Source organism: Carassius gibelio, chromosome B9 (assembly GCF_023724105.1).
Source record: "Carassius gibelio isolate Cgi1373 ecotype wild population from Czech Republic chromosome B9, carGib1.2-hapl.c, whole genome shotgun sequence".
NCBI lineage: Eukaryota > Metazoa > Chordata > Actinopteri > Cypriniformes > Cyprinidae > Carassius > Carassius gibelio.
Genome location: NC_068404.1, coordinates 23,218,069 through 23,341,383, shown reverse-complemented (window position 1 = coordinate 23,341,383; position 123,315 = coordinate 23,218,069). Strand labels below are relative to the sequence as shown.

Below are 123,315 nucleotides of genomic sequence, written 5' to 3'. Positions count from 1 at the left end.
ACTCATGTTGTGAATCAGTTTTATTCCTTTTGGTGTGATTTAAAGCTCATTGTCAACTGCACGCTTGTCATTTTTAGGATCAATGTGGTAGCCATCTGTCAATCAGCTGTCAAAACAGAAACGTCTCATATTTTCCTTGGCATCTTTCGTTCGAATTTTGGCACAATATTGTAACATTTATCAGTTCCCAAAATCATCTCAGTTCATCTCTGTCAGAGAAAAAAAAGAAGGAAAAAAATATAATCAAGCATGCGTGGCACCTTCGCCAGGCTGCTAGCTGTTGCTGGCCTACTTCCTAAAAATAGCATCTAATACCAAGGCAGATTCGAAGACTTTTACTGTACTGCTCTCTCTCTTTCTTTTTCTCTTTCTCTCTCACCCTTTCTGGCACCCCCCACCCAACTCAACCTCCACTTTCTCTCTTTTGTCTCCTTTTCCGTCTGATATCTCTCTTTCCTCACACCCTCCTTTATTAGTGGACACATCGAAAGTGTTGTTTAGCTATTTATATCAACTGTGATATGTAATTCTGTAGAGTATTCACATATGTATTATTGCGTAAATTGAAATGTGTTTCTCATGGCATGCATGCACATTTATTTAATAATAAAATGTGACAAATGCAGTTTAAAACACATTTCAAGGAATTCACTCTATCATAGCACGTTGTTTACAGTTTGGCGCACATACTGTATGCTGCTTTCACACAAATAATTAAACCTTTCACTTACAGCATTATGTGCTCATTAATGCTTATTAAATCTCTCTTTCTCTCACACCGCAGGACTGAAGAAATTAATATGGAAGTAGTGTTACAGAAATGTCATACACTTAACAGAAGGTAAAACGCTCCTTCTTCCTTTAGTGTGTGCCTCAGACAGCACATCCATTTTTTTTAATAGTCATAGTTAACAGTATAATTCCTCATGAACACTACATAACCATGAACCATGAAAAAGAGAAAAAAAATCCACCAAGCAGTGAATCAGAGTGAGAGAATTGCAACAAAAGAATATGTCTAAGTCCAGCACTGTGAATAATGCAAATCAGTATTTGTTATTTTTCTCTTTAATTTGATTTTCACTTGCATTGTTTTTGTGGGATTGTAGTTCTTTCCTTCATTGAAGCCATTAAGAACACAGTCTTTTTAACACATTTTTGAAAGTTTTTTAGATATGTTTTTGATTCAAATAAAAGTTTGTAATGTTGTGAATCCTCATGTAGGTAATAATTGCTTTGGTTCATGACTTATAACTATTTAATAAAGACTTTTTTTTTTATCACCGTGGGAGAAATACTTCTGGAACCAAGGCCACTGAGTTTATTTTTTATCATTCTGCTCGGAAACAGTGTTGTGCTTATAAGGCACCAAGCTGTTGCAACAACCACTTAAGAAAGAACTAATCAAACTGTCATTGATTTTTCTATGAAGCACTTATTAGAACTAGGTTTGAATCATCTTAACCTAAATTGGCTGATTTCAAAATAGCCCACTCTTACTATTTCTGCCATCGTTATATGCCAAAAATAAGAGTATGCTATTCTGAGTCATATTTACTTCCTGTCCGGGTCCTGGTTAAAAACATTTTCAAGAGATGTGAGTCATTCCAAAGGACTCTATGGTGACAAAAATGTACTCGATATCTTGATATTTCACCTTTGATTATCAGCATGAATTTTGAATTGATACTTTGATGTTTTTGGACATAATAAGCGTCAGTTGCTGCATATAAAAGAAATTACCGACCTTGTGTTTTGAGGACAGAAGAACTGCATGTCATGTCAGCTGCCCACATACAACCAGATACGAAATACTCACAATTCTCAAATTGTTTGTCAGCCAGCTCGCTCCCTCGGTTTATCTAAAGCACACGCTTTTTTTACATGAAGAAGGAGAATCTTTGTCATAGTCTTTTGGCCATGGGTGTCTTATGCAGCCTAATCCAGCGGCAGTGTTTGTGTGTGTGTGTGTGTGTGTGTGTGTGTGAGGAGAGGATTAGAGCCAGCTGAATCACTGTGTGTGGGAGTGTAAATATCCTGAAAGAGGAGTGAGTAGTGGCTGCATACAGGACCACAGCCCCTCCCAGCATCTCCCTTTTCACTCCTCTTCCTGCTGCAGACCCCCAAAACATGTCTGAGAGCACATCTCTCAATGAATCTCCGCATCTGACGCTGAGGAGCAGTAAGAGAGATGTGCTGAGGGGAGAGGTTTGTTTTGGTTGAGTCACTGTAACAATGAAAGTCTCTCAGTCACAAACCCCTTAGAAGGGTTTAGTTCCCGGCGGATATTCACTACTCGAGGACCACACTCAAGGAAAGCACAAACATCTGTGCATGCTCAAAAGTAAGAATGACTGTATTGATAATGCTTAAACATTCCGCTTTGGGTTTGTTCTCATCCCCCACCCTAAGTGTTAAAAAGCAAGCAATTAATCTAGCATAAACTTTCAAGATCATTTTAGCCTTAGGTGTTTTACCCCAAACTTTTATTACAGTTTTACAGTTTGAAAATCTCCTTATGACTAATAGAATGTGCTGCGGCGTCGTTGTAATATTAGCATACTGAACTGTGATTGATGATTTTGATTTGCATATCGATTTAATCGATCTTCCCTTCCTGCATGGAGAAACCCTCTATTTTGACAATATTTTACAACCAAATATTCTTGGGAACTGCTTTTACTGATTTAGTCCGATTGATTTAAAAAATGTTTAAAAATAATACAGATCAGACTCAAAAGAATGATTCGTTCATGAATCAGACATCGCTGCCAAATTAGACCGCATTGATTTAACCTCAATGACTGTGTTTACATTTGCTCTGATTATGATAAATATACCCTGATGTGTCACACAAATGCCTTTTCTATTTTTGGGTTAAAGGTCATACCCTCTTAAGCTAAGTATGCAAACATAGATCAGAATGTGAAAATCTGTATTGTTAGAATGCATTTGTATTGTAAATATGCATGGTTTTGTCATATCTATCTATCTATCTATCTATCTATCTATCTATCTATCTATCTATCTATGTATCTATTAAATACTCTCTCTCTCTCTCTCTCTCTCTCTCTCTCTCTCTCTCTCTCTCTATATATATATATATATATATATATATATATATAGCCTATAGTTATAAATAAAATAGCATATATAGATATTTATATTAAATAAAAACTTTGTGACATCGAACCTAAACTTGCTACTTCAACACTATTGTGCTTCTTTGTGGTATTTCCTTCGGGAAATGCAAATACTTTTTTTTCTTCTTCTTTTGTATTCTCTTTAATTACAAACTGAAGATCCAGAATTGCTGAAACTTTCACTAGCTAATTAACTCATCTCCAGAAAGTGCATTTTTAAAAGTAAAAAAGTAAATTATGTTGTTTATGAGATTGCCTGCAGATCTTGTTATTGGCCATCAGCGCAGAACTCTATAAATGGAACAGGTAGAACGAAAAAGATGTGAAAAAGAGCCCACTGGAATGCACAAGGACTCAGTATGTGACAGGCTGTAGGCAGCAGGTGAATTTGCTCTGGAGGAGGAGGGGGCAAGAATAGCACCGGTGTGGGCGTACAGGCGGCCACCGAACCGTTATGCTGTATGCTGGCGTATTTTCAGTAAGGTCAACAAACATGATAAATGTCCGCGTGTGTGTGCGTATACACACACACACACACACACACACACACACATATATGAGGCGGTGCATGCGGCTGATATGAGGTTTGGTATTCCATGCAGCAGCCTCCCACGCGCCGCTATCGCCCACGCCAGGATCTGCGTCACGCAGGCGCGTGGGAGTGAGAGAGCAATGTAGCAAGCGCGGAATATCCCAATTCTGGCAGTAGGGGAGAGAGCGGAAACCAACTAGTTTGAGAGTCCCTCCGTTATTCAAACTACAGAGTGCGTGAGAGTTAATTCAATAACAGAGAGCCGAAGGACGCGTCGCTTACCCGCCGAACGCGCGGCACCTCATTGGACAGTGAAGCGTCGCGTAACTCTACGGAGCGTCATATTTCAGAACTTTAATAATCATTCAACCACACGCCACTTTTGGAAGAGTTTTGTTGGAAAAAGACAACGAAAGAAAACCAAAAGGTATGTTTATTTCCCAATACTTTAGCTCAGTCTTGCTTGCAAATGCAGTTGAGCGCTGAATTATTGTTTTGTGTGCAACTTTCCTGCGTGTTATTGTGATCCATGTGCGCGCCGTGCAGACCGGACAGCTCTCGGTACCGTGTGTGAACGCGCCCCCGTGGGCGTCTGGTCGTCGGCAGCTGTGTGTGTACAGCATCCTTAGCGTTTCTTCACTTCCAGTCAGAGTATTCCCAATGCTTTCCACTGTGCAATGGTTTTTGTATGTGTGGATTTCATACGCTGATATTTTTTCCCAAGGAATTTCAAGAGCTAGCTAAAGGATATTATATGAAATGTTATTTTAAATGTTCAGTAATCTATATTAATAGCTACTGATTTGTTTACATGTAGATAATAAAAGTATTGCATGATGATAATAATGATAAAAATGTATCTAGTTGCATGCAGATATTACAGGGTTAACAATCCAGAAGCTACATTTTTTAGACTATTGTATTATTTGTATACAGTATTGTACAACTAATATAGCATTCCCAGTGAAGAAACAAAATTTGTTGTGATTGTTGTACCAACTGGTTTGGTAAAAAAAAAAAAAAGGTCTAAAGATGATCTGCCATTTATTTGTTCAAATTTGATGAACGGTGTAAGAAAAGTACAATTTCCATGAAATTTTGGTGGCCAAACAATGTGGCTGACCATGGCAAAGCAAAAATTAAGGCGAAAACCTTTACTTTTTTTTTTCTGGAAAATTAATTTTACTTTTAAGAGTATTTTGCAAATAGCACATATCAAATATCACCTCTTTTTGCTGAATTTTTAGTCAAATACAGCATTTTATGTGTAATATTAAAATAACCAATGCATAATGTACAGCCTGAGATAGACAAATAGCGTAACTTATTTCAACCCTAAAGACTTGATTTATTTTAGATGATTTAAAACCATATTATTCATAGTTATAAACAATGATATCATATTCATATTGCATGAATAGAAGATGGCTCCAGACTGTTTACTTTATTTCTACAGCCGAATTGAACAATTTACTTCTAGCAGTCCTGCCATAGTCTGCAATGACAGAATAATAACAATATGATAAGTGTCTATAATAGAAACTACCCTTGATGCTTGGCTCCTAATGCTAATGTAATGCTGTTCTGCCACAGATGGTTTATTATTGTTCCCATAAACATTAGTAATAGTTAGTGATGCCTCATATTTGGTTTATCATTTGAATAATAAATTGGAATGAGGTAATGGGAATTTTTGTTTTGAAATGTTTCTTGTGTCCTGTGAATTTATGACTCATTGTTTACCACTTCATTGTACACACTGGGCCCCCAATACACTGACTCGGATGTTACTAATATTAAATGCAAAGTGGTGAACTTTTAGCATGCTATTCTCCTTCTCTACTTTCCTCACCAATATTTCCCCCTTTTATTTTCGAAAGACCCTATGACGAATCGTACAGTATTTGGGTTAAAGGCACTGCCACTTGAAATTAATGTGTTTGCACCCATCTTTTGAAGTGCTTTGAGAAAGATTATCAAAGTTGAACTTGAGTTGATGGTCCTCATAAAGAAGCAGTTGAAAGGTGATGTTGAAGACGTTTATATATATATGATAGTGGCAAGTTATTTTACATCTTCTAGTATTTGTAATTATTAACATACCGATTCTTGTTAAAAGAATAGGCTAGTTGACTCAAAAATGGAAATGTTCATCCTCATTTCATTCGATTTTCTTGGAAAAGTGTAAAGGGTATGAGAACATTGCTGCTGTTTTCTTTAAAGTGAAAGTGAATGGTGACCAGAGGCTGACCAATATACTACTCCGAATCATCTGAACTCAAAAAATAGCAGAACTGACCATAATTCAAGTTGACAGACATTTCTCACCATTCACTTTCAATGTGCGGACAAAAGCAGCATGGACATTCTTCTAAACATCTCTTTTGGTGTTCCACAGTAGATAGTAGATTTTTTATTTGTATAAACTATTACTTTAAGAGATACCCCACTTCTTATGTACACACAAACAATTGCTTTTCTTGTGTAGTCATCCACTTAAGAAGTGAATCGATTGTGTTCCTCTTATAGTGTCTGATGTTCCTTTCATAAAAACAGCCCTTGTAGCTTTTATATGGAGAGCAGCTGTTCCACAAACATTTAGTCTGATGCAGAGGACTGATAGGTTTCCTATCAAGAGAAGTTCCTTAAACGATAGATTCATCACATTCACACTATTTAGTACAGGTCTCGATGAGAATCCATAATTCATTTAGATTGATAAGAGGCCGCGGTTGGGCAACACGAGTACGTGCTGTGAGTGCTTTCAGCTTGTTGCGTGAAGCCCTGGCCTTAGATCTCCAGCATTAGGAAGCCAATATGCTGCGGGGAGAGAAAGCTTTGGATAAATAGCTGCCTGAGTGCCATCCATGCTGATACTAAATTGGTTTCAACAAGGCACCCTTCACTTGGGTCTAGGCCTCAGTCATCCATCAGAGTGGTGGATCACTCTGCTGTGCAGTGGGGTGTCCTCATTAGACTCCATACACTCACTCATCAGTACTCACTATCAGCCTCGCTGTGTTACTGTTCTTACTCACCTCTAGCACACTAAAAGTCATGATGATTTGGCAGCATCTGTCATCTTTTACTGCCACTGAAAGAACAATAATTGAGGTCTGGTTTTCAAATTGGCATTGTTCTTCATTTTTAAAAGTGGCTATTTTATTTTTAATTATTTAAAATTATTATATATATTTTTAACTTTAGATTTTTAAATTGTTTATTTATTTAATCCTAAAGTATGTGCGTGTAGTATAGAAATGCCATTAAATAATTTCCTTTTTTGCTGTTATAGGTTTGTTGTTGTAGTGTCTCGGAAAGCAGTTTCTGTCTTTATACTTCATTGCAGGCAGAGAAAAGTGCATATGCAGATGTGTGTGTCTGTGCCAGTTGGTTTGGAAATTTAGGGTAGAAGGAAAATATTTTATAGGCATATTCATTTCTAAAAAAAACATGCAGTTGGTATATTTTAATGTAAAATGCTGTTTTCTGATGACGTTGAAACAATATCAGTTTCTTGACATATCTGTAGGGGTCAGAATACTCTCAGAAAGAATATGTTCCCAAAATATGATTCACAAATGAGTAACCTAATTCTTATTCACAAAATATGATTCACCACTTTAAAAATTAAAAGGCTTGTTTGGAGATCTTCAGACAGCCATGCTGTAGGAAACCTCTGGAGAACCTCTAGGCATCATTTTGAACGTGACTCAATTATCATTTTGTGTACTCAATGAAGTTCAATATATCATTTAAGTGTCTCTCAATGCCTTTCCCCTGTGATGGGGGAAGAAACCGTTGACCGTCTTTGAAGTTGTTGTAGGAACTTAATAGATAATTTTGTACGTTTTCAGGTTCCTTGAGGTTCTCCACATCGTTCTGCCACTGATCTGATGAAACTTTAATTTCTGCCATGATCTCTTCATTTGTACTGTGACAAATGAATAGACAAATTCACAAACTATGACAAATCCGTGATCTAATTGACATTCACATAATATCATTCAAATATGCAAAACATCATTCAGTACACAATTGCGCTTTGAATGACTGAATGATTATTCATGTGCATTGTCTATGCATCTGTAAATCATCACTATAAATATGCGCCGATCCAAAAATGAGTGGCGATTTGCAACTGCAGATTCAAAATATAAACATTTCCCCACCAAATATTTCAGATATATCATTTCTAAAACACATCTAAAATAAGCAAATGAGCTTAGTTACCACATTGGTATGCATTACAGTATCCGACAAAGTTTGCATACGTGAACATTTGTTGTGCATTCATAATCCCTGTATCCTTCTAAGGAAGAAGTGGGTGAATTAAAGAAAAATGCAGAGCGCTATCTTCTTAGCATGCACACCTACCGTCCCACTCCCACACTGCTTCATTACCCCACCTCCCTCCCCTGCAGCCAATCTCGCTTTTATCTGTGCTGCTGTGGATCCAGATCCTGACAGTGGCAGCTGTAGAAGCCAGATCCCAGTAGAAACAAATGAGGCCTGTGCTGAGAGAGTCCACCTACGCGTGTTGCAGAGGTGGAGTGTGGTATGTGACTCTCCCAGCAGCTCAGGAGCCTGACAGGCGCTCTCTTATAGTCGCCACTGTTGGATCCAGCCACACATTTCTTTTTCTCCCCCTGCTGTGGCAACCAGTGTCCTCTCCTTCAAGCACTTTTGCTTTGTTTCCTGTAATTGCTGCTTACTTTGTTCCTTCCTTTGTTCAGGTATGGCAGCGACTTTACCCAGAACCCTTGGGGAGTTGCAGCTCTACCGCATCCTTCAGAGGGCCAACCTGCTGTGCTACTACGATGCCTTCATCCAGCAGGGCGGCGATGACGTTCAGCAGCTCTGCGAGGCCGGCGAGGATGAGTTTCTAGAGATCATGGCTCTCGTAGGCATGGCCAGCAAACCGCTGCACGTCAGACGCCTACAGAAAGCTCTGCGCGATTGGGTCACAAACCCTGCCCTGTTCAATCAGCCCCTCACGTCCCTTCCCGTCTGCAGCATTCCCGTCTACAAGCTGCCCGAAGGGTCGCCCACATTGTTGCCTGGGAATGGCGCCCGAGGAGACACCCAAGTCAAAGTGCCCAAGTGTTTGGCAGCTGCTTGCGTGGATCCCGGAAAAGTGGAATCAGGCAACGGGAACTCTTCTGCCACAGTTTCGCCCCTTCAGAGTGGCAGCGAGCCACGTTTTTGGACTGGGCACGGCACAGAGAGCGAGCACAGCCTGTCCCCGGCAGAACTGGGCTCTCCGTCTTCCCCTCGGGACGGCCTGGAGGCACTAGATGCGGCTGCTGTTCAGTCTGTGGCAGAGTGCGTAGAAAGAATCGCTCAGACTTTGCCCAAGAGTGACCCCGGAGAGGTTAAAGAACAGTTGAAGGGAAATAAGAAGCTTGCCAAGATGATCAGCCACATCTTTGACATGAGCGATGAGGATCCGCACAGGGAAGAGGAAATCCGCAAGTATAGTGCCATATATGGGAGATTCGACTCGAAAAGGAAGGATGGAAAGCATCTGACTCTGCACGAGGTGCGTTTTATGGAGCTTTTGCATCTTTGGGTGCTTTTGGGGTTTAAATGTATCATGCACTTCCAAGTGTGCCCTGTTGAAAAAATAAGCAAATGCTGGTTAGGTATGTTTTGAAGCATGGCAGCTGGCTTAAGCTGGTCCTTAGTTGGTCATTATCTAGTTTAAGCTGGTCCTGAGCTGGTTGTAAGCTGGTTATGAGCTGGTCCTGCGCTGGAGCTAGTTGCTTAGGACCAGCACATGACCAGCTCAAACCAGCTGCCATGCTTCAAAACATACCTAACCATCATATGCTGATTTTTTTTCAACAGGGTAGCTGTACTTCCAGTAAGAAATGATTCAAAAAGTGCTTCATCAGTTAATTGGCTGCACCAGAAATATAATGCAGGGGTGTTGCTTGCTTGTGGGACTGGTTTAATTCTTTGCACGTGACAATATGTATTATTTATTATCAAAGTAATAATACAAATCCCCTTTGTTTTTACATAGCTGACGGTGAATGAGGCTGCAGCACAGCTATGTATGAAGGAGGTGGCATTGCTGACTCGCAGGGATGAGCTTTTCGGACTGGCCCGTCAGGTCTCCCGAGAGGTCACCTACAAATACACCTACAGAACCAGCAAGTAAGAACTTTGAGGTCATTTCCCAAACATGAAACACCATGGTCGACTATTTTTGGACTTTGGTTAAAACTGAAACATGCTATTTTTCAGTTTTAAAATAATTTCTCATATCCTAGTTGATTATGCACAGAAAAGTTTCCCTAAAAAGTGTTAACACTGTGTCTTTGTAACATTGTAGAAACATTGCACTGTTTGAGTAGTTCGGGTAACCAGCAGCATGAATTTTGGGCAGGATGGTCGGTTTGTCAGACCATTTCCACAGATGCAGGCCTTAAATATGAGAGCCAGTATCTGTGTTTAAAGCATTTTACCATTGTTTAAATCATAAAATTCCCCACCTAAATAAGTGAATAATTTTCTAATAAACACAAAATATCCTGCAGATTCCACCTTGTTAGTATAAAGAATGCACATTGTAGAGGAGTTGTTTGTTTTAATGGATTTAAATTCTCTGCATGCATCACTTTTTTACACCCCATAACTGACTAGAGTAATCATTCATGATGTTTAGCCTTTAAGCCAAGAAAGAGATAGCTCATGCTAATGCATTGTGAGCAGCTCAGGATCTGCTCTCTGGTAGTCTGCTTAGAGCCGAGCCGAGATATCAAAGTCAGCTTTGTGCGGGGCGTGTGTGTTAAGGTGTGAAGTGCTGCACTGAGGTCTACAGAGAGATGAGAAAACTCCCACTCCTATGCATCTAAAGGCACACAGGCCTTGTCAGAGACTCAAAACCTGCCATCCAAAGAGACCGTGCAGGTGTTTCCTGGATTGCCAGGCTTGCGTGTCAGTGGATGGAAAATTCCTTTTGGCGTTACATAATTGTAGCCACTCATTCAGAACTTGAAAGATTGCATCACAGTCGTGGACTAGGTATTGCGAAAGTTATCTAGGCCAAGTTTTCTTACAATGCTTCTTACGTCATATAATGAAATTTACCAAGGGCACTCCTAAATGAGGTTGCAGGTGAAAAGCTAGTATTACTAAAGCATACATTAGCATTTTAAGGCCAGGGTTTTCAAGCAGGGGTCTATGATATATTTGAAGGGGTGCCATGTAGGAGATAATAAGCATAATTAATAATGGGGGTGGGGTTTGAAAATCCTTGTTTTAAGTTTTTTTTTATTTTAAATTAAAAATAAAAATATCAGCACTTTGGTTAAAGTAATTGTAATAACATGTCCACAATGGTAGATTATGGCAGAAAAAAACTAAATCTAATTGCTTACCCTTACATATTCAAAAGTTTGGTGTCATAAGTAAGTTTTTTTTAAGTCTCTTATGTTCACCAAGACTGAATTTATTTGGATCAAAAATATAGCAATCACTATCAGTGTGAAATATTATTTCAATTTAAAATAACAGTTTTCTATTTTAATGCATTTTAAAATGTCATTTGTTTCTGTGATATCAAAGCTGAATTTCCTGCAGCCATTATTCCAGTCTTAGTGATTCTTCAGAAATCATTTTAATATGCTGATTTGTTTCTCTTAATATAATAAATGTGGAAAACAGCTGTGCTGCCTAATATTTTGGTGAAAAACCAAGATCATTTTTTTTTCAGGATTCTTAGATTAATGGAAAGTTCAAAAGAACAGCATTTATTTGCAATAGAACACTTTAACATTATAAATGTTAAAAAGTTTTGTATATTTAAAGCATCCTTACTGGAAAATTATTATTTTCTTAAAAATACATATATATATTTACTGACCCCCAAACCTTTAAATGCTTGATGAATTAATAAAAAAATGTGTTCTGATACACACACACACACACACACACATATACACACATATATGGTCAGGTCATTTTTTTATTTTTTTTATAATGTAGAATTGCTAGTGGTTTTACCCAGCTTTTTCAGTGCTGAACATTAATTTTCTTTACTGCAGATCTCGATGCGGTGACAGAGATGAGCCATCGCCCAAGAGAATTAAAACTGAGGTGAGTAAAATTACTTTGTGATTTCTCCAATCCGAACTCCAAATAATCTGTCTGTAGCTTGTTATTAATGTGCGCTACGGCTCTAACACCGATATGTGAGGAAACTGTTGTAGGAGGCAGGATTGACACTGGGTGGGTCCATTGGCTTTTTGTTTGCATAGCTGCCTGTCAGCATACTGAGCTGTGTGGGAGGGCTTTGCAGGATCATGCGGGGTAGCTCCACCAGGATTGCATGTCATGGTGTAGGGGAAAAGTCAAAGTTCAGCCTGGAGAAGTTACAAAGGACCAATGTTCGCAAGCCCACTCCCTCGATCACACCTTAAATCCATATTTAGCTGGCCCACGGTCATTATTTTTCCATAACCTACATATCCGTGATCAGCCTGCCCTGTACTGCACACATAGTGATCTTATTGATGTGGCTTGCTGAAGAGGCCTTTGTGCTCTATGGCAGCTGTCCATACATGGCTCTCTAGTGACACATTTGATCATTGTCCAGTCGTTAGATCTACTGGAAACTTCTAACATCCCACATCAATGCTTCTGGGCTGGGCTGGTGTCTGAAGAAGAGCAGGTGTTTGCCCGCTTAACCTCTGCACTAGTTTCACTCTGCGTATGGGCACAAAACATGTGACCACTTCGGAAAATCTGTGGTTTCTACCCACTCTACATCTAAGGAGAAATGAGACCTTTATCATTAACAGACAGCAGCAAATTACCAAGTGCCTTCCTTTCCCCCTAATTTGCATTGTTACTCACTTAATAATCATATTTTACCTCACTTTTACGTCATGTTCCCACACTAGTCATGTGAATAAACACCAGCACCAGAGAAGCTACTTTAAAACTGTAGCTTGTACACCACCATTCATAAGTTTGGGGTCAGTAAGATGTTTTTTTTTTATGTTTTTGAAAGTCTTTTCAAACTAGGTTTGTGGAAACTGATACATTTTATCCAGATTATTTGATGCATTGAAAAAAAAAAGAAAAAAAAAAAAAAAAACTGACCACAAAGGTAGAGTAGTTACTCTAGTCAATGCGTCATTGACTAGAGTAACTACTGGATGACTAGTAACTGGATGACTAGTGGATCAAGCTAATAAAAAGTATGGTTTTTGTAATCAAAGCCAAAATGATCTAACACAAAATAAATTAAGATCTCAGTTTGGGTTATAGAATTAAACACATTAAAAACTTAAATATGTTAGTTACTCTAAATACAACAAAGGAAATATAGAAAACAAATTTATTTGTAGTTAAAATAATTAATGAAAGGCTATATTAAAGAAAATACTGTGCTATGAAAAAATTTATTAAGAATGCTGCACATAAGTGGTAGCCATATTTAGTGTATGACACGAGCACTGAACTTAGCAGAAATCATGTTGAGAATGCATTATAAGCATATTTATCAACACAGTCTTTTGCAATAGACATTTCATGTGAAGCAACATACAATAATGGAATGAATTGCTCACCATTTGTTTGAAAAAAGACATCTGCAAATTCAACAAGCAGTGACAGGCATCCAAACAGCACTCTCTATTCAGCAAATCCAGATAATTTAAGCAGGTTCTTGCTACAATTATTATTATTATTATTTTCATATAAATTAATTCTGTTTGGGTATAAATGTGATGCCTCATGTCATGCTGATTAAAGATGTCATAATTCTAAATGGCACAACCATTTTATAATTTATGAAACAAATTATTGGAATTTAGTGAGGTAGAAATCACTTTATTTTCTTTATAGAGCCACAGATTAGTCACACATCCATGACACCCACAAACATAACTGAACAAACTGATTCACGGAACGGGATCTGAATTTCCTGCAATGTTTAAGAAAGTGTACCAACATACCTTTTTTTTCATGCTACTTGAATTGGTGAATCATTTTTTTTATTAAAACAAATTCCAAACTGATTCACTCATTCTTGCTTTCCTGCTAAATTTAAAAGAGAGGGAATATTTTGTCACATTGTTTTAGCAATTTACCAATTGGTCAAGCTACCTCACCGCTAAATAACTTGATTGTGCACAAAGCAAGCTGAACTTTTTTCTGTACTATTGAAAATTCTAGTCAAGGTAGTGTCTTGCTGCTTGATGCTTATTGCATTGTTTTTGCATTTCTGATGCAGTTAACTTGCACCCAACTCACTCTAGAATGGATTTTCCACGTTTAACCATTTCAAAGCGTGTGACAGTTAATAGCATGTGTGTCTCAACTGCAGAAAAGAAAAGCATAAACTTCCCCTCCCCCTCTCGCTGTCCCTGTCTGGCCTCGACTCTGCCCACATTACACTCCCATCCACACCAGTGAGAATAAGCCGCCCGCCCACATGCACCCAGACAAGGTCCAAATGAGATCAGTTTCGCGCCCACCCGTATTCTTGAGGTAGAAGTGACATCATTACGTGGGTGCACTCGGAATCACCCACGCCCATGCATTTGCGCAGATACCACAAAGTGAAAAGGGGCCGAGTCTGAAGACACATGCGTATACATGCAGCCGTACGCACGCACCTTTGTCTGTTCGCTCTAGAAGACCATAGCAAGAAAGAGAAAAGCCATAACTCACAGGAGTGGCTCGATGATATTATTGTTACTGCGTGAGTGTTGGCAAATTTGCGTCAGAGCTGTTATTAGCAGTTACTTCTCTGCCTCAAACACCCAACTAGTAATGAAAAGAATGGAATGTCTGTGGTAGTTTACACCCATGGCAACCCATGTAAACATTTGAAGTTTTCAAGCTCATCCTTCCTGTAGTAATTAATACGTAGCGGTACGGCAGACAAAATGTTCTGTTTGTTCATCCGCCCATCAGGTTGAAACTCATCCTGAGGGGTTTCTTAAGTGGTGTGACATTTTATTAAGTATCTGACCTTTTCGCTCCAGAGGAATGAAGCTTTAGTTAGTGAAAAATCAGTGGCTTCGCTCTGTGAAGTGGTTGAGATGAACAACTTGTCCTGGAATTGTTCAGGACTTTTTCAAATGTCACACTAACCCCAAGGACCTCCAGTAAAAAGCTGATTCATATTGCTATCTCTTCGTCTTTGACCCACAATAACAATATCGTGCACATTCATTATCGTGATACATCACATTACCGAATATCGGCACTTGTCTAATCGTCACTTCCTGGTAAACTGGCATTATAAATCACTAAGAAAAGTAGAAGAAGCCACTGAATATAATAATTTTCATATGTAATATATTACTTGCATCTCAGAGCGAGCAGACATAACTAAATAAATTGCATTCGGAAGTGGATGCCTGCTGTTAGAATGCAGTCGTGTAACATTTCTGGGATGCAGTTTTACAGAAATATTTTGATGACAGACTTTGCTCGGGAATTTCAAAATGACCATATAACATTTCAGATGCTGTGGAACAATATCGGTTCGCTGGTTAATCATGTTTTGCCGTCCCATAGTGCAAAATCATATTATTTTTTAATGCGCTTGGAAGAATTTACTCGGCAAAAGCGTTATCCATCTTCCATTATTCGCATCAACCCTTTTTCGCACAATAAAAAAACCACCTCAAGCGAGCATAAAAACTTTTTTGCAAATTAAGTGATTTTTATTCAAAATTTGGGGTTTTCTGATGCGATACTTCAAAAAACAGGGTAATGGAAACATATCTATAATTTGTGTACTTACTAGAGGTATATTGTCATATATCCTCTTGTGATGTGATGTGTTATCTTTTGGTATTAATTTGCAACAAAAAAAAGGCCTGCACACTATAAAGCTGCATTAAGTGTGAAAAAAACCCCCACAGCTTTAATAGAGGAACTGCAAATATTTCTGTCACAACATGATCACCTTCAAGGCCTGAGACTTGTATTTGACCTTCACAGTGTGTTTTATTTTTATTTTTTATTTTTTTGTGCAAATTGTGGCTTGTTTGGATAATTGTGGCTTAGTGTTTGTGGAGTTTTTGGCGATTGCTTCATTTTTGTGGTGTTAAAATACTCGCTTGCCCGCTTAACTTGGATGAAACTATGAGTAAGTGGGTTAATTCTTCAAAAAAGTCCGCAATAAGATTATCCTGTTTATTTGAGCAGAATTAGGTAACATTCAATAGCATAAATTGGGGCAGGACTGTCTGTCTGTCCTGCTGAAATAAGGCGCGGATCGAGGGAAACCGGTTTTAAAATCATTATTTTTGCAGAAATGGCAAAATTCATTTTGAAATTGACTGCTTCTGGAAGGGAATATCAATCGAATGTGTATTGATCTGCAGGAGGGCTGTTTTGACCTCCAGGAGGCGCTGCAGGCTATTCACATGCGCCAGGAGACCCTTAAGGAGCAGCTAGCCCACGCCAGATCTAAGGGAGAGGAGACGGTTGGGCGGAACATCCAGGTGACTGACTGCATTATGACAGTGTGTTTATTTGTGTGTGGGAGAGGAATGCTCTCAGGCGCCTCGCTGACTCCATCTTCATGTCTGTCTATCACCACACGTCTCGCTCTGCTATCCTATCATGCAGGTTTTTGGGTCAGTAGCTGCAAGAGCTTCACCTGTCCTCCTGACCATGACCTACTTTTGGTCGACTGGTCTAATATATAAACAATTAATGGTTGGATATTTGTGAAAGAGATGAACTGATCAAACTGACTTTTATCAGCTTTTATATATCAGCTGATTGTTGTTGTACTAAGACAAAGTTTATACTTGTCTCCATTATGTCTCAACCTCTAAGCATTTAAAACATATTCTGGGCTGTCATTTCTCTTTTCAGTAGATGGAATGACAGAATGCATTGTCTCAGAAACATCAGTTAATTATGCTGCTTTTGTGTTGTGAAGTGGAAACGTGTCATTTTGTAACTGTGAATAGCATCTTCCTGTGTTAAAAAAAGCCTCTTTTTAGGTAGGATGCCGTTGCACATGTAGGAGGGGTGCTATTGGAATCAATCAGGCTCCACACATATTGTGTTTTTAATAATAATCAGATAAATGTACTGAGAAAACATGAATATAAACATAACTAATTATTTATAGTAATTGTAAACGCCGTTTCATATTCAAATGGGATTGAGGAGCCTTCAAATGAGCAGATATTTGGAACTGTAGGAGTTTGTTTATGGTTAGTTTTGTTTTGTATCACTACACTTGCGGTATGTTATGAATGATGAATATTGGAAATCATTTCTGTCACGCTGTACGTATGATGCTACACACATCCGCCTGTCTGACTCCCTGCTGTCTGTGCATATTACAGGTTCAGCTGGAGCGTCTGTTGGCCAAACAGATGGAGATACTGCATGACGCCGCGGCGCAGGATAGACTGCAGGCTCTAGAGTGGAGGGTTCCACCAGGGCCCTACAAACACAGCACAGGCAGGCAGAACAGCAACGGGATCTCTGCTGACAAAAACACTGACCAGCAGGGTAAGTTTGTGCATTATAAAATTTGAGATGATGGGTTATTTGTCATGTTGTGGATGCTTTTATCCAAAGCAACAAGCTGTGTAGCAATTGCATTAATTTTTTTTTTAATCTTGTCTACGAAATCAGGTTTTTTTTAACCACCTAAGGTCAAACTAGGGAGTTCACAAATATAAAAAAAAAACCATAAAAATATTTTTGGGGCTGTCAGAGTTAATGTGTGGACTTAAGATCGATGTAATATGTTTGACCTTTTTTTTTTTTTACTTTGCCAAATGACAATACAACCATTTAATTTTCTTTTACTAGAGTTTAATAGTAAGGGAAAAAAACATGCATATATTTTAGTGCTGTCAATAAATCGCATCCAAAATAAAAGTATTTGTTTATATAATGTATATGTGTACTGTATACAAATATACAGTATTTTGAAAATATTTACATATATTAATATATTCCTATATTTTATATGTAAATATATTTTACAAATTTCATAAATATATACATGCATGTGTTTGTATTTATATATGCATAATAAATATACAGTATTCACACTTATATTATGTAAACAAAACTTTTATTTTGGTTGCGATTAGTGGCGATTAATCATTCAACAGCACTAATATATTTATAAAGAATAAAAAAGTGTTCATCTCAGATTTCAGTTTAATATATAGTAATATTATCAAACAATATATATATATATATATATATATATAAACATTACATTTATGTTTACATTTATATGTATAAATATATATATATATATATATATATATATATATATATATATATATATATATATATATATTTATAATATGTAATAATAATAGTAATATTAGCAACTAGTTTTCATGATTATAATATAAAGTGAATTATTTAATTTGGGAAACATTTACATTTACATTTCAATATCATGAAAATATTTTTATATTAATATAATATAAAATTTTATAGTTAAATAGTTTTGGAAGTCCTTTACATCAAAACTTTTGAAAATCCTAAAGCAAGAGCAGTTGAGAAGCACACTGCATTATGTAGAAGTTAATAAATTCATTTTCACGATCCCAGACCAGAACAAAACAACTAGTATTATTATTACTGTCAGAAAAGCAGACAAACTGTCTTTTACTCTTGAGTGACCCTCCAGATTATTTTTGAACACATTAGACAGTACCGAAAACCGGTGAAGCGTTTCGGTTGTTGTTTCTCAGATAATTCAGTAGCTTGCATCACCTGTTCCAGACTCTCTTTTTTCTCGCTTCTTGTTGGCACTCTCATTTCTGGGGCTCATCTGGCAGCTGCAGGCGGAGGCGGGGTGGTGGGTGTCAGAGAGGGGAGGGGGACGTCGGGTAGAAATATGAACACAGCTTTGCGTTCTGCTACTAATCTTGTGCATCCTTTACATGGGATTTTACATTGCAAAGTAGTGACTGACCAAGAAGGGGTTTTTTGTACTGATATATTGGCCACCTAGCTCTTTAGGTATAATATAATTTGATAAGATGAAATAAAACATAATTTAAAGAAGATTTTATGCATATATAAGTGCAAGGTATTCTATATTGTAATTTTTGGTATACTACACGTCACATATTTCCTTCTTTTATGCACCAGCCATTGAGATGAATGGGGATGCTAACAGATAGCTTTCTTTGACTATTAGAGCTCCTTGGAAATAATTAGACTTAATTTCTCATCTGCTGTAATGTGAAATGCTTGTTCATTATTTATGATAATTATTTGTGGTTGTTTCACACTGCGCTGAACACAACAGTGCTCTCTCCCTCCTCAGCTCTGAGAGTAACTCCTTCATGAACTCTCGGAGTACACGATCCCTGTCAGCTTCCTAATATCCCATGTGTTATATCCCCAGAACCCCAGAGTGGGCATATGGGATCTGCAGAGAGAGAAAGACAGTGAGAATTAGATGAGATCTAAATATGTCCTTCTTTAACCTTGACTGGCCCTCTGCAGGTTGGGCTCTAATGAAATGAATGAGTGCTGTTAGGGGGGCAAGTAATAGCATTTCAGTTCCATTCTAGAATTTGATTTGAGTGTAAATATGCACACATAGATTTTTAAAATGCTTTTAAAAGAAGTCTCATTTACACAGTTTAAAAATTCTATTTTATTTGAATATGATTCTTAGAAATCATTCTAATATGCTGATTTATTATCAATGTTGTGCTAGCTCAATATTTTTGTGGAAACCATGATACTTCTTTTTTTAGGATTCAATAATGAATATAAAGTTTGAAAGAATAGCATTTATTTGAAATCGTTTTGATTAATCCTTAAATGTAAATAAATGTACTTTTTATCCTGGAAATTATCATAATAAATAAATGCATGTGTATAAGGAATTATAATTTGAATGCAACAAAGTGGAATTAATTGTTGAAATTTAACTTAGTTTAATTTTATCTAAGATTAGATAGATAGATAGATAGATAGATAGATAGATAGATAGATAGATAGATAGATAGATAGATAGATAGATAGATAGATAGATAGACAGACAGATAGATGGATAGATAGATAATTTTGAATGATGGATGGATACAAAAATACAACAAATAAACTTGAAATTAAACTATATAAATTAAATAATAAAAAAATCTGATACAATAAGTTTATTTAACATATATGAAATACTAGAGAAATTTAATAATTTGAAATAAAAATAAAACACTACATAGTACTGTAAGAAATACATATAAATAGATTTTTATTACAAATGTTGGATGAAAGACAGGGTGGCAGGACACAGTTTCCCAGAATTTATTACCTGTATCGATTTTCTTTCATTTGTAGCTTAGCGGATTCCTCATCCTGTCATTCCAATGCAACTTCCCGTGGGACTCGACCAATTCGGATTCGCTCTGAATTCCAACCTTGAGGTCCAGTGGTCGTTAGCTTCTGTGGTTTAAAATGAGGTATTGTGAGGAGTGGGTGGCAGAGACGTGTCCCCTCAGCTGCTGCTGGTAATTAAAGGGCATTATGTTAAGTTAAAAATGACAGACATTAGTCATGATGCTGCACTGATGCTGTCAATAGACACAAATGAGATCAGCCAGCCAGGGACAGAGGAGGTTAATGTTCTGTGTGAAGGTGTATGCCGCATTCACTGTCCTCAGGCTATTACGGCATGTGCGTTGGCTGGCTGTAGTCAAAGAAAAAGGTGCATTTGTTTCAAATGAAGCTCAGTTGCATGTGCAAGTGAGAGTATTGTGCCGAGTGTTTCTGGTAGGCGGAATGCTTGTCTCATAGCATTAGCTTGGACTCTGTAATGGACATAATGATGCAGCCTTGTGTTTTGTTAAATGCCGATCATGAATACAGTTGCGAGGTGAAAAGAGAACATGAGTTAAATCGAAGGCTTTGTTTTGTTTCGTCTCTACAGGAGAGAGGCCACTGAATCTGAGGGTGACCAGCCAGAGGACGAGCGTATCAGATGGAGACACGCCTCTCGGAAAGCAGCTGGCCAATGAGTTGAAGAGACATCATCACGCTAATGCAGAGAACAAGACATCAGCAGCCACAGGTGTGTGTCGAAAGGGATATGAATATGTGTCATACAAAGACTAAACCTACTGAGCTGCCTACATAGGCAACATTTAAGGCATCATAAGCACCATAAGGCTAATACACCTATGAAAGCCAGCATCATATGTGTCCTTGAGAAAGGAAGCATCCTATAATGCATTGCAATGAGCTTAATAAAGAGCTAAAATGCTCATGGAGTAATTGAGAGTTCACATACACAGTTTTATTTTTTTTTACGTTATTATTTTTCGCTTTAAACATTTTAATTGCAAAAAGAAAAAAGTGAAAAAATGGCTGTAATAATGATGAGTACATTATATTATTATAAAATACATTATAATTTTTTTTTATAATAATAATAATAATAAAATAACATTCCTTAAATTTTAGAAGCACGTGGAGATATGACAAAAATTATAATTATCAATTATTATTATTATTATTAATGTATTATTTTATTTTTTATAAATTGTCAGTTTTTTCCATTTTAGAAACTTATGGGGACATGGCAAAATGACAACGCCTGATCATTAAATTCATAAAGTAATGAAATTATTTAATTTCACCATATGTTCTATCTTCACTTAATTGTGAAATGCTAACTATCATGATTTGATCTTTAACACTGTGAGGTATTTTTAACCATTATATTTACACATTAAGGAATGGTCCATTTAATGTGTAATTGCCAACTTAACATTTTCATTTATGCATTTAGCAGATGCTTTTATCCAAAGCAACTTGCAAATGAGGAACCTTGCAAGCAATTTATCATACATTACATAAAGGGTATCCGTATAGTCTCTTAATCTTTTTTCGTTTTCTCTTTTCCAGAAAACGGAGCAGATGCATCTTCACATGCCCTCAACCTCTCTGAGAAGAAGACCATTAAATCCGAGCCGGAAGATTCCAGATAGCAGCCGTGAATGCTTTCGTTTCAAACCTACAACAATACACGTCGTCTGTCAGTGAATACTAAACAAGCACAACTACAGTAGAGCCTTAACAACCAATGTTGCCTCAAAATAGAGTTTATTTTAGTTTCTCGCCGTTTTTGTTTTTGCCAAAGCACCTAGAGCCCTTATTTCCATTCTCCTGAGTAGATTCACACTGATTGTGCTGTCACTGACTGTACTCGTTTAATTCTCTCTAGCTCTCATCACTTGTTTTTATGCTCTCCTATCGCTGTGGACCACAAAGTCCGCTATTTGTACATACATAGAAAATGTCTGTTTGAAAACGGTTCAATGTTATTTAAATACAGTATGTGTTGTATGTATATATGAATGCATGTAAAATATCACTGAAATGGAGGGATGCAGTGTTTTTAAAGTTGTTAGTAAGCAGCTGTTTTTAAGTGAGCCTCCTGGATTGGGTTTCTCTTTAAAGACCCCATGCAATCACTTTCATTTCCTTTATCGACTATTTCCATTTTTTTAAAGAGCCAGTAGGCTTTATTTACACCATAAACAGTGATTTGCTACTTGCTATTGCTATTAGATAGCTGGTGGTATTGTTAGCAAAAACAATATTATCATTGTAGAGAACATTTAATTCAACAAAAATATTTGGGCTGCACAATGTATCAACATATTATTGATATTGCGACAAGGCTAAATGCATCAGCAAAAGCGAAGCTTGGCACAGTTCATTTGCTCAAGTACTTGTAAATTTAGGCAAAAATGAAGAAATTAAGACGGAAATATTAGTATTGTAATCCTACAGTATTTTAAGGTATTTTTTTATTAAATATTCTCTATTTTGTAGTACATTAGTATTTTATTATTTCTTATTTTAAGTATAGTTCTATTAAATGAGACAAAAACAGTGGGTTCATTTTCAACAGAAAAACTAAATATCGCAAATGTCTGTTTTTTCCCCAATATCATGCAGCTGCAATCAATATTTTTTTTTATTGTTTATCCCACAAGAGAATGTTTAATTTTATTTTTTTAATCCGTGAAAGTGAATTTTGTCACTAGCACACTAGCATATAGATGACACATAGGGACTAAAAACTCTAATTTTGATCTCATGGGGTCTTTAAGGAAGTCATTTGTCAGAATTTCTGATAGCAATGCTAACGGATCTGAATATAAAAGTCTACTATGGTGCTATGGCTGAATTTATTTGCGTAACAGAGGAAAACTGCGGCACACGTTGCTATTTAAACACTGAAATCTCGGAGCCAGATGTTTGGCCTCCTTGTCATCTTGAACGAATAGTAATGCCTGATTTATTACGATACTAAGCACAATTAATATATTTAATCGTACTCTATACATACCGACAAAATGCTAATATAGACAAGCATGTCTCCCCTCCCGACCAATAGTCATGTAAATAGTTTAAAGACATTCGCAACTGACTGGACTTGAAAACAGGGCGTCATTACTGCACCATTCCAGTCTTTATCATAATCACGTAACGTATTTGTATTTCTGAATATTTAGTCGTAGAGCAATACCGGGTAGCTGTTGTCACTTAACTCAGTGAACGTGTCTAGGTGTCCCAGCCCAGAGGACTTTCACTGTACAGTATTTCTACTCTGTTTCGTAGTGTAGACATAGTCTTAGATTCAGCTAACAACGTGCAAATGTATGTGAAACTGATATGCACTAGTGTTTGATTCTCAAATTTGCATCCTACTGCTCAACCTTTCTGTGTTTCTCAATGGTGATACATGTTTTTGTAGGACTTGTACCAGTGAAATCATCGAGTCACACTCTCTATGTAGTTTTAGAGTATCATGTGAGGTGAAGTAGGCACAAGATAATCAGGTTTTACACAGTTACATGTCTGTAATGTACCGGTCAAGCTGTTTTATAATCTGTATTTGTGTCAAAGACAAATACCTCTCTATATCGGTACGAAGAGACCGATTTTTAACGTCCTGATCATACACTTCAGTATTTCGAGGGAATATGTGGAAAATATTGTGTGCTTTTATTTTTTAGGATTATTTTCAGAGATCTCAAGTATGCAAAATCTTAATTTAAGTGCCATTTTAAACATATTTTTGAGAGCGTGCGATAAGTTGGTAGGTTATGAGATGTCCCGTGTGATATAGACGAGCGTTATGTGAATATTTATCTGCATTTTCAACTTTTTGCCTTAGTTTGAAACATTCCATGTTGCGATTCTCCACTGGTGGTAATTTATTTTGGATGTTCATTTTAGTTGGAATGGGAAATGAGATTTGGGAAGTTGTATGAACATCTGAGACTTAAAGCCTTGGCAATATCAAGCTCACTAAGAGCACTGGAACAAAATTGACTTTAGAAAAAAAAAAAGGAAAAAACTGATTGGACCTTACTGATTACATCATTACCAATGACCTATATAGCAAGACATATCTAGACGCCTACCTTTGTTCCTTGCTTGTTACTGTCTTTAACCACTCACAGAAATTATCAGTCTTTCTCTAATCTTTGTACCTGCTTTGTATAATAGACTTATGCATCTTGGACTGTGGGATGAAACTGTGTTGTCAGTAGAACTTGTTCTCATCACTTTTGAGTAGAGAGTACATTAGGATATGCATACGGTAGTCCTGCACATATTGTTTTGTAAACACTAATATATTTAATTTGTTATAGAGCACATGAACATTAAACTCTATTTTTTTGACATCTGATTGTGAAGTCCTTTTCATTTCTGATGCTTTGTTTTAGGGCAAAAAGTTTATACTGGACATCAAGTGGTTTTAACATATAAACACTGAAATTTCAGAGGCACTTTTGACCTCCTTGTCATCTTAAAGAATAAATAGTGTCTGATTTTTTCCGATAATTAATATATTACATCATACTCATACAAACAAAATGCTAATATACAAGCATGTCTCCCCTTCTGACCAATAGTCATTTAAATAGTTCAGAAACATTTGCATATGACCGAACTTTAAAACAGGTTTTGATTAGGCTACTGCACTATTTCAGTCTTTATCATAATCACGTAATTTCTAACACATAAAATATGTTATATGTTTAACATATAAAAGTAGACATGAAATATCCTTAAAATAAGAGGTTTTTACTGAATTTCCTTAAAACTACAAGGCTAGAGCATAACAGGGCTGTGGCAGGAAACTTCAACGCCCACAATGCACTGCCCTCTATCACACTATATGTGAGCGGGAAATACAAAAAAGCGGAAGTATCATTTGTAGTTTGGCAAAAGCCCTGGCGGTTAAAAACGTAAAACGCCTCATCCGGCGGAGTTTTGCTGAAGGGGAAATTTCTTTGCAAGTTAAACGGAAAATAATAGGCCTACACATTGTTTACTTTATTACGTTACTGACGTTGTAACAATATGAAGTTGAAAATGAGTAAATTTTCATAGTTTAATTAATATTAAGATTATTATTAAGAATTATGAATTTCAGTCGATTATAAATGTATTTAAATTAAGTTTTAATCCATTTACTGTCTTTTGAATTAGTTTGTTTTATTAATATTTCCTGTAACCCGTGACTCACTGAACAGATGTCAGATGTTCTTCTTTTTTTCATGATTATTTAAACGTAAATTACCATAGCTAGAAAACCTCAGTTTCAGTCTGATTCAGTAAATCTCCGACTACAGCTGTAATGGTCTGCATAATTATATATAGAGACAAATTCCTGGCCATTATGATTATCTATGCCTATTAAAATAATAATAATAATAATACATAAATAATATATATATATAGCCTATTAAAAATGAAATGGAATGGAGGCAGCCTATTGGGATTATGTAATGATTAAAAAAACCATCTTATATTCTATTTTCTTTTACACTTTCATCCCAACTTCTTGGATGCTTTTGAAAAGTCCTTAATCAATTCACACAAGTGTTATTATTCAGCTTATAATAGTTTTAGTATTACTATGTAGAAATTTTTTAGTTTAAGTTTTAGTATTTTTTATATTTGCTTTTTTCTGTCGTTAGTAAACACAAATTACTAGTGTAATTTTGGATGGCGAATAGAGGAAGTTAAACGTATTTTGTTATGAGTTGTGGTGATGTTTCTTATCTTCTTTCAAGTAACGTTAGGCCTATCTTGCCTTGCGTATAGACAGATGACACTGAGGGCAGCGTGTGGGCCGATGTGTTTTCACCTCTATTCATTTGCATCTACATCATATTAACACATTTTGAAACTGCAGAATGACTCACAAACACTCACTTTTGTGCTTCCACCCTTTGTTGTGCGTACGCAATGTCTGTGTGCGTGTATAAACCGTACAAACCATAAGCCAGTGCTGCTGATAAGCGCCCCACTGCCGCCCACAGACAGCCCGGAATCAAGCCTCTCCGCGCGGATGTCACAGACCGGTCACGGCGACTTGCCTGATCAATCGTCATTCGGGTCATTGTGGTTTTATTTCGAACAATTCAGGGGGAAAAAAATAAACATTTTGCCTTCATCTATAAAACTTATTAAAAAGTCCTGTAATGCCTGCAACATAATGAAACTGCAAACAGTTTGTCTACACTGCGTCCCCTACAGAGATAAATATGGAGACTGAAATTATTAGAATTTTGATTAATTATCCAAAAGTTTCAAAGTAAACAGACGAATTGTTTTCTTGCATGGAGTCCAAGGAGAAAATCACCTTATAGTGCCCCCTAGTGAACTAAGAAATAAAGTGCTCATTGAGAAAAAGCTTCATTTGTAAAGGATTTGGACTTCATTTATCTGGACTTTAAAATTCAATAAAATGCAATAAAATATATTTTTTGAAACCATTTTTTGTTTTCAGGATTCTCTGATCTGATCACTGTAATTTTTTTTTTAATCAATTTAATGCATTTTACTGAATAAAAGCGTTAAGTTTTATTAACCCCCCAAAATGTTTCTTGAGCAGCATATAAGCATATCTGAATTTTTTCTGAAAGATCGTGTGACACTAATGATGCTAAAAATTCAGCTTTGCATCACAGGAATAAATTACATTTTTAAAATATATTCAGTTTTCGAACTATTTACAAGTACTGCATTTCATTTCTTTTTTCTTTTTTTTTTTTTTTTTTTTGTATGTGGACTTTATTAGTTTTATTTACTTTTATTATGTTTGGTTAATTCCGGGCTTAATCTGCGTACAGTTCACAACACTTCTCCACAAGATGGAAGCAACACACTATACATGTGTCTTCAAGCATTTTGTTTTAAAGCCAGATGTGAAATTGTGTAATTATCTATCTGTGACAGTAGGGGGCGAGAAAGGCTACATTTCTTTCTGGTTCAGGCCTCTTTTTTTCATGTTTAGAAGTTACTAGAATGAGAAGGCCTCAATGACTCATATAAATTTTTTTTTTCTCAAGGGCAATGGCATGTGGTCTAAAAATAATTCCCATACAGAAAATAAAACTATTCTGAACAAAATGTCTTTTTTTTTTTGGATAGTCAAAATAAAAAAATTGTGCAGAATTGTATGCCAGGACTGTTGTAAAGCAAAAAAGTGACGTCCACTTTTTCAGTGGCCATGGATCAAGAAGTAGCTTTCCCATTCTCAAGAAAAAACAAAAACAAATCTGTAATGAAGTTTTCTTAACCATGAGCCAAACCCAACTAACTCTGAGATGTTTGAGGCTGACTCTATATCGTCATTTGTAATGTTTCATGGAAGTAGATGCAGTCATTTTGCAGTGCTTCATGACAGTGTTACTTCTAAAGGCCTACTGTTGCACTATTGTGGCGCGAAAGAATACGATCTCAGACCAAAAGAGTAAACTATTTTCATCTCTAGTGACTCCTTCCTAATGTTCACCATCATAAAGTTTGCTTAACATGTAATGACATCATTGCATCACTAAGCGCCATGTATTTTTAATTGAATTGCTCTTGGTATTTTGTCTTTTTTCCAAAAGGACAGTATTGCATCAATGACTCTTAAGTTTCTCATAAATTTTGCCATTGAGGTCACAAAAATAATGAAAGGTATATGAGATTAAGAATAAGGAGCATAAATGACTTAAATGGCTTAGATTACTATTTACATTTATAAATGTCATGCAATTAATTAAAACATCATGTTAAAGTATAAGGTTGCAATGTCAGTTAACTTAAGTTAAACTATATTAAAACTTAAATTAAAATAGAAATATTTACCATACAGATACAAATAAAAATATAAAATACAAAAATAAATGCTAATTCAGAATATTAATAAATACTATCATCTACAATGGAGTGTTAAACAAGTTAGAAGTTATTTTAGTAGTAATATAGTATAATACAGCGTTAGTATATAAAAATAAAGTTAAATGCACGAATACTTACATGACAACAATAAACATTCACATCCCTATACTAATAAACGATATACAAAATCAGAAGAAAAAAAAAAAACATGCAAAAGTGAGTCATTGCAGGATGTGATGCATGGCAATTAAAAATGAAATATGTTTTATTGAGCCAATGATGCGAGAGAATACGCGCATATATTAGCACGTCGTCCAATAGCTCGTCAGGTGGGCGTGTCCGAGCGCTTTTGCTTGGTGTTCTTCACTGAAAATCTACACTATCAGTGTGTTTGTGTTCTAGAACTACAAGTGGTCTTCTAGCATTATTTAAAAAGATAAAGACGTTAATCTGAATTAGCGCGACAGGATTGAGATGTTACAGTTTAGGGCTTCACTTGTGCTGAAGGAGTTGTTTCAAACCAGCCCAAAGCGTTTGTTTTCTGACATTATAGGGCACAAGAAGACTTTCCCAAAAGCGTACATCTACAGCGCTGCTTATCCGGCTGGTAGAATATCTAAATTAAAGTCTGGCTGCAATGGAAGACCTTTCTTTCTGCCTTTAGCTGGGAGAAGATTCCTATGTACAAAGACCGAAGGATCAATTGACTCTACGGAACCGGTGAAGAAAGATGAGTCCGTCCAAGAAGCGACGGCAGACAGGTACGAAATTTTGTCATTTGGTCATGACGCATGAAATATTCAATGCTATTGGTCAGTGGTTTATAGCATTTGTTTAGCACACGCGCCAGAATATCCTTGAAAGACAGACAACGTGGCGTTGTGTGTACACTTTTACAGCAAGTGGGTGGGGAACGTGTACTAGTAGTATACTTCATGTTAGAATAAAATGTTATCAGTTTGATTGGTGTAGGTCAAGTATACAGTGTTTATTTCTGGTAAGTTAATGGTCACACCCCATTACTGTAAAGTAGGGCATCGTCTAGATGTGACATTGTGTCTTTAGAGAGATGACTGAATAGGTCTCCTTCGCTTCCATGCATGCACTGACTCGCATTTTCCGTTCACTTAAATGTCCTCTTTTCTAGGGCGTGACTCCTGTTCTGATATCAAAAACCAACTATACATCACGAACCAATAGTAATCGAGTGTTGGCTGTTAGGGAGTATTTCATTGGTTGAGTTTACTGAAGGGATACGCCCCCTTCACGAGTTTCGAACGACTGAATCAGTCGTCTCTTTTTGAATAAAATTAAAGAACTAAGCATATCGTTCGTGAGTGAAAGTAATCGAACGAAGCATCTCGGTTCTGAATTTCGTCAACCAACTGAATGATTTGGAGCATTTAATATTGCAAAGAAAATTAATAAATCGGAACAGTTAATTCATGATCCATATTAGAGAACTAAAAAAAACAACAACTTTTAAATCTGTGATAACAGAGAAGCTCACACCACAGAAATAATATACAAAAACTCTTTCAGAATGTTATTTTCCAGCTAAGGAAACTTAAAAAAAAAATTCTTAGGGTTGGAGATTGACACTAATTTCAAAAATCAATTTTATTCTGATTCGCATAGCTCTTATTCGATTGTAGCTTTATATTCATTTGGATACATCTAAACATACCTTCATTAATGTTTCCTTAATAGTTCATTAATGTTTATTTAATGCTAGTAAAGAGGAAAAGATGATGGCTCATTTATTCATGCATGCTCTTGAAATGAGACAGCTACAGCAACCTTCCACCACATTAAAGGGATACTCCACGCTAAAATGAAAAATCTGTCATTAATCACTTACCCCTGTGTCGTTCCAAACCCGTTAAAGCTTTGTTCATCTTCAGAACACAATTTAAGATATTTTGTATGAAAACCTGTAGACTGTCCCATAGACTGCCAAATAAATTACAGTATCAAGGTCCAGAAAAGGTATGAAAAGTAATCGTCAGAATACTCCATCTGCCATCAGACGTGCAATTGGGTTATATGAAGTGACAGAACACTTTTTGTAAGTGAAGAAAACTAAAATAATGACTTTATTCAATAATTCCTTTGTCAACGGTCTCCTCTGTGTCACTCCATATCACCGTGCTGTGTTTCTGTGTGTATTTAGCTTTGATTTGAAATAAGACCGCACATCCTTGTGGCTCAGCTGCCAAGTAAATACATTTATTGATAAAATTGTCAATTTAAAAGCTCAAATTTCTTTAAATGCAAGAAGGCACATTGCATATTGTTTATTGCATCCGAGGCGTGCTACAAATAATGTTTAGTCAAGATTTTTTTAGGCATAAACAGAAAGCATTAAAGACTAAAAATGGAATTTAAGAATATTGGTTCATCAAAATGAAGATTAAAAATGTTTAATCAATATTATCAACCCGGCCCTAGTTAGTGTGAATGGGACTTTAGTTTCCAGAATATGGGTGTAACAATTATGAATGTGTTCAGTACATTATTGAATGTCTTAACTTATGTAGGCTACTCCTGTTTTTATACAGTAGCTTGGTAAAAGTCATACTGAGGTGAGGTTTTAATGATTGTAATTAGTTTTTTCTGGAATCTTAGTAGTTATGTAGATTACAAGAAACATATTAATTAATGCATAATAAGACTTGTGTTTTGAGTCACTGAGATGAATCAAAATGAAACAACTATTATTGCTTACTTTATGGAGGTTGGAGATGGGAATGGCGGCAGCGGTGGCTCTTATCAGCTGCTAGATTATGACACTCCGGCTGTGGAATGTCAATAATGCACTTCCGCAAACAGACAGAGAGCACATGGGGAGATCATTAAAACTGTTTTCTGCACAACAGTTTTCTACATATGTATAGATCTATATATGAAAGTTTCAAAAAATCCTCCCTTGCTGTATAATCAATCCTTTCCTCACGCTCTTCTGTTTGCTCACGGCTCACACGGTGTGCGTGACTCATCGCTCGTCTGTCCATATGGATTATTCATAAGATGACGCAGAAGGCCCGTGCTGTCCCTGCAGAGAGACTTTAATCGAGAGCTTGATCATCTTCTCATGAATGCCACACTGTCTCAAGATGGGCAACACAATACCATTTTCCAGAAAGAATGTCAAATTAAAAGTCATTTTCTGCTAGATTTGTGAGAATCTCTGCCCTCCTCCTTATAGACTGATTTTTACTTTCTGTTAATGAAACGCTGGGCATTTGTTCATCTGGCATAAATAAAACGATGACGCATAATCCTGTTAAGTAACATGTTGCACTCCTCCAGCAGATTACTCTATTAAAAGTGCTGTAAGGTCGTAATGGAGTGAGGTTTTTGAATGGCTGATAATGATATCAAGAGAGAAGAATGATCATTTGAGAATGTAATCATGATATGATACCTCCATATTATCATCATGGCCTTGCTGTGATTATTCTTCTCATTAAATGGCTTCATACATGCAGTGAGAAGCTGCGATCTGACACGTCGTCCAGTTTGAAGCAATAAATTCTGGATTCTTATGGAAATGAGATATTGCCTCTTGTGTTGTCATGGTGATATTCTGCTCCAAGGTGAGGAGAGGTGAATGATGAGCTGCTGATGTTCTGGGTGAATGCGAGGACACGGGCTGCTGAATTGTTCGTGAAGCCGATCACAGACACCAGACACACAAGCTTCACACCAGTGCTGTTTCCTTGACAACTAGACTAACAGGTTATCATGAAGGTGTGAGAGCGAGGTTTGTTGAGGATTTGCTCTGATATAGTTTCTATTTAATGACTAGAACTGATTTAAAATGATCAAAAGAGGACGTTACTTTCATTTGTAAACTATTTTGTTTGATCGGATTATGCAGAAATAGGCTATGCATTACCGAATGCTGCATGTGCTATTAGAAATTATTTTCTTCATACTGCACATCACTGTTTTCAGCAAGGCCGTTCTGAAGGTCATTCACATTTCTCTTATTGATCGGTGGGATGTCTGTTCATCTCTTGGGGATCCCAGAAGGCTTTTCTGCGCTCCGTCTCTAATGGATTGGCTCTTGTGGAGTGATCTATTTAGTAGAGCACTCTGTCATTATTTTTCAGCATGTAGCTGTTTTTTTTTTTTTTTTATCCCACTCAATTATGTTCCATCTTGATTGTTGTTGTGGCTGTATTACTAGTGAGCATGAATGCTACAGACTCTGAGAAGCATTCAATGAGTCCTCTAACTATTACAACATGTTACCATTGCAAGCTTTAGAACAGCCCTGTTTCAAAATCTAAAAATCTAGCTCCAAAAATGTAAAAATGGACCATATGCACAGATGATCTTTATGATGCATTTAGAAAATAGAAAGGGTGAGTGAAAAATATTTTTCTAATAATTTTTTTTTTTTACTATTTTTCTTTTTAGAATATTATGCCATTGTCTTAGTAACAAGCTGACAGCAAAATCTGTAGTAAAGTCTTGTAGCTGCTTGCTGCTTGTTGCTGCAAGAGACATTAAGGCAGCTCACTAGGTTTCAGATCACAACCGTTAATCATCAGTAATCAGTTATTTTTAATGACAATGTAACACATGTGCAATTGTTAAACTGCAGTCTCCATGTGTAACATGATGCATGACTCTTTCAGAATGACACAGGCCAACTATCTCCAGGAGGCTGAAATAACTGAAATGTTTTCAGTGAAAATATCAAGCATTGAGGGGTTGTATCTGTTGACTCTGTGGCCTAAAACAAAACAATGAATGATTGCTGTGCCAAAGCATACAGTATGTCATGTGTACCAGAAGTATATCATCTGTGCTCTTGATCACTGAAGTACACATTTATCAGGCATTTAACTGTCTAACTGTTACTTTACTGGTGGAATTATGATCATTTGTTGTTTGTTGATTCACTGCTGACAACTTACCTCCTGTCATATGAGTTAAATGGGTGCACTCAGACTTTCTCTGACAGTTCAGCTAATTGTGTCCAAGGTGACGGAGTGTAAAAAATGGACTGATTGTCTGGCATGTCAGTAGAAACTAATCCCTCAATCTCAAAAGTCAGTAAACAAATTGCTGGGAATTTCTTGCCAAAAGTGAACAAACATAAAGAATTGAAACCTGCAATTAAAGCTATTATGTGACAGGTTGATCCTGTCAGCCTTTGCTGTCAGGCAGGCAGGTGCAGTAAAGTTATGTGACACCAGAAACCTGCAGAGACTGTTCTCCTGAGAGCACGTGGTACAGAGGTGCATGCCTTCTAACCCCTAGGGCCCCATAGAGGTGTAACAGAAGTTTCCAGTCTTTCTAGAGCTTCACGTTGCATTTGGCACAGGACTGTAACATTGCATTTTTTTTTTATGATAAAGGAAGGACATTTCTATTGAACAAAGAATAATAAAAAATGAAATATGGTTTTCAAGAAATATTAAGTATGCGATACATACTGTTTTCAGCATTGATAATAATCTGAATTCTGAAGAACATGGTTTTCTGAAGAATATTACTGCATATATTACTATTACTTGCACACAAATTTTAATGCAATAATTAAAAAATAAATGCGCTCCACTATTATCTGTTTATATTAATTAACAATGATATTAAACTATTATTAAAACATTTAAATTCATGAAAAATGGCACTTTTGAGTGATGGACTGTTCAATTAGAAATTTGAACTGATTCGCTTAAGCTTCAGTTTAAATTGATTTACAGAACTGAATCAGACCTATTAACAAACTTTCATCCGTGCTACTGAGATGCTTTTAAACATTTCTGTTTTAAATATATTTCTGGCTTTTTATATTTCTGGAACTAGTTAAGTAAAAAAAAGAAAATTAGAAAATTGTCCGATTTATTGTCGAATGTCCGAATAAAATACTCTTTATAAAATTCACAATGTTGCATTTTATATTTCTACCAAAATCATTGTGAATATATAGTGAATAATGTAATAATTGCAAATATTTAGTTATGTAAATGTTTAGTAAACGAATCTCAGTGCTAAATTCTCACCTCACCTACAGAGTGTGTCTCTGTATCCAGAATGCATATTTCCACTTGGCACATGGTTTAGAGCAGCATACCGCTGTGTCAGCAGCAGAAAATGTAGATTACAGTCTGTCCTATCCAGATCCCCCACCAAGAACAAACTCTTGACCAAAAGACTACACTGGCCGTTATTTTCACTTTTCACTGAGAGCTGTCAGCTGAAGATAATTTAGACAACAGCTTATGTTTCTGCATCTTTTGAAAGTGAGTTTTTTAAACCAAGTTTTTGTATCACGGTGTTTTGTAACAAAGTATGTCCTAGTAACCAGCTCAGTATAGTTCAGCCCAAAATGAAAACCTTCATTATGTCTCACTGTCAGAGATTATGATGAACTCAATGCAAGACCTTCTGCTTCAGAATCTTTGAATTGAGGGTCAAAAGGGAACTTGTAGTTGGTAAAGTATCTATCTTTCTTGAGCGAGTTCATGAACAGGAAGAGCAGAGGACATATATAGCATCAAGTGTCCATTAATTCCACTGGGAGGTTTGACAAACTTACCCTGAGGGTCATCGTCTCATCTATGATCAATAAACAACTGTTAAGTTTGCACAATGTGCGGTATACAGAATCGACTGCCATGTGACCTGACCAGTGGTGAAATAACAAAACAGTTAGTTAGCCAGTGAATATATATATTTTCAGTTTCACATGCCTCATCTATGGAGATACTTCCTCTCCTGTGTGTCTCAAATGAGCCAAAGACGTGGTCAGTTATAGTGTCCAATGCACTCCTCATTATTCCTAGTAAATGATGGACTTTATGCCTGGAACGGCTGTTGTGTGAGCATGTATCTGGTAGACTTTGGTGGTACGGATGCAAGTTTTGGCTGATTCCTTTAACCCATAATTGACCATTTATTAACTGGTAACAAACTTTAAATCAGACAACGTACTCAACAGTTGTGATATAGGCTAAAGATGTAGAATTGTCAACAGAGGCAACTTAATGCGTTATATGATCACACTTCACTTGAAATGTGAATGAAATATAAAGTGTTTAGTCTTTGTTTGCAACAATCTGCGTCAGACTATGCCATCTTCTTGGATAAAATGGTTCCAGATGGTGGATTTTTGTTGTTGTCCATTTCATATTTTCTGATCTTCCTATTCTGATCTTTATATTTTCGGAATAATATGATAGAATTTAGATTAATTGTATATTTTTTGTACTTAAACACATCAATTTAACAGACAGTTGTTTGTAGTTAAAAAAAAAAAATTATAATAATTGTGCTGCCATAAAATAATCCCACAATCCCTGCTGTCAGGTCACAGTGTCTGCACAGCCTGTGGTTTTTGGTTAGGTGTTGGGCCCTGTCTTCTGTGAGCCGTCAGTGGTGTGTGAATAGGCATGCAATGTTTGTTTTATTAAGTCTGCAGGAGGGCGATGAGGCTCTCTGAGAGTCCCATGATCACACACACACTGCAGAGATGAAGAAACAAGTGATGAAAGAAGAAGAGATTGGACCAGAGTCAGACAGATGCACTGTTTTAAACACCAAAGACCTTTGCTGCTAAATAAATCCCATAGGTCCAGCACCGATGATTCATCCATTTCTCTTTTCAGGGAGCTTTGGCTTTCATTAGACAGAACTAGAGACATGTTTCTGCTGCAAGCTGATACTGCAATTCTGATGAGCACACAGTTGATTTTCTGTCAAGTAACGCAGGTTGTTGACTATTTACTTTAAGTGACCTCACTTCAAATGAAATGAAATGTATTTTTGTTCAGCCCTGTGTCTGTGTAGTAAAGATGCTGAATCAGTTGAATTGTAAAAACAGATAGTTTGTGTTTTTGCATAATGACTTGCTGAGCTGTCTGTGGGCTACATTGTCAGATCTTTCTGTTTGTGAATTTTTTTAAGTAATTTTAATGCATTTAGTGTTCTCTTATGGGTATATTATGGATGCATTTTGTGGCAAAATATCAATCAGAGCGGATCATAGTGTCAGCTCATCTGTCATTTTGTAGGCTCAGGCAGTAAACATTAAAATACTTTACAAACTGAAAGCAAATATTTTTGGCATCATGGGACTAGTATGATAGTCTGATAGTGTGATATTATATTAACAAGGTTATATCAGATATTTTTTTGTTTTGATGTATCAATCACGTAGAGCAGGTTAACCCTGTATTCTGAAAAGAAAGACTGAAAAATATAATATGTAGTCATTACTATCAGTAAAGTGCTGTCAGTGTAACCGGTAGTTCAACTTAAAGAAAATTGTCCCAACAAAGACGGATGATTAACTAATTAAACAGATTTTACTGAATAATTCCTAATAAGTTGTTTAATCTATCAGTATTTTTTTCTTTATTCATTCTTTTTCTGACTGAGGGACGAGTTAAAATGAAAATCCTTTCTTTTTTTCTGTTTTGATGTAGCAGCTTAAGCAACAGTACATTATTTCAAAACAGATGTAGTTACATTCGTCTCTGCCATTAATTTAATTTAATTTTTTGAAATAATACAAAATATTTAATAATATTTATAACAATAATCATTTTCACAATTCGGGGGAGGTCCGGTATATATTTAATCAAACTCCATACCAAATAATTTCAAGTGTTTGTTCTTGGTCTATGATGGAGACTGTGGGAAATGGACCGCTGGTTTCCGATGTGGAAAATATATTTCAGAGAGATTAAAATAACATTAACATTTTCCATCCACAAGGGAAGGGTCTTTTGTTTTATACTTCCACAAAGCCTGGCCGTAATGGCCTCCCAAAAACAACACTGTGTCCAACATTTGGTGTCCTCGTTCTCATTATGTGCTTTCTGTTTTGGTGTAATAAAAAATCTGAAGGCACTTCCTCCCAAACTCCCACCATATGTGAGAGTTACAACATTTCCACTGGAATTTACTTACATCAATCCACTTCTCATTCGATATAAAAAAAAAATCGTATTTTTCCCATTTCTTCATTTATGAAATGAAATGAATATTTAATGCATTATGTATCATGAAAGAATCTTGATTTATGTGTGATCAGTTTTTAAGTTTGTCATAATTGATTTGACTGATCTGTTTATTGTGTGTTTCTCATTGATTCTGCATGTTTTTCTCTCCCTCATTGCTCTGTCTGCTGTTTGTTTGTAAGTATGATTTGAATAGTCACTTCCAGTCTTTCACCTCTATCAATCCTTTCCGAACAATTTCCCTCTCTATGTTTCATATTCCTCACAAATTATCCCAAACAATCAAAATCATCTTTTTGTGCAATTCCCATGACACCCTTAGATGTGTATTTAAATAATTTTAAAGAACATTCAAATGAAACATAATCAAATGATCTCTAGGAAAATGAACAGAGCAAGTATAAGTCAAGTTTGGTAAAGGACAGCTGTGGTTCATTAAATGTTGGTGGTGTGTGATGTGGTGGGAAGGTGGGGCTGTTGGTGCTCTGTGAGAGGATGTTTTTTTGGCAGGCCGCTGGGAACTACAGTCCTGGCCAGACTGTGAAGTGGCTCAGTGCCACAGGAGCTTATGTAGAGCTCCATTAGACTCAAAGCCCTCTAAATGTGATAATGCAATAGCTATGTTCGGTCGGCTCTTAATAGAACTTGGCAAGAGTGAATCTACACTTGTGTATTGTGCAACTGCTAATGCGTGTTTTCATCACAGAAGACCTATAACATGATGTCAGCGTAGTTAGATATTTTAATAAATGACCATTTATTGACCAACAATAAATGACCATTTTATTTTTTCGCAGTGTAACAATTTAAAACCCAAATATATATTTAGCTATTACATATTGGTAATGATTGTTGAAATCATTTTACTTTTATAGTCTTTCTTTACCAAAGTGTAACTAATGCCTACTATTATTATTATTATTATTATTATTATTAATAATAATAATAATAATAATAATAATAATAATAATAATTATTATTATTATTATTATTATTATAAATAATAATTAATATTTTATTTATTTTTAATTATTTAATAATTTAATAATTATTGATTAGTTTATTATTATTTTTGAATTGTTAATACATTCCTTTCATTACAAATTATTCCTATAGTTAAAGATAGGCTTATTTTTATCAATGCTATAATTCAATGATCATTCAAATTGTTTAATAAAACATATAAATATATAAATGTATTTATATGATCTAAATAAAAATGTTATGTAATAATTAAAATATACGAGTTATATAAATGGCATTCATCAAGCCCAATGTCCTGTCCCAAATTTCTGTAAAAAGCAAACAAAAACAGAAAATGTCAGCTCAAGAATTAAGTAATTTCATGGGCTCTTTAACTTTTCACTGACTCACTCTTTTTCTGTTAATCGTTGTTGCATGGTTATATTTTTTAACATTAACCCCAACTAATTAAATTCCTTTAATGGTTTCTTAGTATATTTGGACACATGACATTAAATACACTCCAGGCTGATCTAATATGACTTGTCTTGTGGCTGTAGATTGTGGTATATTTGATCATGGTAGAAGTCATAGATTAAGGTCAGATCACTCAATGCACTTTTCTCTCTTATTCCAGGAGAAGGAAGGCTGGCATCATGCCCAGCTTGGAAGACCTGCTGTTTTACAGTATTGCTGAAGGCCAGGAGAGGATCCCAGCTCACAAATTCATTACCGTGAGTGACAGCACACCCCTTACACACATTTGTATTTGAAGGACGGATATTATTGGCTGTACCTTGTTTTGTGTTCATAGGTCATTGTTCTTTGCAATAGTATGACCAAAGGGTCAGTGCATATAATTACTGTTGTGTTGTTGCACCACTAAACGGGGCACAGAGTCATGTTTTATTACACCAAGGCCATCTTATCAACCTCACTAACATAGGAAGTGAAATCCCCTGATAAGAGTGTTGGGATTGATGATAGTAATGAGTAATGCCATAGACAGTTAGCTGTTAACCGTTATAGAAGCTCATGGAAATCTCTTGTTTACATATGCATTCAGGCACTGAAGGCCACTGGACTTCGAACAGGAGATCCACGTCTAAAGGAATGTATGGACATGTTGAAGGTCACCCTCAAATCCACATCAGATGGTGTAATGCTGGACCGACACCTGTTCAAAAAGTAAGTTGACACTGTTTTTAATGGGCCGTAGTATATTTATGGTTTCCTCAGACATGGACGCATATCAGTGGCGTAGCTAAAAATAGAGGCAGAATTATTTTTTCTCAATAATTTTTTTTTTTACTAAACTTGGGCTATTGTTGTTTACTTGTAAATATTTCAACTGACCCCTTGGCGACGCAAACTGATTGTCACGTGACACACCGCAGCCACTAACAGATGTATCGGTATTCGTTTTATTTAGTTTTTCATTTTTTATTAAAATATATACACAAACTTGCTTACCTAACTTGCTTGATCTATAACGAGATGAGCACTACAGTTCAGAGTACTGTCAGCCGGATTTAACGTACAGCACTTGAATTCCCCAGTTTCTCCCGAAATACATGAAAGTAAGTGGCTGTTGAACTGGACGAAGAATAGAGTAAACTTTATTGTTCTGCTATGTGTGTCTGATATATGAATAAAACACATCTGCAAATTACATATGAGATTGTTTTTGCTGCTTCCATAGACATCAGTGTGTATTTTACAAACTACCAATGTATTGTTTTACTAGTGATTATGTATATTTAAATGTATGAAACCTAAAATAAGCATTATGTGGTTGAAAAAACTACATATTAATTGTGATATATGACAAGCGCTGAGCGCGTCCGTCTCTGGCTCTGTGCAGCCAACGTGCGAAAGCTGTTTGACTCTGGCAGTTCTGTGACTTCACTGAACATTCTAAATCATACTCTCAGGGGCACAGAAATAAGAATCCAATATATGGTGCAATAATGCTAAAAATGTTAAAATGTAATCTACATTTTAAATTATTTTTGTTAAAATACATCTGCCGAAATTCGGACTGCCAACCAATCAGCAAACAGCAGCTGACTGTGACCCCAGCAGTCTATGATATAAACAGATAATTTTTGATTGCACATTGCTAGCTAGCAATATGTCGCAGAGCTCCTTTCTTAATTTTTTTTAAGCAAAAAACCTCGGCTTGATGGACAGCTGGACACAGGGCCTAACGTTACACCTGATGAGGATGTTTCTCCCTCCCCGGGCCCAACATCAACAGACAGTGTTGCCAGATTGGAAATGTCCAAGTATCATACCAGAAGTTCAAAATTATCGCATTTGGAAGAAAATTATTACATTTAACAATTAACTACATTTTGACACGACCTGCAAATCACCACTTGGAGTATGGTTGGACGGAAGCAGTGCGACAAAAATACTATCCCATAATTTTGCACAGTAATCTGACAATAAATGTGGCACACCCAGATTTTCATATGCACACCCAGAGTCTCTTTTCTGGCTACACTACTGCGCGCATATTATTATGCATACTACAAACTGTGTACTTCAAAGCGGCACTTATTATTCCTATTACTATAATAACCCCGAAGGCAATTACCCTTATAAATCAAGGCGAGAAATTCCTAGTCTGTCAGATAAAATAACTCCCTGCAGGAGTGAAGAGAGAAGAAATGTGTATTTTCTCATACAGTATATGATTGTATATATTATATGTTGTGAATATAACATATAACACTCCGGGTGTGTGCTCACAGTGTGTGTGTGTGTGTGTTCACTGCTCTGTGTGTGTGCATTTCGGATGGGTTAAATGCAGAGCACAAATTCTGAGTATGGGTCACCATACTTGGCTGAATGTCACTTTCACTTCACTTCACTTCTCACTTCACTTCTATGTTATACAATAGCACTTTGTGCCTTATTTATGAACAAACTCTGACAATCTGCTGCCTCTAGCTCCGTGTCACTCCTCAGACGTTATCCATAATACCTGCCTCCATACACCAGACTGATAGATGTCTGTTTTTCAGCTTCTCTGCTGTTGGTGCTGTGTTTATGGCCCGGTCGATCCGACTGACACTGACAGCTTCATTACATCCTGAAGAGATGGGTGTTGTGCTGTCAGCTTGAAGAGGCTTGATAGATTATACTCAGCGAGTGAACTTGCATGACAGGGCAATAAAGAGATGTTTGGGAGTGAGCACTAGCATACTGCTTGCATCATTTAACAATTTGAAACAAAGAATTAAATAATCAAACAGCACTTTTGATGAAAATCATGACCATTCACAAAATTAAATAATGTATGGAAACTTTTTTCCAACTTTCTGTCATGGGATAATCAGATGTGATATGATCTAAGAAAACCCAACACATGGTGAAATTTTACCTTTTTTATGTTTTGATACCACATGAAAGCTGAGTTCAATCTCTTTCCATTTTGTCCATAGCTTGAACGCAACAACAGTTGGCTGATAGCTATGGTTTTCCCGAAAGGTATTTTGAGAAAAACGTGTTTAAAGTGGGACGGGTTTCACTTTCACTTCTACTTCTGTCATGATTCTGCCCTCGTGTCCTTGATTTTCCCTAGTCTTGAGGCAGGATCATGACAGACCCGTGTTTTGTGTACAAGCACATGGCCTTGTCTTTGGGCCATGTGCTTGTGTTGTCTCGTTCCCTTGCCCCGCCCCCCTTGTTATCCTAGTCTTGTCGTGATTGTCCTATCCGTGCCACCTGTCGTGTCTTGATTAGTTCCCCTATTTAGATCTCCTAGTGTGCGCTGTCTTTCATCGGTTCATTGTTCCTCATTTGTGATTATTTACCAGATCGTGAGTGTCTCTAGATGTGTCTGTATCCCTGAAGTCCTTATATAACCTTGAGTGTTTGTTTGTAGTAGTGTTTAAGAGTTTGTTTATCATGTCAATCCTGTCCTGTTAAGTTGTTTAGTTTCTGGCCTAGCTGTTGTTTTCCCCCTCGTGGGTTTTTGTTTTCCCTTTTTGTTAAATAAATCCTGTGTTTAGTTACTTCCTGTCTGCACCTGAGTTCCTCCTCGCCAAACCCTGACAACTTCGCTGTCTGTCAGCAGCGCTGTACTGCATCATTACACGAAGACTAACATAACCCTGAAGAGGACGGTTTTCTGTTGTTTACTGTATCATGATGAGCATAGTCTCTGAACTTTTGATAGACAAGATGTTATAGAATAATAATTGAATGAAACCCTAATTTTGACAAAAAATTTACATACAACCTATTTTTAGAATTTCCTGAAAATGTCCCAGTGTGACATCTGACAGGATGAACTGTGCTTTTTATGCCACAGTTGTAGCGTTATTCTTCACAATGCTTTATATCTTTACATATTTGATCAGGTCAGAGTTGTAAAAAATAAAAATAAAAAGTTGAAATGACCTTTTTTTATTAAGTGGTGGAAAAAACTGAAGTAAACTCAGAATTTAAAGAAAAAACTGAATTGTGAGATGTAAAGTAAGTTTAATTTTAAGTGTGTGTTGTCCAATCAAAAGTAGATGCTTTCATATTTTTAAATCTAATATTCTGTAAAAATGTATTTGTTCTGTCAAATAATGAATTGCGAAAGAATTTCAAAATATGTGCTTTTTTACTTTTGCTTTGGAAATGGAAAAGGTCAAGTCAGGTTGATTGCATTGTGGGATATATATATATATATATATATATATATATATATATATATATATATATATATATATATATATATATATACATACATGCATACAGTATATATTACATTTACGTTTACATTTATTCATTTAGCAGATACTTTTATTCAAAGCAACTTACAAATGAGTACAGTGGAAGCAATCAAAAACAACAAAAAGAGCAATGATGTTTAAGTGCTGTAAGAAGTCTCCGTTAGGTTAACACAGTACACGTAGCATGGGCTTTTAAATAATATAATAAATAAAAAGTAAACGGGTAGAACAGAAAAAGAATAGAGCAAGCTAGTGTTAGAGGTCTGTACACACACACACACAGATATAATATTGTTTTTGCAAAAGTCTTTCAGGTATTCTATCCATACAGCACACAGTATAGGTACTTACTGCAGAAATAGTAGCAAGCTTGAATGCCCTATGGACGGGAAGTAATTTATTACCTTTTGAAAATTCACATCCACATAAATCTGCACAGCAGCACTGTGCACAGCTGCTTTGAGCTTCTCTGGCCGTTCAGGGACCTTCATAAAGAAACTGGACCAATATTTCAGACACAATCACAGGAGAGGTCTGTGTTTATGATATCTGTGGATGCTTTAATTCCCTCTGCTTTATAGTGGAAGCTCTGCGAAACAAGCCATGGCTTCCTCTCTCACACCATAGCTGTTTTGAAAGTTAAAAAAAAGTCTCTTTCTCTTTCACCTTCAATTAATGCGAAAATAAACATTTTGGTTTGTGAAGGAGTGTAAAGGATTGTTGCAAGAGGATAAAATGTCAGTGTTCCTGTATTTATATGCTTTGCATTGATTCTTGAGGGCCACAATTAATACAAAATATAAACGCGTTGCAGTTTAAACACTTTAAAAAAAAAAAAACTCTTTACAGCTAAACAGCATGATTGAGCAACTTCATGCAGGTAATAGGTCTTATAGTCAAGCTTATAGTGGAGGTAACTTTTATCTCTGATATTTGTCACATAATTAGACAAAAAAGACAAAGACCCATGATAAGAAACACACTAGTAGGTATTCAGTCATCAGCTCTATCCTCTATGTTTCTCCAGGTGTGTCCAAAGCAACATTGTTCTCCTAACACAGGCCTTCCGGAAGAAATTTGTCATCCCTGATTTCCAGCCTTTTGCCTCCAATATTGATGCACTTTATGAGAAGGCCAGAAATCTCTCCGGGGGGCTGGTAAGATGAGAGAAACACAAATAATAACTCTCAGTGATTCTTTTCAACTTGACACACTCATTGTTTCTGACCCCTTATTTCTTTTGCTCACAGGTTGCTGACTACATTCCCCAACTTGCCAAATTCAGCCCAGATCTTTGGGCCGTTTCCCTTTGCACAGTCGATGGACAAAGGTATGAATAGTACACCTTCATTTACTGACAACTACTTATTTAAGCTTGAGAATAACTTAATGTAGTCTCTATAGAGAGGAAAGTTATATTTGTTTGTTTGTTTTTTTGACTAATGACTAGTTTCACTGCATTTGTCCCTTAAAAAGGTTTAGCTTCATGTCAAAGTTTTAAAGATTTTCATATTTCAACAACCATTGGTGATCATTTTGGGTATTTATTAACCAGACCACTTGAATTGCACAATCACTGACCACTCACTATATGTACATTATGACAAGTACCGGAAATACTTCATGTATTTTATGTTTTAAAACCATCAGATAAAGTGGCAGCTAATCTTAAAGTTGAATAAACACTCCACGTATCTCCTGGTCTAGTCAACCAGTGCAGATAAAATGTGCTAATGTTAATCTTCTTATTTGAGAATCATTGATAAGAGGACTATAAACTCACAGTCATCAATGTTTCCCTCAATACTTAGACCCATGGTGTGTCATGGTACATCCTTTGATCTCTGATAATCAGGATATGCTAAGATATAATATGTATGCGTTTACCCTATGCTATAGGATTTATTGTAAAGATACACAGGGTGCCCACTATGGTCATTGACTAGTTACACAGTAACAGTCAGAGCCTTGACCTATTGACAAAAATTGATGGAATAACATTAGTCATTTTACTTTGTTCTATTGAGGTCTTTTAATTAACCAAAAACCAGATTAAGTAAATTAACTCTGATAGCTCCATTTTAGCAAATTTGCATCAGTTGTGTAAAGTTATTTAAGAATCTTTTTATCTATTTACTTATTTTTTGTCTATTTCATTTGTTATGTCTCTGGTTCTGATCTCTGTTTACTCTTTTGCACAGACACACAGTGGGTGACACTAAAGTGCCATTTTGCCTGCAGTCGTGCGTGAAGCCGCTCAAGTACGCTATTGCCGTGCATGACCACGGCACTGAATATGTGCACCGATTCATTGGGAAAGAGCCCAGCGGCTTACGCTTCAACAAGCTCTTCCTGGATGAGGACGGTAAGGATTATAACCATCAACTTCAGCATGACTGCTTTCTTCTGTAATATGCAGCCCAAAGAAATACAATTGTGTTTTTCCACAGACAAACCCCATAATCCAATGGTGAATGCTGGTGCAATTGTGTGCACCTCTCTTATCAAGGTAAGCCTGTTTCTTTTGTTTTTATTTTCACGTTTTTGACTAACTAAACTCACATTTACCTGATTTGAATTAGCTAGAACAGATTATGATATTTGGCAGTGGCCAGAATATTGCTGATAAACGTTTTGAGACCAGCTGTATTTTGAATAAGTGATTGTGATCAGTGCTGCCTAGACTAAGATCAAATGACGATCAGTGTGTTTTGTAGGTGGTTCTTGTGTTTTCTCTGTGTTTTATTACTGTACACAGTACACCTACTCAAGGCCTCCACTCTCATTGTGAACTTCAATGTGTGAAGTTCATCCTGTTTTCAGGACCATTATTGTTAAAAGTCTGTTTTCAATGAATTTTGAGTAAAATTCATTCAGACTTTCTATTCTCCACATTTTTTCCACTCACTCTTGTGACTTAGGCTGGGTGATAAAACTAAATAAGTGGTTTATACAAAAAATGCACAAATTCTATTTAAAAATAATCTAATTTACATAACAGAGCCCATTCAGTACCCTAGATCAGATGTAATTGTTTACATAAGTGCTTTCGTAAGTGCTGGGCAAGGATTAAATGTTTTAATCGCGATTGTAATAATATAAACTTCACAATCACGTGAAGGAGGAGGCGGGAACTGGCGAACATTCAGATGATAAACACAAAACAGCGCGACAGCCCCTCACGGACGACTACTGCGCATAAACAAAACAAACACAAAATAAAGCCCAGGCCTGGTCCTCTCTCGTCCTTCACTGTCATAACTCTTCTTTTATCCTTCCGATATCCTCTGTGTGACTCGAGACTGGTGATTGGCGCAGATGTCACTGATTTCCCAATCACTCCACCGGCCTCGCTCTGTTCCCACGGCTCTCGGCCCCGCCCCACTCATCACAGTGATTAATCGCATTATGCACAAAACTAATAATCCATTCAAAATTAATGTATTGTGCACTTTTTCCATTTAAAAGTACTGCTATATGATCAAAAGTGCTATGATATTTGGTTTGCAAACACTTTAAACAAATAAGTACCCTTATGTAAAAAAGTATTCCTTTTACATAGTAGCAGTTAAAATGTCTTGTAAAACTCAACTTATAACATTAATGTAATTAAATTAAATATAAAACAAGCTATTTACCACTGCCAGGACATTAATGTTTTTATAGAAAATATTTTATAATAATTTTATCAAAGTTGTGAAATTGTGTCCAATATAATTTTGGAAACTTTGCATTAAAATCCATATGATATTCAAGATATTAACAGAGTTGCTTGATTTTACATCACAGGAAAAATAATAGCAAATATATTGTGAATATTGGTTATATCACCCAGACCTTCTTGTGCCATATTAAAAAGAAAATCTCTATATACTATAAAATGCATCATATTATATATTTAGTGTTTTTGCTATAAGCCTTTGTAGTGGTTTCATGAAGCCTGGCTGGTATTTCTTGGAGATGTTTGCACCTTTTGGTTGTGTTTGTGTAATACCACGGATTCACCTTGATCTTTTATGTGTTTTAATCCATGTGCAAACACACAAGACAAGAAAAACACTCCAGCTGGGGTAATGGCGATTTTGTAATATAGATGTAGATGCTGTAGATTCACAGGTTCTTATTGCCTTATGCACAGTTTACACTGTAATATATGCTCACAGTTGAGTCCTTGTATACATATGCATGTGTGCGTGTTATGCAGAGTGATTATTTCTAAAGAAAACACACATACAAATGCACATACACAATTCTAGGATTTAGGAACTATCGTTATCCTCTGCATTGACAAGCTTGCATAAGAAAAACTGTTCATATTTTTTTGCATTCACTAGGGCTGTCAATTTAATGTAATTTTAGTGTAATAAATCATAAAGATGAACTACTTTTGTATAGAGCCGGACCGATTTGTCGTTTTGCCAATATTATCGGCCGATATGAGCCTGCCGCCAATAATGCAGATCAAATGCTTGTAATGGTCTAATTACTTGGTTTGTCCAGCAGAGTGTGCTACATTGTTTGCTACTGGCAACCTAGATTAAATGATTTAAAGCTTAAGTCCAATGAAACTTTGAACGGCCATAGCTCTGTAACAGCGTGGTGAATCCGCACCAAATTCAGGGGATCCCTAACGCATATCAAGTGTACATCTAGAAGTCCTCTTTTGGATGAGACCACCCTCCATGTCGATAGCCCCTGGGGTTTGGAAATTACGGGTGGTTAAATTTCCGGTCCGGCGCTGACAAATCTAGGGATCCTGGAGGGCTCCTCGAGCTGAAGGGATCCCCTGAATTGGGTGGAGATCTGCCGGCGGATTCGCGAGATAGTGACACCAATCAACACTTTCACTTCAGTAAGGAGGTTTCTTGTCCAGGCAGCATTCAAGCTTTGTCCTATTTTTTTTTTACCTACTATTTATAGCAAGCCATATTACAGGTGATATTACAGATTCTTTGTCAGATTTAAGTTGAACCACGATCCCAGTGTATGCCGAACCATGTGTGCCGAACCAAACGGTTCGTTTTTTTTTTAGCAAACCATGTCACCCCTAGTATATACTGTATTCTATAATATACACAAAGAATATCGACCGATATATCGGTATCTGCCTTTTTTTTTACTCCCTAATATCGGTGTCAGTATTGGCCCTAAAAAAAATATCGGTCGGGCACTACTTTCATCTAGATGTTGCAAACTTGCAACCATCACTGATGTATATCTAGTGCCTTTTCACATAGAAAAAAACTGTTGATGTTATGTACAAATATAGCTTCAAAGGATTGAAAGACCCGATTATAAATTTGTTACAAAACATGCACGTAATGTAATTAAAAGTAAATTGACAGCCCTAGAATCTGTTTTAACCCAGCACCAATCAACACATTTAAAGGATGCATCGTCACTCTGCGTGACTATTGTGAGGCATCCTGTGAACAGGCCATGAAGTTCAACCTCCCATCTCCCATCACACCTAAACTCAACCATTGTGATTGCTTTTCTCATATTGCTCTCCTGTGATAAATGTCTTTCGTCCCTCTGATATGTGCTGATAGGTCAGTGCTGAATGTAAGTCGTGCCTGTCGGTTTCCTTTGCACCTAAGTAACGCATGACATAATTTCCTCCTATTCTGTCCGAGTCCTTGAGCACCGCCATGAGCGTGTACTAAAAGCGTGTGATATGCTGTTGAAGGCTCTGTGTGCTGTTTTATGTTGTTACATATTTTGCAGACGTAGGATCTGTGGGATTTTTTGACCACTGCTGCAGGTCAATGACGTTGGTAATTTTTACCTTTCCATTTTTCCCTCCCTCCCCATGAACAAGCCTGGATACTAAAATATCAGTAGTGCCATTGTGTTCCTTAATAAGGTGCCAACTGCATAAAATAGAGAGCATCTGTGCTGGACCAAATGGTCTTTACTGATGGAAACTATGGAAGCACATAGAGGCCATTTGTTATTATTGTATTCAGCCTTTTTTTTCATAAGATCTTAGTGGAAAAATACTGATGCATGGCCTTTGTGTATTTCTCAAGTAAACTGGGTATGAAATACATTCAGCATATAAAATGTCCAGCAGGGGTGTAAAAATACAGAGAAATTGTGTTTGCGTTCAGTTGCATGGTTACTGTAATTTTAATTTAATAAACATTTGATAAAACACACTTAAGTGAGAGTGAAGTGTTTTAATGGTTCTGACTTTGTAATGCTCAAAGACTTACCAGTTGTTTTCTATTTTTTTTTTTTTTTTTTTTTTTTAATATTTTTTATGAATGTGCTTTGAGATGTGTATATATATACTGTAAAAAGCACAATGCAAATTAGGGCTGTGCGAAAAAAAAAAAAACTATCACGATTTTTTTATAAATTTTGCGATTTCTATTTTACTCATGATTTTGACACACTCAGGCATGCTTTACAGTAAAAAAAAATGCTTTGCATTCAGTATAAATTTGAAACATATTTCCAAAAGAAAACCAATGAGAGCTTTATCAAAAAGTTGTAAGATGTCTCTAGAACAGACTTAAGTCAAAATAATTTAGGCAAAAAAGGTGTTCTATGTTTTGCCCAATATATTTTTTGCCCAAGGTTCACACGTACTCCGTCTGCAGTGCGTATACAGTAAGTTATGTGTATGCGGTTCAGAAGCAGCAACGAGAGCACATTATTGTAACGTGAAAGCACATTAAAATAATGCACAAGCGTGAATCTATCCTCACGCAGATTTCCTTTGCTCTGTTAACAAAACCAGATGCGCGTGCTCAGATCATAGACTGTATAGGGCTCAGATACATGCTGACTTACAACGTGTCTCCTCTCATTCAACCTGCATCCTGTGCACTCACAACTTTCTCTGTGCTCATGCGCAAGATATTAAATCTTTTCGCACCATTCTATTTATAACCTTTTATTTTCTCATCTTTTACCACGTGCAGTGTGAACGTTCTGATCCGTTAACATGGGCTCGAAAAAAAAGGCTACGCAATCACAGATTGAGTGTGTGAACCTGGAGTTAGGCAAATGCCCAGTCTGCTCTGTGCTCGCGCTCCACTTAGGTCCGCTGCATCCTGATTGGTTCAGATAACATACTGCAGAAGTCGGGGTTGCGGAAAATCGTGTTATAACGCGATTTAGAAATCGCGCACACTCAAATTGCGATTTTATTTCGATTTCGATTAATCGCACAGCCCTAATTCAAATCAACTGGATTCAAACTTTTAAAGTTAGCAGCACTCAAATTCTGTTCAACAATGAACAATGATTTTACTTAAAAAAAAAATATATTACTTAAAGTCAGAATGTTCATGCTGAATTTTTAACAGCTATTACAGTTCCAGTTTTCAGTGCCACATTATCCTATGGAAATCTTTTTAATATGCTGATTTGGTGCCTAAGAAACTTTTTTTGTTGAAAAGTGGTGCCTAGAATTTCTGTGAAAACTGATTTAATTGAAATTTACTTTTTTGTGACAGCCGTAAAGTCTTTACTATAGGTTTTGTGAATTAAAGCGTTACTTTCTTTCAACAATATCACCCAAGCATTTTAATTATATTGTTTATACATACAACAAATGCATTGTCAGGCTTTAACATAATTATACTTTTTTACCCCCTTTGTAAATTTAATTAGGTAAGAATATAGTTTTCCCAAAATACTACAGAAATATAGTAATTAAAGTGCAATTATTTGCGTACTTTACACCCCTGATGTTCAACAGTCTAAACAGACAGTCAAACAAACACATTAGTCACTGTCCGTTTATGGCACAAATGCAATCGATCTCAATGGCTCTCTTTGCATTAATTTGATGGGTGCCTCAACCCATACTTGTAGGTTAGTGGACACTGATCCACACTCACTCAGAAACGCATCAACACACAATGCACAGATCCTCCTTGCACATCATCTTAAGACATTACCAACCCTTCTGATTCACATCCACTCTGTTTTTTGACCACTTCTGTGTTTGGCCTACAGGTCTTCATGAACACGTTTAACTCCAGTCTTTGCTCTGTAGCGGTTCATCATCATTTCCTTTGTAGAGCATAACAGTACTTTACCGTAGTACATATATAAAATGATTATGATCTCATTGATTTCTAACAACAGATTACTAACTGACAATTTTAGCATTGTACTAGTAATATTAAAGGAATGAAGTGATCAATTTCCTTACTGCTAATCTGTATGAGTTAGTTATTGTTCTGATTTATTTTTCCCTATGGTTTCCTGTGTCTTTCAGCAGGGGGCAAGCAATGCTGAGAAGTTTGATTATGTAAGTTATTTCTGAAAAGATTATGGTTTATTTTTTCACAGTAACTGTTGTTTTGGAGTTTGATTGACCTGCTCTGATTTCTCTATTGCAGATGATGAACTTCTTAAAGAAGATGGCAGGAAATGAATATGTTGGTTTCAGCAATGCCACGTATGTTGAGCTACCAGTTCTATACTGTAGTTTTGATCTTAAAAACAATGGGCAAGCAGTCCAAAAATAGTCCTCTTCTGTACTTTCAGGATATGTTTTTTATGTTATGTATTTGTGTTGTTGGGTTTGATTGAGGTAACATATTATTTATGTCAACTGATTTAGATTCCAGTCGGAGCGTGAGTCAGGAGACAGGAATTTCGCTATTGGCTATTACCTGAAAGAGAAGAAGGTTAGTATTGCAGGGATGTGATTTTTCATGTGATTAGGTGATTTATTGCACCCATTCATCTCTCTATTTCTCTTCAAATATACCCTTCACATTTTACATGCTGTTAACGTTTTTGGGGGCCATTCACACAGAACACATTTTTGCTTTGAAAAACATGAGACGCAGGCAATGGAAGGAGGAAAAAACACAAGGCTCCAATATGTGTTGAACTTTGAACTTGAGCTTTAAATGTTTTTAGAATGCCATATCATGCATTAAATGCTGAGATGTGAGACGCAAGCGCAGTGGTCAAAGATGTCTGTCTATTGCATTTTTAGATAAAATGGAAAATTAACTTAACATTGTTTTGTGTAAATGGCCCCTTTGTCCAGGAGTGGTTTTATGTTTAATTCTAAGTTTCTCTTGAATGCAGTGCTTTCCAGATGGTACAGACATGACTGGTGTTCTGGACCTCTACTTTCAGGTGTGTAGAGACATGCCTCCCATTTCTGAGTTACTGTCAGAATTTAGTTACTGCAACAAAAAAGTTATGAGCTTGTTGCAATGAATTTTGTGATTGCCTTCTTAAATGCTGACATTGTAACTGATATAAACTACTATTCTTAAGTTTGGGGTTAGTAATATTTTAACACAGTTTTTTTATGCATTCAGTTGATCAAAAATACAGCAAAAACTGTAAAAATGTGAAATATTACTGTTTTAAAATATATATAAAAATGTCTCTCTCTCTCTAACTCTAAATTTAGATTATATTATTTACTCCATTTAGAAATAATTCTGTTATGCTGATTTAGTGATTTTATTATTATTATCAATGATGCTTATTAGTGTCTTTTTGCTGAAATGTTTTTTTTTTTTTTTTTTGGATTCTTTGATCAATTGACAACTTTTACTTGAAATTACTTCTTTTTTTTTTTAAACACATAGTCTACTTTCACGTTTGATAAATCCAATGTATCCTTGCTAAAAAAGGATGCAAACTTTCGAATGGTAGTAAATTATCAAATGAATCAATATTTAAAGAAATCAAAATCTTAATCAAATTAAAGCAAGAGCTTGGGAATCAGAATCTGTAAATCACTGCCGATATATTACAATTGAATGTTTATTGGAGAACATAGAAAGTTGATTTGCTCTGGTTTAGTTTGTTATGGCACGAGCATGGCAGGACTGCAGTGACTGTCCCTTGACTCCTGTCATGTGCCTCTGAGATCATGCGGTGTGTGTAATAGGATAGTGCAGCTGATGGCTTTCTCTTACAGACACACACACACTCACACGTGGTCAAATTCTTAGGGTGTTGTTTTCTGTAAAATCCATGAGTAAAGCTGTCAAACAAATCATGCTGAAATAAAAACTGTGATTTGGCATCCTGGCTTAATATTTTGTGTTTATATGTTTTTGCATCTATATGTGCAGCTGTGCTCCATCGAGGTAACGTGTGAGAGCGCTAGCGTCATGGCTGCCACATTGGCCAACGGCGGCTTCTGTCCAATCACAGGCGAGCGTGTGCTGAGCCCCGAGTCCGTGCGAGACACCCTCAGCCTCATGCACTCCTGTGGCATGTATGACTTCTCCGGACAGTTCGCCTTCCATGTAAGTTTTTGTTGATGCAGATTCACATGATCACAGTAGTTCACACAGTATTTATGCCAACTTACTTCCTGTTATTTTGGAATACTGTGTTACCACATCATGTGAACTCTCCTCTTTTTCCTTTTCCTTTCCATTTCAAATTTATTTATTTTTAACTGTTTTCTTTAACTTTTAAGGGAAACATTAAAGTAAACTTTTAAACATCGCCTGCCCTCATTAAGACATATTTAATCCAAGTTACATACCAATACATACCAAAAACAGTTGTACCAATTAAGTATGAAGTATTTCAGGATAAAAACCTGTGACTTATTTCTTGCAATACAACATAATTGTGGTTTGCAAACACCCCTAATTTAAATGCCAATCAAGCTAGTTATAGAAAATGAAAATAAACCAGGTTATTTCTTCTTAGTGATCCCCACCCAGAATCTTACTGTCAAATACAATATCTTCAGTTATGGTTATCCCATTTATCTGTATATAATTGTTGAATGTATTTTGTTCAGGTGGGTCTACCAGCCAAGTCAGGTGTATCTGGCGGCATTCTGCTGGTTGTGCCCAATGTGATGGGCATCATGTGCTGGTCTCCTCCATTGGACAAACTCGGCAACAGTGTCCGGGGCATCCAGTTCTGTACGGTATGTCAGTGTTCTCGTTTGCAGACACACCTACACACACAAACACTTTCATTTCTTATAAAATTCAACCTATGAACTGAAAATAAGGTGGGAAAAAATATTTGAAAACGCTTGGCAAGATCGTAAATGTTCAAACACACATGAACACACACATATATATTTATGTATGTTTGTGTGTGTGTGTGTTAAATGTGATATATATATGTTTTACATTGTTACAAATTATTTCTATTTTAAATAAATGCTTTTGAAAAGAGAATTCTGAAAAAAAATAGTTTCTACAAAAAAATTGAGCAGCATAACTGTTTTCATGATTGATAATAATAATAATAAAAGCATTCTTTAGCATAACAATGGTATAAAAAATGTTTTTTTCCTCAATAACACTGAAAAGTTGAAAATTCAACTTTGCTATCACAGGAATAAACTTTTTTTTTTTTTTTTTTTTTTTAGCAAATAATGCATTTAACACCCCCCCCCCCCCCCCCTTACCTTACAAAATCTTACCAATCCCAATTTTTGGACCAGTATGTTAGCTGTTTATATACATGATACATTTTTATTATTTATAATTCATTAAAAAATAATAATAATAAAAAAGTGTACAATTTTTACGATTTTCTACAGTGTTTTACATCTAAGTTGAAATACATAAACATTATATTGAAACATTGTCAAAATATGTCCCAATTTTTTGTTTAATAATTTTAAGCTGTATTACTTGGCCCTAGATGCATATCAGACATAAATACAATGAATGGGACAGAATGTTTTTAAATATGCTTTTTGTTATCTATCGCTTGTCTTATCTGTTTGCTGTAGTTTTGATTCTCTTCTCATGCACTTGTGAAATGACCAGAATCTGTCTGTGTTATTTTAGGTCATTCTGAGAAGCAGCACTTGTTAAAGTGTGAATATCAGTGCAGCCTCTCAGACCCTTGCTAAAGGTCAAGGAGTCTATAATTACTCCCCGTGTGTCCTAAGGAAATCAGTGTGGCCACAATCCATGTCTTTGACTCATTAGTGGTCCCCAGCAAAGGGGCCAGAGCTAAAAAGAACAGGGGCTGTGCCAAAAGAACAGTAACAACTGGCAGGCCAGTGGGTCACAAGACAGGAAATGGACGAAAGATGAGACATTCAGACATTCCTGCCAACTCCCAACAAATTCAGGGAGTGTCCTGAATCAGTGAACACTTTCATAGTCATAGTTTACAAGGTGAAGTAGAGTTTAAAGGTCACCATCAAGTGTACTGCTTATACCACAAGCTTGAGTCCACATGAAATCAAAATGAACAATTATTATTAAATCATACTACAGTATTTAATATAAATGATTCTTCACCCTGATATATGTCACAATAGGGAAGAAGAGACTTTAAAGGGTTAGTTCACCGAAAAATTATGTCATTAATGACTCACCCTCATGTAGTTCCAAACCAGTAAGAGCTCCTTTTATCTTCGGAACACAGTTTAAGATATTTTAGATTTAGTCCGAGAGCTCTCAGTCCCTCCATTGAAACTGTGTGTACGGTATACTGTCCATGTCCAGAAAGGTAAGAAAAACATCATCCAAGTAGTCCATGTGACATCAGAGGGTCCGTTGGAATTTTTTGAATCATCAAAAATACATTTTGGTCCAAAAATAACAAAAACTACGACTTTATTCAGCATTGTCTTAACTTTATGAACTCAAAAACTAGATATTTATTAAAAGAAAAACATTGGTTGCTTCTAACCCTGAAAACAATAATATATATATTTCAGGTCTTCCAGCCAGTTCTATCAAACCTTTACAATTAATCCAGAATACAGCAGCAAGATAGATTTTTTTATGAACTGAAAAGAATACACGACACACCAATAGCTGCTCGCATAAAATTCAAGACATTGATGTTTGCCTACAAAACTACCACTGGCTCTGCACTCCTTTACCTAAATTCATTACTTCAGACTTATGTGCCCTCTAGAAACTTGCGTTCTGCAAGTGAACATCGCTTGATTGTGCCATCCCAAAGAAGCACAAAATCACTTTTACAGACTTTTAAATGTTCCCTCCCTCCATCTTCATCTTTTCCATCTTTATTTGAACCTCTGACTCTAGCACTCTCTAATCAGGTAATAAATATATATATATAAATATATATATATATATATATATATATATATATATATATATATATATATATATATATATATATATTATATTAAATTATTTGTATTTATTTTTTTAAGTGGAACTTGTATTATTCTATGGTTTAATATATAACCACATAATTTCCTAAACAACAACACCCTTTTAAACCTAGAAATGTTACCTTCAGAGACTATTAAAAGTGATCACATGGACTAAACCTCACTGAACCTGAGAAGTTGAATAACATTGTGAAGGAGGTTCATTTCAGCATTACCATAGTACAGAGTGCTTTAATGAAAGCAGGCACCTTTTCTATGCCCTGCACACTCTCCTGTCACTAGCAGACCACCTTCAGACACTGTGTGTGTGTGTGTGTGTGTGTGTGTGTACCTCTCAGACTGACTCCTGTGTCTTTCTCTCCTGCTGTAGGATCTGGTGTCCTTGTTCAACTTCCACAACTACGACAACCTGAGGCACTTCGCCAAGAAGCTCGATCCTCGCAGAGAGGGAGGGGAACAGCGGGTGAGTGCCCTCTTCCATTTCCCCGCCAGCCTTGCCCTCCCCACGTGTCCCATCGATGCGTTACACCACTTCTTGTATGAATGACTGCACATAATAATTTTATCAAGACTCTGAAGCTGAGAAAATACAGCAGATGAAGCTTATTTCAACTAAACGATCAATCACGCCCCCTGCAGGAGCATTTTTACACTACATGCATAAATAGGTAGCTGCTTCACGACCCAAAGAGTGTAGCTGTTTTTTGATATTTTTGATGTTAAAACTGCGAGTAAAGAGCAGCGGTTGATTCATCACCAAAGTTCTCAGCTGTGCATGAGATTCTAATTTTGCATGTCGATTGCCATACCTTGATTTGCCATGTTTTACGCTGTTTTATCCCATTCGCTTTCCTTGAGTCTGCATTTTCAGAAGGCCCAGACGGAATCTGTAAACTTTTCCCACATTTTGAATAATCTGTGCAGTGGATGTAAACATGGTAAAAAGTGCATACTCTTATCTTTAGCTGGAAAAATAAACCGATTAGCTTAAATATTTAAATGTGAATATAGACCCGATTCAAAAAATACAGCAAGGCCAAATAAAAAATTGCAACAAATATTTGTTATAAAATACAGTATCATTGGCACAGGATATATTATGCTGTCCGTGGTGATGCCATTTGAGGCTTTTGAATCCAAACTATGTCATTTATCTGACTTGTGTAAACCCAATGAGGGTTTTAACTGAGAATAATAATAATGCACTTATTAATAAGCAAAGTTGTTGTTGCAAAGTAATGTAATTTATAAAAAATATATTAATATAGAAATAGTTTTATATCATCTGTATTTTTATATAACCATCTTATTCATTATTGTATATTACAATGTAATCAAAAATATACAATTTTATATTATTATTATTGTTATTATATGATGTATGTGCAATTTTTATAAGCCATATTATTTATTTATTTTAATAGGAGGGCTCTCTTTGTGATACCTTCTTCAGAGACCCCCAAAACTAATCTGTTCTCTGTGTTGCTCAACACAGCAGTACACCTCTGGACCCCAGGATAACCAGAGCCTTTCAAATGAGCTGGCTCTCAATGACACTGTGTGGACAAAAGTCTGGCCTACTGAGCACAATGAGGACAGCTCCACTGCATGCTTTATGCACTTTATCCGGAAGAGATTTTCTCTGTTTTGATTTCTTCAGTCTGGATTCTGAGATTTATAATAAGCAGGCCCAGATGGTATCTGTATACTTTTTCCGCATTTCGAAAAATCTGTGGGATGGATTTAAACATGGTAGAAGGAGTTCAACTTTGCTGAAAATATTCTTATGTATATCTGAAAAAATAAACAGAATTTAAATATTTAAACCTGATTAAAAAAAAAAAAAACTTGGGCATGAAAAGATTGAGACTAGGCAACTCAGACTGTTTAAAAAAGTAAAAGTTGCAAGTTAAAATAAGCGAAAAATCAATTAGAAGGCTTTTTACATATCCAAAATATGCAACAACAAAAAAACTCCAAGGGGTAACATTATCAATTGGCTCAATAATAATAGTAAATATTAATTATTTTAAATAAATATAATTTATATGCTGTTATTTATATTCATTATATTATCTAATCCAAAATATAATTTTTTAGATTATTATTATTTTTTATTTTTTTATTTTATTAATCTGCATGCACAGATTCCGTGTGGGCCTGGTCATCTGTTAATAATGATAATAATGACTTAAATCAGACTACTGCAGCTTAAATGAGGCATGTGCAATTTCTGTAAAAAGACCTCTTATGGGTTTTTTGTTTTAAAATGTTGAAAAATTTGACATTTTCCCAGCTGTGTGAATACTAGGCCTCACTTTGTAGACTGTGTTTGTTTTTGTTGACTTCGAAATCTGTTCACAAGTCCCCACATTGAACAGTGTGAGTCACACACTTTCCCTGGAGACCCCTAAAAAACTAATCTGTTCTCTGTGTCGCTCAACACAGCAGTACTCCTTCGGACCCCTGGATTACGAGAGCCTTCAGAAAGAGCTGGTTCTCAAAGACACTATGTGGACAAAAGTCTCGCCCACTGAGTGCAATGAGGACCACTCCACTACTGTAGTCTATAGGATGGAGAATATCGAAGAAGGCTTCTAAAACGGACCTGACTTACCTCGGCGAGCTCTTTGACAGTATATATTTACATATTTGAACAGTTATTTATTTTCAATGAATCTCATTCTGCGCACATGTTAGTTCTTCACCAGTCTCGGTGAATATGACTCAGTATGGTAGAGGATATGTCTAAAGTCTTAGATCTTGGCTTGTGTTTATCTTTCTGTGCTAATGCTTAAAGGCACAGCGGAGGGTTTTATTCTTCATGTGGACGTTAGCTGCAGTGGGATTTATGGTCATAGACCTGCAGGTGTTTTTTTGGTGGATGTTGAGGACTGGCTGCTGATCAGAGACTACAGGTGGTTCTGTGTTGCTCTATGATTGAATGTTGTGGTCATGCATAATGAACCGAGTCTTCAGAGAGGCCTTTAACTTAGTGTCATGAGCATATGGACATCTTCTGAAATTGTTTGTTATAGGTGACTTGGGCGGGAAAGCGTGACCTTCATTTAAAAATATTTTTTTTTAATTCTGACATTATTTATTCACCCTCACGTTGTTTTAGCCTTGTATGTTGCTGCTGTTTCTATGGAATACAAAAATATTTTTAAAGAATTTTCATGACAATTATTTTTTTTTACTATATTCCATATAAAATATCGTAAAATAAATAACCATAAAAATGGTCCATCTGACTATATTTCTAAAGTCTTCTGAAGCCATATACTAGCTTTTTGTTATTATCAATCTCTATCATTGAATAATAGTGATTCCAGTCTGTTCCTAACACAACGCTGTTACATAATTGACCAGTCAATGAAAGCAATAGTACACCCAAAAATGAATATTTGGACATTTACTCTTTCTGACCCCGTATGATCATGATGTTGTTACAATCATTTTAATTCTACCTTTACATATGTAATAAAAAAACGTTTACAAAATCCATGAAATTACCATAAAAATTGTCCATCTGATTATAATGAAAGTTTTCTGAAGCCATATACTTGCTTTTATAAGGTAAAAGATGAAAATTGAAGTTACCGAAAATGACATTTGTTGCAAATTTTGAATCTGAATTCAAATGCATTATCATTAAATTACATCAAAAATTCAGTCTGTTCTTCACATAAAGCTATTGTATGGCTTTAAAAAATTAGACTTGGAATATACAGTTATATGGACCATTTCTATAAGTGATGTGTGACCCATACCCCATTTGTCCTCTGCATATGGCATACAACATAAAGGTGAAGTATTGTTTTCCATTTTGGCTGAACTATTCCCTTGTTACTGGTCCCTTGACACAGTGGTATTTCATTGCAAGTGTAAGGTTAAAAGGGTCCTCATGTTGCATATGGGTTATTCATTTTTAGGTTAGTCACTATTGCTTGTCTTGGTGTCTGCGCGTCCTGAGAGGACTGTTGTAATGTGCAGTGTTTGCATCATAGAGCCGCACTAGTACTGCTCAGCAGCCACTTAAAGTCTGCTCTTAGACCGTCTTTGCAGTGAAATCAATATGTTACAAACCTTCCACTCTTCCACCTACCCTTAGTTACACTTCTGTCTGTATATTCTCATATATTATAGAAACATTTATGCACCTTATTGACAGTTCAAAATGTTGGTTCATATCAAACTAAGCTTCGATAAGCTTCTGAAGTGGTTTCATCGGTGAAAAGATGCTGCCCTTATCGGGAATATATTATAAAGTATTACCTGATTTTGTTTTATATTTGTTGCAAAAATGTTTTAAATATAAATGTTCACTTTATTTTTGCATGATTTGCTTTGCTTTCACAGGTTTGTATATTTCTGGTTTTGTTGCTTAGTTTCACAAGTTTTGTGTTTGTGTATTTGTATCCTAATTTTCATGTCTTGTGTTTGTGCTTCTTTAGTGGAGAAGTGTTTCTCATGCTCACTGACAGCTTTAACAGTCAAAATCTAAAATATGAGTTGATTACAGTCTGGCTTGAGGAAGCAGCTCGCTCTGATTACTTGAACAGCTGTCAAATGCTTCATCACTATATTTTATCATCTGATTTTACACTGTCATGACAGTTCTGTTTATTTTCTCTTTTTTTCTCATCGTGTATTTGTCTTTTTCTGTATCATTAATAAATGTATTTAATCGCATTTGTTGCCGTTTTGTGTGATTTGGAAAATGATGAAGGAATGTGTTCTTTCATCATTTTACTAGTTTGTGTTCTGAACTCTCAAAAAATCAGATTGCTTGAATGACAGCTTTACTTAAACATTCCAGTTTGACTACGGCTTGCATGAAAACCACAAAAAACAATCACATAAAATATTTCTATAAAGGAAAACATGAAAGCTGCAGGGGGAACAAATCAAGTCATAGAAATTGATAAATATTTGACATTTTTATGATGCACTTAATATGAGGTATCATTTATATAAAAAAAAATATTATATATTGTTTTTAGAAGATTTTTTTATTGTAATTATACAAAATATACTTGCACATTTTTTTTAATTTTTATCCATGATTGAAAAAGTCATGTCGATTTGTTAAGAAGAAGGAGTGGGCACTTTTTCCAGATCTGCCGTCCGTTGTAGCTCTGCTGCATTTTGTTGCACTTCATTGTAAGTGAAGTGTTTAGTCTGTCTGTGCAAATGCAGCTATCACAGTTCCTGTGCTGTTTATCAGTTCTCCACACATCCTGTTCTCATTGGCATAAAGTAACTGAACCTTGCATTGATCCTGTAGATCCTATAAGAGAAATGAAACTGTACTGGGAACCTCACGGCTTAGTTAACAAGAAGTTAACAAAACCACATCTCTTTCAGTCATTATTCTATTATTGTTATTAGCTTTTCCTTGTAATCCATCATTTGTTGGAAACGCACCTCTCTAGTTGTGTTGCAGTAATACCATTTCGTTCCTAATGTCTGATTTTGAGATAAATATTTTATTCGATTACCCATCATTTTGCATCTCATGTACTATCATTAGGCATGAAACTGTAACAATAAACACTGACTTGAATTACGTTCATTCAAACAGTAGTGGATTTCAGTGTGTGTGCGTCACATGCTGATAGCACAATGTAACTTGACACACAGATGACATCTAATCTATTGTGCTTGCTTTCTTGCATGCAACAGTCTAGAAAACCTTCAAAGCAACATAAGATGTAAACAACCTTCAAAATGACCTTCAAGCAGTTTTAAAAAACAAAGCATGTTTGTCAGGGTTTTATGGTTGACAATCTGAAATGAACACGCACATTTCTGGAGAATAATTACACATTAGCAGACAGGAATAGTGTTTGTGTGTCTATTTAAGACATTAAACTGACTTAGATGTAATTAGATTATAATTAAACACACATGCAAGGAGACTGACATTTCTCTGATAATCTTAAGGCACAAAGACACTGAGAACTACCACTGTATGACTTATTTCGATGTTTGTGAAAAGGAAAGCTACAATACTTCATATATGAGATAATAGTGAGGTACTGAAGTATAATAATAAAAAAAAAAAGAATTTACATTCTAAGTATTAAATCTTAGTATGAAATCTCAATTGAAATGCATGTTCATTAAGTTTTGTTTTTTTTATGTAATCTTTAAGGACATTTTCCATCTAATGTTAAATACCAAGTGTTTGTGTTGTAAAACCAATCATATTTGAATTGGATCTTCTGATGATTCGAATCGATGGTTTTGGTTGGTTTATGATCACTTTTTTGTACAAAACTTTACTAAGAATGACATAAATAGAATTTACAGAGAATGGCTTTGCAACAATATGGGAACTTTTTGTTGTAATGGTTGTCTTGAAGTTTGGGGTTTTGCTGACTAATATGAAGGGTTGCTGATGCCTTTCTGTCCAACACCAGCATTTGCCTTAAGACAGCATTTTTTTGCATGGCAGTAAAATGCATACATTTTTTTTATTTATTTTTGCATGGCTTTGTTTGCTCATTTATATAATCAGATGCTAATTCAAATCAAATGTTTCGTGTTGCATGGGTTCTGCCAACCCAGCTGAAATAACTTAAATTAAAGCTTTCATATTTCAATGCACTTGATACAATTTTTCATTGTCTATCTGCTGTTTCCACTCAACAGTTCTCTATTCGTTTCATTCTGTTGGAGATAACAGAGACACTATGGAGGCCTCTGCTTCTGCCCACCATCTGTTCATAATAACATATTTCTATTCCACAAAGGCTGTTTTCTATCATTCCAGGTGAAATCTGTCATCAACCTCCTCTTCGCTGCCTACACAGGAGATGTTTCTGCTCTCAGAAGGTACAGAGTTCTTCATTGCCTACAAGTTCTTAGAGCATTTTTTGTTCTATCATATTTTCATCATACGTGACTGCAGGTTTGCACTGTCCTCAATGGACATGGAGCAGCGGGACTACGACTCCAGGACGGCGCTGCATGTGGCAGCCACTGAGGGTACTACACCACACATGCTGTCACTTTAGCTTGTCACTTATTAGAAGCCTAGAACCAGTGGTGTCTGTTAGTTTGGTATCTGATTGTTTGTCTGCTGGCAGTCAATGAACTGAAAGATAACAAAAAAGATGACAAACAGAAATTGAGGCTGTATTTTACTTGTGCATTTTGACTCAAAATGTGTATGTCCTTGTCACTGTGCCATATAAATTTCGTAACGGCGCCACATGGTGGTCAAAAGTGGTAATGTTTTAAATTAGCACAAGTTTTTATTTGCATAATAAATGTGTGTGCTTTGTATATTTATTATGTATATATAAATACACACAAATGCAAACATATATTTCAGAAAATGTTCTGTTTAAATTAATGCAACCTTACAATGTGTATATTTTTTGCATCTTATTTTGATTTTAGGACATATTGAGGTTGTGCGTTTTCTGTTAGAGGCCTGCAAGGTGAATCCTGTTCCCAAGGACAGGTGAGCGAATTGATTTTAGAGCAAATATTTATTTTCTTTGGCTTTTTAATTTAGAAATAGGTGAGAAGAAGCCATTAGCTTTTCTATGATGGTCTTGGAAAATCTTTCAAGAATTAACATTTTAATTGGATGTTGATAAAATCCTAAAAAAATCATGTAGAAGCCACGGAAATTGATTTCTAATAAGAATCATTTTGAACTTTCTCTTTGTGAGTGCATGTTTAAATGAATTCAAATGCATTTTCATATTGAATTTCAAATACTTGGATTGTGTGCATATATAATGTGCATTTTATTAATATTATTATTATTATTATTATTATTATTATTATTGCCAATTATAAAATTGGAGATTTAAATCTCTAACATTGTAGAAAAAAAAGAGGTTTTGAATTACTATTGTAAATTAATATTTTTAAACATTCATTTTATAATAGTACTGCAATAAAAACATACTTCTGTCTTAACATTACAATAATAATAATAATAATAGTGCTGTCAAACGATTAATTGCAGTCGCATCCAAAATAAGTTTTTATTTACATAATATATGTCCGTGCCATGTATATTTATTATTTATATATAAATACATACACATTCATATATATATTTCAGAAAATGTTATGTTTATATATTAAATATATTTATTTATAATATAAATTATGTGAATATATAAGTGTCAAACACATCTTACCAGTAAACATACACTCGTTTTCATCCTTCTCTCCACTCTCTGAAGCAGAAGTCTCTAAACTCATTCTTTCCAAACATCTTACTACTTGTCCAATTGATCCTATTCCATCTCATCTTCTTCAAGTCTTTTCTCCTGCAGTTGTACCTACACTCACTCACGTCGTTAACAAATCCCTTCACACTGGTGTTTTTCCCTCAAAATTAAGACAGGCTAGTATAACCCCACTTCTTAAGAAACCCACCCATAACCCATCTCTTTTAGAGAACTACAGACCGGTTTCCCTTCTACCTTTCATTGCAAAAACACTTGAACGAGTTGTGTTCAAACAAGTCCTCCTGAACCGCAACCAATCTGGCTTCAGAAGTGAACATCCAACTGATCAGACTGCCTTGCTCTCTGTTGTTGAAGCCCTAAGACTGGCAAGAGCAGCTTCCAAATCTTCAATACTTATCCTGCTTTTGATACGGTGAACCACCAGATTATCCTGTCAACCCTAGTGGAAATGACATCTCAGGAACCGCACTCCAGTGGTTTGAGTCTTTCCTCTCAGATAGATCCTTCAGGGTATCTTGGAGAGGTGAGGTGTCTAAGTCACAACATCTAACTACTGGGGTGCCTCAGGGCTCAATTCCTGGACCACTTCTCTTCTCTGTCTACATGTCATCACTAGGTTCTGTCATTCAGAATCATGGCTTTTCATATCACTACTATGCTGATGACACTCAACTCTACCTCTCTTTCCATCCTGATGATCCGATGATAGCTGCTCACATCTCAGCTTGTCTAAAAGACATTTTTTGTTGGATGACGGACCATCACCTTCAACTCAACCTGGCTAAGACATAACTGCTTGTGGTTTCAACAAACCCATCACTTTATCAAAATTTCACCATCCAGTTAGGCTCATCAACCATAACACCGTTAAAAACAGCTAGAAACATTGGTGTTGCGATTGATAATAAGCTGAATTTCTCAGACTATGTTACTAAAACTGCCCGGTCCTGCACATTTGTGATAAAAAGAACCAAAGACTTAAACTACTTCAGTCTGTGTGCATTGAATTTATTTTTTACAATTTGAGTTGAACTACTGAAACTACTCTGATTCATTGAGATGCACCTTTATATAAACAATAAATATACACAGAACACACACATATTGTGCAAACCACAACCTGTATTTTGTAGGTGGTTCATTGTTTGACAGCACTAAATAATAATATTTATTATTATAATCATCGTCTAATATTTATACAGTAATAAAACAAGAAAATATTTAGAATCCATGGAAATAAAATAACATGTATGTCCTCTAGGTGGGGCAACACACCTATAGATGAAGCGAAACACTTCGGACATCATGAGGTCCTCGCGCTTCTAGAGGAGTACAACAGTAAATACAGCCAACCTGTGACTGATGCAGATAAAGAGCAACCGGTGACTGATGCAGATAAAGAGAGCACCCAGAAAAACCTGAGCGGGATGCTGGAGAAGTAACCATTTCCACTAGCACTAGAGGATACACTTCTGGAGCAGCCCAGTGAAGGACTGCTCCATCTCGATATCAGTGTTGTGTTTTGTTTGTTTCGGGGAATTTTTTTTTCTTTTTCTTTTTCTTTTTTTTGTCAGTACATTTCTTCGTTTCACGTTGTCTCCTGTAACGTTATTTTAACATGCCTTTGTGAGACATTTGTGGCTTGTTCACAACTTCTTGTTCAGGTGTGTTTGATTAGGGTTGTGCACCCCTGGTACAGAATGATGGAATTCAGGAGCATTAAAAACAGCGAGATTTGGCACGGACGCGCAAACACTCACGACACTTAAAAGCTGCTGGCCAACATATCTTCCTTTTTATGTTGAAAAGAAAAAAAACGGTAAGTTAGCTAAGCAGAATTTAATGAAAATCTACATGCGAGACTATTGCATTTCCATTATCAAACAATCGGTCGAGTGTTTCCAAGAATTATGCCTATTATTAAGATAGGTCTAATGAATGCGAGAACGTGTTGTGTGAAATGCGAAATGATTAAAGGTGCTGTATGTAAGATTTTGACTCTACTAGAGCATAAAAAAACATAATATGTTTGCAGATATTAAGAATCATGCTAAGTTAATATATTAGTTTATCCGAAAAACAATGCTACAGTCAGGTATTCTCCTTTAAAAAATGTGCATTCAGGTGTTGTGCCCAATTCTGACCCCCTGCCAAATTATTACCCCCCCAGTATTGGTAGGTTTGGGGGAGGGGTGGGATTAGGATTAGGCAATCAGGTAGCGATTTGAACGGGGGGGGGGGGGGGGGGGGGTAATAATTTAGCAGGGGGTCAAAATTGGGCACAACAGGTGTTAAATCTGAGGAGGAGGGGCCAAGTGAAACAAAACCCTCTCCAATATTTTGAATTTGCATTACAATACTTAGTTCAACCACTCAGTGTCAATGCTACATACAGCACCTTTAAGTTTGCATGCATTTTGTATATCTGTATCACTTGTATTTTACTATACCTCATTATTTAAACATTTTAACCACTGCCAAATACATGGTTATTTTTAAGTTTTTAATATTTTTATCTGTAGTCTTTGTCAGATAGATGGTCTATATATATATTTGTCAATGCACTCATAATTTAAATATTTACACGCAGAGCCCCCAAAATGACTACATTTTGAGAAAGTACACAGTGTTATAAACATTACATTATAAACATCATTTAATTTTAAATCCTCAACACCAGCTTAATCATTATTTAAAAACTCCTTTATTTATGAATACTCATTATTATAAATTACAGCCACTGTGCAATCCGTCTGTGCGTTTACGTGCATTTTATGAAGTGTTAAATTACTGTTAATGTAGTCTATTGTAAGACAGTTGTTTTAGCAGTGGAAAAAATGTCAAAACTCTTCACTCTTCTAACACTTGAAGTCATTTAAACAAAACCTAACTTTGTGTAAAAGTAAATGAATGTAAACTGTTTTAAAGACACTTCAGCAGTATTCAGTACTCTTTGACGCTAATATTTCTTGTAAATATCTGTTAGACTGTATCTGGCTGACTCGAGTGGGTGTGTGTACATGCGCAGTTATAGCAATGGTATATAAAGATTCATCTTTGATGTGCAAGAATGAATAAAATTGTGTTAGTAATTAAAAGGGTGTAATTTTACTTATAGATTATACATGCAATGGACAAAACACTGAAATTCTGACTGGAACAAAACTCAAAAGTAATGACACTAAAATCTCAACTATCAGCACAAATCATGGTCAAAGTGAAACAGTGTAGGATGAGTTATACATAAAAATATAATACTAACCATGAGCAACACTACCAGTATACATTTTTATAAGTTATCTGGGAATCAAACACATTTGCATTTCTACCCTCATTCTCATTTCAAAACTTAAATCCTCTAGAGTCTGACAGCTCAAGTTCAATCACATCCAACCCGTGGTCTTCATTGACATGCTGTTGTACCATCCTGGATTTGGTCTTCATTTATCCCTCCTACATCTAAAAGAGAACAGATTTTTACTGTATCCCAAATGTCCTGATGGTGTGCAAATACCAGGACAAAAGCACAAACATATAAGAAGAGATGCATATAATATAACATTTTCCACTTTATTATTTGGTAATTTTTTTGTGCATTGTTTCCTTTGCTTATGGGATTTCCTAATGGGATGAACTGGGAAATTATGGCTTAGTAAAAATAACTCCTATCTTATTTTCTTTATTGTGTAAGTTAGTTCAACTTTTAGCTCAATGGTCAATAATGGCTTAATATTAAATGCATAAATGTGAATGCAAAAAGTCTTTACTGTCAGATGCACTGGTATAGTAGCGACCAAAGGCAACGTCTCGTGGGATGTCTGGGTAAAGGTAGACGAGAGGATTCACTGGATCCTTCTCTCCATCAGTGACGGTATAGTCACGGATGATGTTCGGTAAAGAGATGTTGTTCAGATCTCTTCTAGTGTAAGAGTTTGTTGAATGCACCACAGGTTCCCCACCTGTGCTGACATGATAATCTCATAAGAGATTTTTCAGACACACCAAGATAGTTATCACAACATGAAATATTCCTGTTCAAACAAGTACAAACCATCCTTTGAACGGTCCACCCATGTGATGATGATTCCTCCACATCGAGAGTTTTCACTGAAGCGCAGAAGGAAAGTGCCAGGGAGTTTTTCACTCAATAAAGCCTTCTCACTCTCCTTACTCAAAAACCCCATAATGTACCTGTACACAGAGAATGTACGATATTCAATGTGATGCATGCACTATAGTACAAGTCTACAGAAGCCATACAACAGCTTTTGCTTGAATCCTAAAATTTAAGCCTCCTCTCAAATCTTGAACTATTTAAAAATCTGCCATCTCTTCAGCCAGTTTTCATGTAAGTGATTTGAAAAAGAAGGTTAAGCCCATTCAGATCTCTTACCCATCATTCCAAATGTTGGACACATATTTTTCAGTAAGGTCCAGATGTTCGTATATCCACTGCCAGAATGAATCACCAGACTCGGCAGACACCTTGATGAAAACACAAAAATTATTCTACACAATATAGTGTGATAATAAAAATAAATAATGCTTTCATTATCTCATTAATCATGTTTTTTCACCGCAAAAAGAATCACTGCTATAAAAGTATTTCATGTCTGTGCTTTGCAGTATCATGTTCTTCTCACTAAGTTTTGTTTTAGCAGTAAATCGTGTGGTGGCACACAAGAGGAACAAACAAAAGCGAGGTTGTTCAGGAAAGCGAAAGCAACTTTCCTGCCTTAGTTTCAATCATTTATATAAACTCACTTTATAAAATGTATTCCAATGGATGAGTCCTTCCGGGTTACCTTGGGCTTCACGACCTTAAAAGTTTAAAAAAAGAAATGTTCTTTCATTTAATCATGAGCATTTATGCAGTCCCATTTCAAGAGGTAAAATAAAGCACAAACAAACACACCAAGAACTTTATCGGCTAGCGTTCTCAGCTGCTCAGAGTTCAGCGCTCGTTTAGTGGCAGAAGAAAACTGCCAGCTTAAGACCTTCGAAAGCTGCCCCCATTTCACAGGTGGAGGATTCAAGAAGAACAACAGATTCTGAGAGAAAGTGTGAGATGGACAGCAAGAGTCAAAACAGAAACCTAAATAGAAGACAAAAACATTGATGAGGGAAATGGCCATACGTGGGGTTCACTGCAGAGCATGTTGTACCATAAGATGGAGCCCCAGGCACTCAGCTGCCAACCTCTGACCAACATCACCACAGGAAGACATGTGATCTGTTTGAACATGTTATCCAATGTTGCAGTTCAGAAAGAATTTAATGTTGTACCTTTGTCTCAGATAAGCACTGTATTCCAAAAGTCCACTTTTAGCAGAAACTTTACCGATAAATCAATGCATAGTTCAGGCAGAATGAGCTGCGTGTCACAGGTGATTAAGTGCAGCTCCTCAAACATATTGAGTGAAAACTGGAAAAAAGGAAGCTACTTAATAATAGCAATAATCAGTAGTTCACTTTAAGTGACTTTTGTTTATCATTTGGTTCTACCTCTTTACTTCTGTTGCTAGGTCTCATCTCCCTTGCAGTCTGTGGAAATCGAGAAAGATCAAGTCAGTAATTATAAATGGTCATTTATTTATTATATATTGTACTGTTTAAGTGTTTATCATCATACCAGATGACGGAAATCAGCAGCTAGACATCCACTAGATTCATCCAAGGTCATAACTTTGTTAACAGTACCTAAGAGAAAGAATTTTGTACATCTAGGACATAACACAATGTGTTGTATCAGTGAGGACCTCTGACATACATGAAAAAAATTAAATGTATTGCTCTATATACAGTATGTATTTGAAATTATGAGCTAATTCAGTAATTGCAATCGGCATTCATCTGTGCTCTTTGGGTTAATGTAATATGTTACATACCCTTTCACTTTATCCATCTCAGAAAATCCTCTAAATGATAAAAATATCCATGAAAAAAAAATATACACAAAAACAAAGGTCAATATATATATTAGTGATTTATTTCACTAATTCCATTAAAAAAGTGAAACTTGTATATTATATTCATTCATTACACACAGACTGATATATATCAAATGTTTATTTCTTTTAATTTTGATGATTATAACTGACAACTAAGGAAAATCCCAAATTCACTATCTCAGAAAATGTGAATAATATTGTGAAAAGGTTCAAATATTGAAGACACCTTGTGCCACACTCTAATCAGCTAATTAACTCAAAACACCTGCAAAAGCCTTTAAATGGTCTCCCAGTCTAGTTCTGTAGACTACACAATCATGGGGAAGACTGCTGACCTGACGTATGAATCAGGATTTCTGCATCCAAATTTTGTTTTCTATTGAGAAACATTAGATAGATAGATAGATAGATAGATAGATAGATAGATAGATATACTTACTTGTCAATAGAAATGTTGACCTTGGGTTGAGAGTTCAGTTCAGGAAGTTTGACTAGTAGTCTAGTATCATAAAGCACAAATAAAGCAATGACAATTGATGTCTATGAAAATGACCGCCAATACAGTATCTGTTGATACAATACTAAAATCTCTGAAACCCACCTGATCTTTACACAGAACTGAACTCCTTTTCTTATCACCAAGGGTCTCCGGCGATACAATGGCATAAAAGGCTGTCCCTCCACCACAAGAGAACTGAAAAACAGATCACATCAGATGTCATGTCTGGTTTCTTTTAGAAGTAACAAACCACAAAATTCATTTAAATTTCCCCATGAACCCACAAATACTCTATGGACAACCAAATGTTTTTTTTTTCTACAGCTTGTGTTTTACATATGAAACCACAGAAATGTATGAACAGATAAAGCATTGCGTCTCACTTTAATACAAGGTTTTTGAAGAGTGCAAGGGCCTGGTCATCTAGCTGGCTCTTGCCCAGTGTGAGGGGGTCGTTGTTGTAGGTGAATTTCTGCACCAATTCATGAACTTTCTTCAGCTGCTGACGGATCTGTTGAAGACACTCTGCCAAAACCGAGAACCTTAAGAGCAATTAGATCATAATTACAAATAATTCACAATAACTCACGTAACACAAGACAACATCTTCTGGGCCATGTTTAAATAAATAACCTAATAAAAATAAATGCAAATATATCGTTATATAATCCAGCATCACTCTGATACACACACATAACTTCATCAGATTTTTAATGAATTAAATAAATGACCAAGTTGTGTATTCACTGATAACGATTTACAAAGACATACATTTATTAATTAGCTAATTTAATTTCTGTACTACTTCAAGTCTGAAAATTATTAGAAAATTATTTTAATTAATGAAACCAATATTTAAACCTGTAAGTTGTTTAGAAAAAAAAAAAGAAGTAAACTGATTTCTGATGTTGTTGTTGCAGTGGCGAGCCCGATCGAAACTCTGAATCACTGAGTCAGTTGAGAGTCGAGTTAGTTCGATAACTGAATGAATCATGAATCATGGCATCGATGGTGCTTTTTGGAAACGATGCCCAGCTCGGTTGCGTGAACTGAATCATTGAAAAGAATCAAAACAAAATGATCAAAGCTATATCGCTCATGGAATATCGATGCGCCTGCCACATCTACTGCAGATTTTCTGTGAATAGAACGATGAAATCTCGGTCAGATGCTTACAAAACGCTATTGTCTTATTTAATAATATTTGGAATAAAGGGCACGAGTTATACTACTCTTTACAATTTTGAAGCTTGACAGACGAGCCTTCAATCAGTGTCATGATTCTGTGACTAACTTTTGGATGTGAATGTCCTTCAGAATTTCCCCTTTTTCAAAACATGAGAGTGGGTAAATGATATGAAAACATCAGCATTATAATAATTGTTCTTTTTGTGTGTGTCTTCATTAGGTTATCTTCTGTCCAGGATTAGTATCAACATCCAGAGGTTCTCACCAGCTCTGCAGCTGCTTCAGACAAGTGTTGTGTGGCCCGCCGATACAAGCCATCTGCTGTCTCTTCTTCCACTCAGGTAACTCTTCTGATATGAGTGTGAGCTGGATCTGCTCGGCTAGAGTCAGTGCATAAGCAGTTTCTTTCATCACCATCTGCACACACAACGCGTTTACACAGGATGCTATCACAATCACTGTTCCTATATACTACAGATACACTACACTGAAAAAACTGCCACATCGACCACATTCCTACAGATATTCATATTCACGAGGTCACACTCGCAAACAACTCTGCAAGTGTGTTTACATACCTACCTCTCTTTTTATGTGTAGGTCAGTAAACATTTGTCCAGTGGCAATTTCCTCATGTTGACTCTCTTTTGTTGTATGACACATTGTTTGAGACTCGACTGAAAATATGAAGAATAATGTCCACAAAACTGTAAAAATAAATCTTAAAAATGTAAGTCTTTCATATTTCAAGTGCCCCATATTCTAATACGTTTATATAGACAGTTAGATAGATAGATGGACTATATATATATATATATATATATATATATATATATATATATATATATATATATATATATATATATATATATGATATGCTTTGTCATTTGATTGATCTATAAATTTTTACAGAGCAGAAATAGTTATAATTCTCTAATTTTACTTTGACCCTCTGAAGGCTTTCTCTTGGAGTCATACTCGTACTGCAGATCTTCCAAAACCTGAATGTCCTGTTCTGTTTCCTGATGGAAAAAAAGTAGCGACTGTAGTGAAAGTTTCAAGATATCATCACATAGTTAAAGTGAAATACCCCAAAACAAGAGTCTGTTGAGTAATTTAAGTGTCATGTTTTCAATTCGAATGAATGTGAGAGTAATGTGGCTTAGTAATTTGAAAAAGATACCTGCACACTCTTCTTTAAGATGTTTGTTTTTTTGTCCAACTCTTTTTCTTCTTCCATCATACCTCCCTGTAATGAGTGAGTTTTACCCTGAACACAAACAATATCAGACACGTACTTATCAGACACATACATATAGACTAATGAACGTCTCTATGTTTTGAAAAAAAAAAAAGGTTTGATGACATACTTGAGAAACAAGTGCCTTCTCCTGGGTGTTATATATGTTCATAGCCATGTGAACAAGATCCTCCTAGAAGAGCTCATAATAGGATTCATTTGTCCAAAGTTTTACACAAAAAATATATAGTTATTATATCATAAATACAATATTAATAGAAAACAGAGCAGATAGACATTGTGTACCTGTAGGTTGTAGATGTTTAGTTTCCTTTTGGTTCGCTGTACCAGGAAGTTTTCGCAGCAAATGAAAGTTATGATAAGTATCATGGTGGGCCCAGAAGGGCAATGCCCCACCCATTTCTTTCAGCTGTGGCCCACCCAGTCCCAGTGAGAAGCTGGTAATTTTCCATATGTATGTTATTTATCAAAAGATAATTATAAATGTATAGTTTCATTATAACTTTATATATGTTATTTAAAATATGTTTAAGGTGAATTTTCATGGTCAATTAAAGGCAGTTTATTAATTTCCTCTCTTCCTATAGGTGCTTACCCCATGCTTGTCAAAATAACGATTGGTCAGTTTCTGTTAGTGCCACCCACAATTATGTTAATGACGCGAGTGTAAGTGTTAAATTTGAAAGCTGAATTTGAAAATAGTGAAAAAAAACCCTCATTCTGAATTTAAAAAGTATATATTGGATTTCCCACATTAAATGTAAGTAAATGTTAGCATTGAATCCGGATCACCTACAAATGAAACCAGGGGCCTGTACCATGAAGCTGGATTAGCTGGCTAGCCTTACACTTACACTAGTAATTTACACTCCATGGCTAAACTGCTCCAGGGCAGATTATGTTCTGAGTTAGACATCTCAAACTGAAGATGGACCAATCAGATGTGAGAAAAGTGACACATGTCTGACACAAAATCACTCCAGTTTATCTTGCTCCAAATTAAAGGTCACTAATGCTAAAAAAAAAAAAAAAAGATTTCTGGCTTTAATAATGATTACTGAGTCATTTTATGATTTACATAATTTTTTTGTGATTTATATTTTTATTATTATTATTTATCTTTTACACACAAGCAATTTTAGTTTAACAGTTATTCTAAATCATTTATTTTAAATAAATATTAATGTATGCAGATCATGTAATATGAAATAAGCTGTAGTATCGATAGATTGCACTATTTAAAATTTGTATATGTTCGAGTCTCTATCACTATATATTTTCAAATGTATAAACTAAGTTAACAAGTTTCACTTGTCACTGCACTAATAGAGTAAGATTATTTATTTTATTTCTCCTCCTTCATTTTTCATATGATGTTTAAATTTGTCATATCCCTTTATCAAAACCTTTAACCTTCAGTTTTGAATCTCACTGGGTCTTGCGAGAAGTAAATCAAACTTGCTTTGTGTTGCAAGGCTCGTGATTGGCTGTTCACCAGTGATGTCACACATTCATGTGCACACGCTCCACAAACTCAGGATCAAAAAAACCTGAGTTGAGGTAAAGAATGTTGATGGACAGCATCATACCAACAAAGCCGGATTGGAGAGGTTTGGTTTTGTCAACTCAAAACTAATCCTGTAACTCTGAATTTGTTCAGGTACCATCATGGTACAGGCCCCAGACCAGTGGGTGATGGATTAGAAACTTCTGAGCCAAGCTTGTTTAAAGCATAAAAATAAATACGGACTGTTGAATGCTTGAATCTGATTGGCTGACGAACATTCTGGGGTGTGCGCGATTATTTTCTGGGAAATGCACTGTGAGTGTCATTCCAGTCAGCTGTCTCTTGACCACATTACATTTCCATATCACTTTGCATAGTAAACCTGTAATAACGATCACATATTTTGTATATATGGTGCCAAACTCCCCCAGAAAGCTCACTTTGGTCAGCTGTTTTGAACTGCTGAAAGGAACTAAAAACAAACTTCGTTTCGTTCTGATTTTGTTGGAAAATTACATCGTATCAGTTTGTTCTTCGATTTCATTTGAAGTATATCAGGGCCTTTAGTGTTCAACTTAACCTTTTCTATTGAATTAATGTCAACCATTATTCATTTTCCTTTGACATATTAAGTGTTAAGCACATTCAAAGTTAAGCTTGTAAATGCATTGCATTTAAAAATGAATATTCAGTGCATGGATTATGAAATGTAATTATCAAATCTTTAATAATATTGAAAATAATAAGTAATAAAAACACCCAAAGGATTAAAATTGCTGCCCGAGGCTATTGGCATGTTTGGAAGCAATCATTATTTATTTATACACTCATGTTTGGTGCTAGACTTGTCTTACACACTTTATCTTTAAGCTTCATAAAGATTTCCATCTGGAGAAAAATAAAAAATAATAGTAATACATGAATATAAACCGTTTAATAGTCTTTATTTTTACTTCACATGACAGTATGTAACATTGCTTTATTTGACCTGGCTTTGAACTGTAGTATTATTTTGAAGGTCGGCTGATGTTTATTTCTGTTAGACTGTATCTTGCTGGTGTGTGTGTGTACATGGGCATAATGCAATTGTATGGAAAGATATTTTAATGTGCAAAAAATAAATAAATGCTTCACAAGATGGATGAGAATGTCCTTTTCACAAACAAATGTCTTCACAGAAACAGTTTGTCAGAGTTTTTGTATATATCCAGTATATCCGTACTAGTATTAGTGACTGGTACACAGAAAAATAAAAGAAAAACAATGCAACATGCAAGTTTCTTTACAATATGTTCACGTTTTATACTAACAAAAAGAACAGGATTACACTGTTTTAAGTGTATTCTTTAATTTGATAGAAGAAAATAGCTCCTCTTCACACAAGTGGAAAATAAATGGATTAGATTCATATATATATATAAAAAAACATGCAAAGATAAATCATTTGGGTATCACTATTAGTTTGCATTATTCAATATAGATGTATGTGTGCCAGATACAATACTTCTAGAAACAGATGAATTTTCCTCCATAAGAAAAGCACTGCATTCAATTTAGATGCATTAGTGGAGAAACGTTCCTCATATCAGGTTTGCCTTGAGGTGCTCTAACACTTGCAGGGTCTTGAAAAAGGTCTAAAAACATATATACATGAGATATGAATCTTGTTTTTCAGTTACAGAAATATATGAAGTAGAAAAAAGAAAGTAATAACTTACTCATCTGACACAGAAATTATGCGCCTGCCTATATATGGCTTGATATATGACCGAGGTTTGTCTATCTCCATCTCTTCTGTATCTGTAGGACAAAAGATCAATGATGTAAGGCATGTCGATAGTGACAGTACACACAGACATGCTCTCTAACATACAAGTTCCACTAACATTTTACAAAAGCAAAGTCCCCAAATAGTCTTTGTGAACAGTAGTATTGTAGAACAAAATAGGAATTTGTTAGGTTTGACATCCATTTTGCTTGGAAAAGGTGGTTAGATTAAAATAAATGGCACTTGGTTCAACATTTTGTTATTTAATGCAATGACATCACCATATACTGTATGTAAACACATTTAGAAGAAAAATGTCCTATAATAAATTAAAATACATACAGTGTATTTATTTTGTGACGTTGTACCCTTAAGATCTGGATCATAATCTTATGTAGCAGGCTATTGAAATCTGTTGTTTCAGTTTTACACTCTTATCTTGCTGTATTTTTTAAATGAATGAATGGTTACATAAAGAATATCTACCATCAGAAGAGCTGATATAGTAGCGACCAAAGGCGTCATCTTTTGGGATATCTGGGTAAAGGTAGACGAGGGGGTTGACTGGAATCTTCTGTGAAGCGGTGAGAGTGTAGTCGCGGATGACGTTGGGCAAGGAAATGGACGCCAGGTCTGATTTAGTGTAGGGCTTGACTGAATGTGTCTTAGGTTCACCTGTATTTGATGACATTCATTCACATATATTACAAGAATGAAAGACAGATATATAAATAAATAATTGATCAAATACTCCAATTCAAACCAGCACACACCGTCCTTGGAATAATCCACCCATGTGATGGTGATTCCTCCGTCTCGACACGATTCACTGAAGCGCAGAAGGAAAGTGCCAGGCAGTTTGTTGCTCAACAAAGCCCTCTCTCGCTCTTTACTCAAAAACCCTATAATATACCTGTGTATATATGTGGAAAAAAATATAAAATAGGAGTGGATAACGATGTCAAAGAAACTTACATATTCATGGCAGTTATAATACTATTAATTGGAATATAACTTTAGAACATTTTGCCATATTATCATGCTGTTTCGGCTTAGTTGATTTTAAAGCAGCAACTTATATATTATTGTGTGAAATCCGATTTTCAAAAGAAAAAAGTAGGATGGGATTTTTTTTTATTTTATTGGGAATTGCTTGTATTGTGAAAAGTGGGAGTATTAATTATCAAAATCCAACATAGGCAGAGTCACACAAAGACGAGCATGTTTTTTTCTTTGGAATAAAGCAGCTGTATCAATGAATCCTACACAATAAGACCAGAAAGACAGTGGCGTGCACAGACCTCCGGAGGGGTAGGGGCTAAAAGACGTTGCTAGGACACAATCGCGGTCCGAGGGGGTCCCCCTCTGTTGAAATCACAGTCTGGGGGCACATAGACTGGACCGAAAGGGAACTTAAGTGTCGTGATTAAAGGGGCAGGGGCTCGAGCCCCCAATTCCAACATTAGTTTGCTCTATTCTTTTTCTATTGTATCTGTTTTCTTTTTATTTATTATATGTTTTTTTTTTACTTGCTATGTGTACTGCGTTGGGCTAACTGAGACTTGATATAGCAATTGTATATCATTGCTCTTTTGTTGATTTTGATTGCTTCCATTTTTGTAAGTCACTTTGGATAAAAGTGTCTGTAATGTTATGGAAATGCAAAATTACTGAACCTAAACACAGGAGCCTTGACTGAAATTCTTTATATATTTTAAATGCTTCATATATTTTAGAATTCTAGGACTTAAAAAAAATCTACGATAATAATAATAATAATTTAATAAATATTGGTTCTTTGTACACATCTAAAATGGAACGGATTCTAAAATATAGCAGACAGATAGTTCCCGCCCTAGATGCTGTATTTGTTCCATTGTCTGTAGCGATGGAACTCTTACCCATCATTCCAGATGTTGAGCAGGTGTCTTTTAATAAGGTCCAGAACTCCATCTATCCACAGCCAGAAAGGTACACCCCTCTCATTAGGAGACATCTAGGCAAAAACACACAAGTTATTTACTCTGCTTCCATTTTATTAGCTAAAGCATTGGCATGGCATTGCATCATCAATGTTGACGTGACAATATTTATTGCACTTCCCCTTAAAATGAAAATAAAATAACATATGTCCAGTTAGTTTCGATTTCTGAATGCACAGCTGTTCTTTGTGGAATCCGGCTATTCCACTAAGTTTTGGTTTAGCAGTAAATCATGTGGTGACAGCAGAGGAACAAACAAAATGTTAAAGAAAATGAAAGTAACTCTCTTGCTTTTGTTTGAACTGTTTCCATAAACTCACCTTACAAAATGTATTCCAGTTAATGAGACCTTCAGGGTCACCTTGGGCATCATGACCTGAAAACAGATACAAAATTTAGTGCTTTGTATTGGAACTATCAGCATTTACTCAGTCCCATTTCAATAGGTTAAAAAATAAAGCACAAACAAACACACCAAGAACTTTATCGGCTAGCATTCTCAGCTGCTCAGAGTTCAGCGCTCGTTTAGTGGCAGAAGAAAACTGCCAGCTTAAGACCTTCGAAAGCTGCCCCCATTTCACAGGTGGAGGATTCAAGAAGAACAACAGATTCTGAGAGAAAGTGTGAGATGGACAGCAAGAGTCAAAACAGAAACCTCAATAGAAGACAGAAACATTGATGAGGGGAAATGGCCGTACGTGGGGTTCACTGCAGAGCATGTTGTACCATAAGATGGAGCCCCAGGCACTAGGTAACTGATTCACATGGGAGATCACCACAATAGGAAGTGATGTGATCTGTTTAATAACAAAAAAAAAAGAAAGAAAAAAAAAAACAGGTCTGGTCAGAATAACTGGTCTGATCTACAGTTGATATGTCACAATAAGTAGCTACATTGCAGAGTACTTTACCGATAAATCAACACACAGTTCTGGCTGAATGAGTTGAGTTTCAAAGTTAAGTATGTGCAGCTCCTCAGAAATGATGAGAGGAGTCTGTAATAACAAGGAGGAAAACATCAGCAATTCCTTCACTTCATTAAATTTGACATCACTGTATGTGTTTTTTGGCCTACCTCACTGGTTCTGTTGTTACTTTTCATCTCTTTTAATTGCTGTGGTAATCAGAGGGAACGAAAGATCAACAATAAACGTTCGGTTAGATATTATATTTATTTATTACTAGCAGTAATATGTTTGTTTTTCACACCTTACCAAATGACGAAATTCAGCTGCTAGACATCCACTGGATTCCTCCAAGTTCATAACTTTAGAAAATGTTCCTAAAATGTTGAATTTCCTCGATCTAGGACATCAGGAAACAGACATTTGGATTATTTGAGCTCTGATGGCGTGCATACAAATGCCAATGGTGTTTCTTGCTAAATAATAAAATGTTAAAAAATTGAATTCAGAACAAAACAGAATCATTTGATAATTAGGGTTTAGATTTTGCATTTCTAGCTTATCTTCTGATAATTATAATGATCACTGTGCAAGACTACACAATGCAGTTACTGTACAGTAATATCATTACAGGTATTTTTGTGGTTGTTATGCTATGTGTCTAAATGCATTGGCTCATTCCAAACATCACATTATAAAAATAAGTCACATTTGTGTTATGAGTTTCTTTGTAATATGTTACGTACCCTTTTATTGCGTCTCTCTCTGTTAAATCTCTACAGAAGAAAAACAAATATACTGTATGAATTCGTAGATAGATAGATAGATAGATAGATAGATAGATAGATAGATAGATAGATAGATAGATAGATAGATAGATAGATAGATAGATAGATGGAAAGGTTTTGCTTACTTGTCAATAGAGACTTTTACTTTGAGTTGACAGTTCAGTTCAGGGAGCTTGACTAGAGATCTACAAAATAATACATATCGACATCGTGAAGATTAAAGGTTTTATTAATTTACCATCAATTAAAATAAGGAACATCACAGTGTTATGGACGGAAACTTAAAGAAACCCACCTGATCTTGACTGTGAACTGAACTCCTGTTTTTATCACCAAGGGTCTCTGAGGATGTGTCGGCATACAAGGCTGTCTCTCCACCACAAGAGAACTGAAAGACACATCACAACCACTGCCATCCTGTTCGACACTTAAATCTTTCAGAAGTGACGCACACCACAAAATATATTCAAATTCCCCTGTTGAACCTTTAACCCCACAAATCCTCCCATCAATACCCAAATGCTTTTTTTTTTTTTTTTTTACAGCTTGTGCTCTACATATGAAACCACAGAAATGTATGAACAGATAAAGCATTGCGTCTCACTTTAATACAAGGTTTTTGAAGAGTGCAAGGGCCTGGTCATCTAGCTGGCTCTTGCCCAGAGTGAGGGGGTCGTTGTTGTAGGTGAATTTCTGCACCAATTCATGAACCTTCTTCAGCTGCTGACGGATCTGTTGAAGACACTCTGCCACCACTGTGAACCTGGATCACAATTCATGTATTAGCTAATTATAAAAATAATGTATCAGTATCACCAACAACAACAAAACAAAATGAAGGACAATATGAGCTTATCAGCTCCAGTTTGAGACTACGTTGGATATAGAAATACTTTTATAAATAGCCTTTTGGAACAACTTGTAATTTCAAGTAGATATTTGTCATTATTTTGTTTCCAGGTCATTTGAAGCGGACCCCGGAGGTTCTCACCAGCTCTGCAGTTGGTCCAGACATGCATTGGGCGGCCCGCCGATACAAACCATCTGCTGTCTCTTCTTCCACTCAGGTAACTCTTCTGATATGAGTGTGAGCTGGATCTGCTCTGCTAGAGTCAGTGCATTAGCGATTTCTTTTATCACCACCTGCACACATATTTATGCTATATTTAAGAAAAAATTATGATACTGTAGAAAATGGTAACATTAAAGTCACCTTAAAATAAACACTGACACTTTTTTTATATCCATGTGCCCTTGTAATCTTTAATCAAAATAACTTCCCCTCCCTCTTGCAATGACATCTCTCTTCTCATATGACACGTTTACTGGTTTAAGGGTTGGAACAATTAAACGATCCAATCAATTCCCAATGGATAAAATCAAGTCCCACCCTACATCTGTTCAAGTTTGAGAAGCTAGAGATATAAACATCAAAACCAGCCTCCCCAACACACTCGATCTGCTCCAGTTTGTATTCAGTATAACCACTCTACAAAAGTTGCAAAGAAAATAAAGTCTCCTATGTTAGAATGCTGTTCATTGACTTTAGCTCAGCATTCAACACAATAATCCCACAACAGCTCATTAATAAACTAAACCTGCTGGGCCTTAATTGTTCCCTCTGTAATTGGATCCTGGACATTCTAACTGGAAGACCTCAGTCAGTCTGTGTCAGCCACAACACCTCAAGCACTACCACACTGAGCACAGGTGCCCCACAAGGCTGTGTGCTCAGCCCGCTGCTCTTCACAATGTTGAGCCACAACTGCACTTCCGAGTTCAGCTCCAATCACATCATCAAGTTTGCAGATGACACAACGGTGGTAAGTCTCATCAGCAACAGTGATTAAACGCACAACAGAGAGGAAGTAGCACAACTGACTGAATGGTGTGGCACTAACAACCTGTCCATCAATGTGGGGAAGACAAAGGAGGTTGTGATGAACTTCAGGAGAAACTCTGTTGACTGGGGGTGGCCATCGACAGCTCGACTGTGGAGAGAGTCAACAGCACTAGATTCCTGGGGGTGCACATCAAAGAGGATCTCACCTGAACCACCAAAACCATGTCATTCTCCAAGAAGGCACAACAGCGCCTACACTTTCTATGCTGGCTGAAAAGAGCAAGTCTCCCTCCACCCATCCTCACCACATTCTACAGGGGCACCATTGAGAGTGTGCTGACCAGCTGCATCACTGTCTGGTTTCTAACTGTAGTGCAGCAGACTGCAATACCCTCCAGTGGACAATGAACACAGCTGTAAAGTTCAGCACCAGATCCGACCCATCACCCGTGATAATATAAAAATTAAATCCGCACTCGCCCAGAGCCGTTAATATTTGGCCCGTTACCCAACCCGCGCCCGCGATAAATCACACACGCTAAAATCATTGCAATTAAAGTATTTTATTTTTTATCTCGCACCTCTCTCAATATCACAACAGCATCATGAATGGGCTAATGGAACAGGCTAAAGTGCACTTTGTTTTGCGCCATTTAAGTAGTCTACCATCGGCACCTAAATAGGCTATGGAACCTGATAACTATACAAAAATAGACCTATTAATGAAAAAAATTTAAGAACAAGAAAATACACACTGTCGCAGTGGTGGTGACGTGATGGGTCAAATGTCATATCATTGTTGTGTTTGTGTAATGGTAATTTACACAACATTTTTATATATATATATATATATATATATATATATATATATATATATATATATATAAGTATATTTATAGTCAAAATCTGTCAGTAGGTTAGTTGTTTATAGGTACAATATTTACGTGAAGCCTTTGTATTTTTTTGTTTATTTATATATTGTATATTTATAATCAAAATCTGTCAGTAGGTTAGTTGTTTATAGGTACAATATTTACGTGAAGCCTTTGTATTTTTTTGTTTATTTATATATTGTATATTTATAATCAAAATCTGTCAGTAGGTTAGTTGTGTATAGGTTTATACTGTTTTACTCCATTGCTGTATGTCTGTATTTATGTAGCACTGTGGTCCTGTGAGGCATAACATTTTGTTCCACTGTATGTCCACACATGTAGCGGGATAACAATAAAGCTCAGCCTGAACTTGTTATTATTGAGATAACACTAACTTGATAATCACTTTTGCCTTTGCCTTTATGTTACACTTTTTTTGTGTTAAACTTGGAGGCTTAGATTAACATCACAATAGAAAAGTTATAGTAACTTCTGTTTCATGCAGACTTTACTTGCACATTCCTACAGATGTGAATATTCCTGAGCTCAATCTTTCAGCTAAATCTATGTAGAGACATATTATTGCATCTTGACCTACCTCTCTTTTCATGCTCAGCCCAACAAACATTTGTCTAATTGCCATTTCCTCCTGCTGGATCTCTTTTGTTTTCTGGCTATTCATTTCAAATTCCACTGAAAATATAAAAATACAGATCCATACCATTTCTCACTCATGTGAATTCACACTGTATTTGTCCACAGCATTGATCTAACCAAATATATCACAAAATATGAGATGATACCAGGAGAGAAATGATAAAAATGTATCTAATGTTACCTCGACTGTGCAAAGTATTTCTCTTGAAGTCGTACTCATCTTGCACATCCTCCAGATCTTGAATGTCCTGTTCAATTTCCTAGAAGCAATACATTTTCCACAAGTGCAGCAGTTTGAAAAATTTTACTTTCATGTAAACCGGTGTCATTTAAAGCATTTTTGTGGTAAAAACCCAAAACCATATCATTATTCACTGAGATGGTTTACCTGCACAGTTGTTTTCAAATTGTTGACTTTATTGCCCAACTCATTTTGCTGTTCCATAGTGATACTCCCATGTGAGGACCCACCTTTACCCTAAAAGCAAATTTACGAAGATGAATGATAAACGCATGTGCAGGTTTGAAATGCCAGCTGTAATGGAAGACTAAATGCCTTACTTGAGTTCTAAGTGCATTTTCCAGTATCTTTCTTTCTTCATTTAAAGTGCTAGCTATGATCATAGCCATGTGAACAGGATCCTCCTGGAAGTGGTCCTAATGGGAGACAATTATTTCCATTAGCAAGGCCGTTTTATTTTAGAATAATGAAATCAGCTATATTAATGTATATTGGATGTAATATTGTATGAAAAACAATAAAAAAATAGCACCTGTAGGTTTCGCTTAATTTTGCGTATATTATGCTGTAAAAGGAAGTTGTTTCCTAGGTTGAGACGGCTGTAGTGCTCATCCAGTTGGTTAAGGAGTTCATGGAAGCGCAGGGTTGCCAAAGATACGTTACTTGCAACTGATTCCCTGCAACCAACAATAAAGTGTAAAAGATATGATGACAAATGAAGCATTAAATTAAAACAAGTCTCACCAGTCGTGACTCTCAATCCATTGACTGAGATACTGTCGGATCTCCATTGGAAAAGCCTCATCGTAAAGCTGGTCCACTTGCTCTAAATACAGAGAGTCCAGCAGCTGCAGCTGGCTCCAGAGTGTCATCTGAAGACATAAACCACAAGCTTATATGAAGTAGTGCAAGAGCATTTATATGCAACATCCTGCCTTTGTTGAAATTTGTCACATAGTACAATGTTTATGTGCAGTTGTGTTGATAGTTACTATATTAAAATGTGTTATAAAAATGCACAAATGTATTATTTTTTAAGAATTTATCACACTTTCATTTAAATATTAATATTTAAATAAAAAAAGTATCATTACTCAGAAACTCACTCATCTTTAAAGTCACTGACCACGGTCACACTAGACTTTCATTTAGACTGTTTTACGATTTAGACAGGCTACTCGTAAATTTCACTCTTAAAAAATAGTTTTGTATGCATGGGAGCAAGGGTCATCAAACCCTTGTATTAATTTGTACTCATTTTTTCTTCAGGTCATAGCTGACCAATACTGAACTTTTAAAGGCAAAGAAATTAAAGACTTTTTTTGCACGAGTTTGCGTCTCCGCTGTCCCGTATTCGCAAATATGAATGGAAATCAATGGAACAAAAATTTTAGTATATATGACCGCACCATATGACAGAGCAAAATATAATTCTAAAGACTGATTAAATGCTTCTGTTCTGTGCAGTTTATATTTAACACGTCCGTTCTTTTTTAAGCTGTATGTAAATAATAATAATAATAATAATTGTAAAGACAACCATGTTTTCAACTCAGTTTTCATTGCATTATAAACAGAGTAAACTCATTTACATACTATTATATTAACATTTGCCAATTTTCCCACACCCTTTACAGAAAGAACGCTTAGATAACATAGCAGAAAATTACCTTTCAACATAGAAGTTGGGTCAAGGCACAAAAGCAGTATATCTCAGGCTTAGCAAATACACAAGATACAAGTAGACTGAACTGTTTCTGCTTCAGACTATTCTCTTCAGAGACCCCATAATGGTAAAATATGAAATGCTGACGCAGGTTACAGCCCCCACTGGCACCGTAGGCCAATCGGAATGCTCTAATTACCATATGCAAATACAGCAGCGATAAGAACCAATCAGGTTCCACTACGAACGCTTAGCCGCGCACCTTTAGCGTATGGCTGTTCTCGGCAAGCGCAGCCCTCCCTTTACTTTCACACTGATCACAGAATAGCAACTGATGTGAAAACAGAAACTTAGAAAATCACTAGACTAGTATTACATTAAGTTTGGCAATAAGATAAAAGCCGCTCATAATCATCTAAGAAGCACTGATAATTAAATTAAAAGAGAAAGGAAGTGACATCTGTGGTTGCATCACTGACTTTATGTGGACGAGTCTGTCAGGGTGATTACTGTTTGGATTGGGGGGGTTGTGAAACTGAAGGCACAGCCACTGTGCAAGCACGCGTTTTCTGAGAAAGCGAGACCTAAACAGAGAAACGAAACTTGGATTTACGTCAATTCCCTATTATTTTACTACACGCCACTGGATGTTTTAAGGATACCCCCTTGGTTGTCCATGTGCTTTGTTTTAAACGTAGAGGCACAAACGGATAGAAATAGATACGACACCCGTTTAACTTACATAAAAAAATATTTTATCGTGAGATATGAGTCATTCTTCTTGTGAATTTGTTGAGAAACGTTGAATGAATGAATGCTCTGGTTGTAATTTAAGGAAGTGGTTCAATAAAGGGGGAAACCAGCTGCAGGTTAATAGTGAAAAAATCCATCTAACGTCACAAAATCATTTGCAAATATTTGCTTATGTTTACGCCGTTGTTTACTCGCCAAGATGATGTCACTTCCTGGAGGATGATGTCATTAAGGAACTGGGCAAGATTGCAAAAATCCCGAAAAAAAGGTCCTGATTTTTGTTAGTTAAGGCGATATGTTAAAAGACAAATTTTGGGGGTAATGCATTGCAAGTAACGCTAGTTACGGAATTAGATAACTTTTTCAAGTAACTAAGTAACGCATTACTTTTTAATGTAACGAGTGACTTTTTCAAAGAAATAATGCAATATTCTTTTTTTTTCATTTATTGAATGACAAGTCTCCTGTACCCATGTTGAGAGAAATCGGAGGTACAGCGGTGTGCACTGTGTAAACATGTTACTGTAGTTCTAGACTAAATGTGAACATGCATTTATTAATCTCTCTCTCTCTCTCTCTCTCTCTCTCTCTCTCTCTCACACACACACACACACACACAGACGCACAAAACAGATTCAGTATTCATTAAAATTACAACACTGAAATGCAAACTCGGAATGTGACGCAAACCATAATTAAATATGTTAAATAACACAAATATCCTTTGTGTATTTAAAGGTGCTGTAGGGAACTTTTGTAAAAAAATATTTTTTACATATTTATTAAACCTGTCATTATGTCCTGACAGTAGAATATGAGACAGATAATCTGTGAAAAAATCAAGCTCCTCTGGCTCCTCCCAGTGGTCCTATTGCCATTTGCAGAAAGGCATGCGCTCCCGGTAAAAAATAACCAATCAGAGCTGCGGTCCGTAACTTTGTTTGTGTTCAAAATTTAGAAAAATGAACATAATAAGCGAGTAAACCATGAATCCATTTTCCAAACCGTGTTTTTAGCTTGTCCTGAATCACTAGGGTACACCTATAATAAATGTTTATATTCGGACTATTGCTTCGGGGGTACCGCGGCGGAGTAACCCAGTACCTTTGTGATTCTTCATAGACATAAACAGAGAGAAGTAGCTCCGGCTACAATGTTCTTCCGCAAGACGCAAGCAGTTCTGTTTATTAACCGCTAGAGCGTCAAAAGTTCCCTACCGCAGCTTTAATCCCATTCTATTAATCAGTGTTTTTGATTCTGACCTTTGATGATCCAGTTCACCCATACTCATAAGTAAAATGACATTAGATAAACTAACATTTGTGCTTCATAGTTTTTTATTATTAGTAGTAGTAGTAGTAGCCTATTGCTAAACCATGTTGAACTTGCGTTTTACTGTACAGACGTGAATTTACTTTTCATTCAGGCTGTGAAAGGGCTTTTATATTTGCTAAAAATATAACTTTTTATATAAAAAACAAACAAGCAAGCCCTGCCCAGATTTACAACATTTAGAACATTACTTTCCATAAAAAGTAACTAAGTCATGTAATTAGTTACTTTTTTAGGCAGTAATGCAATATTGTAATGCAATGGGCTACATTTAAACAAACTTTTTAAATAAGATACATTAAAATAAGCTCAGACTGAATAAGTTTGTTCACTTCACTGGTTTGCACTCTATCTGCCATTTAACTTTATTTTTATTTATTTTTTTACATGTCCTTATTGTATAGTTGTTTTGTAAAGTTGTATTTTATTTTTTATATTTGATCTAGATTTTTAGGCTCTACTGTTGGTGTTATCTGTATGCACCGTCTGAGAGTACCACAATTTAAATTCTTTGTATGTATGTACTGTACATGTGGAAGAATTGACAATAAAGCAGACTTGACTTAACAGTAACTTTCCACAACACTAATAGGAAATACCTATATATTAATTACCAGTTAAAACAACGCACATGAAACATTTGTTAATAAATATATTGTAACGATATAGACTTCCTATTCATCGGGAAGAAGGAGGCGGGAACCGGCGCACAATCAAAAACGTTTTAATATTCAAAATTAAACACAAAACAGCGCGTCAGCCCCTCACGGCGACTGACGCGCACAAATAAAAAGCAAACATAAAATAATGTCCCAGGCCTGGTCCTCTCTCGTCCTTCATGGTCGTCACTCCAGTTTTATATCCTTCCATCTCCTACGTGGGACTCGATACTGGTGGTGGGGCGCAGGTGCAGCTCATCTCCAATCACTACACCTGGCCTCACTCCTCGTTCCCACGCCTCTCGGCCCCGCCCCACTCGCCACATATATATATTTTCTTTTTTGAAGAACGTTGTGTAGCATTCCAGGACATGGGAAAATACAATAATGAAATTACAGTAGCCTAATGAAATTGTTGAAAATAAACCCATATGTTCACTTGAAGTGATCTATTACCTAAAATAAAAATGTCATCATCGTTTACTCCCCCTCATGCCATTCTAAACCTGTATTAATTTCCTTCTTGTGTTGTTGAGCACAGCATTTTAAGAGACTGTGGGTAACCGGCTGATGGTAGCCATTGACTCATTGTATTGTGTTGTCCCCATGATGTGCGAGTCAATAGCAACCATCAACTGTTTGGTTGAAAATGTCTTAATAGCAATACATTTTGCACAAACTATCAATATATCATCTTGACATAAAATTTTAATGATTCCTACCATTTAAACATTGACATTATTATTTTATCCAGTATATTAAAACATATGCCAGGCACATGAAAATGTATTGCATAGTATCGTTTAGATTGCTACAGAAACGAAACTTATTTCAACTTATCAAGTTATGATCAACTTATGATTCATAGTCCAACTGTGTTGTTTGATGACATTTTATAGACATCAGTACCCCCCCCCCCACACACACACACACACCAGTATGTCAAACCAAAGTGAATCAAGTAGATATCAACTTGTTAGCATATTTAGTTGCAGAAATGCAAAAGACTTAAAAAAAAAACATTACGTGTAAAAGTGTTTTAACAATTTCTAAACATTGATGTTTAATGGACATTCATAGTGCATTTAGTCACAAACTTAAATAAAACTTTTTTGTTTATGAAGTATCATATCTACTTAATGATAATGAAAAATGTGGTTAGATTCCTACTCCTAGCTCTAAATTACTGGATTGTACGGCGTAAGCACCTCATATATGCTGACAGGAAGAATGTGGGTGAAAGCCTTTCCCATGTTACTTGCAGCATGCAGTCTGCAGCCCACTCAACAACATTTCCAACCTCAGAATGTGAACAACCACAATTCTTTGTCATTGTGTCAGGATGTTGCATTCTATTTTAAGAGTACACATTGTTACTACTATTACTTCTACTACTACTAATAATAGCATAGATTGATCATAAAGTCCTTTATTTAAAAAAAATGCTTGTCATAATATATACAGAAACATTTAATTGAGAATAACATTAAAGCAGATTAAGGTTTGGGCAAATCTGAATTGTACAGGTATATGAGACCAGTCATATATTGTATTTAAGACATAAATTGTTGGAATGTAGAATTGTGACATTAATAATACATCTGATGCATTTTCATATTGACAGTATTTTTGAATATACACTCTGTCAGCAAATGAAAATAGAGACGTGATGCATTATAGTGGCATAGTGCCATAAAAGTGAAGAACAGCAAAAAAAAAAAAAAAGCCAAAATAAAGAGATGAAAATCTTTGAATCCATCCATAATCTTGGAACCAAGTGAAATGTGGCTGTTGCCCTTTCTTAGGGTGAACTCATCTGCAATGTGAACAAAGGAAAAATGTGTCATATCATTTTCTGGTGACTGAATAATGCTTTATCAGCTCTGCTTAGTAGTGACTACCCACAAAATATGACTCGGAGCAACAAAGTCAGTAATATACACAGCTGTGCTAAGTTTGAGACCATGATGAACATTTAAGGGTTATGAGAATGAATAATGCATGTGGTTGTAAATCTGCTAAGTCACTAAGTGTGATACGGACCATGTTAATTCAGTACAACAGGAAATACAATATGCACTTTGGATTATTCTTAACTTGTGATGGATGATCATCACATGACAGCAACACCGCAACATTTTTTAATATGTTAAAATGTTACTCACAGCGCTTTCAAACTCAAAGGGACTGAGGTGCTGGGTAATAATTTCAAACATTCCAGGAGACATGGGGGGCTCAGGAGAGGAACATGCATTTTGGACTGGACCACTGAGAATTGAGGACGTTGAAGAAAGAAAGAAGAAAAATCTTAATCAGTTCATACAATCATGCAACACAGAGAAGAAACAAATTATAAAATTAAATCTTGTTGTGAAAGAAATTAAGATACTCACTTCCGATGGGAAATTGGAACTAACTGTGTCTGAATGTAAGGACAAACTGTGAAAGATGAAAGAAAAATGCATTTAGCATTTCCACATAAAGTATGATTGTTATAAGCCTGCTCTTTTCCCAAATAAAGAGTCCTGAAACTCAAAAAAATACAAATCCTCGACAAATGCAAAAGACTACTGAAAAAGACTACTGAAAAGAGGTGCTTATCCTTAAGAAAACTGTATTGGTAATACAGATAATTTCGTTTTTCTTACAGTGAGTTTGACAAAATGATGCTTGAGCATGTCGAATAGAGTCAACAATACGATATACACTATGTAAACATTGAGATAATGGGAAGTGACGATGACGTACATCCCTTCCTGTCAAGGACGTAGCTTTGGTTTGAACACTGGGTTGGTTTAAGTGTGAACTGTTTTAGTAGAGTCCCGGGCCATGCTCACTCATGCAGTTTATTTATTTTGTCTGCTTACATATTTACTTATTTTCTTATATTAATATTGTTTATTTCCTACTCCTTAACAGTTCACCATGCTCCTAATGATTTAATCTATGCCATCTTTTGGAATAGCTGAAGGCCATGTAAAGTTCTTAACTGTGACATTTTTATAATAAGACTAGCTTATTCCATACTAGCCGATTAATCAAAATAAATAAAACATGGGACACAGCTAAATTATAAAAAATCTGATACGTTTGCGGATGTCTAACCTTTGTTTTGCTGGCTGTTGTAATGTTTCCCAAAAGCCTCATCCTTGGGGATGTCAGGATAGAGGAACTTTAGAGGATTCTCTGGGACAACCCCATCTGCAATGACCTTGTAGTCCCGTATAATATCAGCAATGGGCAAGGCGTTGAGACGGTTTTTGGTGTACGGCTCTACAGAGATGAACTTTGGGTCTCCTGTAGACAGAATACATGTGCTTAAGATTATTTAACAACATATTTAATACAATAAAGACAAAGCAAAAAAAAAAAAAATGCACTGAGCACCAAAACAGCCAGGAAAACTGTAAGAAGAGCTTTTTCATCAGGCATTATTTAATATGAACAATTACATGGTCATCTGCACACTGAAAATAAGGAAATACAAGTTTTATCTATAAAAGGATAAAGGGCATCTGCTAAATTTTGGAATATCTCCAGTCTGGAGTTTCCCTCAGCAAAAACAAGACTTTTTCTCAGTGTGGTAATTACAGTCATTGCTTAACCTGTGCGGACTTGCAAACAGAACTCTGTTCACTGCATGGAAGAACTGGTAAGGATTCTTATGTTGTTATCTTTGTTTAATAGCTCCAAACTTGTAACATAATGTCTCCTATATTAAATATTGTATTGGGAATGTTCTTTTTAAAGGAATCATTCACCCAGAAACGAAAATTCAGGTCATTCAAGACCTAGATGAGTTTGTTTATTCATCAGAACAGATTTGAAGAAATCCAGCATTTATTTCTGCAGTGAATGGGTGCCGTCAGAATGAGAGTTCAAACAGTCGATAAAAACAAGACGTTAAATGTTTGGAGTCATTTGGATTAGTTGTGTATTATTGTGAGGTTTTTATCAGCAGTTTGGACTCTTATTCTAGCGGCACCCATTCACTACATAAGATTCAATAGTGAGCAAGTGATGCAAAATTTCTTCAAATCTGAAGAAAAAAACAAACACATCTACATCTTGAATGGCCTGAGGGTGAGTATATTCTTTGCAAAATTTCATTCTTGGGTGAACTTTTCCTTTAAAGTATAATGACATATTGTAGACAAACCATTTTCATCCTGCTCAACCCAGGTGAAGGTGATTCCTCCAAGGTGACTTTCACTAAAGCGTAGCAGGAATGTCCCTGGCTCCTTCTCCTTCAGTAAGGCACGTTCCATCTCTTTACTCACAAATCCCATTATGTAACTGAGAAACAAATAAAAAAATGTGATAAAACATCACAAAAAAAGACTTTTCTATCCAGTAGTTGTATTTGTTATTTATTACATTCTTGTCAGAATAACACAGCTAAAATGTGCTATATATATTTATCATGCATCTGAATGCCATAACAAGTCCACTGACCCGTCAATCCAAACAGGAAGTAAATGTTTCTTGATAAGGTCCAAGATCGAGTCCAGCCAGAGCCAAAAACTAAATGATTTGCCAGGAATGTTTTCCTGAGAACAGCAGAAAAAAAAACTAATTGGATTTATATTGTTACAATTTGACAATAGCAAGAGTATATAAAATTGATTCAATATTACCTTCCAGAATTTGGACCAAGAAACTTGGCAGTCATTATAAGAAGCGTGTTGACCTTCAGAAACAATTAAAACACTGTTTAGATGGAAGCCACAACAAAAACAAAAACTGCGCTATTGGCATGTTTATGGGACAACATTAGGGAAATACAGTCTACATAGTGTAATTAAGCAGATAATGAGATCAAATTCCTTTTATGTTACATAAGTCAACAGGTTTATAGAAAACATACCCAGAAGTTTATCTCCCAGCATGTTAAGCTGCTCTTTGTTGAGTCCTCGTCCTGCAAAACTTGAGAACTGCCAGCTGAGGACCTCTGAGAGTTGACTCCAGCTTGCCCGCAAGGGGTTACTGAAGAATCCAAGGTTCTACACAAGTCAGAGAAGTTCAAAAATTACTTAATGTCCAGCGTTACGACATTTAGTTATTTTATAAACAAAATACTATATGGCTATTCTTTGTATCTGCATCAGAAGCTCACCTTGGGGTCATCAGTTAGCAGGTTGTACCACATGACAGATGCCCAGCCCCCTGGGAGCTGACTGACATTAGAGATGACCACCAGCGGCAGGGAGCAAGTCTGAACAGGAACAAAAATACAAAACTCAGCGAGTGGTGTCATAGGTGATGTTAAAAAATAAATACATTTAAAATCAAATCATTATAATAATAATAATAATAATAATAATAATAAAACATTACATTAGACCCTTTACAAATTATGACAGAGCTCTCCTTAAATAGAATTTTAGCTTAATTATTATTATTATTATTTTCTTAGAAAATAATATTATATGTAATATATCATTTATTTATATACTTGGGTCAGTAATTAAATTTTTTAATTTTTAAAGAAATTTAAAACTTTTATTCATGAGGTATCCTGAGTGATTTATAATGTGTTATAAATGTATAAGATTTATTACATCTTACAAAACTATGTCTTATAAAATTGCAAATAAATTGTGTTCTTTAGAACCTTCTGAAGGATTTTTTTTTCCACCATTAATAGTAAATATAAATCAATACAAAATCAGCATATTACAAAAATATATAATACTTACATGTAAGCTTTAAATATGCTTTTGATTATGTATGGAAATAGTATATAGTATTTATGTGTATTACATATATATTATTAGACACTAAAACATACCTCAAGATCAATATCCAGGCCCTGTAACATCAGCATGGCCTCAAAATTGAGAGAGTGTAGCTCCTCTGTTACTGACAGGGGACCCTGCAAAAGAGAGACTCAATGTTAGCTTCAAGGCCATGATCAAGCGTATACTGTGTGAGGCTGCCCTCTGTTGGCAAGATGATGAAAAACAACATGGCAAATATGCTAGCATGTTACCAGGCTCCAGCCATGGTGTAGGCCTTGTGTGCCAGTGGAAGAAATAGACCTATAAAGAAAGCAGATATTAGAAATAATGCAGTCTTACCTCATTTCCTTTTCCTCCAGTAGGACACTTTCTCTCTTTCAGCTGCTGCAAAACACGAAGTCTTCATAAAATATCTTCGCTCTCTTAAAAAGGGATAGTTCACCCAAGAGTGAAAATGTTTTTTTTTTTTTTTTTACTCAACCTCATGTTCACACAACTCATTCTAACAACATTTCATAGTTATCACAGTTGTCAAACTTAAAAAAAAGGACACACACAAAATATTTGATAAGTCTTCTGATGCCGAATAATTTTATGAGAGGAACAGGTTAAGTTATTAACTTTTTTGGAGCTATGGTCACAAAATCTTTGTATGGAAAAATTAGCATTTAAATTTCTCCTTTTATGTTCAATTAAAAAAAAAAAAAAAACAGAATGTGGGTTTGGAGCAAGATGAGGGTGAGTAAATAATGACTGATGAATTTTCCTACAGTGGGTGAACTCATTTAAATAGATTAACCACCAAAGCCTTATTAACACTACTGGTCTTAATTCATGAGCTAGAATTCAGAGTGAAGTACCAGATGCCTGAACTCTACAGAAAGACATCCAGTCGACTCCTCAACATCCATCACTTTGGTGTTGTTGGTGAGGATGAAGAACTGTCTGTTCCTACAAGGAAATATCAGTCATGTTAGATTGGATATTTTCTGGTTAGTCACTGCTTCCACTGTACTGTAAATGACAGTAACCCACTATGTAGAATATATACAGAATTTAGCTGGTAAACCACTGCTGTCCCCCTCCCCCCACACACTTAGCTGAAAAACTCATTTTGAGATTTGGCCTAAATAAACAACAGGAAGTTGGTTCTTCTGTTTGAGGCTGACTGCACTCACACTTTGCCTGGTGGAAGGTCTCTGCACACACAAAAATAGAGAAGAGTAGAAAAACATGGTCATGTTGGGGTAAATGCACCAGTGAAACAAACATTGCTTGCATGGATTTTGAACAAAGATAGAAAAAGTTGCATGAAAATGTGAGAATAATAATAATTATTATAGCCATAATCATAGTTGGGTCATTCCATGTGTATAGTCTTCATGTCCTTATCATAAATGCCACTATACATATTCACAGTCATAAAGATGGAATTCATATTAGAGATTATTATTATTATTATTATTAATAGTTCCACTACTTTAAATTTAGTGGATGTGTTGTTAACGTAAATAAATATTTAAGTTTGTTTAGTTTTTATCAAAATAAGGTAAACAAAACAAAAGAATATTAGTGTGGGAATATTGATTGGTTTTTACAGATTTTTCCTGTGAAACCACTTAATTAATCTCAACATAGATTCTTCAGTCAAAAACGAAAAAAAATTTAACGACAACAACTAAATATTTCATAAATTTCCTTTTAATGAAATGCATCTGAGATTTTACTTAGAGAAAGCAAGTTGGTTGACATCTTCCAGGAAGTGACGTCATGTGTGGTAGGAACACAACTTCAGTAAATATTATGATGGATATTATGTGGTGTACTCTGGAATAAGTTGGTTTAACGCTGACTAATAACAATAATAATCTGTATGTTATCTAGAGATTGCTTTAAAATATATATATATATATATATATATATATATATATATATATATATATATTAACTTCAGATTGACACTCTTCTGTAAATTAAATATCATCCCCCACTGAGCCATGGCTTGCTTAAGATTTTTTTTCTCTCTCATTTGTATGATCCCCACTCTTAGATTTGTATACAAACAAGTTATAAATAAAAAGTTTTAACAGTAATTTATTAAGTCTGCTTTAAAATTGTACACGCTTCCTCATATCACAAGGACAGTTCTATTTAATAAGTTAAAAGTTTAATAATGGTTGATGTATTGCACATTATAGTAGCTATTGCAAATGTAATGCATAACAAGTTTGGCCCAGGTTACAAAGATAATATGTAGACATACAGATAATCCTGGGAACATACTTATCAAATGTTGTCTTGACTTTGAGTTGATAATCCACCTCCGGTAATTTAACCAGTAATCTGAAAAGGAAAAGTGAAATTAAAATGGGCAATAATTGTGTTGGACTAAAGGCAGTCAACCCCTTGTGAAAGTAGACTTGTATACATGAAGAGCTGGTTGAAGCTGTGGTTCATACCTGACCTTGGTGGTAAACTGCACCTGTGTTTTGATGATTAGAGGTTTCTGAGGGTGTGTAGGCATGCAGGGCTGCTTCTCCACCACAAAGGAGCTGCAAACATGACCAAAACAGATTATTCAGGTTTCCTGGTCACCCAGCGCAGCCTTTCTACTGTGTTGCATTCATCAAGTTTCATTCATTTACAGCACTACAGTATATGTCACACAGACTGAACTGCTGTGCCTTAACTGTTCATCAAGCACATTAAATCTACATGTTACCTTTTAATGAGGTGGTAGATCAGGTATTTGACTTGCTCCTCCATTTGAGGTCTCTGGAGAGGGATTGGATCACTCTCATAAGTAACTTTCAGGATCAGCTCACCCAGTTTGTCTAGCTGTCTTTTAATCTGGAAAAGACTCTGGGCTGTCAGAGTAAACCTGTAAAAGTGATTTACATGAAAATTAGGCTTGATTCAGATCTCATGGTAGCCCCAAAAAACACCATAACAACACAAGACCTATCCACCAAAAGTCTGGGGTCTGAAATGTTTCTGAAGGAAGTCTCTTATGCACACAAAGGCTGCATTTGTTTGATCAAAAATGCAATAAAATAGTGATTTTGGGAAATATTATAACAATTGAAAGTAAGTGTTTTAAAATGTGATTTACTCCTTTAATGCCAACGCTGTACTTTCAGCAGACATTACTACAGTTTTCAGTGATCCTTCAGAAATCATTTTAATATGCTAATTTAAATGCTCAAGAAGCATTTCTTGTTATTTTGTGACATTCTTCAATGAATAGAAAGATTAAAATGGTCACTCTTGAACAATTTAATGCATCATTGCTGAATATAATTATTGATTTCTTAAAAAAAAAAATCAAACCCCAAACTTTTAAACAGTAGTGTACATCCCAAGTTTTATCCTGCAGCTTGTCTTTACTGTGTGCATTTTAACATCTAACAATTAAAACAATAATCTATATTAAACAGTATAACTTAAATTGTATATTTTTTTCATTATTCTATTTCTTTATATTGTAAAGTGTTGTACCAGTTCTGGAGCTGGTCCAGTCCTATCAGAACCGGTCCTCCAATGCAGGCGATCTGTTGCCTCCGTTTCCATTCCTTAAGCTCAGGGTTGAGCTGAGAGGAGATCAGGGTATCAATTTCCTTTATAACATCTGCAATCTTTGACAAAATCTCCTGCAAAGGTAAAACAAAATGAATACATAGTGATTAAGAGTGACCAGGAAACAACAACTTATATAGTTGCATCACACACCTGAGCGAAATATACTAAAGATGTGTGAAAACCACACAGAGCCACCTATCTAAGGGCAGGAAGTTCCCAGGGCGGTTCAAATAGTAATACATTCTAAGTAAACAAAATCTTTGTTTAAACCAGAAGAAAAGGAAATAGCTGTACAGGAAAACAATTTCAAATAAAAAAAGTGAAAAGTGCTATCATTGTAGAGATACACTTACCTTTCTTTTGAAATCCAGGCGGTTCAGTATTTCTTGAAGTGTAGTGACTTCTTGCTTCATGGTTAAAGAGTTTCTCTCAACTGGATCTGCAGGATATCAGGGAAAGATGCTTTCATATCATAATCCTCTCTTATATGCCCATATTGTATTATTTGCTTTATAATGTCATAAACCAATTGGAGTTTGTCTTTTTTTTTTTTTGAAGATGTCAACGGTCATACACTGGCTCACCTCGAAGTTGGAGGGTTTTGTAGCGAAAGTCAAAATCGTCCTGCATGTCCTCAAGATACTTCACAGCCTGGTCCAGCATCTGATAAGAGCATGTTGAAATAACGGCATATGTCACATACACTAAACCCCCATGACTGTGATGTAACTTACCTGAACACTGCTTCTTATGACTGCCACTTTGTTGTCAAGAACTTTAAGCTTCTCCAAGGCGGCTGAGTTTTGCATTGACTTCTCCAGTGGTCCCTGCCATTAATGAAATGGAAACATGGCAAACAGAAGATTTCAATGTAAAGTAAATGTATACATCAAATATGCATTGTACTAAGTCTCAAATCGAAGAAGCACATTTATAATATTGGCCATGTTAACTAGGTCAGAATGAAGCACCTTTTGGATCCCACGCTTGGTATAACTGTACTATCATGTAAGTGCAAAACACTGAAGCTTGGTTAACAACATAGTTGTATGGGGTATATGTGGTTTTTGCATGCTGGTTGTCACGTGTCTTGGCAGTACCTGTTCCTGCATGCTGGCTGTGGATAAGATGCGTCTTTCTTCCCTCAGGCAGTTACAGATGACGGCGGCCATGTGCAGAGGATTCGGCTTGTATTTTACCTGAAAGAGCGACGCAACAGCATTTACTGACTGATCACGTGAGACCGAGAAATCAAAGTTCATTTACAGAAATCATGCTTCATGAGGAATGTGGCATTACAAGTCAAGTAACCTTGGAAAGTGAAAGTTCAAACAAATAACCATTGATGTAAACGAAACAGCTGATGGTTAAATTCTCACACATCTTGTTTTTGAGATGTGGTTTGTTTCCATGACGGAGTTTATCCAAACTGTAATACGTAGCAGGTTTTAAATGTTTTTTTTACATTTAGTCGCGAGATGCAAAAAAATTACGTTTTATGTAATAATTAATGTCCAACCTGATCCAACACGTCGGAATGCCCCATGATTGTTTTGAAAGCACTGAATGATTATACAAATATATGATATGAAACTAAAATCATATATATGTATGGCATTAGGAGAGTGCACTTTCAGTTTTGAGTGAATTGTTTCTTGAAGTGCACACTTCGCAGATTGAGGTTTTGATATTTGTTAGAAGTTACGGAAAATACCAATCGTCTGTTAAGTTCATTTGAACTTGTGTTAGACAAAAACATTGTGGGCGTTTCAAATAGTAGGTGTTTTTATAAATGCAATATTGACAATGATATTTCCACAGACACAAAACAAATGAATTTTTGTAGATGTCCTAAATACAGTCTACGTGGAAAAATGAAAAATGGTCTAACCACACCGTGCTCTGTCATTTTGTTTTCGGGGTGGCATGCAACACCAGTTACAGACAGATGTAATTTTTTAACCAAGCGAAACCCCCGACATTTGATTCTTCTGTGGAAGTTTTTTTCTTATTTATCTAGTGAGAAATCCCCACGGCACCCACCCACTCATGAAAATACTGCATAAGCAAAAGATATGTGTACAGCAGTCTGACACTGAGAGTTTTGCCAGTCAGCTTTTGTGAGTGAATTTAGATTCTGAGACATCCTGAACTCTTTTTTTCTTGCTGTTTACTGACTATACTGTAAAAACATTTTCGAAACTGTAGGAATGCACATTATTGTCACTAAAGCTAGCACATCAAAATGGTATGTTGCAGTGGAGTACATGTCAGCCATCGCTTATAAATATTCTTCCTTACTAAATGTGGTAAACTCGATGTGAGATAAATGACCTGAGGTGCTACATACTGGTTAGGACTGTTTCCACAGAAGTCACTGAAAAGTTAGCAAAAACCACACATGAGTACACAAGCTTCCGTTGACAACTGAATACACACTTCAAATCATTTATTATTGTCATAGAGTTATGAATCACAACAGAGGTTCTACGTAAATACCTTATTGATGACTATTACTGTAAATCCCAATACTGACCATTAGTTAATTTCCTGATAAGTGACAATAGAAAATAAGAGCATGCATTTGAATAGTCACAGGGTCACTCACGAGTTCACTTTCCTTTCATCTCAGTTCCCGTTTTAGAAAGGATTTGTAAAAATAGGCAAGGCATCATTGAACAAAACTATGCTTTTGACTAGACAGTGTGCAAAAACAATGTTTTGTAAAAAAATAAATGTTTTAGAGATTATTTATACTAAGAAATTGCTAGCAAATTTCAGTGACACACTGAAATTTTATTTTCTTGTAAAATGTACTTCAGTAATATTTGCTGGGTTTTTTAAAGCATGGATTTGATACTCAGGGATGAATCAGATGTATGGAAATAGAAGGAGGGCAGTGTGCGTCTGTTACCTGTATCTGGTGAAATATTCTCTTTAGGTTGTGTCTGTGAAGAAAGTTCTGCTCTTGAGAACACTGCCTCTCAAGCTGAATGAGGAAGTTGTTGAAGAGTACCGTAGCCATAGATTCATGGTTTGAAGCTGTCTCCCTGAGGCAATAAAGGCAAAAGTGCTTCAGGAAGATGCATTCGCTTGAGCTTTAGAGTTGTGTTACAAATCCATCATTTTTTATTAAAATACATATAATGCATTTGCAACACAACTCTAAAGTGGTTGTTTTTTGTTTTCCTGAAGCATGCAATTCAAAATGTGATTTTATAAACATTGAAAATACAATTTCTGATCAGTGTGTAAAAAACAACAACTAACCAGTCCTGGCTTTCAATCCAGTTGGCCAGCACCTGTCTCAGCTCCATTGGAAAGTTGTCATCATAAAAATAGTCCACCTGTTCGAGGAACTTAATATCCAGTTGCTGGATTTGTTTCCATTGACTCATAGTGGTGCTGGGAAGAAAAATATAATGGATATCTTTTGAAATTGCTTTAGGCTATCTATGAATAAAAATGTTCTGCAATACAGGTGCATCTCAATAAATTAGAATGTCATGGAAAAGGTAATTTATTTCAGTAATTCAACTCAAATTGTGAAACTTGTGTATTAAATAAATTCTTTGGTTCTTTTAATTGTTGTGATTTTGGCACACATTTAACAAGAACCCACCAATTCACTATCTCAACAAATTAGAATACTTCATAAGACCAATAAAAAAATTTTTTAGTGAATTGTTGCCTTCTTGTAAGTTTGTTAATTTACTGTACATGTACTTAATATTTGGTAGGGGCTCCTTTTGCTTTAATTACTGCCTCAGATCAGCGTGGCATGGAGGTGATCAGTTTGTGTCACTGCTGAGTTGGTATGAAAGCACCGGTTTCTTTGACAGTGGCCTTCAGCTCATCTGCATTTTTTGGTCTCTTGTTTCTTATCCCATAGATTCTCTGTGGGGTTAAGGTCTGGTGAGTTTGCTGGCCAGTCAAGCACACCAACACCATGGTCATTTAACCAACTTTTGTTGCTTTTGGCAGTGTGGGCAGGTGCCAAATCCTGCTGGAAAATGAAATCAGCATCTTCAAAAAGCTGGTCAGGAGAAGGAAGCATGAAGTGCTCTGACATTTCTTGGTAAACGGATGCAGTGACTTTGCTTTTCAAAAAACACAATGGACCAACACCAGCAAGATGATATTGCAACCCAAATCATCACAGACTGTGGAAACTTAACACTATGAGCTCCAACCTTCCTCCAGATTTTAGGACCTTGGTTTCCAAATGAAATACAAAACTTGCTCTCATCTGAAAAAAGGACTTTGGACCACTAGGCAACAGTCCAGTTCTTCTTCTCCTTAGGCCAGGTAAGATGCCTCTGACGTTGTCTGTGATTCAGGAAATTCCTTGACACGTCTCGTGTGGTGGCTCTTGATGCCTTGACCCCAGCCTCAGTCCATTCCTTGTCAAGTTCACTCAAATTCTTGAATTGATTTAGTTTGACAATCCTCATAAGGCTGTGGTTCTTTGTGCATCTTTTTCTTCCAAACTTTTTCCTTCTACTCAACATTCTGTAAACATGCTTAGATACAGCACTCTGTGAACAGCCAGATTCTTCGGCAATGCATGTTTGTGGCTTACCCTCCTTGTGAAGGGTGTCAATGACCGTGTTCAGATCAGCAGTCTTCCCCATGATTGTGTAGCCTAGTGAACCAAACTGAGAGACCATTTTGAAGGCTCAGGAAACCTTTACTGATGTCTTGAATTGATTAGCTGATTGGTATTAAACTAGACATTAAACTCTAAACTAGAATTAGACAAACTATTTCTTTAATACACAAGTTTCACTATTTAAGTTAAATTACTGAAATAAATTAACTTTTTTTTTCACAAGATTGTAATGTATTGAGATGCACATGTACATGAAATACATGAAAACTATGTGTACAGTAACCATATCAAATCAAAGACAACAATGACCTAGGGAGATCAGGGAGTGTTTTTGTGTAACCAATTAGAAATAAGCTACAGTCTGAAACCACTATCAAACAAGACCATCATACTTGTGGTGACAGTAGAGGTTGTAAAACTATTTCTGAATGGAAAAACAAAACAAAACTATAGTATCTTCTAATAATCCTAAAAAAAAATAGATTATTATACAGTATTAACCTGTGTTTTTGTATTTGTTGTTTCAAATGTATTTGCTGATATTTCTTGTGTTTACTATGTACAAATTTTTTTTTTTAATGTACAGTATGGCGCAAAACAACAGCAAGGTTATGGGTTCAATTCCAAGGGAATGCATGAACTCAACTGACCATGAATGCAGTGTATGTCGCTCCTTTGATAAAAAAGCATCTGTCAAATGATTTAGAAGTTATGTTGCTCGCACTATTGTGAACTTTATTGTGAAATAAGATTACCACAATAAATCCATGCTCAAAATGTTTATAAACTATTTGAATGCGTATTAGACAAATGTGGCTCAACAACGTGTTACAAAATGTCCCAGTCTCACCGATATTTTAGCCACCATACAGTACCTTTCGTATAAACGTAATAAATATTACAACACACCACGAAACTTAAACAAACCACTCGAATACAAAAGTAAATTGTTTGACTTGTAATGTTTGCTTAAAACCAAAACGAAGGTCCAAATATTTACCTGCTGCTCTGACGAGAATGACACTCCCGAGAAGTTGGCACAAAGCTCCTGCTAAACCTGATGTTTTCTGAGTAAGCCACGCGTTTAACCTTTATTATATACAGTCTATGGTTTCACCAGACGCAGTTCCTCAAGAGTCTTGCCGGCGAGAAGCGCTTCAAATGTTCCTAGAGGTCCGGAGATGGTTGTACGGTGCCGTTTCCTCTCATGAATGAAGTCCTTTAGGTCATGAATGCCACAGCTATCTTATCCAGCGATCATGACTGAACTGGTAAACAGGTGGGTTTGAGTTCTTCAAGGAAACGTTGAGCTCTTCGCGAACACGGAAACGATGCTGCAGAAAGGGGAACTCCCCATAACCTGCGATACAAGTGTGTTCAAGGGTATTTCATACTGACTCCCTCAATCTGACTCACATCTTCAGAATGGAAGGTGCTGTTCAGTAGACTTGAATTAAAACCACTGACTGCATCTATAGTCATAGCCTACTAAACATACATTATCTATCAATTCAGCATTAATAAACTTTATATATCATTAAAAAAAATTGGTAATATGAAATGAAATGAAACTTGACAAAAGTCTTTGTACATAACGAAAAAAAAGAACAAAATTTTTAATAAATGTAGTATATATATATATATATATATATATATATATATATATATATATATATATATATATATATATATATATATTATTGTTTAAAATTAATTGTATTTGTGCCATTTCATATTGATAAAATAACCATAACATTATCACTTAAACCTTGTGTTTATTAGAATTTTTTACAGTGTTTTAAAGTGAAGTTATTACAATGTTAATTATGATGCATTTTCTTCATACATTTCTGTTTGTTTATCATATTATAGTATAATTGTACTCTTTTGGATAACAGTTATACATATCTACTAGATTTATATTTATAATACTAATAATATTTTACAGTAGACTTATTCTTATATATACAGTAGACATGTTCTTAAAAAATAATACTTTAATTCATACATTCAGTATAATTGCATGTATTCTTTTTTTAAAACAATAATACAATTCATTTTATTATATTTCGTTTACAGGATTTAAAAACATTTTACAGTGATACTTGTTACCATGTTAAATATAATATACATTTTCTTTAAACAGTTATTAATTTTACTTCTATTCCTTTCCCATATTTTAGAATAAACATGTTTGATTTTAAAAACAATAATAGTTTTTACTGTATTTACAGTTCAAGCACAACTGTAACTAAATTTGACACTGAAAATATTGTCATTTTAAGTATGTACATTGTCCTGATAAATAGTTCATTAATAAAAAACTTTTTATTTGTTTCCTTACCACTGTAAAATTGCAAGTTATCTTTTTGAATGTTTTTACTCTAACATTTCTATATGCTTTATTTCATATTCTTTTTCTATAGTAATAATAATGACTGAACCGAGTTCTCGCATACGGCCGCATAGCGGCGCTGTGATCCGGGAGATTCGTCTCACTACACGCGAAGAAGAAACGCACAGCGGCCACATGTGATGTTTCTTTTACTGTCTATGGATGTTCACAGGCAGAAAAACCTTTCTTTTACTGTCTATGAAAAAAACATGGTGATGAAGAGGGTTGTACGCCTGGTTCGATGCGGCGGCAGCAAAGTAAACCTTAGACCCTCGATCATCTCCAATGACTCCAGGTATCCGCCAAATCAAGCGGACTTCTGTCTGAATCTAGCATCTTAAACACTGAGCCGGTTGTTGGAGGGAATTAAGTTCTCAAAGTGATGCACGATCAGTCTGGGAGCAAATTAAACTTTATGTGTGTCTGAACACCTGAATGACAGGTCAAAACTGCATATTTAAAGTGTGATTAACTTTAGTGATTGTTTACTCTGTTTGTTTTCAAAGATAAAGATATTGCTTTACCAAAGTAATCTGTTGTGTAAAGGTATTACAGTTCTTTCAAGATTTACAATTCCAATGACCCCTCAATATGACTATCCCATTGTAAGGAATTTTTCCTAAATTAAAAGAAAGCTGTTGTCATTTTTTTAATGCACACAGACACACACACGCGCACAATTGTGTAGGAAAAAATAGTCAGCATCATGATATAAAATCAGTGTCTCCATTATTAATTTGGGTTGTTAGTCATTGGCCTAGTGTTCTAGTCAATAGTAAACTAGATGCATGTTTTTTTTTTGTTTTTTGTAAATCTGTAATTTAATCCTTTTTTTTAGTTCCAGTTTAAGTTGTTTTAGAGCATCAAGTTAAACTAAATGTAAATGACAAATGTTGTCTCAACAAATTGCAGAAATCATGAGTGTTTTTATGACAATATACATTTAATTGACAAATATTTGTATTTTATGCCAAAGTAGATTTGTATTATTGTATTTTCTATTTATCTGTCTATTTTGTTTATTTATTTTCTATGTTGGGGCTGCCAATGGTTTAAAATGATCACAATTAAACTTGTGGTTTTACTAATTAAGAAATACAATTCTGTTTTATGTTAAGCTAAAAAAAAAACTAACTTCTGTGAGTTTTTGATCATTTGCATGCAGTGTATTTGAAGGAATAAAGATGGTCTGTATCATATCAATGTAAAGTTGTCTCATGGTTGCAGGTTTGTGTTGTGCACCTCTGGCGATTTAGTGAACGTCTATAGCACACGCACAGAAGAGTGGCTCCATAGTCTGCAGGGCCATAACAACATAGTGAAAGAAATCACTTTGAATCCTGCCAATCACCTGCAGGTCTGTGCCACACTTCAGTTCAACTGTATAGAAAGTGTCAGATAGTTGATAAGGTTTGATTGAGTTGCTTTTGTCAGTCAGCATTCAAATGAATTCTTAACCAGCTTGTTTGCTACTGGTTTACTGTTACTTAAACATCTGATTTATTTGTTCATTCTGCATGCAGGTTTACTCTTGCTCAGTAGATGGCACTGTTAAATTACGGGACTTCATCGACGGCATCCTTATCAAGGGACAGTAGTTGTTGTGAGGAAATACAAGGCCACTGTTGCAATAAATATTTTCATTCCTTTCTTGTTTTATTTTTTCAGACATTTATTATTGGATCCCCTTTGTTTGCAATATATGTGTCCGAGAAACATGAGGGAGTCCGTTGTCTTAATCTTTCAGTGGCTGCAGATTCCAAAAATGGTATGTATTTCTCAGAGCCAGGTGGAGTAGATTCCTGCCACATCATTGTGATGCAGTGATTAGGAGCCATTCACATCTCTGAACCTCAGCTGTAACATTCAGGATCTCATCAGATTGTTTAACGAGGTAGAAGTAAGGGAAACTTTCCAGAGCCTCTTTGTGTGTCTGCATGTCCAGGGTGTTTTCAGTTGGTTTCCATACATCTGCCCAAGTCAGCAGAGCAGGAGGTGTTTGCTGTTTCCAGTCGTATCAGCTCAAACCCCAGCTGCACGGCCTTCGGTAAGAGCTAACTCAGCTCAGTTTTTTTTTTTTAGTGTGGGTATAACATCCTTTTTTTAAGCATCTGACTGTTGATGGATGTCTTGAAAATATTGAAGTGTCTACAAAACTTTTTTACAGTTTTTAATATCTACTGTACATCGATAGCCCTCATAGGCACAGAATGTTAAAGCACAGGCCATGCCCCTTTGCCTTGGATTCAGAAAAACAAGCCAAACTGAACAAATCTGGCATTTATAAACATGTGGCTTTTTAACAAAGTGTAGATCCTTTTTGATGCAATTTTTATAAATAAAAAAAATCCTTGATAACACTATTTATTTTAAGGTGTCTTTGTTACACGTTACATGGACTTAATATTATAATAACAACAAATTATGCATAATTACATGCAAGTAACCCTAATTACATGCAAACATTAATCTTAGCCCTTACCATATGGTCAGTGCATGTAGTTAATTAATGTTACACAGTACTTAAATAGATAATTGCACTGTAACAGTGAAAACTTAAAATAAAGTGTAAGCAAATCCTTTAATGTTAAAAATCTGATAATAAAATCGTACTTGCATTATTACAAAGATATCTTGACAGCTTTGAACAGGAACAGATCATGTTATAATACAAATGTATAATACTCTAAAACCAAACAAGTTAGTGTTAAAATATTTAGATACCAATAGGCATGAGTACTGTGAATCTATTTCATTTGGACCCTCAGAAAAATAATATTTATTTAATGTACAAATAAACTATACACTCCATTGAAATACTTTATGTAGCTGAAACTTCACTTTACATGTAAATCCCAGAATAAGAGAAGACTAAACCCTAATAGATCTCCCCTTATATTAATCTTGAGCAACAATACATAAAATAACACTCATGTTCAACACTATCTATATAATAAATTAGGTTTCTGTCTGATACAGAGAAGGTGATTAATTATTTTCATGTCATGGGCAATATTAAAATTTTATACTATTTTGTTTAAATTAAAAAGATAACACTAAAACGTCATCATTGTAAGTGCTATAAGCAAATGTAGAAATCACAACATTGTATTTTTTGGTCTGACTGAATGTTTATGGATGTTCACTTTTAGATCTTTTAAAGATTACATTTAACAATATTAAATAATTAGTGTTTTATTAAATGACTTCAAAGTTATTCTGATTGTAAAACAAAAAAATCATTATCTCTCCATATTGGATATTTCTGTGAAGACTCAGTCAGAAATTATATTGAGGCCAGATCTTTTAAATAAAATTTACAGTTACCAACAAGACTGCTTGGAAAAATCTCCCCACCGAACTCGTATGCCTGTTTTTATTGATGATGTAATACTAAATGTTAGTTCATGTCTGGCTGTGGAAGGTTGTTCTGGGTGAACACTGTTTCTACCTGCTCAGGTTGTTATGGGTAAATCTGCCGCCTTCCTGCACAGTCATTGTCCATGTAAGTGTTGATGTGGTGCAGTAAACAAGGTTCAAACCCCTGTAGGTTAATTAGTGTGGCACATGCTGGTGTTATTTTTGTAGACTGAGTGCCGTGTGCAGTTGAACCTTTACTAGTTGTTTTGGTAAAGCCATTACACATCATGACTTTTAAATATCGTTTGTTGTTGTGGACCTGTGTTTCTTCAAGCTCAAGACATTGAAGCAGCAACCTTGCAATTAACTCAAGAGAAAAAGTCATTTCTTAACGTTGTGCTTTTTTTGGTATTGTTTTCAGGGGGAATACATAGCATTTGCTAGGCATCTCCAACTTAATGTTTATTTCTTCAGGAAGCAGAAGACATACAGGTCATAACCGCTGGATCCTGAATAGCCTTTTTAAGGTCAGAACATGTAGGAACGTGTTCAACCGCACTGCTTATTTACTGGCCTCAGGAAACACAACACCACCTTATAGTTCACCTCAAAATTGTCATTTAGGCTACTTAGTCATTTAAAAATTATATGACTCAAAAGGTAGGACCAATATTAACATTTTTCAAGTGTTTTGGTTATTAACCTACTAATGAATAGCATAATTCAGGTGCTTTTTAGAATAGTAGCTAGCAAGAGGTTTCTATGAACTATTATCTCCCTAAGACAGCTTGACTATTGATTATGAAGTTTGGAAGTATTGTGAAATGTCCTGTAAAAATAAACTCTTTTTTTATAGATTTTGTGTGTGTGTGTGTGTGTGTGTGTGTGTGTGTGTGTGTGTGTGTGTGTGTGTGTGTGTGATATTTTCATACATTCCCCACATGTCATTACTGTAATGTGAAAAACAAACAAACACTGAAATCACATTTTCATTATCATAAAGCTAACTAACGGTCACAAGAGAAACAATGTTTTGGTATTTGTTTTATCACTTGGTTTACGTTTTTGTATCGTTTTACTAGGTATACAATGGATTTTTGTGATAATGTGTAATTTTGATTGTGAATCAACCATCGATAATTAAGTGAGAAATGTGGTTAAAGATTATTATTAATGAAATATAATTCCTGCTGTGTTGCTGTTGTAGTTGAATTGTCAAAAAGCAAAAATGGAACAATTAAAAATCGATTTGGTAAAGTGTAGTGGTTAGTGATTGGACATAAAATAAAACCTGTTGTAATATCTGTTAAAAAGTATTTTTTTATACAATAAAATACTGTATTTAAATGAACAGTAAATTATAAAAAAATATTTATTTTGTGCTAAATGGAAGTCAGTCAGTGAAACAAGCATGTAAATGGAAATTATATTTCTGTGTGAAGTATTTCTTTAAATATTCTCTCTCTCTTTGTAGTTTTTCTTTAAAAGTCACAGATAGGAAAGAAGCCAAAAATGCATTCACATGCATAGCCTGTCACCCAACAGACGTCTGCATCGCTACCGGTCATGAAGATGGAAAGATCCGCCTCTGGTAAGGCCACAGCTCTCTATACAGTTCTTAAAGTTCATGTGCAGGTCACGTGATCAGAATTGGAGGTTTTAAATTAATTTGGTTTTTGCTAAAGGAGAAACTTCATTCACAAAAAAAAGAGTACACATATTCCACCCAGCACTGGCATCACAATGCTGTGAACACTTTGTGTTTTACTCCAGAAGGTGGGTAGTACTGTGGCTTTGGTGTTTTTCACACTCTTTTCACTTCTTCCTCTGTGTTAAATAAACGTGTGTTACAGTCCCCATCTGAGAAAACACGACTGTTAATGTCTCTACAGGCACTCATCTGCTGAGTGGAGGCATTAAGTCTGTGCTTGTCCAGTGGCAGTATGGGGCAGGGAACAGAAATAGATCCTGCCCCGTATCGGAGGGTCCATATTACATATATCAGCAGTATCTGATGGGCAGTTGTTTTGCACCTCTCATTCAGACAACAGTAAGTCTTTATCTTTGTCGTGGACCTGGGATTTCACTCGAAAATGTATTTGAAAGAAATTGTATTTTGTCTAAAAAAAGACTTAATTAAGATTTTTTATACACAAATCATTTTCATGCACCCCATATCTTATCTTAATGCGAACATGTAAAAATATAATTCCTCACTCATATTATAATGATATACAGTGCTATATTATTGAATTTTTCAAGTAATTATACATTATGGTATTTATTGTACTTTTTATAAATTACATACTGGTCTCCTTATTTCAAAAGAATGGAAATTTGATCTTCAACCATCTCTTACAGGTAACAGTTCATTTGAATCACATGCAATTACTATAACCCACCCTTTTAAAATCCAGTTTGTAGTCATCTATCATCCCCCAGGTCAACTGGGAAACTTCTTGGAGGAGTTGGAAGTGTTACCGTAATATCAAACTTTGATTTGTTGTTATTGGGTTGCAAACTGTTTCTAAAATCACTCTGGATTAAGGCAATCATTAAGTTCATGAGAATATTATGGGCAGAAAAAGATAATTTTGAATTGCAAAAAACCTAAATGCCTTCACTTCATGCAGATTGTAATTTTATATGTCATACCTATGACATGTACATTTGAAATTTAGTTAGTCTTTACCCACATATTTCAGTATGCTATAATTTGTGACTGCTTTCTGGTTTGTCATTGCCTTCTCTTCCTCCTCAGAGATCACAATTATCGAGAGCAGCTTCAAAGTGTGTGGGGTAATTCAGGGTATAGTCAAAGGTGCGTAAAATCTCATTTGCACGAACCTTTCAGATTTTCCTAACTATTGCAGTAAATGTTTATTTCTTCCTATGCTTTTTATTCTTTCAGGAGATGCCATTTTGACTGATCTAATGATTGACCCGCGCAGTAAAGCTTTAGTGCTGAATGGGAAACCGGGTCATTTACAGTTTTACTCTCTGCTGCGTGACAAGCATCTCTACAATGTGAGTCTGTCACAGTCAATACTTTCATAAAGCTTAACGTTTCTCTAAAGTAAAGTTACATGGGGAAGTATGCACTGGGGAAAAAAAATCGAATCACATGTTAATGTATTAGTTCTGCCCTTGTGTGTTATGCTGACAAGGGTCCTATACTCTTGTCACCCGACATATGTCAGATGAAATCACATGATCTGTGGGATCTTCATGTCAAACATTGTTCATCATGATATACATAGATTTTTGTGTAACAGTCTGTCTATTGCATTCACAGCTGGACATAGTGCAACAGGAGTATATTTATGAAGCGGGCCAGGATCAGTTTGAATTAATGAAGGCTGCTTTTGACATAAAAGGGTCCTGGCTTGCTACAGTGGAGGAAAGGGGACACAAATCCTCTGATCTTGAGTTTTTCCTCAAACTGTGGGCTTTCGATGAAAGAATGCAAAGTTATTCATGCTAGACTGCCGATTTGAATAATATAAAGCATGTTATTCATGCAAGAAATGCATGGCTTTTGCCATTTCTCGTGGTCCACAATCAAATAATATATTACTTTAAATGAACAATCAAATATATTGGCACTGTGCCTACCTTCATTAGTGATAAAATACAAACCCGTTTCCAAAAAAGTTGTAACACTGTACAGATTGTGAATAAAAACAGAAAGCAATGATGTGGAAGTTTCAAATGTCAATATTTTATTCAGATATGAATAAATGTATCATTTTAAGAGATAAATAAGTTGATTTTAAATTTCATGGCATCAACACATCTCAAAAAAGTTGGGACAAGGCCATGTTTACCACTGTGTGGCATCCCCTCTTCTTTTTATAACAGTCTGCAAACGTCTGGGTACTGAGGAGACAAGTTGCTCAAGTTTAGGAATAGGAATGTTGACCCATTCTTGTCTAATACAGGCTTCTAGCTGCTCAACTGTCTTAGGCCTTCTTTGTCACATCTTCCTCTCTACGATGTACCAAATGTTTTCTATGGGTGAAAGATCTGGACTGCAGGCTGGCCATTTCAATACCCGGATCCTTCTTCTACGCAGCCATGATGTTGTAATTGATGCAGTATGTGATCTGGCATTGTCATGTTGGAAAATACAAGGTCTTCCCTGAAAGAGACGACGTCTGGATGGGAGCATGTGTTGTTCTAGAACTTGGATATACTTTTCAGCATTGATGGTGCCTTTCCAGATGTGTAAGCTGCCCATGCCACACGCACTCATGCAACCCCATACCATCAGAGATGCAGGCTTCTGAACTGAGCGCTGATAACAACTTGGGTTGTCCTTGTCCTTGACATGGTGTCCCAGTTTTCCAAAAAGAACTTCAAATTTTGATTCGTCTGACCACAGAACAGTTTTACACTTTGTCACAGTCCATTTTAAATGAGCCTTGGCCCAGGCAAGGTGGATTGTGTTCACCGACAATGTTTTCTGGAAGTATTCCTGAGCCCATGTTGTGATTTCCATTACAGTAGCATTCCTGTATGTGATGCAGTGCTGTCTAAGGGCCTGAAGATCACGGGCATCCAGTATGGTTTTCAGGCCTTGACCCTTACGCACAGAGATTGTTCCAGATTCTCTGAATCTTTGGATAATATTATGCACTGTAGATGATGATAACTTCAAAAAACTTTTCTCTGAGAAACTCCTTTCTGATATTGCTCCACTATTTTTCGCCACAGCATTGGGGGAATTGGTGATCCTCTGCCCATCTTATCTTCTGAGAGACACAGCCACTCTGAGAGGCTCTTTTTATACCCAATCATGTTGCCAATTGACCTAATAAGTTGCAAATTGGTCCTACAGCTGTTCCTTATATGTACATTTAAACTTTTCCTTATTGCTACCTTTCCAAATTTTTTGGGAATGTGTAGCTCTAATGAAATCCAATATTGAGATTGAGCCAATATTTGGCATGACATTTCAAAATGTCTCACTTTCAACATTTGAAATTTTATCTATGTTCTATTGTGAATAAAATATAAGTTTATGAGATTTGTAAATTATTCCATTCCTTTTTTACTCACAATTTGTACAGTGTCCCAACTTTTTTGGAATCGGGTTTGTAATTGTATTTGTGCAATTTTGTCTTGATAACGTAATCATAACGTTATCGCTTAAAGCTTGTGGTTATTATATTTATATAAAATTATATATATATATATATATATATATATAAAAAACTCATAAACTATACTAGACAATACTAAACAATACTAGAATATTTCAAATAAAAACATGTTGGTCAAGAAAAAAATTATCTGATAGGATTCTCTGATGATTAGAAAGTTCAAAAGAAGAGTGTGTGTTTAAAATAGAGATCTTTTGTTACATGGACGCCTTTAATTTCTATATTTCTTTTAATTTATATTTAAAATGTGACTGCGGGGTTTTGAATGATAGTATACAAATTTTCATATATCTAAACAGACTTTATTTCTGGAATGTAATTAATGTATTTTTCCATCCCATTAGTTTGTTACTGAACACTACCATCACTGCCGCCCTCACATATCGGATTATATATCCATGTGCTTCAGCTCTTCTGAGGAGACCACCATGCTGGTGACCACAGCAGAAGACGGCCAGTTCAAAGCATGGTGTCAGGGTGCCGACACAGACACACAACGTGAGTCAAACCCCTCAGACATTTGCAAAGGTGTTAGTGTTGGACTGAGAAGCCAAACACCAAAGGTCACGAGTCTGAATCCAGACATACCTGTCTCACTGCAACATTTCCATTTGTGTTTTAGAGGACCAGAACTTCTGGTCATGTGATTTTGTGGGCAGCTACCATAACCTGAAGCCCACAAACTGCAGTTTTTCAGCCGATAGCTCTCTCCTGGCGGTGAGCTTCCAAGAAGTCATTACCATATGGAGCCCAGACACCTGGGAGATGCTCACCACCCTCTGCCAACCACCTGGAGTAATAAGGTGCGACATGTTGTTTTACCACTGCCAGTCCAAACTCTTTCTAATGCATTTGGAATGGGTTTCACAGGTTTTTTCTTTTCACGTCTTTAGATGTGTTTCCCATTCATAGTGGTGAATCAGCATTCACTAAACTGTCCACACAGTCTGAATAGTAGTAACTTAGTAATTAAGATTTAGATGGTGGCCAGACAGAATGGGGATTCAGTCCTGCAAAGCAGTTGAGCACAAGCCAAGTCCTGCAGGGTCAACAGGGACACAGTTTTGCTCCATCATTGTGTTTTTGAATAAAAGGAAGTTCATTAGGTGCAGCTCGGATGAAAAGTGAATTACAAGCTTCTTCCTTACCTTCCTATATTAAAGTAGCAGTGTATTATAGGTTTTTTTAAACATTTTTTTTTTAAATAGATATCAGGACTGAAATATTTGAAATGGTTTTATTTCTAGTTTTCTGCAATGTCAGTACACTGATACAAGCTGAGCTTTGTATAGTAAATGTGTATTTTTAATATTGTGCTGCATGTTTTAGAGCTAAGCAAGCATAATCCAGTTTTTCATTGGCTGAGGCTACATTTACACAACAATTTAGTCAAAAATGGAAATGTTTTTTATCTGCATAAACACTGTATTTAGGCATGCCAGCCCAGTAGTTAGCACTGTCACCTTTGTTAATAAACAGTACCTGTAGGGAAGTGACGATTAGCTCTTTGTGGGCGGGAGTTCTGTCAGTAAAATCACCACAACGATGTCGATATACCTAACATGTAGTTTGCACGCACATGACGTCACTGTTTCAGAGATTCCCATACTTGGCGTTGGCTTGTTTAACATGCTTTCGGGAATGCAATGTGTCAGTTACTTAAGAAATGTTCTGTTAAAAACTCCAGTGTTGTGACAACACTAGTAAATTGGTCTTAAAGGAGGGGTTTGAAAAAACTGTCACAATGTTTCAAGAAATAGTGACTTTTCCTTGCAGTGAAAGCAAAACAAAAGAGATAGCAAAAGAGAAAATCTTCTGGAGATAATTGATAACTTGTGTGAAGAACAGGTTGAGATTTAGCAGTTATTCACTATAATCTTCACATCTGCCCCAGCTCTCTTTGAAGTATTGATTAAAAAAGTAGCAATGTCCAATTTGTGAACAAATTATTCTTTTGAGCCGAGATCTTTTCAGTGAATTGTTTGATCTGAATCAGAGTGACTGATTCACAAATCAAACTGATTTGGATCTTGAGTTCAGCTCTGTTTATTGTGTTTTTTTTTTGTAATTGTATGTTAAAGCATAACCAGTACATCTTTTGTCATATGATTTGAAGATAACATGATGACAGATTTTTAAGTTAGCTTTTTACTGTATCATGAAGCATGGAATGTGGATATGTAGTTGTAGTAATCAGGAACTTGCGAGTGCTAAATCTGCTTTGTACAGTATTTCCAATCCTCTCATACTTAATAATTGAGCCATAAATTCGTGGGCCAGCTTTGCACCATGTTTGATTTCAGTCTCTCTCACACACACACACACACACACACACACACGTTTTGTAGACTTGGTACAACTATAAGACCTCTGGATATTTAATGTTAATGTTGTTTTAAAACGTTTGTTGCCGTTATATCAGTTTCTGATTAACAGTAAGGCTCATCACTCACTGAGACTAATCTGATGAAATATGTAACTGACATGGGTTTTTGCTGATCATGGTGGTCTTTGAATTGGTAAAACCGACTAAAGGCAGCTACTTTGATCCCATCAGAGACCTTTGTTTCGGCTGGTTAAGCTGCTCCAAATACTTGCTTGGCACGACCACCGGAAACCTTCTTTGCTGCTGGAACCTCCTCACTTGTGCATGTAAGTAGTCATTAATATTGGCTCAAATTTCATATTTGCAGTTCCCCCAAGAATGGTTTTAGTAAACTTATGAAAACCCTGACATGGACTGATTTTATAGTATTTTCATGGGCTTGACAGCTCATGATTTGAAAAATAATAACAGTATACTGGTTTGAAAGGACTTGAAAGTAATTAATGCCAGGAGTTTAATCTTGTGGTGAACTTCTCGTGGGTAACTAAGTTTGCTCAGTCAGGTTTTGGTTTTGCAAGGTCAGTTTTATTTAATGTCTAATCTCCTTCACTCAACAGTGGAGTGGAGCACATCTGTGGAAGTTTCCAAGCTGCAGCCAGACCCCTTGTCAGAAAATATGGCCGCCTTTTCATACCAGTCTGAACATAGAGACCGTAAGTGTTTGAAAGGTCATCTTCTTTGTTTAGCAATACATTTAGCAGTAAAGTGTATATAATTGGGGATCTTAGTTTGTTTCTTTAATGCATCAGACTTATGCACAATATTTTCTAGTCTGTATACAGTGTTTGTTTTCAATCCCAGCGAGCCGCGGCCTCTGTTCACCAATAAGAACGTGTGCTCAGAGAAGGTTCACCGTGCCGTTTTTGTTCCTCGAGAAGAGCCATTGAACAGTTGTGACTAATATTCTCAGTGGCTCAACAGATCTCAGCTGTACTTCCTCACCCAAGACATGGTATTTCAATGATATTTGTCATCACACAACAGCTTTTACACACATGTACACAACAGTAGGATGGTTCATTTTTTTTTTTATGTTTGTTAGTTCCCACATGCATTGAAAACCTAGATTAATTTTAAAATAGTGTTTTTGGAAAATACATTAACATTTATATTATTTGTATGTTAAAAGCAATATCATTTTGATATTAAAAATTAAGGTCGAAGTTTATTAGAAAAATATTTTTAATTATAAAAGTTACATTTTTTTTTATTTATTTTAATTATATCAACTTATTAAATGTAAATATAGTATTTAAATATTAAAAAATATATTAAAATATATAAATTAAGTAATTCTCCATTGAAATGGAGTGTATTCAGTTATCAGGATTTATTGACCTTCAGCACAGCAACAGAGGAGGACAGAATGTTGTCTTCAAGTAAACGGGTATTGTTTTGTTTTTTTACACCATCCTTACTTTCACACATTTAGAAGACCCCCAAAGTAACTGGTCTCTCTCGTGTGACTTTTGTGCAGCTTGTCATTGATGACAGTGTTGCTGTAACACCATTTTACCTGCTGTTGGGCAAACACAGACAACAGCAGCAGAAACTCCACACACAGTCCCATCCAGCGGCTGACAAACCCCATCAGCCACAGAGCTCTGTTAACATCAAAGAAGTAAGTCATTTCACCTATGTAGGCTTTCTGTTTAATTATGTTTCTGAGGATTATGTGATACTGAAGACTGGAGTAATCAGAGATGTGATTTGTTTTTTCTTCAGTATAAATGCTGATTATATTATTTTCTGTTCTCTGAGGGATCACCCTTGGACCCTTTTTTTGGTGGGTGGGTGGGGGTAAAACAATATTAGGCAATGTAACAGTTTCTACAGGTTTTTTTTTTTTTTTTTTTTGGTATTTATTTCTTGTAATGCCTCTCTTTATTGTTGTTACACACACCAGCTCGTGTTCTGTGTGCCGCATCAGTCCTGTGCTCAATGTTTGTCAATTCCCTCCTGATCTCCACAACACTGGAGTCCAGCAAGACCCACCCAGGTACTTTGTTTACATGCATATTAAATAGGCTTGGGTATCGTTAGAAATTTTTCAGTTCCGATTCCGGCTCCATTTTTGCCTAACAATTCCTGATTCCGGTTCTGATTCCTGTTCCATTTGAATGAACTATTTCTTTTTTCTATTTTACCTTTATTGAATGTAGTGTTGCTGTAAGGTAGTAAGTAATGCTGAGCAAGACCAAGCCTTCCACAATACTGTGAAGGACAGCCGGTAAGCGCCATATTGGCCATGTTTGGCTAGACTGCCTTAAGCAGTCAAACACAAACTCTTGAACTCTTGTTGACTTTGATAGGACTTTTGTAGTGGTATTTGTAATTTCAAATGTTGTTTGTGGGGTAATCAAATTCCAAATTCATTGTTTGACAAAGAATGTGTTTGAAATTGTTAAAAGTAATTTCAACTTTGTAGAAATCTTAATAAACAAAGTTTTTAATTCAGTTAAAAATGTATAGTCTAAAATTATTTGGCTAAAGATACTTTGTTAAAAGATAAGAAGGTTCTAAAAATTAAAATAACAATTGATTGTTTTGTAAAGGATATATAGTTGTGTGGCTACAATGATGCCTTAGAATAATTCTTGACTATGAAAATACTTCTTAAAATTGGAAACCTTGTATTTTGTAATGATGGTACTGTGTTTATCTGAGGTGAATGTGAAGAATTGTTTTGTTTGACTGTCAACTCAAATAATAACTGGTATTTGTCATTTCTTTTGAGGTTTTTCACCTGTTTACTGCTATCAAGGAATGGTAAATAAAAGACAACTGTTCCCATGGCTGTTTATTGAGTGAAATCCAGTTAAAAGCTTCATGTGGAGGGATTGTCCTTTTCAAGTGGGCAATTGCACAAGGAATAGATCAGAACTTGACAATGCTAGTCCATCAGTCAAATGTGCTTCAAAGTAACATTTTGCTTTTCAAGCAGGAATAAGCTGGTTGTCCAAATAGTCCGTTGAGGGCTAAGACACTTGTTCATTTCCCTAAATTAATGAAATATTAACTTTTATAACCATGTATACACACACTCCATAAAGCCCCTATTTTACAAATAATAAAGCAGTCAAGAGATGGTGTGATGAAATTAGTGGTTTCCACATTTTTAAACATACAAACAAATATTTTGTTTATCACTCTTGAAATGACCTGTACACTAAATAATCTAACCCTCAAACTTAAAGGGGGGGGGGGGGGTGAAATGCTATTTCATGCATACTGAGTTTTTTACACTGTTAAAGAGTCAATAGTATGTTCCTGCACAACCGGAGGCTGCAGATTCAGGACCGCAGATCTGGGCCGCAGTTCTAGGACCCTAGTTTTTCCTGACAGCGCCACCTACCGTACTGGCCAATATAGCGATGGCTGCAGTTTCAGGAACGCAGTTCTAGTATCCTGTTGTAAACTGCGTTCCTGAAACTGCAGTCACGTTTGCAGTCACGTTACTTTGTATATAGCATCAATATATTAATCTCAGTAGCATGTTTTTAAATGTAAGCTTCAAAATGCAGCAGAGTTAAATTACTAAGTGTGCTTTGAGTCACAATTTTAAATTTAAACATGAATTTACACAAAATATAAATATAAATTTTGTAAAATTGATGTATATCAATGTTAAAACAATTTTAAAAAATGAAGAACCTTAAAAGTCTTGAAATGTCTCTTGAATTATACAGTATATTGATTCACTTCCTTAAGGTGAATTAGCTCATTATCAGGTAAGTTAAAGTTGGAATCAGCATATGGAGTCACTAAATTACTGCCAATATTTTAAAAGTTGTTGAGAAGCAAGACAAGACACAAGAATGATTCAAGAATGTTTATTTATATACATATTATAGAGTCACACTGAAGGCATCAAGGGCTATTTGATCAAGAAGGAGAGTGATGGGGTGCTGCGCCAGATGACCTGGCCTCCACAGTCACCGGTCCTGAACCCAATCGAGATGGTTTAGGGGTGAGCTGGACCGCAGACAGAAGGCAAAAGGGCCAACAAGTGCTAAGCATCTCTCGGGGAACTCCTTCAGACTGTTGGAAGACCATTTCAGGTGACTACCTCTTGAAGCTCATCAAGAGAATGCCAAGAGTGTGCAAAGCAGTAATCAAAGCAAAAGGTGGCTACTTTGAAAAACCTAGAATATGACATATTTTCAGTTGTTTCACACTTTTTTGTTATGTATATAATTCCATATATAATTCCACATGTGTTCATTCTTAGTTTTGATGCCTTCAGTGTGAATCTACAATTTTCATAGTCATGAAAATAAAGAAAACTCTTTGAATGAGAAGGTGTGTCCAAACTCTTGGTCTGTACAGAATTTACATGTCATTTTTGTGACAACATCACAAAAGCACCAAAGTGAACCCCTTTTCCATCAGTTGCTGCATGGATAGAATGGCTGTAGGCTTCAACTCTAGAGAAAGAGAGAGCGAGAGATAAATAAGAAACATTTGTTTAACATATTCAACTGGAATATATATATATATATATATATATATATATATATATATATATATATATATATGAAAAGTGAAAGTCCTTGCAGCATGTGGTGCATCTCTTCAATTCGGGCAGGGATTTCCCTTTTTGATTGTTATATGTATCTTGGAAAAGTGAGAGTGTACTTGTTAGAATATTTTGAGATCATGAAAATATCCCTAGTGCCTTTTTTAATCATCTGTCCTACAATGAGCCTAATCGAATCCATAAAATCACTTCATATTGGCCATGCAGAACATGACAGAAACTAACACATGATAGCAATGTATAACTGTATGTGGAATAGACCTGCAGATTAGGCCAAATTGTAACAAACTATTAAAATTGCCAAATGCCTAATTTATCATTGCAAAATAATGCCAAAACAACAGGCTAACACATACTGCAACTAGGCAGTCAGTGAAGTTTAATTATTAAATATATTTTATACCTAAATATGGTAAAACAACGACTATTAAGCCAGTATTCACTCTAATACATTAAGCTGCAGGTAAATCTAACAAACCTTACATCAACCATGCTCTTGTCATCTGATAAGTTTAATTAATTTGCAGGCTAGATTCACTTATAATACTTCGTCATTAAAACACAATTATAATTTATGAAATCATAGCCACGAATTAACGTCGTAGTAATTAATAAAACTAGCTCACAAATTCTTAATTTGGTGGGAATTAATTATTAATTCATAGGTAGCAGTTCTCACTATGTAAACTTTGCACCGTTTAAACGTTATAAAATAAAACTTAATTAAATATCGATACTCACCGTCTGTTTGCTGTCCACGTCGTCCATCTTTAATTAGTGTTGATTCAGTACAGTAGGTGGCGCTGTTACAAAAATACTAGGGTCCTAAAGCTGCGGTCACAGAATTGCGGTCCTGTAACTGTAGCCTCCGGTTGTGCAGGAATACCCTTCTCTAAAGAGTTGGATTCCCATGCTAAACATGGACAAAGTTTCAAAAATTAAGTTGTATGTTTGAAGGAGTATTTTTGTTCCAAAAAAACCTCGTCCGGTTTGTCACAAGTTTCGGAAAGTTTTTTTCGAGTATGGCTCTGTGTGACGTTAGATGGAGCGGAATTTCCTTATATGGATCCTGAGGCACTTCTGCCGGAAGAGCGCGCTCTCGTATAGCAGAGCACTGAGAGCACAACAGACTTCACTGATCAGAGCTAGAGCGTCGCGAAAAGACACAAAAGAAGTGTGTTTTTGGTTGCCAGGGCAAGACAACCCTGCACAGATTACCAAAAGAGAAACAGCATTAAGGGACCAGTGGATGGAGTTTATTTTTACAGAGCATCAACGGAGTTGTGCAAGTGTTTGTGTTTGTTCCCTGCATTTCAGATTGCACATCGCTTATTTCTTAAGGATAATGCAGTCCCAACTAAAAAGGGTCACGATCTTGTGTTGGAACCACATGCGGTGAGTAAAACTGCTTCAAATATCTCTGTGTTGTTAACTTAGCTATCAGAGCGTAAGCACATCAAGTAAACAACATGCGATGTTGTCATCAAACTGCACTTTCCACATGTACAGCTTAAAAAAAATAAAAATAAATAAAAAGACGACATAAAGTGGAACTTAGTGATTTTCCAAAACCGCTAAGCAAATATATACAGTTTCAGTACATACCACATAGCATACCGCCTTTGCTGATGCTGCTCTTGTTAAATTTCAGCCTCTGGATCTGTGTCACAGCAATCTAAAAGCCTACTGGCGCTCGTGATTCTTTAGCTCCGCCCACACGTCACGCCTCTAGGCGCTCGTGTTTTTCCGGGAAAAATCGGTACAGACTATCTTTCTCTTATAAATATAATAAAACTAAAGACTTTTTGGAGTTATGAAGGATGCAATACTACTCTATAGGTACTCAAGATTAACAGGATATTGAGTGAAAACGAGCATTTCACCCCCCCCTTTAAATAAGAAAAGAAGTCGGTTTATTTAGTGGTCCACGATGAAGTCAGTATGTAAATTAATTACAATATTGGACAAAAATATAATGTTATTTAGCCAGTACTGCTGTAACACAGCAGTGTTAATTTTGAAAGCAAATTTTGATTTATTTTTAGTCAAAGTCTTTTGACTTTGTTTTTAGTTTTAGTCTATTAAATATCTTAAGATTTTAATCAACTAAATCTACAGTAAATTTAGTCTGCTAAAATCAAATGAGTTTAGTTCATTTATTAAACACTTCTCTAAAATTTCTGAACTCATTTATATAGGTTTGATATTAAGGTTTCATCATGATGGAAATTAAATAAATTCATAAAATTAAATAAAACCACTTCTCATAAAGAAGAAGAACATGGACTTATTAATGAAATACCAAGGGTTATACAGGCTAATTATGCATTCTTTATTGCAACGTGTTTACCATATTCGGCTTAATGTAAGCAGACATATTTATTTCTATAAACAAATTTAGATTAATCTTTAGGTTTTAAAAATGTTCAGTCAGGAGCAGTGAGTGATTTTCTGTCTGTCTTTTGTTTCTGGATTAATATCAATGCCACAGACAAAAGCAACTAAATTGCTATTCCTATAAAACTGTATAAACGGATGCAATGTACTGAGGCACGTTCCCTTGCTGTTTGCGTTCACTTAAGACATCATCAACTGTGTTTATGCGAATACTCATCAAAATGGACAATTCGAACCAGTTCTCGGTTCCCAACCCTAATAATAAATATTTATGAATATGTATTTTTTTTGAAAGATCACCACAGTTAACATGCCTGCTTCTCAGTTTCCCTTCTCTTTTTCCTGAGATGCTCTGTATTGCAACCACATAAGTCTTTTTTGTTTGTTTTTGCTTCTGGCATGCCTTCAGAGAGGATATGGACAGTGAGAAAGAGGAAGAGGACTCTGAGGAGGAAATGCAGGCATGTGATAGTCAGCAGGAGCTCAGATCCCAGGGTTCAGTGGGTGAGGTGACACCGAAGCTTTCTAAAGCACTAGAGAGGGAACTGAAAAGGGTCAGAAAGACCGACTTTAGCTGGATGGCTGGTCTCATTGACTCCAAACCATGAAGAAGCAATTTCACAATCCTGTAAATGTGGTGGTGTTTTTTTGTTTTGTTATTATTCTTCCCAACTTGCTTCAGATCTAAACCAGTGGTTGGTTCTCAAATGTTTATTTGCACTACAGCAGTCCATTAGTGGTTTGATGATTCTTTTTGAAACAACAAAGCTATTTTGTAACAAAGAATTTCAGTATAATGTTCATCCAATTTGCATCAACAATAATTTATAAAGAAATTTTATAAAGAAGTTTTTGAACAATGTAATGTGACATTGAATTTATTTAAGTATATTTGATGTTTGTTCATTTTAATGACGAACTTCTTCCATCGTCGATGGCTGATAGACATCAGGAGGTGACAGCATTGTGACCCCCGCCCCCTTGGAATGCACCGCTTTCTAGTTTCATTGTCACTTTCAAAATTTGCACTCGCACATATCCTTTTTTTTATACTATGGCGCAGCAGTACTTACCACACATTTATAAGATTATATGTTTGTCATTGGTACTGAGGATCTGCAAAATATATGGATTCACGCTTTGGGCACACTCCCTAACCCTAGGAATATATATATATATATATATATATATATATATATATATATAGTAAAACAACTAATTTACTTTAATTCTGTTAATCTCTGTGTACTAATGTAAACTAATTGTAAACAATAATGTGTTATAAACTGCTTTCCAGGAAATGTTTCAAAGGTCATGGTTTTAAAGACTGATATTGTACAAAATGAGTTGCTTGGGATGCAAGTTACTTCACGTGTGCATTTCTTTTTGAAACACCAAGAAGCATATCTTATCTC

At 35.7% G+C, this 123,315-nt stretch overlaps 5 protein-coding genes and 1 pseudogene across 14 annotated transcripts; 3 read left to right on the top strand and 3 right to left on the bottom strand.

The window, feature by feature from the left end:
• The first annotated feature begins 3,726 nt into the window (after positions 1–3,726).
• Positions 3,727–24,367, top strand: LOC127965375 (NGFI-A-binding protein 1). 3 transcript variants are annotated; one of them, XM_052566175.1, is made up of 8 exons: positions 3,727–4,102; positions 8,412–9,217; positions 9,704–9,837; positions 11,730–11,781; positions 16,035–16,154; positions 17,016–17,184; positions 20,588–20,728; positions 21,222–21,273. In XM_052566175.1, the coding sequence occupies exons 2-8, from the start codon at positions 8,414–8,416 to the stop codon at positions 21,245–21,247; spliced, it is 1,446 nt and encodes a 481-aa protein (XP_052422135.1). In that variant the 5' UTR covers positions 3,727–4,102; positions 8,412–8,413; the 3' UTR covers positions 21,248–21,273. The 3 variants fall into 3 exon arrangements, with proteins under 3 accessions (XP_052422135.1, XP_052422136.1, XP_052422134.1); XM_052566174.1 differs by lacking the exon at positions 21,222–21,273 and adding an exon at positions 21,565–24,367 and having other exon boundaries at positions 3,731–4,102; XM_052566176.1 differs by lacking the exons at positions 16,035–16,154; positions 21,222–21,273 and adding an exon at positions 21,565–24,367 and having other exon boundaries at positions 3,729–4,102.
• Positions 24,368–28,213: 3,846 nt separating this feature from the next.
• Positions 28,214–66,085, top strand: LOC127965591 (glutaminase kidney isoform, mitochondrial). Of its 6 annotated transcripts, none has more exons than XM_052566445.1 (18): positions 28,215–28,622; positions 38,452–38,542; positions 38,875–38,996; positions 43,569–43,698; positions 43,792–43,871; positions 44,743–44,906; positions 44,992–45,050; positions 50,781–50,813; positions 50,905–50,963; positions 51,129–51,195; positions 51,608–51,658; positions 52,615–52,791; positions 53,301–53,432; positions 55,996–56,088; positions 62,407–62,468; positions 62,545–62,621; positions 63,039–63,102; positions 65,112–66,085. In XM_052566445.1, the coding sequence occupies exons 1-18, from the start codon at positions 28,336–28,338 to the stop codon at positions 65,290–65,292; spliced, it is 1,929 nt and encodes a 642-aa protein (XP_052422405.1). In that variant the 5' UTR covers positions 28,215–28,335; the 3' UTR covers positions 65,293–66,085. The 6 variants fall into 6 exon arrangements, with proteins under 6 accessions (XP_052422408.1, XP_052422406.1, XP_052422405.1 ...); XM_052566444.1 differs by having other exon boundaries at positions 38,446–38,542; positions 50,784–50,813; XM_052566443.1 differs by having other exon boundaries at positions 28,216–28,622; positions 38,446–38,542.
• An 845-nt stretch (positions 66,086–66,930) lies between these two features.
• LOC127965593 (signal transducer and activator of transcription 1-alpha/beta) lies at positions 66,931–73,306 on the bottom strand. 2 transcript variants are annotated; one of them, XM_052566449.1, is made up of 20 exons: positions 73,035–73,306; positions 72,859–72,921; positions 72,672–72,758; positions 72,432–72,510; positions 72,071–72,165; positions 71,754–71,905; positions 70,684–70,842; positions 70,403–70,495; positions 70,241–70,300; positions 69,739–69,768; positions 69,483–69,573; positions 69,356–69,394; positions 69,192–69,275; positions 68,988–69,083; positions 68,766–68,901; positions 68,615–68,670; positions 68,244–68,335; positions 67,902–68,041; positions 67,618–67,809; positions 66,931–67,309 (listed from the first exon to the last, which is right to left on the bottom strand). In XM_052566449.1, the coding sequence occupies exons 1-20, from the start codon at positions 73,116–73,118 to the stop codon at positions 67,254–67,256; spliced, it is 1,884 nt and encodes a 627-aa protein (XP_052422409.1). In that variant the 5' UTR covers positions 73,119–73,306; the 3' UTR covers positions 66,931–67,253. The 2 variants fall into 2 exon arrangements, with proteins under 2 accessions (XP_052422409.1, XP_052422410.1); XM_052566450.1 differs by having other exon boundaries at positions 72,672–72,769; positions 72,859–73,105.
• A 2,007-nt stretch (positions 73,307–75,313) lies between these two features.
• On the bottom strand, positions 75,314–85,140 carry LOC127965590 (signal transducer and activator of transcription 1). The gene is made up of 23 exons (XM_052566442.1): positions 84,986–85,140; positions 84,060–84,187; positions 83,848–83,992; positions 83,636–83,731; positions 83,463–83,552; positions 83,256–83,334; positions 83,016–83,110; positions 80,691–80,842; positions 80,304–80,462; positions 79,995–80,087; positions 79,825–79,884; positions 79,658–79,687; positions 79,221–79,311; positions 79,082–79,120; positions 78,918–79,001; positions 78,705–78,803; positions 78,482–78,617; positions 78,327–78,382; positions 77,926–78,020; positions 76,798–76,937; positions 76,511–76,699; positions 75,975–76,056; positions 75,314–75,890 (listed from the first exon to the last, which is right to left on the bottom strand). The coding sequence occupies exons 2-23, from the start codon at positions 84,185–84,187 to the stop codon at positions 75,863–75,865; spliced, it is 2,166 nt and encodes a 721-aa protein (XP_052422402.1). The 5' UTR covers positions 84,986–85,140; the 3' UTR covers positions 75,314–75,862.
• A 3,998-nt stretch (positions 85,141–89,138) lies between these two features.
• LOC127965266 (signal transducer and activator of transcription 4) lies at positions 89,139–103,016 on the bottom strand. 2 transcript variants are annotated; one of them, XM_052565964.1, is made up of 24 exons: positions 102,658–103,016; positions 100,316–100,450; positions 99,960–100,095; positions 98,146–98,244; positions 97,780–97,872; positions 97,630–97,708; positions 97,399–97,484; positions 96,965–97,116; positions 96,189–96,347; positions 95,926–96,018; positions 95,750–95,809; positions 94,645–94,665; positions 94,327–94,417; positions 93,806–93,850; positions 93,517–93,600; positions 92,842–92,940; positions 92,593–92,728; positions 92,363–92,415; positions 92,181–92,275; positions 91,885–92,021; positions 90,831–91,022; positions 90,119–90,164; positions 89,891–89,993; positions 89,139–89,541 (listed from the first exon to the last, which is right to left on the bottom strand). In XM_052565964.1, the coding sequence occupies exons 2-24, from the start codon at positions 100,441–100,443 to the stop codon at positions 89,527–89,529; spliced, it is 2,202 nt and encodes a 733-aa protein (XP_052421924.1). In that variant the 5' UTR covers positions 100,444–100,450; positions 102,658–103,016; the 3' UTR covers positions 89,139–89,526. The 2 variants fall into 2 exon arrangements, with proteins under 2 accessions (XP_052421924.1, XP_052421923.1); XM_052565963.1 differs by having other exon boundaries at positions 93,806–93,847; positions 102,658–102,997.
• A 1,118-nt stretch (positions 103,017–104,134) lies between these two features.
• On the top strand, positions 104,135–122,758 carry LOC127964501 (WD repeat-containing protein 75-like; annotated as a pseudogene).
• Positions 122,759–123,315: the final 557 nt, after the last annotated feature.

Excerpts from the sequence above, each read along its gene's own strand:
- LOC127965375 (XM_052566174.1), top strand. The coding sequence starts at position 8,414 with ATGGCAGCGACTTTACCCAGAACCCTTGGGGAGTTGCAGCTCTACCGC. Across the intron at positions 9,838-11,729 it reads TACACCTACAGAACCAGCAA|ATCTCGATGCGGTGACAGAG; the intron begins GTAAGAACTTTG and ends TCTTTACTGCAG. Across the intron at positions 20,729-21,564 it reads CAAGACATCAGCAGCCACAG|AAAACGGAGCAGATGCATCT; the intron begins GTGTGTGTCGAA and ends TCTCTTTTCCAG.
- LOC127965593 (XM_052566449.1), bottom strand. The coding sequence starts at position 73,118 with ATGATACTTATCATAACTTTCATTTGCTGCGAAAACTTCCTGGTACAG. Across the intron at positions 69,769-70,240 it reads GTCAACATTTCTATTGACAA|AGGATTTTCTGAGATGGATA; the intron begins GTAAGTATATCT and ends TTTATCATTTAG. Across the intron at positions 68,902-68,987 it reads TGCTCTGCAGTGAACCCCAC|AATCTGTTGTTCTTCTTGAA; the intron begins GTATGGCCATTT and ends ACTTTCTCTCAG.
- LOC127965591 (XM_052566443.1), top strand. The coding sequence starts at position 28,336 with ATGTTACAGTTTAGGGCTTCACTTGTGCTGAAGGAGTTGTTTCAAACC. Across the intron at positions 43,872-44,742 it reads TGCACAGTCGATGGACAAAG|ACACACAGTGGGTGACACTA; the intron begins GTATGAATAGTA and ends TCTTTTGCACAG. Across the intron at positions 56,089-62,406 it reads GAGAGGGAGGGGAACAGCGG|GTGAAATCTGTCATCAACCT; the intron begins GTGAGTGCCCTC and ends CTATCATTCCAG.
- LOC127965590 (XM_052566442.1), bottom strand. The coding sequence starts at position 84,187 with ATGACACTCTGGAGCCAGCTGCAGCTGCTGGACTCTCTGTATTTAGAG. Across the intron at positions 80,463-80,690 it reads CTGGACCAACTGCAGAGCTG|GTTCACAGTGGTGGCAGAGT; the intron begins GTGAGAACCTCC and ends ATTGTGATCCAG. Across the intron at positions 79,002-79,081 it reads GTAACAACAGAACCAGTGAG|ACTCCTCTCATCATTTCTGA; the intron begins GTAGGCCAAAAA and ends TTGTTATTACAG.
- LOC127965266 (XM_052565964.1), bottom strand. The coding sequence starts at position 100,443 with ATGAGTCAATGGAAACAAATCCAGCAACTGGATATTAAGTTCCTCGAA. Across the intron at positions 97,117-97,398 it reads GCCTGGATTTCAAAAGAAAG|GAGATTTTGTCAAAGATTGC; the intron begins GTAAGTGTATCT and ends TTACCTTTGCAG. Across the intron at positions 94,666-95,749 it reads GTCAAGACAACATTTGATAA|AGACCTTCCACCAGGCAAAG; the intron begins GTATGTTCCCAG and ends TTGTGTGTGCAG.